Here is a 112,828-nt window from a genome sequence, read left to right as displayed (position 1 = left end):
TGAGGCTTGAAATAATTTCTTAATTTTACATAAACCGTAAAATATCTTGTAAAATATTCATTTTTCGATTACCTTACCTTAATAGTTTTATGTACAAAATAATGAGAGGAATCAATTGGTGTAAAGAAAACACATAGTTGTTTCGAAGAAAAAATATGTAATTTGCAATTAACAATTCCATATTTTTTCTTAATAACAACTATGTGTTTTCTTTACACCAATTGATTCCTCTCATTATTTTGTACATAAAAGTATTAAGGTAAGATAATCGAAAAATGAATATTTTACAAGATATTTTACGGTTTATGTAAAATTAAGAAATTATTTCAAGCATCATAACTCAAAAAGTACTTAACGGAAAGGTACTTAATTATAGTGTTTTGGAAAGCTCTTGAAATAAGCTACAAGAATGTACAAAAATATATAGGGTATTCCATTTAAAAAAATTGAAGTGACCTTCACGTGACCTTCAAATGACTCTTCAAGGTCAAACCAATGATACCATCTTATGGCCCCCTCGAAACCATACAACTTTTGTCTAAAACATTTTTCTCTATCTTGCTTATTTTTCGAGTTATTTGGCTGCCTAAGTTAAAATGGGTCACCCTGTATATATATACAGGGTAATTCTAAATAACTTTATGCTTTTGCAAAAACATAATCTTGACCGAATTCTAAGACGATTTTTCCTTTGGCAAAATTTCGTTTGAAGCTTAGTTTTTGAATTATTAAAGGAAGTAGTTAACGTATGACGGGTCGAATACAAGAGGCAAGCAAGGATGGCGCGATTCACCGTCAGACGCTGGTGCTTACGCGGGGCGCCTGCTGCGATCAGCTGGTCGCTATACACATACAGACACATGCGAACACATACATTCTCTCTCTGTCTGTCTGTCTGTCTGTCTGTCTCTCTCTCTCTCTCTCTCTCTCTCTCTCTCTCTCTCTCTCTCTCATTCGCTCACTCACCTGTATTTTTTTTTTTTTTTTTTTTTTTTACGAGAGAGGGGAAAATGCATTTTATGCATACCCACCGGTCGGTCCAGTGAGTTATGTGGGACTCGAGTACCAAGTCGAATTACCAACTCGGTACTCCCTACCCACTAAAAACCCCTCTCTTTTCACGAATTTCCTTTGACACACTGTCCCTCTGACTTCCCGAGATCTGTTTTCACATAACATCAAAAAATAGTTATTATTACCTTGTTCGATGACTTTTGATGTATTGCTGTAATTGCTTGAAGGAGAAATGAATTTTCCGATAGATCGTACGTTCTCAAATTTAACGTAGATATCACGTTGCAAAAGACAAGAAATCCACACTAAATTATTAACTGAAAGTTTTTCTTCTTTCATGAACTGTATTCTTTTATAAACTTTAACGTAATCATATTTATTTACTCACTCGATGAGACGAGAAATTTACTAATGACTCTATCACTAATCACTATTAATCACTGTCGAATAATAACTGTTGGCGATTAAAAATCACTCGATGAAAGAAACACGCGCGGACACGTTACTACACGACGCGACGACGCGACAATGCGACGATAATTACTCGGCAACTGCAAGCAGTTTTTTGTCATGGTAGGTTGCGGTAGGTTAAGGTACTACTGGCGCTATCGAACGCGATCATGTGTTCGATTGAAGAATGCGGTAAACATAATAAACATTTAACATATTAATATTATTATTATCATGAATGTGTGTGATATCCATACATCGTATGACATCTATTTAAAAATTAATTAGATTAAATAAGTGTTTTTAAAATATTTATTACTTTTACTATTATCATATAAAATATTAATATTAAATCTTTATTTAAGATAATAGTAAAAGTAATAAATATTTTAAAAACACTTATTTAATCTAATTAATTTTTAAATAGATATCATACGATGTATGGATATCACACACATTCATGATAATAATAATATTAATATGTTAAATATTTATTATGTTTACCGCATTCTTCAATCGAACACATGATCGCGTTCGATAGCGCCAGTAGTACCTTAACCTACCGCAACCTACCATGACAAAAAACTGCTTGCAGTCGCCGAGTAATTATCGTCGCATTGTCGCGTCGTGTAGTAACGTGTCCGCGTGTTTCTTTCATCGAGTGATTTTTAATCGCCAACAGTTATTATTCGACAGTGATTAATAATGATTAGTGATAGAGTCATTAGTAAATTTCTCGTCTCATCGAGTGAGTAAATAAATGTGATTACGTTAAAGTTTATAAAAGAATACAGTTCATGAAAGAAGAAAAACTTTCAGTTAATAATTTAGTGTGGATTTCTTGTCTTTTGCAACGTGATATCTACGTTAAATTTGAGAACGTACGATCTATCGGAAAATTCATTTCTCCTTCAAGCAATTACAGCAATACATCAAAAGTCATCGAACAAGGTAATAATAACTATTTTTTGACGTTATGTGAAAACAGATCTCGGGAAGTCAGAGGGACAGTGTGTCAAAGGAAATTCGTGAAAAGAGAGGGGTTTTTAGTGGGTAGGGAGTACCGAGTTGGTAATTCGACTTGGTACTCGAGTCCCACATAACTCACTGGATCGACCGGTGGGTATGCATAAAATGCATTTTCCCCTCTCTCGTAAAAAAAAAAAAAAATACAGGCGAGTGAGCGAATGAGAGAGAGAGAGAGAGAGAGAGAGAGAGAGAGAGAGAGAGAGAGAGAGAGAGAGACAGACAGACAGACAGACAGACAGAGAGAGAATGTATGTGTTCGCATGTGTCTGTATGTGTATAGCGACCAGCTGATCGCAGCAGGCGCCCCGCGTAAGCACCAGCGTCTGACGGTGAATCGCGCCACTCTTGCCTGCCTCTTGTATTCGACCCGTCATACGTTAACTACTTCCTTTAATAATTCAAAAACTAAGCTTCAAACGAAATTTTGCCAAAGGAAAAATCGTCTCAGAATTCGGTCAAGATTTTGTTTTTGCAAAAGCATAAAGTTATTTAGAATCACCCTGTATATATATAAATGGAAGACGAAGATCATGCGTTGTCAGCTGACAGTGATTGCATTAGTGACTGCAGTGAGAATTCCACGGAATTCAGAGAGAAAATAGTGTCTGTTGCGGAAATTAATGCTCTAAACGCACGTAATACAAAATTTTGTATCATATACAGTTATTATTCCACGGTGGTGCTCTAGCTGTATGTGCTACGTGTATAATTGCATTACAAGGCGTGGATAGCCAAATGATGTATGCTATTAGAAAACATATAATTGAGACACTGGATGCAATGGATGGACGATTTTGCTCAAATTGTAGAGATCCATTGTATCTAACATTTCCATGCAATATGTGCCCAATTTGCACTCTGTGAAAAATGGAAAACGTCGAGCAAACTGAACGCGACCTGGTGGAACGGTCCCGCCAAATTGCCACCTTGGGCGAATATTTTGCATGGCTGCAGTGTTACGAAGACTTTATTAAACAGCTTGAAGAACGCAATTGAGTCAAGCGTCCGCGACTTTCGATCGGAAATAGACAATCTTTAGTGGCGAAAATCGCGCGACTCGAAGGTGTAAAGACTCGATTGCAGAGACAATTTATACCCAGTGGTGGTGAATACAGTGGCGACAATAACGCGGAAAGACTTGTGTGGCGCGAGATTGATACGGCGTTCGAGAGTCGTATATTGACTGGTACGGTGATAAACTATAATTACATCGAACCTTGCCAATTTCTCGATGACGCCAAAGACATTGTGCTAGAACATGTGGAAAATGTTATAAAAAAACAGTACAATGTGAAAGTGAACACTATATTCAACGGTGAGTTTGTGACCGGAGATAAACGCGCGAATAAAAGTGTTAGTACGAGAAATTATAAACTCTTCCGCACATCCGATTTACGTGAGTGGTACGAACGGTGCGTTATCGAGCCCACTCTAGCATCGCTGGAAGAATTTCAAGAACGTGAGAGCGGATGGGCATTGTCGCGAATATTAAACTTGACTGTAAATATAAATAAGTATAATCCTATGCGCGTGGGATGTCATATCAAATTGCCGCAGGAGATTATGATGAAAAGAGCGGTGATAAACATAAAATCAAAAGACAATGCGTGTTTCGCGTGGGCAGTGGTCGCCGCCTTATACCCCGCCGAAAAGAACGCGGAACGGGAATCCTCGTATCCGCATTACGCGACAGTGCTGAATCTCCGGGACATTGAGTTTCCAGTGACTGTGAATCAAATTAAAAAATTTGAACTTGTTAACGACGTTTCGATCAATGTGTACGGCATCGAAAACGAGGGCATTGTTCCGATACGTCTTACGGAGCAGAAGCGGGATAAGCAACTTGTTGTACGTGGAAGACGACAACAACATCGGACACTTCACATGGATCAAGAATCCAGGCTCGTGAGCTCGCAACTGAGCAAAAAAGATCATAGGAAATATATCTGTGACCGGTGTGTATAATTTATATAATTTATATATAATTTATATAATTTATATATAATATGCATTGTATAAATCTTTAATTAAAAAATTTTCTTTTACAGATGCCTGCATTACTTTAGTTCGGACGACAAGTTACAGTCACATACGATCGACTGCCGAGAGATGAACGACTGCGCTATCCGATTGCCGAGCGACAACGACAAATGGCTTGAGTTCAACAGCTTTAATCGAAAAGAGCGACTTCCATTTATCGTATACGCCAACTTGGAATGCATTTTGGTCAAGATGGAGGAAGAGAAGAACGCGTATCAACATCATCATCAAGTATTTAGCATAGCATATTACGTACATTGTTTATAACGAATCGTTATCCGCGTACTATTCGCGTCGTAGTACCGATTGCGTTGCATGGTTCGTCGAAGATCTTAAAACTTTAGCACTGCGTGTAAAAAATATTTTATCTACCAATGTCCCCATGGTAGATTTGACGTCCGAAGAGTGGGAAAAATTTCATAGTGCCACTCAATGTCATATATGCGAAAAACCGTTCGCACAAGGCGATACACGCGTATCGCCGATCATTGTCATCTGACCGGACGGTACAGAGGTCCCGCGCATTCAAATTGCAATCTAAATTATAAAGACTCTTTCTGCATTCCCATAGTTTTTCACAATTTATCCGGTTACGATTCGCCTTTCATAATTAAGGAAATAGCCACAACGTTTGAAGGGAGAATCGAGTTACTTCTAATAACAAAAGAGAAATATATATCGTTTACTAAAAATGTTGATCTTAAGGAAGAAAAAATGTTGATCTTAAGGAAGAAAATTCGAAAAATCAAGTAAAATTACGCTTTATCGATTCCTTCAAATTTCTTGCATCGAGTCTCGACAAATTAGCATCATTATTAAATAAAGATAAACTTAATATTTTAAAATCGGAATTTCCAAATTTATCTACCGAAAATTTCAATTTATTAACACGGAAAGGTGTCTTTCCGTACGAATACATCGACTCTGTCGACAGATTACAAGATACATGTTTACCACCGCGCGAATCGTTTTATAGTTCTTTGACCGGCGACACTAGGGGGAGTTCCCCTAGCGCCGGACGGCACCTAGTACCGGACATATGTCATATCTAGGCGAATAAAAATGCGATTGGGTGGTTATTTCGGTGATAGGGCGGAGAGAGTATAGTGATCCACGTGCAGGATGCGACACACTCCAGATTTGCATACGCAAGCTAAAAGGATTGTTAATCGATGCGTTTGAAGATAAAACGTTGTATTGTATAATTTAGAAACAGGTTATACTTACGAAAATTTGTTGTCTACAATACGTTTCTTGTATTATGAAGTATTTTGATAAATAGTTTTCAAATATCTATGTGCTTTTTGCATAAAGTAAACTAGTTTTTGCGAATTCGTTATTTTTTAAAACATTTTTTGTCCCCTCGCTCGGATAGATTTTGTTCTAACCTTGCCAGGCACTAAAAATGTCAGTATTGCATGTCTGTGAAGAAATAAGTTTAAAAAGACGAATCGATCAAAGAAGATAAAGAAAACTAGAACACTAACATCTAAACATACAAACGATGATACTACCTGTGTAATTTGCCTAGAGAGCAATGAAAAAGATTGAATTCAATGCTCCAACTGTTAGGAATGGGCTCACGAGGCATATGCTGATATCCCTGAGTGTTCTGATAATTATATTTGTGATCATTATAAATTATTTTGAAGTTATACGGTGTTTAGGGGATCTATTTTAACCATATCCGGTACTAGGCGCCACTTCAAGATCGTACAAAATTTTATACCAAAGTCTGATACTGATTTAAATATTATATTATAGAAAAGTTGATTATTCCATTCATTTATTCTCATTTCTAATATTGTTAACTAATAATTAATGCAAAATATAAAAGAAATAAAATACATTTTTTAAATTTATCTACGAAAAACCTTAAGTGTCCGCTACTAGGGGAACTCCCCCTATATCCGAGAGCGATTACGCGCACGCCAAGAATATCTGGACGCGATTCTCCATTCGGATGCTGGGCGAATATAGCGATTTGTATCTCAAAATCGATGTCTTGTTATTAGCCGATATTTTTGAAAACTTTCGCGATAAATGTATCGAAAGTTATGGACTCGACCCCGCGTATTACTATACTCTCCCCGGAATACACGTGGGACGCCATGTTGAAACATACGAAAATTACGTTCAAGTTGCTTACCGACATCGATATGGTTATGTTTATCGAACGTGGTATACGCGGCGGTCTAAGTCAATGTTCCAATAGATACGCTCGTGCTAATAACAAGTACATGGAATCGTACGATCCATCAAAACCATCGTCGTATTTGATGTATTTCGATGTAAATAACTTGTACGAATGGGCAATGTGTCAGCCGTTGCCATACGCCGATTTTCGATGACATATTTAATTTTGACGCGTCATCTATCGCGCTAGATTCGCCTACAGGCTATATCCTCGAGGTAGATTTAGAATATCCGCAACATCTTCACGACACGCACAATGACCTTCCGTTTTGTCCGACACGCGACAAGCCGCCCGGCAAGCGGCAAGACAAGCTTCTTGCAACGTTTTACGATAAGAAGCGTTACGTGATACACTACCGTAATCTACAGCAATGTACGCGACACGGCATTCGTGTTACAAAAATACATCGCGTATTACAATTCACGCAATCTCCATGGCTTCGCAATTATATTGAACTCAATACACAGTTTAGAGCATTAGCAAAAAATGATTTCGAGAAAAATTTATATAAATTGATGAACAATGCGGTATTTGGCAAAACGATGGAAAACGTGCGTAATCATGTTAAACTCATAACACACTGGGACGGGCAGTACGGTGCAGAAACAATGATCGCAAAACCAAATTTCCACAGTAGAAGCGTCTTTTCAGAAAATTTAATAGCTGTGGAATTGCGTAAACTTGAGGTGAAATTCTATAAACCAATTTACGTGGGTATGTGCATACTTGACATATCCAAGACGTGTTTGTACGAGTTTCATCACGAGTATATGGCGCCAATGTATCGCGACAAATGTAAGGTCATGTACACCGACACCGACAGTCTCATATATCACATTGAGTGCAAAGACGTATATGAGAATATGAAGCGCGACGTCAACAGATTCGACACGAGCGATTATGCGGTGGACAATGCGTACGGTATACCGCTTGTAAATAAAAAGGTACCGGGTCTAATGAAGGACAAAAACAACGGTGCCATAATGACCGAATTTATCGGGCTCAGAGCAAAGATGTACGCGTTACGAGTCGATGGTAAGAAAGACACGAAGAAGGTTAAAGGTGTCAAAAGCAACGTTGTCGTGAGAACGATAACGTTTGACGATTACACGCGATGTTTGTATAATGAAATTGAAATAACGCGTCAACAGTCGTGTATACGATCTAAACTACACCAAGTATACACGATCCGCGAGACAAAATTGCTTTGAGTCTGTACGATGACAAGCGGTATATCGTACCCGAAACCACTGATACATTGCCATGGGGACATTATAGAATACCTTTATAATATGTAAAATATAAAATGTAAAATGTGTGTGTGTGTGTGTGTGTGTGTGTGTGTGTGTGTATGATACAATATACTATTAAAAGAAATATTAATAAAGATTTTTTATATTTCATATATTTTTATGTAATGCATATCTCATACATGTACTATCGAAAGAAATATTGATAAGGATTATTATGTATATTTTCATTTTTCAAATATTAAATGTAAAATGTAAAATGTAAAATGTGTGTGTGTGTGTGTGTGTGTGTGTGTGTGTGTGTGTGTGTGTGTGTGTGTGTGTGTGTGTGTGATACAATATACTATTAAAAGAAATATTAATAAAGATTTTTTTGTATTTTTTATATTTCATATATTTTTATGTAATGCATATCTCATACATCTTATATTAAAAATACATGTACTATCGCAAGGAATATTGATAAGGATTTTTATGTATATTTTCATTTTTCAAATATGTGTACACATATATTTTATACACATATATTTTTCCAGAAAATTAAAAATAAACACTGTATGAATTAAATCACATTGTCTTTATGTATCCAAGAATTGTGCGAATTGTCAAATCCCAATTTCATTTCACGTAAACCTCGTCACCCCTTCTACGCAGTACTTTCTCCACAAGATACACGTCCGGATAATTCGCGCGATGCAACTCGTGCTCGTAGAACGCTCCAGCGATAGATTTTTTGCGATAATCCTCCAGTAGATAGCTTACGGGATTAGTATGCTGTACTTTTACAATTTTAAACACTTCGGTTGTCCAATTTGGTGTGTAACCCTTCTCAAAAAATGTTTTGAACTTGCTAACGCGTACCGAGTCACCTACTTTGAATTTTGCCGGACCCGCGATATTTACACGGTTGTACACAGTAGCCAAGAGTCTTTCAGCGATCGCGGGGGTAACATCGACGTGTCGCATACCGATCGTTCGATGCTTGCGCGCGTTGTAATCTGATACGAGTCGCGGCAACGCGCTGATCCACTTGTAAGATCTGTTCAGTGTAAACATCTTCCACATGTCGTTTTTCAGCGTGCGATTGAATCGCTCAACGATCGATGCCTTCCATACCGAATATGTAGAATAGTGATTGATGTCATGTTTCCGCATGAGCCGTTGCACGTCAGTGTTATAAAATTCCTTCCCCATATCAGTCTGTAAGTTTTTCGGACACCTTTTGCTATTTCGAATGATCTCAGCGATAGCGTCAGCTGTCTCGCTTCCGCCTTTACTCTTGAGTGGTACGGCCCACGCGTGCTTGCTCAACACATCGATGACAGTGAGTATGTAGTGGTAACCTCTGTTGAAACGAGAGAACGGACGCATCTCGACGATGTCAGCTTGCCACAGGTCATCGTATCCCCGCACTATGACATGTCTTCGGGGAAAATTCTTTCTCGCCGGCGCGTGCAATTCACCAACTGCCGTTTCTCTAAACTATGTTGTTTCTTCGCTTCCTCGGTTATTCTCGATCGCCGATCCATCGTTGTTTCGATTCGTCGATCAAACGATGTGTGCCCCGAGTATCACCGTGCGTTTTATCTTTCGTTGTCGCTCTTTAGCCGTTTCTGAGCCGTTCACTGCCGTTTTACAATAGCCGTTTTCTTTATCGTCCGCTACCGTTCGTTGCCGTTCGATAGCCGTTCGTAGCCGTTTCTGAGCCGTTCACTGTCGTTTGTCGTTTTTCAATAGCCGTTTTTTATCGTCCGCTACCGTTCGTTGCCGTTCGATAGCCGTTCGTAGCCGTTCCTGGCCCGTTCGATAGCCGTTAGATAACCGTTCGACAGCCGTTCCTGAGCCGTTCGTTGCCATTCGTTACCACTCTCTAGTCGTTCGTAGCCGTTCCTGGCCCGTTCGATAGCCGTTAGATAACTGTTCGACAACCGTTCCTGAACCGTTCGTTGCCGTTCATTATCACTCTCTAGTCGTTCGTAGCCGTTTTTCGTTTTCTCGGTTATTCCCGATCGTCGATCCATCGTTGTTTCGTCGATCAAACGATATGTACCCTGATTATCACCGTTCGTAACCGTTCCTGACCCGTTCGATAGCCGTTCGTGGCCGCTCCTCAGCCGTTCGTAGCTGTTTCTGAATTAGTGTTAATCGCACGCTGAAGCTCGTTTATCGCAGTCTGCAAAGCTCGCACGTTCTTCTCGAACGCAGTCAGCTTCTCGTCTGATTCTTTCTGCTGATTCTTCAACGTTTTAACGCATTGTTCCACGTACAGTTTGTTGACTGCATCGGTATCAGCCTCAGGTTGCGCTACACGGCGAATCTTGCGTGACCTCGCGTCATAGTCCGTAGCTACGCGACACAGAGCGTTTTGACGCAAGTAACTTGTTACCGATTTACCTCAATGATCGCTTGTTCTAATTGCTTCATTTCTCCGTCTTCGAATAATCCAAATTTGATGGGCATTTTTTTCTCGATGCGAGTGAAATCGATCGACTGATCAGTTTTGTCGAGACACCGTTTAATTTATAATAAGACCAACTTCGCGAAGTTCATCGATGATCGACAGGATCTCGTTATCGTGAGCGTTGTGGCCAGCTCGGCGCGAAGCGTCGAGCAATCGTAGACGATCTACTAGCTCGTTGGGATCGTCTCAGTAAATCGTCACGTAATCGATCTTATTGTCGGTTAGCGTCATCGCGCGAGGCATGAATACTGTACCGCATTTTTTCTTTTTCGATTTGATCGACATCAACGGTGCAATTATTTGTTTATACTTGTATCCCCTATTGCTCTTTAATTGATCTTGCGCATCATATTGGCGTTTATGCGCACTCGTCGCCATTAATATGCTCTTATATTTTTGCATATCGTCCTCAGTGTATATGACGTCGTCGGGAATTCTCTTGAAGATCAACTCGTATAATCCTGGTGTACCAATGTACCTCACTTTGTCTATGATCATAAAGTCATTTCTATCAATGTCGAATCGTTTGTTACCGAGCTGCATTTCATTATTGTTGAAATAGACACCGTACACGTGATCGATCTCGTTTTTTTCATCGCCACTAAGGAGAGCGCTCATGTACTTCTGGCCCCAAGTGCTCTCGTAACATTTCTTGACCTTCCGACGTTTGTAACCTGTTTCGAGCGGGTTATGCGTGGTTTCGAAAACATTTTCGATTGCGAGTGATTCGGGTATCGTGGGTTGTACGGTTCTCGTTGTCGCGGACGGTGTAGAGGTTATCAGTGGTTCATCCAATAAAGCATCCGATGTACGTGGCGTCAATAAACGATTCGCCTTCAATCGTTGTCTCTTTTTCGGTGTCGCATCCTCCTCCTCCTCTTCCTCTTCCACCTCGTACCGCTTGATCGGTAATGTTTTAATCATCACGTCGGTGTTACTCTCCGGCTCGTTTTTCACCGCGATTGAGCTAGAGTAGTCGACGATCTTTTGTAGTGGCTCGATAATAGGTCTAAAATGGGTCTTGACCGCGATATCGTCGTCGATCTTACCGGTCTTCAAAGCGCGATGTTTCTTGCGGATCGATTCACTCGTTTTCTCAATCTCCCTCGCAATCTTTTCACGCTCGCAAATATTATCGCTTTCAGCCATGGCGACAGAGTGTCCAGCGTTTCACTCCTCTCGGCAGAATGTTGGCAGCGACTAATCGTTTTGCAGTATCGCGAACACGTTAAATCCTTTTCTGTATCGCCCGTTCGTAAGCGAGCTGTCCTTATCTATCACTAGGAATCCATACTTTTGTTGCTAACAAGTACGACATAATTCACTGAAATCTTCGTACGACATGTCGGTATTCACGTGATCGTTGTACACGTGTTTCAAGTTGGTACCGTCCTGTTTAAACAAGATCAGCAGGTTCGCGTTGTCGCGTATAAGATGTTTTGGTATTCTCATGTACGTCTGACAGAGATAGAAGCAGTCGACGTTCGAGTGACGACCCATTGAGAAGTACTCTCTTATCGTATTTTACCTGTCGCACGCCACGTCATCGAAGACGAAAATCGAGTTTGGACGTGCTTCGCTCGGTGGAATGACATCACTGTTATTGGAGAACGTAAAGTAGCCGATTTCGTCGATCGATGTCAACAGATTCTCCAGATATCGATATTTCGGCTGTTGCAGCGACTTCAAGTACACGTACACGTTCTCGAAACGTACACCGTGCGGACTTTCCAGTAAACTTATCAGAACGTTGGTTTTACCACAATTTGAGGGGCCGCAAACGATCGCGCATATAGTAGTCGGTAGCATCGTACCGTGCCTGCGCATCTCCGCGTTGTCTCCCATTAATCGTAATCTGTCATCGCAATTTGTCACGCATATCGTCAAAGGTTGTCGTACGAATCTCATTTTTCGACACTGCCGATTGGATCGAACGCTTGCCTATTTATAGGTGCGCGAAATCACGAGTCGCTCAGTAGAGAAAAAATGTTCGTTCTGCTATCAAGTCCTTCCGACATTCGCGCGATTTGAGCGTCGAGCAGCTACAATTTGTGTCGAAAGCAGTTCTGTTGCGAATGTGCGGTGATCACGTCCACTATGTGTGGTGGGACAAGCTTCCGGAACACATAAAGGCGGATCCGGAGGTTCAGACGTATCATCGCTGTTACAAACACTACAATCAGCCGTGGCAGGAAACGCACATCGACGGTTCGGCGCCGTTGATAAAGAATTGCAGCGAATGTCAACGAAAATAGGTAGGGGCCTATTAAATCACGCGATAAACACACTTCCGATCGAATTCCATATTCCCGGCTATCAGTTTTGTGGGCCAGGCACGCGGTTGCAAAAGCGATTAGTCAGAGGCGATCGAGGTATCAACTTATTGGACGCGGCGTGTCGTGAACACGATATAGCATACTCTCGGAGCAACGATCTCACCGAGAGACACGTGGCGGATAGGATACTCGCCGAGAAAGCGCGGAATCGCATCGTTGCGAGAGATTCGATTCTCGGTGAGAGAGCCGCCGCCACAGCTGTCTGGGCAGCGATGAAAGCGAAGACGAAGCTCGGTATGGGTCTGAAAACGACGAAGACGAAGACGAAGAAAAAAACGGCGAAGAAACGGATAGCGAAATGCGGCGGTGTATTGCCGATTCTACCAATGTTGGGTGCGCTCGGATCCCTGATCGGTGGAGTGGCTGGTATAGCGAAGGCGGTGAACGACGGAAAAGCCGCGCAACGTCAGTTGCAAGAGATGCTACGTCACAATCGCGCCATGGAAGGTCGCGGATTATATCTCGCTCCTTACAAATACGGACGAGGAGCCTCAACGAGAAAAAAAACGTCAAAGAAACGCTAAAAATGCCGCAGGGCGCAACTACCAACGTACAATTGCTGCAACTGGCAAAACGTATGCGCATTCCATATTTTAGAGGTGTTTTCATGCGCAACTCGTTACCGATCGGTGGTATATATCAAAACGAGAGCGGCATTGTAAATTTGGATAGCGTCGAAGGACCAGGTACTCATTGGGTAGCGTATGCAAAGAGGGGGAATCGCGCTATATATTTCGACAGTTTCGGCAATCTTCGACCACCGAATGAATTGGTGCGATATCTCGGACGAAACGTAACGAAGATACAGAACAATTACACATCTGTTCAAACTTACGATCAGAGCATCTGCGGACAATTGTGCTTGCAGTTTCTTCGAACGGTCGATGCATGCGAATGTAAAGACAGATATTGCGCTATTTAACTCAGTATTCGTTAAACAGTTTTGTCGACATGTCTATGACATTCACGTTGACTGGGAAGAGTAGCGTTCTCGCGGCAAACTTCTTTCCCATCGTAGATTTGAGCGACGATGAATACGAGCTCGGTCTAACGGATTTTGAGACTTATCACACGATATGTGAATTCCTCGAATAATAAATTTTACTTTGGCAAAGACGACGCGGAAATTACGATTCCCGAGGGATCGTATGAGTTGCAAAATATACATGAATTTTTGAAACATGCAATTTTACGGAGACGTCGTGATAAGAAACACATTATGAAGATGGAGAATATCCGATAGTGCTCCGCGCTAATTACAATACGATGAGGAGCGAGATCAAATGCGCCTACAGAATAAACTTTAGCAAGCCCAACAACATTGGATCGCTGCTAGGATTCTCGAATCGTATTTTCGAGCCGCGAAAATGGTACGAATTGAACATGCCGATTAACATTATCAACGTGAATATTATCCGTATAGAGTGTAACGTGACCGCGGGTGCGTACAACAACGGTAAACTCGTTCATACGATACATGAATTTTCACCGAGGGTACCACCGGGATATAAGATATCGGAAACACTTGCGCAGATCATTTACCTACCGATCATGCTCCGCGCGGAGCATTACGGATTTAACGTTACGCGTTATCGATTAGAACGGATTGCTTGATTTTCGAGGAGAAGAGATCACCATAAGATTGCACGTACGACGGCTACGACGATAACGTACGTATGCGACGTATGAGATGCTCGTGTTAAACGGATCGAAGGACGTGAGAGATAACACAATCTTTACGAGGCCAGCGACGACAACAACAACAACATCGACGTTCGCTAATATCCAATCATCCAAGAAAAAGAAACTCAGCGCATCAAACGTTGCGTTTTTACAATCTTTGGGATTCGCGGTGCGAAACAGCTGAACGATGACCGACATTCTCAACATCGGTGACGAACCGATCTTTGACGATCGTATCGTCAAGATCGAGATTCGCGCGTACAACCCGTTCGCCAATACAACGTTCGGACACAGTGACGAGATAAGAATACCCATACAACAACAGGATCTGTATACATTGCCGTATGAGAGTTTCCTATACATCGAGGGACAACTAACGAAAACCAAACCAGCTGAAGGAAGTGATGTGATACTGGGAAATAATTGCGTCGCATTCATGTTCGATGAGATTCGATGGCGAGATTCGAACTCGATGGCGTTGAGATTGATCGCAATAGAAACGTAGGAATAACTACTACGCTCAAACACTATGTAACAGTATCATCCGATAGAAACGTGATTATGAGGAACGCCGGCTGGGATCCGCCGACCCATGCGAATGGACACTTCAATTTTTGCGTATCGCTCTACATGTTATTGGGATTTTGCGAGGATTACAGACGCGTGGTGATTAACGCTCGTCACGAATTGATCTTAATACGATCGCGCAACGACAACAATTGTCTGTTTGGAGATTCGACACTGGAGCCTATGATCAACGTATTCAAGATACAATGGTGAATGCCACACGTGCTGTTGAGCGAGATCGAAAAGCTGTCGATGCTGCGTGCTCTGGAAAGCGGACGATATCTCAGCATGGGTTTTCGCTCGTGGGATCTGTACGAGTTTCCGCTATTGCAGCGTACAACCAAGCATTCGTGGGCCATTAAGACCGCGACTCAGTTGGAGAAACCACGATACGTTGTCTTCGCTCTGCAGACAAGCCGGAAAAATATCATGTCTGAGGATACGAGTCGATTCGACGACTGCAAATTGATCAACGTGAAACTCTATCTGAACTCGGAATGTTATCCGTACGACGATATAAATCTGGATTTCGATAAAAACAGATGGTCCATTCTCTACGACACGTACACGCGCTTCTGCAAGAACTATTACGGATATGAGTATTTCGAACCAAGTCTCACCGTCTCGACGTTTCTACTTAACGGTCCGTTCGTGATTATCGATTGTTCTCGACAAAACGAGTCGGTCAAGACCGCAACTGTGGATGTGAGATTGGAATTCGAATGTAAGGAGAACGTGCCGATGAATACCACTGCCTACTGTCTCATCATACACGATCGCGTGATCCAGTACAATCCGTTGATCAACGTTGTACGCAAAATCACCTAAGCGATAACATCGACACAAGAGAGAGGGGAGGAGGAGCAGGATATAAATTAAAGTGTTGCGAGATGATTTTAGAGTTTGTCATTTCTCTCGACTGATGCATCGGAAAGAAAGAGAGAGATCTCGTCATGTCTATACCAACGTTTGTGGATCTGCAAGGATTTATCATCGACAAACTATTCTTTGTGAAGGAAGCGGCAGTCCTGAGAAAGGGATATGTTCTCTCGCATTACTTTTTCGCAAGTCCTGTACCGTGGAGTGTGCTTACAAAATCTGACCAACGTCAAGTTTCATGGGTGATTAGAAATCATCATGGATTACAATGGGAAGACGGAAACGTCCCATATGACTTGGCTCAGCATGTAATTACAACAACTGTCGTTGGTACGATACACGAAGAAGAAGAAGAAGAAGAAGAAGAAGAAGTGTCATCTGTCATGTACGCTAAAGGACTTGAAAAGCGAAAATGGCTGACCGATATACTAGACGATGCGGGAAACGGCTATATTATTGAAACCTTGGATGCAGATTATGAAGATATGATGCTCTAAATAAATTAGATATTACCAATAGTATGCGATGTGGAAAACATGTTAAGAATTACGCATTACAAAATGTATTCAAAATATTTAACTAGTGGTCGCAACGCCAGAAAGAATTGCAAGAAAAATAAAAATATGTATACATATTTACATTTATCAATGAAATTTGCGAAAAAAATTTATTACACTCCGTGGAATGTGTCAAAGTATGCAATTTTTTGGAGACGTAACACGTCCTTACTTTTGAGATGACGAGAGGGGGGGAGGATAAATTCTAAATCTGACAAATGATTTTCAAAATAGAGGCTTTAAGCTTGAAAATGAAAAAAAAATTTTCAAATACGACCATTTTTGACGGAGTTATACTTATTTGAAGTTATGGGAAAATTTGACATGAAATTACCTATGCGATAATTTTGTTGACGAGTGTATATACAGGGTGTCCTAGACCACCCGTACACCCCTTTTCTTTCAAAAACTAAGCATTTTAGAGAAAAACGTTTTCGACAAAAATTGTATGGTTTTGAGGGGAACATAAGATGGTGTCATTGGTTTGACCTTGGATGACATCGTTAAGGTGAGGTCAAGGACACCTTTAATTTCTTAAACGGAACTACCTATTTTTTATTGCATATTCTTATAGCTTATGTCGAGAGCTTTCCAAAACACTATAATGAAGTATTTTTTCATCAAGTACTTTTCGAGTTATAAGGCTTGAAATAATTTCTTAATTTTACATAAACCATAAAATATCTAGTAAAATATTCATTTTTCGATTATCTTACCTTAATACTTTTATGTACAAAATAATGAGAGGAATCAATTTGTTTCGAAAAAAAAAATTTAATTTGCAATTAACAATTACATTTTTTTTTTCGAAACAATTATGTGTTTTCTTTACACCAATCGATTCCTCTCATTATTTTGTACATAAAAGTATTAAGGTAAGATAATCGAAAAATGAATATTTTACTAGATATTTTATGGTTTATGTAAAATTAAGAAATTATTTCAAGCCTTATAACTCGAAAAGTACTTGATGAAAAAATACTTTATTATAGTGTTTTGGAAAGCTCTCGACATAAGCTATAAGAATATGCAATAAAAAATAGGTGGTTCCATTTAAGAAATTAAAGGTGTCCTTGACCTCACCTTAACGATGCCATCCAAGGTCAAACCAATGACACCATCTTATGTTCCCCTCAAAACCATACAATTTTTGTCGAAAACGTTTTTTTTTAAAATGCTTAGTTTTTGAAAGAAAAGGGGTGTACGCGTGGTCTGGGACACCCTGTATACAGGGCGATCCCCAAAAACCTTCCGTTTGTAAAATGACGTATTCCTGACCATTCTAAGACAATTTTTCCTTTGGCAAAATTTCGTCCGAAGCTTAGTTTTTGAATTATTAAAGGAAGTAGTTAACGTATGACGGGTCGAATACAAGAGGCAGGCAAGGGTGGCGCGATTCACCGTCAGACGCGGGTGCTTACGCGGGGCGCCTGCTGCGATCAGCTGGTCGCTATACACATACAGACACACATGCGAACACATACATTCTCTCTCTCTCTGTCTGTCTGTCTGTCTGTCTGTCTGTCTGTCTCTCTCTCTCTCTCTCTCATTCGCTCACTCACCTGTAATTTTTTTTTTTTTACGAGAGAAGAGAAAATGCATTTTATGCATACCCACCGGTCGATCCAGTGAGTTATGTGGGACTCGAGTACCAAGTCGAATTACCAACTCGGTACTCCCTACCCACTAAAAACCCCTCTCTTTTCACGAATTTCCTTTGACACACTGTTCCTCTGACTTCCCGAGATCTGTTTTCACATAACGACAAAAAATAGTTATTATTACTTTGTTCGATGACTTTTGATGTATTGCTGTAATTGCTTGAAGGAGAAATGAATTTTCCGATAGATCGTACGTTCTCAAATTTAACGTAGATATCACGTTGCAAAAGACAAAAAATTCACACTAAATTATTAACTGAAAGTTTTTCTTCTTTCATGAACTGTATTCTTTTATAAACTTTAACGTAATCACATTTATTTACTCACTCGATGAGACGAGAAATTTACTAATGACTCTATCACTAATCACCATTTCCAATAATCGAGCGATTATTAGAAGAAGAGTTAAGAGAACATGGCAAGCTATACGATTGAAGAATATTACGACATGATAATGTCACTCGGTGCATCCGACGGGCAGCATTACGTTGCTGCAAGACGATACGCCGAATTATACCCAAATCGGGTGAGACATCCAATGCCTAATGTTATACTCGGAGCAGCTCAAAGATTATTCGAAACGGGCAATGTTCTCCCGAATAAACACGACGTTGGAAGAAACCGAACCGCAAGAAATTTGCGGAATACCGAAGAAGTGGTTCGTGCTGTCGAGCAAGAGCCTGAGACAAGTATTCGGACTATTGTTCGAGAGCACAATTTCTCATATTCAACGGTACAGAGGATATTACGAGAAGAAAAGTTGCACGCTTATCATTATACCCGCGTGCAACATTTAAGACCAGAAGATTATCCTCTGAGAAGAACATTCTGCGAAAATTTTCTCAGGAGCGTGGATAGAGATCCTAGATTTCCTTCTCGTATAATATTTAGCGATGAATCGCTATTTACACGAGAAGGAATATTTAATCCACATAACATGCATTTGTGGAGCGAAGAAAATCCCAGAGCTACACGAGTCAGAAATTTTCAGACTCGTTGGAAGCTCAATATCTGGACTGGAATTATGGGAACAGAAATATTGGGCCCAGTTATTCTCCCGGATATTTTAACCAGCGGAGCATATCTAGAATTATTGGAGAATAATTTACCAGATTTCCTAGAAGAAGTGCCGCTATTGGAAAGAGAAGAAATTATATTTCAACAAGACGGTGCTGGTCCACACAATGCCATGATTGTGACAACTTTTCTAAACGACAAGTTTCCTGGACGTTGGATGGGCCGATATGGTCCGATACGTTGGTCTGCAAGATCCCCGGATTTAAATCCATTGGATTTCTTTCTTTGGGGATACTGCAAAGAAACAATCTACAAAACGCTCCCTGAAGATGTAGAAGATTTAGAAACAAGATTGCGATATTCCATATGGTCCATAGAAGAAAACGTAATGGAAAATATTCAACAAAATTTATTGAAACACATGAGAGCTTGCGTTAGAATTGATGGGGGCCACTTCGAACATTTATTATAAATGTTCAAAATTAATCCGCCCTTTTTAGGGCGATCAAAAACAATCCGCTCTTTTCAGAGCGACCAATTTTTTAACGTATGGAGTATCTTATTTTGCAATTAAAAACACAAGAAAAAGAGAGAGAGAATAAAACGCGATTAATTAATATTTTTTCATTTATCTATTTCATCTATTTATTTTTAACTATTTATTATCAATGACCGATTTTCGATCATTGATAATAAATAGTTAAAAATAAATAGGTGAAATAGATAAATAAATAAATAAATAGGTAAAATAGTTAAATAAATATTTAATATTAATATTTTATATGATAATAGTAAAAGTAATAAATATTTTAAAGACACTTATTTAATCTAATTAATTTTTAAATAGATATCATACGATGTATGGATATCACACACATTCATGATAATAATAATATTAATATGTTAAATATGTTTATTGTGTTTACCGCATTCTTCAATCGAACACATGATCGCGTTCGATAGCGCCAGTAGTACCTTAACCTACCGCAACCTACCATGACAAAAACCTGCTTGCAGTCGCCGAATAATCGGCGACTGCAAGCAGGTCCACTGACGTAAGTGTGTCTCTGTCGTCCACCGTGTAGGCAATGGTGTTGATGGGCTGCGAGACGCGACCGTGCTTCTTCTCCTGCGTCGTGGAACCATCTTTGCTCTCGTTATCGGAATCTTTCGCGAGCTTATCCACAGATTCGAAGCGTCCCTCAACCTTGTTCCGCAAAGAATCCAAATCGAAGGGTGCCGTAAATCCATGATCCACGCTACGGCTCTTGCTCCTGTAATACGACATTGAGAGGTTCTCCGTTGATTTCGAAGTGGTGACATCCTGAGACATTCGCCTGGACCTGACAACCGAGTCCGGTACAAAGATGTTCCACCAGGACGGTCTCTTCTGACGCGAATAATTCTGCGAATAAAGCCCCTCTGTGCTGCCGGTCTGCGAGGGAATACCGGATACGCCCTTCCTCCTCTTCCTATCCAACTTGGGCGGCTTAACAAGCGGATGCCAGGACTTGCGGCGTCCCTTCTTGGCTTCCTGGACCGTGCGGTCGCAATTCTCGTTCTCCGGAATCTCCTGATTCTCCTCCAGTAGATCCTCGGACACGTAGAACACGGAATTCCTTCTGCCACTGTCGCTGCTCCTCCTCTTGTCCTTCGGCTTGTCTTTCGCATTATTGTCCTTGGCGTTATCCTTGGCGGTATCCTTGGTATTATCCTTGGTATCATCCTTGGCATTGTTCTTGGCGATGTCCTTAGCGTTGTTGTCCTTCTCGTCGAACACGCTGGCTCGACGAGCCCTCTGAAAGAGGCTGTCCCGTCGAGCTTTCAGATCCTCGAGGACGCTGTGCCGACGACTCTTAGAGGACTCCCGCAGAATCGCCGCGTTTTCGCGTTGCCTGCCGACAGCCCCGAGGATTCCCGCCAACGATGACTCCTGTTCCATCATCGCCGGGATGGAATTCGTCGAGGCGTACTTGGTGGTCGTGTGACCGTTCTGCGGCTCGTTGCTGATGTACATCTTGGCTGTTTCCATTCTAACGGCCAACGTCGTCCTTACGACGAACGAGTTCACAATCTGCGCATCGCAGAGAGCGTCGAGCTCTCGTATCTTGTATCGGGGTCACGTCGAAGGTCGACTCGCGTCTAGATTAAGTATTTACTTGACTACACATCGACCGGCGTTGAGCGATGTTAATTTCCCCGTTGATGCTCGCTAATGCCAGGCTAATGTCTTACGGTCGCGAGGTCATCGAAGGTCAGAGGGTAAAATGAATCCGCATCGAAAGGATCGCTCTCTTTCGCGAAGTCGTATATATCTTGTACACCAGCAGAGGATCGAAGAACTGTGTACAGGAGTACGTATGTATATCCACTGATTTTACAAGATAGTTCTGAAGATTTCGTCGCGAAGGCGTTGACCGAGTTAGTCGCCCGGAGATAATGCTTCTCACAGATTAGATATCCACAGATCGGGCAACCGTAAGCAAATCTCAGTGAGATTTTAAGTGTACGCGAACGAACGAATACACGCCACGAGTGTCTTGCGGTTGATTCAATATTATACAATTCAATATTATTATACACTGACGAGGTTGCTGAAGGTTACGCTGCGGTGTCCGCAAACTTTGAAAACACCAAAGGAAATCTCTCGCGGCACTCTGTCGATTTTCAATATCGTGCAGCGGATACTCGGACTATAAGATGCAATATCGTCGCATTGTCGCGTCGTCGCGTCGTGTAGTAACATGTCCCTTGCCTGGCTCATGTATCCGACCTGTCATACGTTAACTAGTTTCTTTAATAATTCAAAAACTAAGCTTCGGACGAAATTTTGCTAAAGGAAAAATCGTCTTAGAATTGATTCAAGAATGTGTCATTTCACGGACAATGGGGTTATTTTGAATCATCCTGTATATACACACACAGATACCCACTCACGCATAGCTACAACTGCTAAGATGTATTTTTCTTTCTTTATTTTTTTTGTTGGATATATATATTACATTTGTATTTTATTATATTATTATTATTTATTGGCAAAAAAGAAAAGGAGTTTAGCCATCAGGTACATGCCTATTAGGCTAATATGTTCACAAAACAAGTAATACACTTTTCTCTTAAGTTTACTTTACAACGCAGGAGTATGTACGGTACTCCCTAATGTCTTATCCACATTTCGTATATTATTATAAGTAAAATAGTACGTATGCTGCCATCTATAGTGATGCATGAAAAAGAGAGAGCACACGGCACAACGCAACAAAGAAAAATCAGTTAGTCGTAATCTACAAGCGTAATCCGAATGTATGTTATAATAAATAATATCCAGTTAATACAAATTGTGTGGTTCATTTATTTAATGTAGAAACTTATTCAACATGGTAGCAGAGCGTGGTTGAATAGAAGAAAAATAAAGAAGAAAACTTTTTTTATGAACTGACGTATCAAAAAAAAAATGTCGTACGTAAAAGTGGATGATATGGTTATGGCAATATTCGATGGAAGTGATTATTCTAATTGGAAAAAGAGAATTTTGAAGTTTTTAGAATTTAAAAAATGCAAAGAAGTTGCAACAAGAGAAAAGGTTAGTGGTGATGGAGAACCTGACTGGAATACTGCAAATATCAAAGCAGTGAATTATATATATAGCTTGATTTCAAACAAACAACTTGAATATGTTGGTGATATAGATTCGGCGTATGGAATTATGAAAAAATTTGATCAGATGTATTTGAAAGAATCGACGGCTTTACAAATTGTGTGTAGAAATAACCTGGAAAACATAAAGTTGAAAAATTTTTCTGAAGTGACGACATTTTTCGACGAATTTGAAAAAGCAGTTAATGAACTTAAAGCGGCAGGAGCTAAGATTACAGAGCAAGAAAAGTTAAGATACATGTTAAAGGCGTTACCACACTCGTACAGTTACATCGGAGATTTGATGGACGTATTAAAGGAAGAAGAGAGAAATGTGGACTATTTGAAAAGCAAAATAAAATTAAAATCGCTGGAGGAGAAAAATCCAAATGAAAAGACAAACGAGGAAAATAATATTAAGTCAAATGCATTCACGACGGATACAAGGAAATGCCATAGGTGCAGCAAGCCCGGCCATCTACAAAAAGATTGTTATCAGCAGAATTGCTATAGGTGCGGCAAGCCCGGACATCTACAAAAGAATTGTTATCAGCAGAATTTTACGGATCAGCGAGGACGCGGCGGGTATAATCGAGGTCGGTCCCGTGGTCGAAGTTTTTATCAACGAGGCAACTATCGAGGAAACTACAGAGGCGCTGCGAATACATCATCGAGTCATCATGGACATCAAAGTGAGCAGACCAACAGCGGAAATACGTTTATTACGGAGATAAATGCGTCTGAAGTAGACAACATTTTTAGGCTAAGTAAAAATCAAGTAAGCTGGATATTAGATAGCGGTTGTACGGACCATATAATAAATGATGATAGGTTATTTAGTGAATATGTTGTTTTAAAAGAACCGACAGATGTTAGGTTAGGAGATGGTAGAATATTAAAAGCGACTAAGATTGGTAAAATAATTACAGATTTTGAACTTTTTAAAAAGAGATCAAAAATAACTTTGTTTAATGTTTTCTATGTTAAAAATATGAAGCAAAATTTAATTAGCTACTCTAGAGTCACGAAGAAAAATAAAATAGTCTCATATGATAATGTTTCAAAAATTTATAATCAAAATAAGGAATTAATAGCGATTGCTCAAAAGAGAGATAATTTATATTATATGAAAAGTTACATAAAAAATTATAATCAAAACAGCGAAGTAAATTCTAGTGTTGTTAAAAATGATGATAATGAAAAAATGTCTTTGAAAGAAAAGTGGCATCGTACACTAGATCATGTTAATTTTAATTATTTGAATATTTTATGCAAAAATGAATTATTACAGGGTTTGCCAAAAGAAGTAGAAACAGAATATATGAAATGCGCAATATGTATAGAAAGTAAGATGCATAATTTACCTTTTGAAAATAATAGGAAACATGCTAAGGAAATTCTAGAAATAGTTCATACAGATTTGAACGGTCCGCATCCGACAGAAGGTTATAGAGGGGAAAAATATTTCTTAACATTTATAGATGATTTTAGTAAACTGGCCAAAATATATACAATAAAGTCAAAGTCTGATGTTTATGATTGTTTTGTAGAATATGTTAATTTGGTAGAAAATGTAACAAAAAGGAAAATTAAAAATTTAAGATGTGATAATGGCAAAGAGTGTTTAAATTCAAGTATTTATAAATTTATTAGAGAGAAAAGTATACGTATGATTCCATGTCCACCTTATGTGCATGAGTTAAATGGAGTAGCTGAGAGATACAATAGAACTGTTATGGATATGTCTAGGTGTTTATTAAAAGAGGCAAAGGTTAGCAGGATGTATTGGCCAGAGATAGTACAAACAGCAGCTTATTTGAAAAATAGAACCTTAGCTTGCACTGTTGAAACAAAGACATCGTATGAAATATTTTTTAATGAAAGGTCCAGTGTAAAATATTTGAAATTGTATGGAAGTAGAGTTTATGTTAGAGTACCAGAACAATTGAGAAAATCAAAGTGGGATAATAAAGCAAGTTTAGGAGTATTGTTGGGATATACAGAAGTAGGATATAGAGTGTTGGTAAATAATAGAGTAATTAATGCTAGGCACGTTGATGTGATTGAAGAAAATATTAAGCTTATAGGTTTTAATGATAGTGAAAACAATAAAAGTACAAAAGATAAATCTAGTGAAGGGAGTGAGGACGAATCCTATCATAATAGTGAATCAATAAAAGAAAATGTATCTGAGCAAGTTATAACTAATAAAGTAAGAGACAAAGATTGTAATCAAATAAATCCAAGACGTTCAAGTAGAGAAAAGAAATCAAACAGTCGTTATGTAAATGATGATTTTGTTTCTCAATATGTCTGTGTAAATTATTGTAATGCGATGGTACCTAGTTCATTTGAGGAAGCGATAAAAAGCAGTGAAAGCAAAAATTGGCAAAAGGCTATGGATAATGAGATGGAAAGTTTGAACAAAAATAAAACCTGGAAACTTGTAGAAAAACCTAAAGATAAGAAAATTATTGATGTAAAATGGATATATAAAAAGAAAAATGAGAATGTTTATAAAGCTAGACTAGTAGTTAGAGGGTTTCAACAAGAGGAATATGTAGACAATGTTTATTCGCCAGTAGTTAAAATGCAAACACTTAAAACATTATTAGCTTTCTGTTGTCAAAATGATTTTATAATAGAACAAATGGATGTAGAAACGGCTTTTTTAAATGGAAAAATAATGTCTGAAGTTTATGTTAATCAGCCTAAAGGTTATGGGGATGGTACAGGTAAAGTTTTTAAATTATTTAAAGCGTTGTATGGTTTAAGAGAAAGTCCTAGAATATGGTATGAATGTTTTAACAAATTTATGGAAGATTTAAATTTTAAAAGAAGTAACTATGATTATTGTTTATATGTAAAATCTAAAAATAACGAATACATTTATATTTTACTGTTTGTTGATGATATGCTAATTTGTAGTAAAAGTCAGGAAAGAATTCATGAAATTAAAGAAAGGCTATCAAAAAGATTTAAAATGAAAGATATGGGTAAAGTAAGAAATTATATAGGAATTGATATTGACTATGATGTAAAGAAAAATGTAATGAAGCTAAGCCAAACTAAATATATTGAATCGTTAGCAGAAAAATATAATTTAGAAAATGCAAAGTTATATAATACACCAATGGAAATAAATTTAAAGTTAGAACCTGCAGAAGTAGTGAATATGAATATTCAATATAAAAAAGTGATAGGTGATATATATATATATATATATATATATATATATATATATATATATATATATAATTAATATAATATAAGAAATAAAACAAAAATAAAAAGTGAATGTGTAATAAAAATATGAATAACGCTTACTCATTAAAGGAAGTATAGAATTCGTCGCTTGCGCATATGTGTTATAGTTTGAATTAAAATTTTGTAAATTCGCTGAAACACAGGTCTAAATTAAAATACAATAATAAAATTAAGATAAGAGATTCGCCAAGTCTAAGTTCGAAAATTGTTCATCTATTTCAACGGTTTCTCCCAAAAGTAATGATAATACAAAGGAAAATAATATAAAGAGAAAAAAAAGATAATAATAATAATAATAATAATAATAATAATAATATAAAGATGGGAAATTAAAAGAAAACGAAAGGGAGTAAAGAAAAAATAGAAAGAAGAGTTATATATAAAGAAGGGCTGAAACGAGATATAAAGATAGAAAACAATATAAATTCTCGCTAAATAAATCAGAAAGAGCTAATAAAGAGAAATAAGGAATTGTTCGCGAACCACCTTGCGGAGATTCTAGAGGAACGGGGAATTGTTCGCGAACCACCTTGCGGAGATTCCAGGCGAACGGGGAATCGTTCGCGAACCACCTTGCAGAGATTCCAGGGGAACGGGGAATCGTTCGCGAACCACCTTACGGAGATTCCAGGCGAACGAGGAATTGTTCGCGAACAACCTTGCGGGGATTCTAGACGAACGGGGAATCGCACGCGAACCGCCTTACGGAGATTCTAGACGAACGGGGAGTAGTTCGCGAACCGCCTTACGGAGATTCTAAACGAACGGGGAGTAGTTCGCGAACCGCCTTACGGAGATTCTAGACGAACGGGGAATAGTTCGCGAACCGCCTTGCGGAGATTCTAGGTAAATTAGGAAGAACAAGGAATGAGACTGGAGGAGGGGGTGAGACAAGGATTGATTGATTGATAGTAATTAGTAAAAATTTAATGGTTATTAAACCATTTAGAATTATTTGTCAGACATAGATATGGGAAAGGGAGAAAATAAAAAATTACTCAATTTTACTCACTACTTGTTGGCATCACAAAAATGAGTGCGTTGATAAAATTGCAATAGCTGAGGTCGGAGCTTTATAACATGAAGAGCTGGGTAATGGAGATGTTCACCAGAAAATTCACACGATGCACAATTAAATGTTAACAAAATCATTTTCACTGTGATATAAAACAGATTAATAACTCAATTGCATAACGCAAAAAAAGGATTCCCGAGGCTATATAATTTGAATCAAATTAAGATTGAATTCTCAAAAATGTGAATCTCGACTGTTACTAATAGAATGAGTGAACTGTAATGTCAACTGCACTGTGGATTGTCGGAAGAATTAGCGTACTGAACTGTCAACTGGAGTGTTAATTAGGGTGCTCGTCGCTCCTTGCGCTTGCATTTTTTAAAGTTATTGCTCCTCCTCCTTACTGGATGGTGGGAATCTTTTGTAATAATTTCAATATTCCCTTCTTAAGGACAAGGAGGCTGATTTTTGGGAGGAGAGGCGTTTCTTAAGATTTTAATTGGTTAAGCCCTTTGGCTCGAACTTAGCTCCATCCAGAGAGTGGGAGTAAGTTGATTAACTTATCGTTCTTGATAATTTAACGATACGGAGAACGCTTGAGGGTGGCCTGTCAAACGAGCGCACGTGCACTATCAATTTCAAAAGTTTTTGTCTTATGTTTAGATTTGTCAATCTTCCCGAGATCCAGCGGATCTTTGTTTTAGAAATGCTTGAGATAGAGCGGTTTCGAAAGTAAAGCTACCAATAAATACGGGGCTGTTGGAATCTCTTATAATAATTTCGCGTTTCATAATTCGAGAATTTATTTAGTGTTCCGAATTTATTTAGTGTTCCTATCTCGACTGGCCATTCCCCGTATTAGATTTGTTAAGTTTTAATGGTGATATACGCGGGTTAGGTTGCGTTCTTCTACGCGCTATCGTTATTCTTAAGAAGAATCGCTTTGCATTCCAAATGCAAGCCGATCCTTGGTTTCTTTCTTGCACGATATCATTTCGAAGAAAGAAAAGAATCGTGGAGTCCTCCGGACGTAACATAAAGAATTATATAAAATTAAAAGTAACATAAAATTGAAAGGAGTAAACGATTTAACGATAACGGTTTTAGGTAAAATACACGATCAAATAGCATTTGAAGAGAATAATAAAACTTGGTATTTTATTATGGGTAGTAGATGATAAGACCATGAAATATAATCTTTTATTAAATAGGGAATTTTTTTGACGAATCTGGAGTAAAGTTAACGTATGACGAAAGTATATAAATATTGTTTTGAAAATAAAAAATTAGTTAAAACACATAATATTTTTTCTATTGACATGGTAGAAGAGCGAAATAAATATGATGTTATTGAAGATATGGAAAATATATTTTGGTCAAATCGTAAAGATCTTTTGCAAATATTTCGGGGAGTGGAAGAGTTAAAAATAGAGCTTGCAAAAGGTGATTGTTCATTTAAAAGATAACTCCATTTTTCGTTATGCCCCTAGAAGAATGTTAGTATAAAAAAAAAAGGAATTAGAAGAAATAATAGACGATTTGTTAAAAAGAAAAATAATAAAACATAGCATTTCCTTGTACTGTGCGCGAGTGATTCTTGTATCGAAACGTAATGGAAAGAAAAGAATGTGTGTAGATTTGCGTTCATTAAATCAGCATATACATGTGCAAAAGTATTCATTTCCGATCATCGAGGATCAGCTAAATAAATTATATGGTAAAAAAGTATTTACGAAATTAAATCTAAAAGATGGATTTCATCAAATATTAATATGCTAATGATACTAAATATTTTTCTTTTGTTATTCTATCGGATCAATATGAGTTTAGTTTTGAAATTACCTTTTGATTTTTCTGAAGCGCCAGCTGAATTCCAGAAACGTATTGTTATTATTTTTAAAGATTTAGTTCGTAGTAATAAAATATTAATTTATATAGATGATTTATTGATAGTAACTGAAAATGTGCAAGAAAATCTTCAGATTTTGAAAGAAGTATTAATTATTCTTAAAACATATAATTTTCAGCTTAATTTGTCAAAATACTTGTTCTTGAAATCCGAAATTGAGTATTTAGGTTATTTAATGACGGAGAGGGGTATCACTTTGTGTAAGCGTCATGTACAGGCAATACTCGATTATCCATTGTCGAGAAATGCTACAGAATTGCACAGCATTTTTTGGGCATAAGTAATTATTATAAAAAGGTATCAAAGCTCCCTTCAAATTAAAAATTAAAAATTAAAGTGGTTAAGAAGGCATAGAGAGCTAAAAGTACAAGGTTAAGATGGTAACAGTAATATATATTAATAGATCATAAATGGTTTACAAAACTTCAATAAGATACATATAAGTGAAAATACAGATTGGGACGCAAAATATCGATAAAACATATACGTGAAATAAATTGGAGCGGACGTTTCAGCTTATTTTTAAGCCATCTTCAGCGCAAAAACGTATGGGTGAAATAAGGAATTCGATTAAAAAAGTTCGCAGGGAGAGTAACGGAGAGAATAAATAATTTATCATTTATATGATCGGCGGAAAGCGACTGTGAACAATACGGATTAGTTTAGGTCGGCTCACGGTTATTTTCCAATTGAAGGGATTGTCTCTAGTTTGGGTTAATAGGCCCAAAGTTGAGCGTGAACCAAAAGGAAGACTATAAAATATTAATAAGACAGTAAAAAATATATATATGATTGAGAGTTCACTTAAATAATGGTTAAAAATAAAAATAAAGATATATGGAAAAACCGAGTACAACAGGATGAGAGATTACTTACAATGCCATGATTATATTAAAGAATCAGTGAGTCGTTAAAAAGTTGAACAAAAAAGCCGCAGATAAAGAATTATTAAAAATTAAGTGCAAGTTCTCTTTAACGAAGATAAATACAAATGGTACAAGTAACGAGTGATTTCGAAATTTATAAGTTTCTGTGTGTGACCCTCAGACATTAGGAAGTTTGTTTATTAATTCGTTGTATATGTCTGGAAAACAACCGGTGTCAGTTTGTAAATTTAATCCGTTATGTTGTCGTTTAATGTAAATAATTTCAGAGATAAGCCTTTGGTTGGCATTGTTTACAGACAAGTGTTTGGCACTCCCATGGGCTCCCCCCTTTCACCAATCATAGCGGATATAGTGATGCAGGACATTGAAGAGAAAGCCTTAAATACGATTAGTTTTACACCTCCATTTTATTATAGATTTGTTGACGATATAATCACGGCTTGTCCATCTAATCTAACAGATTATTTATTAACTGTTTTTAATTCTTTTAACCAGAGATTACAGTTCACACTTGAGGTTGAGGATAACAAGTCGCTCAATTTCTTGGAGATCACTATCATGTCTGAAAACAATAAATTACATTTTGATTGGTACCATTCTCCAGTAGATATTTGAACTTTCTGTCACAACATCCCAACTGTCAAAAAAGAGGTACAATTATTGGTCTACTTGACAGAGCCTTCTTGTTGTCGCATCCCAAATTTCATCGTAAGAACATCATATGTGTACACATCATAAAGATTTTACTTAATAATGGATATCCTTTGAAATTTATATTTAACACTATTAATCATAGATTACTTTATCATTTACGGGAATCTAATAACTCATTAACTGAAAAAGAAACATCTACTTATTTTACAGTTCCTTTTTTACCTACATTGACTGACAATTTCAAACACATCCTAAAAGATACCAATACTACTTTATCTTACTATAGTCTCAACAAACTTAACTCAATTATTAAGGCTCATAAAGATGTTATCCCGAAAACATTGAATACTAATATCGTTTATAAAATTGAATGCAATTATTGTGATGCTTCCTATGTTGGGCAGACAGGTAGGAAATTAATCACAAGGATCAATGAACATAAGAAACAGATTAATAAATTGACTACTAATAAATCTGTCATTACTTAGCATAGGTTGAATTTCAATCATGATTTTAAATGGGATGAAGTTAAAATATTAGATAAAGAAACAGGTTATAATAAAAGGCTTATCTCTGAAATTATTTACATTAAACGACAACATAACGGATTAAATTTACAAACTGACACCGATTGTTTTCCAGACATATACAACGAATTAATAAACAAACTTCCTAATGTCTGAGGGTCACACACAGAAACTTATAAATTTCGAAATCACTCGTTACTTGTACCATTTGTATTTATCTTCGTTAAAGAGAACTTGCACTTAATTTTTAATAATTCTTTATCTGCGGCTTTTTTGTTCAACTTTTTAACGACTCACTGATTCTTTAATATAATCATGGCATTGTAAGTAATCTCTCATCCTGTTGTACCCGGTTTTTCCATATATCTTTATTTTTATTTTTAACCATTATTTAAGTGAACTCTCAATCATATATATATTTTTTACTGTCTTATTAATATTTTATAGTCTTCCTTTTGGTTCACGCTCAACTTTGGGCCTATTAACCCAAACTAGAGACAACCCCTTCAATTGGAGAATAACCGTGAACCGACCTAAACTAATCCGTATTGTTCACAGTCGCTTTCCCTCGATCATATAAATGATAAATTATTTATTCTCTCCGTTACTCTCCCTGCGAACTTTTTTAATCGAATTCCTTATTTCACCCATATGTTTTTGCGCTGAAGATGGCTTAAAAATAAGCTGAAACGTCCGCTCCAATTTATTTCACGTATATGTTTTATTGATATTTTGCCCAATCTGTATTTTCACTTATATGTATCTTATTGAAGTTTTGTAAACCATTTATGATCTATTAATATATGTTACTGTTACCATCTTAACCTTGTACTTTTAGCTCTCTATGCCTTCTTAACCACTTTAATTTTTAAGTAATTATGTTCTTAAATATTATATAATATTATGCTCATAAATTTATACAAAATTATGCATTAAAAACTAAATCGTTGTAGGCATTATTAAAGAAAGATATTATTTTTGATTTTAATGAGGAGTGTAAGAAATCTTTGGCGAATTTGAAAAAGGAATTGTCTTCTCCTCCCCCCCCTCAGTATCGTATATTTATAATCCGACAATGTTAACGGAATTGTATATTGATGCGAGTAGTCAGAGATTCGAGGCAATATTGCTACAAAAACAAGCTGAAAATTATTACGGATCTATAGCACATTTTAGTAAGGCTACCATCGATGCGGAAAAAAATTATCATAGTTTTGAATTAGAAACATTAGCGATTGTTAAAGAGGTAGAACGATTTCCCGTATATTTGCAAGGAATCCAATTTAAAATAATAACAGATCGCAACTCTTTGATTTTCACTATGATAAAAATTAATATTAATCCGCGTATCACTCGTTGGAGTTTGATTATTCAAAATTATCAATTTGAATTAACATATCGTACCTCTAAAAGAATGCTTCTGTCTTAGCAGAAATATAATGATAGTTAATGCAATTTCAGTAGAAAATGAATTAATGTACAAGCAATTAATAGATCCATAACTTAAGGCTCCCGAGTACTCACGGCGGCCATATTGAAATTGTGACAGTAAACGAGAAATTACAGCCCAATTTACGTTGCGCCGCATTTGTAAATGAAATGATATTTTAATAAAATTACACTACAGATCGATTCAGCATACTTGAAAAAATGTCCGATTACTAATTCCTTCCCTTGACAATTAAGAAATAGCCGTAAACTAAGTCCGAAACGAAGTCCAGAAACGCGAGAAAACATGCGTTTTGACTACTGTCAAAAAGAGTTTTAAATGTTCCTTCACCTTACACCGGTTATTATCGGACAATTTTACAGGTTTCAGAAATACATTGGACGTCATAGCACTAGCATAAAGCAAATAATCACGAAATACGGCGCAATGTAAATTAAGTTGTCATTTCTCGCTTACGAAGCCATTTTTCACGCCTTATAGTTCATTGATTGACAGTAGTGAGGCGCTGCATAACAATTGTAATATGTAGGTAACATGCTGATAACTTTATGATAATGTTAGGGTTAGGTAGGTAAATAGGTAGGTAATGTAGGCACATTTATTATCATGTGTGCAATATATATTGTTTTTATTTAAAATATAAATTATATATAAAAGAATGCTTTATTTTAAAGTTTTTTTAATAATATTGAAAAATAAAAAGAGGTCCTGTCCCAGAACGCCCCGTCCATCCGCCACCGCGTCCTCGTCCTCCTCCTCCTCTTCTCCATTCTCCTCCTCCTCTCCATTTTCCTGCCCATCCTCCTCTCCAGCCTCCTCTCCAGCCTCCTCTCCAACCTCCTTTATTTCTGGCCGAGTAATAGCTATATACACAGAAAATGTAACAAATAAAACAATTAAAATTATTAAATGGAAAAATTAAATTAATGAAATACTAATTAAAATTTTTGTTGCATATAAAAATAAACGTACTTTTGGTTTCTTCTTTTTAAATTTCTTCCTCCCCTTTTTCTTTTTAAATTTTCCTTTTCCATCTCTTCATTTCCCTCTTCTATCTCTTCGATTTCAATGCTCATACTTCTTTTTTCTCTTTCTTTCACGTTCTCTTTCCTTGTTTCTTTTCCAACCTCTATTCTTCTCCGTTCCTCCATCAGTTTCCTAATTCAATCAATTAATAATTAATTTATTAAACATTTTATTTAAAGTTAACCAATGTTTTATTTTTTGTAACAGTGTCCAGTAGTGTGAGTGAGACACACTGATATATTCTCTCTCATATTAGTGTGGACACTGTGTTATACATGCAATGTCTTGCTGGAAAGCATCACCAATTGTCAACTTTAGCGACTCAAGTCGACACAAGCATCATTCTCTCTTTGTTGTTAATGCACATTGAAAAAAGGCAGATTGATGCTTGTGTCGACTTGTCACTTGTGTCACTTAATAGAAAGCACTTTATATGTGTTTATATCTGAATTAATAAAGCAATAGTAAAGTCGGTATTCACAATCCGTTCTTATTTCAAGATCATCTTAAGTAATGTCTTAATATGCTAATACGACTGTAATTTATTTAGAATATATTAAAACTTTATTTAAGACAGTCTAAAATATAATGTCAGATTATAAATACCGATTTAAAAGAGAACAAAAATCGATAATGCCATGTTGAGATCAGATCCAATTTTGCATATTTTATAAACAGCATATCTAGCTTATACATACTAATTTCTAATAATCTAGAAAGAAATAATAAAATATATATATTAACCTTTTTTTCCTCTCTTCATGTTCCTTCTCTTCCATTTTCTTTCTCTCTCTTCCTCTTTCTTTCTTTCTATCTCAGTAATTCTATCTTCTTGGTCTTTTTTATTCTTTCTTCTATCTTCTTCATCCTTTTTATTCTTCATGTCCCTCTTAGTTGCCCTATTTGCATAAATAATACATGTACATTAATATTACATTATCAATCACTGCTACATATTATTTTTTGTATTATAATATAATAAAACATTTTCTATTAATAAGGAAAAAATTAAAGTTGTATTCTTTATAAAAATATACCCATCTATCTATTTACATAATATAACCAAATATAGAATTAACATACTCACATGTTTCTCGCTTGACAATGAAGCTTCAACTATAAGCTGTAATGAGTAACGAGAGCGCTATACAATACGCGACACGCGACGCGATGTATACATATACAGGGTGACCCATTTTAACTTAGGCAGCCAAATAACTCGAAAAATAAGCAAGATAGAGAAAAATGTTTTAGACAAAAGTTGTATGGTTTCGAGGGGGCCATAAGATGGTATCATTGGTTTGACCTTGAAGAGTCATTTGAAGGTCACGTGAAGGTCACTTCAATTTTTTTAAATGGAATACCCTATATATTTTTGTACATTCTTGTAGCTTATTTCGAGAGCTTTCCAAAACACTATAATTAAGTACCTTTCCGTTAAGTACTTTTTGAGTTATGATGCTTGAAATAATTTCTTAATTTTACATAAACCGTAAAATATCTTGTATAATATTCATTTTTCGATTATCTTACCTTAATACTTTTATGTACAAAATAATGAGAGGAATCAATTGGTATAAAGAAAACACATAGTTGTTTTTAAGAAAAAATATGGAATTGTTAATTGCAAATTACATATTTTTTCTTCGAAACAACTATGTGTTTTCTTTACACCAATTGATTCCTCCCATTATTTTGTACATAAAACTATTAAGGTAAGGTAATCGAAAAATGAATATTTTACAAGATATTTTACGGTTTATGTAAAATTAAGAAATTATTTCAAGCCTCATAACTCAAAAAGTACTTAACGAAAATGTACTTAATTATAGTGTTTTGGAAAGCTCTCGAGATGAGCTACAAGAATGTATAAAAATATATAGGATGTTCCATTTAAAAAAATTGAAGTGACCTTCACGTGACCTTCAAATGACTCTTCAAGGTCAAACCAATGATACCATCTTATGGCCCCCTCGAAACCATACAACTTTTGTCTAAAACATTTTTCTCTATCTTGCTTATTTTTCGAGTTATTTGGCTGCCTAAGTTAAAATGGGTCACCCTGTATATACACCCTTACGCGATAACTTTTTCTCGCGCCCGTTGTTTTTTTTTTGTCAAGTTCTTACACGCTGCGTGAAAACAATCGAGCGATCGAATTATTACGGCGTGTATTACAGCGTGTATTACAGCGTGTTTTTTCATAAATTTTTGTATAAACATATAAAATATTATAGAGAAATCGTGTGAAAGTGATAAGGAAGTGGAAATACAGTGCGATGATTATGGACCAATTTATGGAAGAAGGCGCAATTCAACGAGGTACCGATTATCGTGTAAGCGGTTGAGTAAACGAAAATTTTGGATGAATAAAAGGTAATAACATCATTTTGTTAATAGAAAAAAAGTACCATGTATACATAATTAATTGCAAAAAATTAAGTTTACGTACTGGATGAACCCACTGATATATATTATATTGTTGATATATACCTTCCATAAGTTTAGAAACACTCTATATTTTACAAATAAACAATTGGTACGGAAGATAATATATATGTATGTAAATACCTTCATTTTTATTTTATTTAGTTAAATAAACATTTACAAATTAAAATAGATTGATTTTATTATGTATTACATTTTATTATGTAATACATAATAAAATCAATCTATTTTAATTTGTAAATGTTTATTTAACTAAATAAAATAAAAATGAAGGTACATATTACATACATACATATGTATTATCTGCCGTATCGATTGTTTATCTGTAAAATGTAGTTTCCAAACTTATGGAGGGTACTGTATATAAAAAAATTTTTTTTAATAAAAAAAAATTGGAGAGACGGTAATCGAACCCTTGTTCGCAGCTACATTATACATACGGATTCAAGTGTCTGCACTACGCCGTCTTCACGTTGAATGGTGTAAAGTTACCGGTAGATAAGAAATGCTGTATTTTTTAAATAAATTTTCTAAAAAACGGCTGAGCATTGCGTCCTATTGCTTTACTGAAGTATTTTTGTACTAGAGTATTATACTAGAAAAAGGCTCATCCGTGACTCTAAGTTCGCGCCCTCCTATTATAAAAAGAATAAAAATCTTGTCATTTATAAGATAATTGGTATGTATTTTTGGAAAAAATATTGAAAATATTTTAAAAAAATAGTTTGACAGTATTTCAGTATAAATTTTAACTAAAATTATTTTTCCTCAATGAAACTGCTTTGATTTTTTTTTAAATAATTTATTTTAAGTATAAAACATAAAAAAATAATGCAAAATTTCAATCACGTATGCAAACATTTTATTCGAGAACTTTGTGCATTATTTTCACATTTTTATATTTATTTATGGGAAAAAAAATAAATTGAAAAATACAGAGATATTAAATAAAAAACTAATGCAGGTAGATAAAGACGAGCGAGTTTTTCAGGATGGTATAATTATGCATGATGAATTAGATGCAATGAATATTGAAATAAATACAGACGATGAAAGATTGACACAGCAGGACAATTACACATTAGATAATGATGAGCAAAATGATATAATTCAAAATGATATAATTATGCATAACGAATTAGCTGCAATGGGTCTTGAAATAAATATTACAAACAAAGAAAGAACCACATGCACATTAAGTAAAAATGAATTGGAAAAAATATTAGAAGATGATAGTAAGACTGAAGAAAATGACACATTAATAACAGATAATAATATAGACGCATATCGTGTAGAAAGTAGCAGTATGCCAGGAAAATGTATCGTTGATTTTGTCTTTCTTTTTGAACAATTACATGAAAAATTTGATTACCATAGTCACGGAATAGAATGTAGTTTTCGTGACTTAGTATTTATTGGTGCCCGAGCGTATAGATTAAAAAATAAATTTTTTTTCAAATGCCGAATATGCAATTTCGAAAGTTCAGTTTGGAGTGAGCTACCTCCTGAGGAAAGTCTAGATGTAAATACAGGAGCAGTGGCTGGCGCAATACTTACTGGTACTGGATATACACAGTTACAAGAAAGATGCGCTGCTATGAATATCAAGTGCATGACCAAAAAAACCTATGAAAAGGCCCATGAAACTGCTGCTGAAGCATTTGCAAAAATTGCAGAAGAAAGCATGAATACTGCTGCGAATGAAGAACGTGAGTTGGCATTACAACGCAATGAAATAATAAATAGAATACCACATATAGCAGTAAAAGCTGACAGAAGCTGGATGAAAAGATCATACAGAATAGGACGGTATGACTCCTTATCAGGTGTAGGCACAATAATTGGTGCGCGAACAGGCAAAGTGCTGCACATGTCTGTAAAAAATAAATATTGTGCAGTTTGTGTTAAAGCAGAAAAGTTTGAAAAAGAGCCTGCAAATCATAAATGCTACAAAAATTGGGGTAGAGATTGCAGTTCAACAAGCATGGAAGCAGATGCGATTGTAAAAGGATTTAAGACAAGCGTAGAAAAGCGCGGACTAATTTATTCCACATTCATAGCAGACGGAGATAGCAGTGTATATAAAAAAATAATACAAGCAAATCCATATCCTAATGTTTTTATAGAAAAAATTGAATGTCGAAATCATTTATTGCGCAACTTGGCATCAAAAATAAAAGAAATAGCGAAGACAAAAGGTCGTTTTGGCAAAATAAGAAATGTTATAGGTAATCGGATACTTCGAATTAGAACAGCTGTAACGAAAGCTGTACAGTATCATTTGGAAAAGGAGAGCACAATGCAAGAAAAGATTAAGGCTCTCAAAATAGACCTGGATAATATAATAAATCACGTTTTTGGCGAACACAATGAATGTGCAAGAATAGGATACTTCTGCGATGGATCGCAGAAAGAAAATGAAGAAAATTATATTCCAGAATTAAAAAGATGTGGATTATATGAAAAGCTACAAAATGCATTAAAATATATAAGTTGGAATGCCAAAAGTTTATTGCAAAATGAAGACAGTAACAGAGTAGAAACTTTTAACTCTGTAATAGCAAAATGTATTGGTGGAAAAAGAGTTAATTATGGTCTAAGAGGATCGTATGAAACGCGTTGTAATGCTGCAGTAGTCGCATTTAACACTGGCAAGCCTATAAGTCATTTAAGTAATGTTCTTGGAACAAAACCAGGGGAAATAGCAGTGCATTTGGAAAATGAGAAAAAAAGAAGTGCACGTGACACTAGAAAACGAACAATACCGCAACGTTACGTAAAACGTGCAGTAGCTGACAAAGATTATGGGCCGCAGGCTGATAAACCTGATGCAACATCAGCCGAAATAGAATTAAGAAAAGCGCAACACATGCATATGCTACGAGATTGGCAATTAAAACGAGTAGCAATAGAAGAAGAAACTAAAGAGCAAGCAACAAGCGGCATTTGGCAATATTATCGCACAAAAATAATAACCGCTTCTCACTTTGGATACATATGTAAAATGAGAAAGAGTACTTCTTGTGTGTTAAGAGTAAAATCAATCATATATCCACAACAATTGAATGTGGAAGCAGTGCAACACGGAACAAAATACGAGGATGTTGCACGCAAAAGTATCGAAAGTGCACTAAATATTAACATTCAACGTTGCAGATTATTTATAGATTCAGAAATATCATTTTTAGGCGCTTCGCCAGATGGACTAATAGGAGATGATGGAATTGTAGAAATAAAATGTCCTTTTGCAGCACGATTTTTAACACCAGAAGATGCGATTACAGCAAATATGTCGAATCTGCAATCGTTATATAAGAATGGAAAAGATAAAGAAATGAAACGCAGTCACATTTACTATTATCAAATACAAGGGCAATTACATATTACACAGCGAGAGTACTGCATCTTCGCATTATGGACACCATTTGGATTAAAAATGGAAAAAATTATACGTGATGATATTTTCTGGTCTGAAAATATGGTTGCTAAACTGAAGCAATTTTATCAAGACTGTGTTTTACCAGAATTACTTGATCCAAGACTGGAAAGAAATATGACAATCCGCGACCCAGATTATATAACTGAAGCAAAAAGACAAAAAATGATGGAAAAAGAAAAGATAAAAAAATAGATTATTATGTGGAAATAAACAGATTATGTTTAAAAAGACAGCTACACACATAAGCATTGGAGTAGAAAATAATATCAAAATATATTCTGCGCTAGACGCAATGATTAATATTAAAATGCATTCTGCGCTGGGCGCAGTGATTTCTGTCAAAATGCATTCTGCGCTGGGCGCAGTGATTAATATCAAAATGCATTCTGCGCTGGGCGCAGTGATTTCTGTCAAAATGCATTCTGCGCTGAGCGCAGTGATTACCCTCAAAATGCATTTTCTGCGCTGGGCGCAGTAATTAATATTAAAATGCATTCTGCGCTGGGCGCAGTCTATCATAGACAAATGAAATGTGTGTACAATTCTGCTCATCTACTTGCATTCTGCGTTGAGCGTAGTGAAAATCATAAACGACAAAATATATATATATATATAGTCATAAAAATATACATAAAAATACGAATCGTGCAAATTACCCATATATACATATGGGTGCATTTATATCTTGCCGTTAGAGTTCAAATTATCAATTCTCTAATGGGTAGATATGATTGCAATCCGTATGTACTTCAGCAGGATGTCTACCATCCAGTAAGTGAAAAAAATAAATTATATATATATATATATATATAAAATTAATTTATATGTATATAATTTCAGATATATATATATATATATATATATATATATATATATATATATATATATATATACAGGGTGACCCATTTTAACTTAGGCAGCCAAATAACTCGAAAAATAAGCAAGATAGAGAAAAATGTTTTAGACAAAAGTTGTATGGTTTCGAGGGGGCCATAAGATGGTATCATTGGTTTGACCTTGAAGAGTCATTTGAAGGTCACGTGAAGGTCACTTCAATTTTTTTAAATGGAATACCCTATATATTTTTGTACATTCTTGTAGCTTATTTCGAGAGCTTTCCAAAACACTATAATTAAGTACCTTTCCGTTAAGTACTTTTTGAGTTATGATGCTTGAAATAATTTCTTAATTTTACATAAACCGTAAAATATCTTGTAAAATATTCATTTTTCGATTATCTTACCTTAATACTTTTATGTACAAAATAATGAGAGGAATCAATTGGTGTAAAGAAAACACATAGTTGTTTTTAAGAAAAAATATGGAATTGTTAATTGCAAATTACATATTTTTTCTTCGAAACAACTATGTGTTTTCTTTACACCAATTGATTCCTCTCATTATTTTGTACATAAAACTATTAAGGTAAGGTAATCGAAAAATGAATATTTTACAAGATATTTTACGGTTTATGTAAAATTAAGAAATTATTTCAAGCCTCATAACTCAAAAAGTACTTAACGAAAATGTACTTAATTATAGTGTTTTGGAAAGCTCTCGAGATGAGCTACAAGAATGTACAAAAATATATAGGATGTTCCATTTAAAAAAATTGAAGTGACCTTCACGTGACCTTCAAATGACTCTTCAAGGTCAAACCAATGATACCATCTTATGGCCCCCTCGAAACCATACAACTTTTGTCTAAAACATTTTTCTCTATCTTGCTTATTTTTCGAGTTATTTGACTGCCTATGTTAAAATGGGTCACCCTGTATATATGTAATTATATAAATTAATTAATTAATTAATTATTATACTAATTATATACCCATTATATATATATATATATATATATATATATATATATATATATATATATATGTATATATGTATATATGTATATGTCCAAATTATAGTTAAAATTATATGTACGGTAAAATATATTGTACGATGATGGATAATAACAGTCGGATGATAGCTAATAAAGTGAGCACATATACATTATGTATTATTGCTTTTCCACGTATAATCGAAAAAAGACCAAAATAATATTCTTGTCGATCTATAAAATTGTGATTGCTGGAAGATATCAGACAAAAATGAACAATCATGTTATTCTTATCTTTTCATCGTGCAGATGATGCATATAAGTATCGATAGCGAAAAAGCAATAAAATGTCAAGTCTAATAGGCGCCCATATTCTATATGTTGTATATTTGCTTACTTTATTAGCTATCATCCTATTGTTATTTTCATCATTGTATAATATTTTACCGTACATATAATTTTAACTATAATTTGGACATATATATATATATATATATATATATATATATACATATAAATATAAATTTCACAAAAAGTGGGCACCTGTTGGTCTTGTTACATTACTGCTTTTGCCACGAAAGACCAAAAATCGTTTTCAGGCCGTAGCTCAGCCGCAACGCGATATCTTAAAAGAACAAGGATAGTGCGATTGCGCTATCTTACATGCGTCCGCGCGAACAATACACTGATGTACATACTTATGTATATGTATAAACACCTATACATGAAACTCAGATTTCATTTTTCAGTTAGTAACAGTGACGACAATCATTATAAGAATTGTATGCAACGACTTACCATATGAGTGAACTATTACCATGCAATTGTATGATCAATGATAAGTCGTTGCATATAGTTCTTATTCCTACCGCAGTGCTTTTATTCTTATGTCGCCACTGTCAATTCAGAGTTTCACGGCGAGTACTCGGGAGCCTTAAAGAAATTGCAATTGACTTAGAAACTAAAGAAAATAAGTATTTTAGTTTAATTAATGGTTTATATACTTTTCTGAAATCATGAAGATAAACAATTATTTATTGTACCGGAAAACATGATTAACAATGTTATTCGTCTTTATTATAACAATATGGGCCACGTTTGTACTGATAAGGCTGTGCACGGTATAACAGAACATTATTCCTTGTCTAAAAGATCGTGCCCGATAATATATATAGAAAATTGTGTTCAATGTTTGAATTACTCTATCACTGCGAGTAAGGCTGAGGGCGAGATGGAAATTTTTATAGGAATACTCCGATGTATACTTTACATATTGACTTTTTTGGACCGTTAGAAGAAACTATGGATAAATTTAAATATATGTATACTAGTTGTCGTGGATGTCTATACAAAGTATGTTTAATTATATCTTTGTAAATCGACGGCTTCGGATGAAGCTATAAAATGTTTGACGTTTTTTTTTCAGCTTGTTTGGTTTTCCCGAAAAATTAGCGATCGAGGAACAACGTTTACATCTAAGAATTAGGAATCTGGAATTAGACATATTTTGACTGCGGTAGCGTCACCTTGGGCGAATGGACAGGTAGAACGTGTAAATAAATTTCTTAAATCCTTAGTAAAAATATGCGAAGAATCGGTTAACTGGAACTAGAAAACAAAATAAAGAAAAGTGCAATTTGTTTTAAATAATACGTTGCATAAATCTAGAAATACTACTTCTAGTAAATTGTTACTCGGTTACGATCAAAAAAATAAAAATAATAAGGAGTAAACTAATTGAGGATCTGACTGCGATTTGATAAACCGTGACATTGAACAGGAGCGTAGATAAGTAAGAGACGCGGCACAGTTAGCAAATAAAGCTGTATGAGAATATAATAAACTCAAATGCGTACAATAATATAATAACCTCAAATACAGCATCATAAGTCACTGACAAAATATGCGGAAGGAGATCTAGTTTTAATTAAGATCCTACAGCAAACGCCAGACGTTAATTTAAAATTAATACCTAAGTTTAAAGGAAATCTTATCAAATCAAAAAAATATTAAAGAAAAATCGATTTGTAGTTACCGACATTCCCGGATATAATTTAATTCAAAAGTATAATACTTATAATAGTTATAATACTATAATACACTCGTCAACAAAATTATCGCATAGGTAATTTCATGTCAAATTTTCGCATAACTTCAAATAAATATAACTCCATAAAAAATGGTTGTATTTGAAAAACTTTTTTCTCATTCTCAAGCTTAAAGCTTCTATTTTAAAAATCATTTGTCAGACTTAGAATTTATCCTACCCCCTCTCCTTAAAAGTAAGGACGTGTTTCGTCTTCAAAAAATTGCATAATTTGACGCATTTCACGGAGTGGAATAATTTTTTTTCGCACATTTCATGATAGTCAACATAAAATATGGACTTAAAATATGGACTTTTATGTGAATTGGAAAAAAAATGAAGTTTGTACGATTTTTTTTTCGCGTGTGTGTGTTGGAGGACGGGAATATACAAATGATCATAGCGCTAAATCAAATATGGAATGAAATTCTTCAGGTAATAATTAGAGCCTGCAACAATATGAGCATGAGTGTCTGCAAGAGATTATCCGAAGACAAGGCGGCAATACATATTTTTAAATGTGAACATTTCCACATTTCGTCCTCCAACACACACACACACACACACACACACACACACACACACACGCGATGCTTCAAATCCGACTAGCAACCTCCTCGTGATGCGCATCAGGTAATGCTAATGTTGGCGGTAAATGAACAAAAATGTATAGGTAATCTTAATGTGTCGTAACTCCACGAAAAAAAATTGTACAAACTTCATTTTTTTTCAATTCACACATAAAAGTCCATATTTTACGATAATTATCATGTGTTATGTCCGGTGAACTCCACGATTCTTTTCTTTCTTCGAAACGATATCGTGGAAGAAAAAATCAAGAATCGGCTTGCATTTGAAACACAAAGCTATCCTTCTTAAGAATAATGATAGTGTATAAATACGCAGCCCTAACCCGCACATATAACCGACATTTGAACCAAACAAATCTAATCCTGAGAATGGCCAGTCGAGATAGAGTTAACGAAACTCTAAATAAATTCGTGAATTATGAGAAGAAAAGAGTTATAAGAGATTTCAACCGCCTCGTATCTATTGGTACAGCTTTATGTTCGAAGTCGCTCTACCTCAAGAATTTTTAAAACAAAGATCTGCTGTTCCTCGGGAAGATTGTCAAAATCTAAACATACGGCAATACTCTTGAAATTGATAGTGCACGTGCGCTCGTTCGACAGGCCACCCTCGAGCGTTCTCCGAATCGTTAAATCATCAAACGATAAGATAATCAACTTACTCCCACTCTCTACTGGATGGAGCTAAGTCTCGAGCCAAAGAGCTTAACCAATTAAAATCTTAAGAAACGCCTCTCCTCCCAAAAATCAGCCTTCTTGTCCTTAAAAAAGGAATTATTGAAATTATTTCATTTGTTTAAAAAGATTCCCACTATCCAGTAAGGAGGAGGAGCAATAACTAAAAAATGCAAGCGCAAGGCGCGACGAGCACTTCAGTTGACAGTTCAGTACGCTAATTTTTCCGACGATTCACAGTGCAGTGCAATTGACAGTACGGTTCACTCATTCTATTAGTCACAGTCGAGATTTACATTTTTGGGAATTCAATCTTAATTTGATTCAAATTATACAGGGTGTCATGAAAGTGATATAATTTTAAAAAACTAAGGTAGATTGGCTCAAAGTTAGAAGAAAAGTCTTGTACAGTTATGCAATATTCGCAATAATTAACGAGAAATAAATTTAAGAAAATCGGCCAATGCGCGTGGCTAGAAGTGCGTGGCGGTGAAGGCGGTCTCACTGTAACATAATGGCGGCGCGCGGCGAAACGGTGATTGGGGAGGGGAGGAGCGATGAGTGTGTAGGCGTGCGGCGAAGGCTCTTACAGGTCTAGGACATTCACAGAGTTAAAGGGACCATACCGGTCACTGACCTGTGTCAAGCCCCTGACAGTGCGCTCGACCCGATCCATACACACACCCGAAAAAAGTGTGTCACCGGGTAAGTAGGTTGCGTCCTTTTAGATGGCTCGACCTTTCAAGGGTCTGGACGTAACACATGAAATTTGCGAAAAGAATTTATTTCATCCCGTGAAATGCGTCAAATTATGCAATTTTTTGGAGACGAAACACGTCCTTACTTTTAAGGAGATGACGAGAGGGGGGAGGATAAATTCTAAATCTGACAAATTTTTAAAATAGAGGCTTTAAGCTTGAGAATGAAAAAAAATTTTTCAAACATGACCATTTTTAACGGAGTTATACTTATTTGAAGTTATGCGAAAATTTGACATGAAATTACCTATGCGATAATTTTGTTGACGAATGTACTATTTTATCCGCTGACAAAATTAAACCATGGATTTGAATATAAAATATATGGCACTAGATAAAATCGATTAATCTAAATTTGAGAATTAGATAGTATATAAATTGTTAAAATTATATAGATAGTGTTATAGAATAAGATGTAAGACTGACGAAATGTGAATTCATTTTCATTTTGTATTGCGTAGGATAAAATTTTTCTTTCATTGTGTGACTTTATGAGATTAAAAATTACTTCGGGACGAACTAATTGGTCAAGATGGCCGAAGCTGTAAGTGAAAATTTAAGAAATATCGAGACGAGACTCAAAATTGAATCAAATATAGACTCCGTTAGTCGTACTTTTATCGAAGAGGTAGATGTATATGTATAAAGATGGGCACAAAGAAAGAGACACGCAGACATAGGCAGATGTATCCGTAGACGGACGAGAAGTATGAAGCGAGCGAGATAGACGAAAATTTTGGATTGTTATAAGCGAGAGAGACCGGAGCAAGAGAGTTATAAATTTAAGAGATTATTTTGAATAAATGTGTGCTGAAGATTTAATTCGATAAAATTATTGTTACGTCCAGACCCTTAAATGGATGGGCCATCTTGAAGGACGCAACCTACTTACCCCATGACATACTTGTTAAGGGCGTGTGTATATACATCGGATCGAGTTCGTCGAATCGTTAGAGACCTGGCATAGGTCAGTGACCGAAATGGTCTCTTTAACTCTGTGAATGTTCTAGGCCTATCCATTCGGCGGTCCCTTTTTGGTAAGGGAACTTAATCCCTTTTACTCGGGATGGGACTTTGCGCGATTTTGGGATTCAGGGAAGAGAGCGGGTTAGAGAACGTAATAATTTAATCATAAAATTGAAATTTTATTCATAAGTTACTTAATGAGACATTAATATATTCGTAGAAATTTACAAGACTCGAGATATAATCTTATAATGTCCTTAAAGTGTGCATGTGATTGAGTATGTGTGTGTGTGTGTGTGTGTGTGTGTGTGGTGTGTGTGTGTGTGTGTGTGTGTATGTGTGTATCATATTTCCGTGGGTGTTACATTGGTCCGGAGGTCATCAGTCAGAATATACAGGGAAGATTTTACGTTAAGAATTAGGTTCTGATTGGTTATTACAATATATATGTAGGATGTTGTTTACAAGTATATTTTATTTAAAACGGTATACAATATAGAATGTAATTAGAGTACAGTATTAGAGTACAGTAAGAGTACGTCTCGACTCTTTGAGCGATCGTTAGGAACTGACTTGCCTGAACTGCATTGTCGCAATTCACATTCGTCCTTCCGTCATGTATCGTCAGTTATTAAAAAGGACATAAATAATCTGAACGAAGCGCAGGATGTTCTAAGAACCATGCGGGGCGTCCGAAAAGGTACACACGCGAAAGACATAACGCAGTGTGAGGGTTTTAGTGCTGTGCGACCGTGCGTAATACGTGATCGGGCTGGTCAGCATATGCACTCATAAAATATCCTACATATATAATCATGGGCGCCGGGAGGGGGGTGCACTTGCACCCCCCTGGCCTTGGCCTATGAAATAAGTGGGGAAGGGACAGAGAAAAAATTCGGTAAAAAAATCATGTAATATAGAATAATATCGATTATAATTTTTTCAATTGAACAAAAATGCAATGGTTAAATATTAATTAACATTTGTAATAAGCCTTTGGGAAATCACTCAGCATCGGCTGTACGATGCAATCTTTTGATATGACTCGAAATAACATGAATAAAACAAAAGAACAGCGCAGATGCGTTTAGCATTTTGACAACCGTAAGTAGTAATCCCCACCGTTTAATACTTATGGCGCGTATAAATGTTAAGTTAAATTTTCCTTTAACTTAATGTCTTTCATAGGAAAGTTAAATTTGATGTGCTTATATCAAATATCTGTGATCTTAAATTTGATGTTTTTATTAAATATAAGATAGATCTTAAAAATCATTCATTTGAATTATAAATAGTGCATGCGTTAACAAATTATTTATTACAAGAAGCCAACATTTATTTAATAAATACTTGTTAACTATTAATAATTATATAATATATAAATACTTGTAAACTATTAAGAGTTGTAACTTTGTAACTATTTGCAATTGTAAAATTGAGATTCTTTAACTATATTAACAGATGCAATATAAAAATTAGAATTTTTCAATTATTAATGAATCTTTATTAAAATTCAATAAATAACATAAACGATGTTAACAAAAATATAATTATGAATTGGGAAAAAAACGTTTTTCCAGTGCATCCTCTTTTGAGTGCACCCCCCTAAAAGTAATTCTGTCGGCGCCCATGTATATAATTAATAAAATATAAGAAAATAAAATAAAAATCAAATATGCAAGTGTAATAAAAGTATGAGTAAAGCTTATTCACTAAAGGAAGAATAAAAATTCATCGGTTGCGCATATGTGTTATAATTAGAATTAAAAATTTTCTAAATTCGTTGAACACAGGTCTAAGTTAAAATACAATGATAAAATTAAGATAGTGATTCGTCAGAGCTCAAGTCTGAACTCAAAATTTATTCATCTACCTTAACGATTTCTCCAAAAAGTAGTGATAATATAAAGAAAAAAAAATAATAATAATATAAAGGAGATGGGATATTGAAGGGAAATGAAAGGGAAAAAATAGAAATGGAGAGTTAAATAAAATATATAAGGAAAGGCCGAAACGAGATATAAGGATGGAAAACTATACAAATTGTCGCTGAATAAATCAGAAAGAGAAATTAAATGGAAATAAGAATCAAGGAGTTAATTGAGAACCATCATTCGGAGATTCAAGGCGATTAAGAGAAAAGAAAGGAGTTAATAAATGAAAAGATGAAATGTAAATAGTGAGATAATACAAAGCTGTCAGATCTTCGCCGCAAGCAACATGCAACGCGCAGTGGAGGGGGTAACGGAGATGTGAGCGTAAGCGTACGTGTGAGCTCGGCGCTTCGGCTAGCTTCGGATAGAAGAAGAGAACAGAATACAGTTTTCTGTCTCCTTCTTACCAAGCAGGCAACGAAAGCGACGGGCGACGCGCGACGCTGCTCGCTCCTCAATATCTCGATACATGCTCGATATGTTTCTCTGTTACAGCTTTTCTTTATGTTTTATATTTTTGTTACAACTGTGTGGTAAATATGTATAAATATGTATATATAAACGTATAATATATTTAATATATATATATCGATATATGCTCGATATGTTTCTCTCTTACAGCTTTTCTTTGTTATATATGTATACACACACACACACACGTTTTGCGATATATTTAATATTATTAATTTTTTTATATATCTAAAATAATAAAAAAATAAAAATATAAGTGGCGACTTTCCACACCACCCATGAGGTATCACCAATGGCGCGTTAGGTTTTTCATGTGGACCTTCGCCTGAAGCCCTATTATATCACATTGCATTATTTTGTTATATTTTAAGTATGGTGTCTGTTATACAGACAAGATATTTTTTATAATCTAATTTTTTTCAAGTATGGTGTCTGTTAGACAGACAGACAGACAGACAGACAGACAGACACACACACACACACACACACACACACACACACAAGATGTTTTTCATATTCTTGCTTTCTGCAAGTATGGTGTCTGTTATACAGACAAGATATTTTTTATATTCTTGCTTCTTACAAGTATGGTGTCTGTTAGACAGACAGACAGACAGACAGACAGACACACACACACACACACACACACACACACACACACACACACACACACACACACACACACAAAAGATGTTTTTCATATTCTTGCTTTCTGCAAGTATGGTGTCTGTTATACAGACAAGATATTTTTTATATTCTTGCTTCTTACAAGTATGGTGTCTGTTAGACAGACAGACAGACACACACACACACACACACACACAAGATGTTTTTTTATATTCTTGCTTTCTGCAAATATGGTGTCTGTTAGACAGACAAGATGTTTTATACAAGCGTAATGTCTTTAATAAATTTATTATTAATGAGATGAGGGGCCAGCTATGTCAGTATCTGCAGCATGTAATCTTAAAATACTTTTATTTTTCTTAGTAGCGGTAGCATATAATTTATCCGCTGACATAAGAGATAAATGCTTTTTATCAATTTTCATATTTATAGCTGTTTCGCCCCTCGTTTTTAATGCCGATTTAAATACACAAATAGCATTTACAGTATTTGACGAAAAACTGTTACGTTTTTTCGTTTTTAAATTATTCAAAAGAGAAAACATTCTTTCCGGATCGGCATTTGAATTTGGAAGAGATCTTATAGTACTTATAACCTTTTTTAAATTGGGATATTTAGCAAAATTATTATGTTGATTTTGTAAAATTTTTTTCCACATGCTGTCGAAATTTAATTTGGAAAAGCTTTGTTTTTCTTCTATTGTAAAATCTAATGGTAAAGCAATCCATTCTTTTTTTAAACCATTTTCATCCAAACCGCCGATAGTTTTAACTATAAAAGAAACATCATTGAGTGATGTTTCTCTATTATTATCAAATAAACTTATGTATGGCCGAAAAACTTGTAACTTTGATAAAAATATGTTATTTATAGGTAATCTTTTACGAATTTCTTCCGCAGCAGTCACATAAAATGTTAAACAGTTCTCTCGAACAATATTAACTATAAAATTACACAAAGTTAAACGCTCCCCAAAATTAACAAATTAAAATGAATAATAAGAGGCAATAAGGAGCCAACGCGGTTGTAGGGCGTGAAAAAAAATTTTTCCTCCAGACAGTCAATTGAAACGATCTTTCTTCTTTATTTCATACGTTTCGGCCTCATTTCGAGCCATCTTCAGTGATTCTAATACAATCAAAAAATGCCAATTAAGACAGTAAAAAGGATGCGGTGTCAATACAAAAGAGAAAAAAAAGCATAATCACATACATACAATAGTCTATAGGAGTGAACGCTATCCCATCCAAGTCGATCCACCCGAAAAAGACCGATGCAAGCAGCACTCTCAACGGTAAAAAGCGCGAGGAGCGATGCACTGACAAAGTAAACATAACAGAGTCATATATTTGCAATAAAAATTGATTGACAACAGTCAAGGGCTACTCACTCGGACAACGAGAAGACCGACAGAGACGAAACGAACATCCAGCACGCAAACAATCAACTAAGTCGAAAATTCAAACAACAACGGAAAGCGCTATCAAACTGTGGTCGAACAAAAACAATCCATGTACATGGAGGGCAAACATCAGCTCATTAAATCTTAGATATGTTTTCAATAATCGACAGACACGATGTGTTCAACTTTAAAGTATCGCTTTGGAGGTTCAACGAATTCCTTTGGCGCTTGATATGAATCATTTCAGATATTAGTCTTTTACCTAAAAACATTTCCTCATCCAAAATGTCAACCTTATCAAAATCAAAAGTGTGATCAAGCGCTCTATGTTCCGCGATGACGGACGTAAGATTCCTTCTATGTTCTTTGATTCTCGTTTTCAACAAGCGTCCAGTTTGTCCCACGTAAGAAGCGTCGCAGTCCATGCAGTTAATTTTATACACTATATTACTGCGCGAATCTCTCTGCAAACCATCCTTACCGACCTTAATAAATCGGCGTAAGTTATTGATTCCCGTGTAAGAGAGCCTAACATTAAGATTCCCGACGCAATGTCGAAAACGTTCCGATATGTTCCTCACATATGGGACATTAAAATATGTAACCCTGCTTCCCCCACTAACATCATCTGTCCCGATCTCACAGTCCGTCAGAATGTTATTGCATTTGTCACTGAATCTGTGAAACAGAATATTAAGCCGGTCAGCAATAGTGTGAAAGATAAAAGAGAGCGGATATCCATTGTTCAAAAGAATGTTAATGACAAATTCAAAATTTTCTTTATGGAATCTTGGATGAGAAAGCCAGAAAACCTTATCCGTCAAGCCGATTATCGTACCCTTCTTCTGGCAAAGGGGGTGTCGCGACTCAAAGTGGAGGTATCTTCCGGAAAAAGTCGGTTTATGAAACCAATTAAATTCGATAAATCCATTTTCTAAAATGATTGTGATGTCAAGAAAATTCAAACGGTTGTCGACACTCTCCTCCATAGTAAACTGCAGCCTAGTGTGGAACGAATTGAACGTGTTCATAATAGTATTAAGTATCGAGGGGGGAGCCGCCAACACAATATCGTCAACGTATCTGAAATAAAATGGAAGATCCACATCAAGAGTCGCGATCGCCCTAGCTTCTAAATCTTGGAGCGTGATCTCCGCGATGATCGGGGAAAGAGGAGAGCCCATGGGCGTGCCAAATGTTTGTTGATAGCAAACATCATTAAACATAAAAAATGTAGAGTTCAAAATGAGGCGAACTGCCATTAAGAACTCATCGCGAGGTATCTGGCAATTCCCTACTATATAGTCCCATCTGACACAAAGACTGTCCAAGGCCATATCTAACGGTACGTTGGTGAATAGAGAGACGACATCCAGTGAAATCAATTTTACATCACCATCGACATATCTACCCTTGAGTCTGTCGACAACTTGTGCGCTATTGATAATTTGGCTATCAGGTCTCGGAATAGACTTGTAAATAATGTCATGTAAAAATTTGGCGAGGCCATAAAGAGGCGTGTTCTTAGATGAGACTATAATGCGTAACGGATTATTTTTCTTATGAATTTTCGGCAGCCCATAGGCCCTCGGTAAAACGCCATCCGTACAATTTAACGCTCTATATCTCGCAACAGAGATGTAATCACGAGCTCTCCATCTCACTAACAAATCATGCAAACTGCTAATCACCTTATTAATCGGGTTCTTATTTACTACTCTATACGTGTTTTTGTCTGCTAACAAAATAGACATATTAGAAAGATAATCGTCCTTATTCAACGCGACTGTTATATTGCCTTTATCGGCTCTCGTGAACAAAATGTCAGGATTCTCCTTTGTGAATTCTTTTACAGCATTCAAAGAACTCAAAATAATTTCATCAACAGGAGACTTTTTTGAAAAGGAATTATAAAAGGTACTTATAATAGGGAAAGATCTGTTTCTCAACGTCGTACGTATCTCTGTGGGCAGCCTGTTGATGTTATACTCCACATTCTTCAGTAATTCGACAGTCGTTCTTTCCTTGTCAACCACCGGTAAACAAAATTTCTCTCCAAGTTGTAGTAAACGTTTCACATCATGGGGTATGGGCGCCGAAGATAAATTAACAAACCATTCGTCTCTTAATTCCAAGATCGGAGAAACACGTGGCGAGAAAGATGAAGGATCAAGGTTGATACAAATAGAAGAGGGGGAGGGTAGGGGATTAAAGGAAAAATTCACATTATTATATATTGCTGAAGATTGACTAACTGGATGCGTCACAACTGCAGATTTATGATTCGGATGCATGTAAAAATAACGAATCGGACGAATATCTTTCAGTGTCTCTTTCAGTTGTTTATTTAACAACCATTTAAACTTCTTGTCTAGTTTCGAACTTACATAGAGATAGAAAGCGCGCTGAGACCTACTCTGTTTAACAAAAAAATTATTACAGATAGATATCGGTAAATTGTTAGATATAAGTCGAACAACAACAAACATCTCGCGGCGCAATGCTCGAATGTGTCTGTACGAATCCTTAATTTCGTTCTTCAATATATCCGTAACGAACCTAGACCTTAAATTAACATGTCGCCTGCGTGACACGGAATGGTGTAATTCATTATGATAATGGTTACAAAAACTCAGATGTTGTGGTGTTACATTGTGACTAATGCACTTCCTCAAAAATATAATACGCAAATTTAATCTAGACAACCGCTTGTTAATCCAAACCCATTTCTTTAAATAAGATACAGTCCTAAAACCGAAATAAAAGCTAACAAATTGAAAAAAGGTTGAAAAACGCATATTTTCAGCCAGCGCAATATTAACATAAAATTACACAAAGTTAAACGCTCCCCAAAATTAACAAATTAAAATGAATAATAAGAGGCAATAAGGAGCCAACGCGGTTGTAGGGCGTGAAAAAAAATTTTTCCTCCAGACAGTCAATTGAAACGATCTTTCTTCTTTATTTCATACGTTTCGGCCTCATTTCGAGCCATCTTCAGTGATTCTAATACAATCAAAAAATGCCAATTAAGACAGTAAAAAGGATGCGGTGTCAATACAAAAGAGAAAAAAAAGCATAATCACATACATACAATAGTCTATAGGAGTGAACGCTATCCCATCCAAGTCGATCCACCCGAAAAAGACCGATGCAAGCAGCACTCTCAACGGTAAAAAGCGCGAGGAGCGATGCACTGACAAAGTAAACATAACAGAGTCATATATTTGCAATAAAAATTGATTGACAACAGTCAAGGGCTACTCACTCGGACAACGAGAAGACCGACAGAGACGAAACGAACATCCAGCACGCAAACAATCAACTAAGTCGAAAATTCAAACAACAACGGAAAGCGCTATCAAACTGTGGTCGAACAAAAACAATCCATGTACATGGAGGGCAAACATCAGCTCATTAAATCTTAGATATGTTTTCAATAATCGACAGACACGATGTGTTCAACTTTAAAGTATCGCTTTGGAGGTTCAACGAATTCCTTTGGCGCTTGATATGAATCATTTCAGATATTAGTCTTTTACCTAAAAACATTTCCTCATCCAAAATGTCAACCTTATCAAAATCAAAAGTGTGATCAAGCGCTCTATGTTCCGCGATGACGGACGTAAGATTCCTTCTATGTTCTTTGATTCTCGTTTTCAACAAGCGTCCAGTTTGTCCCACGTAAGAAGCGTCGCAGTCCATGCAGTTAATTTTATACACTATATTACTGCGCGAATCTCTCTGCAAACCATCCTTACCGACCTTAATAAATCGGCGTAAGTTATTGATTCCCGTGTAAGAGAGCCTAACATTAAGATTCCCGACGCAATGTCGAAAACGTTCCGATATGTTCCTCACATATGGGACATTAAAATATGTAACCCTGCTTCCCCCACTAACATCATCTGTCCCGATCTCACAGTCCGTCAGAATGTTATTGCATTTGTCACTGAATCTGTGAAACAGAATATTAAGCCGGTCAGCAATAGTGTGAAAGATAAAAGAGAGCGGATATCCATTGTTCAAAAGAATGTTAATGACAAATTCAAAATTTTCTTTATGGAATCTTGGATGAGAAAGCCAGAAAACCTTATCCGTCAAGCCGATTATCGTACCCTTCTTCTGGCAAAGGGGGTGTCGCGTTAATATTAACTATGTTTATGTGACCTTTCAGCGTTAATTCGTTTAGATATTCTTCACATTCTGTTCCCAAAATAATTTCATTCATAGTTTTTTGATTTTCTTTTAATGAGAATATAATGTTTGTAGAAAATGGTTTTAAATATTCTTCTTTTAAAAAATTTCGACAGATTTGGAAAAGAAAGTTTATAGATTTAGGATGTAATAAATGAATCCTTGTTTCTAATGCTTGAAAAAATGCATTAAATGCATTAAAGAAATTCAAAACGTATTTTAAAAACAGAAAATAAGCTTTCATCTCTACGTTGTTCATCATAGACAATAGATATTCTCCAGAATTTGTTTTTTCACTCACAACCATTTCAGTAAGAAAGTATTTAATTGTATCCCAAGATTCAAGAAGCCTTTCGATACATAAATAGTGCGAAAGCCAGCGTGTATCACATAATTTCAATATTTTGCGATTTGTTTCTTGGAAACATTCGCAAAATTCAAGAAAAATAGCCGAACGTTTTGGACTACTATTGAGATAAGTAGCAATTTTTTTTAGAAATTCCTCGCAATATGCAGGCATTTTAGAACAAGCAGCATGCGCTGCTAATGCGGAGGAATGACATGGGCATGAAAATGTTAATAAATGTGGGCATATTTCTTCCAATTTTTTTTTAAACGATAAATGTTTTCCTGTCATAACAGATGCATTATCGCACGATAAAGCTACGATATTTAAAAACGGTATCTGTAATTTCCACATTTCACATTTAAATGCCTGAAACAACTTTTCTGCACTTGAATCTTTGGCATCAATATCGATTAATTTAACTAATTGTGAGCGAATATCTAATGTCTCTGGATCAACGTATCGAACAAGAAAAGTCATCCATTTATTATTTGTTATATCAGATGTTTCGTCAATAAAAATTGTAAATTTTGTATTCTGAATTTTATTGACGACACGATCTGTTTCGACCGGGCACAAAACATTTGTAATAATGTTTTTACATTTTGTTCGGCTCATGCTCATGCTTTTTAACACATTAGGATCTTCTCCTATATGTTGAAAAAAAATGAGGATTTCTTTTGCAGTTTGATGCGAAATATTTTTATCAGCAATTAATGCAGCATACCGAATTTCTGCTATTTTCTTTCGCTCTTCAAACGACAAAAGTGAATCATCTACTACGTTTACATTTTCGTTCGTATTCTTTGTTTCTGTTTTGATTTTACATATTTCTACATGTGCTTTGGATTATGCGTGACGATAAATTTTCGACAAATCAGCAACCATGGATTTATCACAAAATGAACAAAAAAATAAATTTATGTCATGTGACACTTTGCGTAGCCATGGCTTAAATAATTCAATATCTAGCCATTGTTCTTTAAATTTACATTTTTCTGATGTTTTTTTTTTCTGAATTTTCAGTATTTAAAGATGAAGTATTTTCTTTAATATTATTTTTATGACTCGCAGAATCCGCATGTCTCAAAACATGTGTATTGCACGAAATATTTTTATTACATATTATACAATGATACAGGCTCTCATCAAAAGATACTTTGCGTATCCAACATTTAATTCGGTTATCATTGAGCCAAGCCTCTGAAAAGCTTCGCTTAGATTTTTTTTTTTAACTCATCGCACATTTTTATGAAATAAAAAATAGACAGAAACAAAGAATTAAAGAAGAGTGAATAAAAGAAGATAAAGACTACAAAGGATAAAGATATGTAGGAATTTTAAATAATCAGAACACACTCACAATCGGGATTGTGATAGTTTCTTGAACATCAAGATTCACAAGGCACGTATAAAAAAATACGTTTACTCGAACGTACAAGGCGACAAGATTATCTGATAAAAACGCCGCGAAACAAATGAACGGCATAAAACAAATGAAACGGCATGAAACAAATGAACAAAGTGTGCCTCATTCTCAGTACACGATAAGACGGCAAGACGAACTTGCGCTGAGCGTCAACATATCTCGTAAGTAAATCATTATTTGTAACAAAATACTAAGAAATTTTAATCTTTTTAATTTTTCTAAATTTTAGAGGAAATTAATGCAGAAATGGGCGCGCTCGCTTTACAAGAGCCCAACATGCATCAGCAGCTGATGTTATATTTACAACAGCAGCAACAACAGCAGCAGCAGCCGCCGCCGCAGCCGCCGCAACCGCCGCAGCAGCACCAGGAACAACAGGCGCAGCAGCAAATTAGTATATTATTTTTTTATATATTTAAATTATATTTTATCAAATTATATATATATATATATATATATATATATATATATATATATGCATCATTATAATTTCTTTATTTTATTTTTCAGAAAACAACTCAAAAAAAAGAGGAGGCGCCCAATCCTGTGCCCGGTGGTATGCCCGGCGGCACCAGGGCACCAGGGCACCATGGCACCAGGAGCAGCAGGGCACCCAGGGCCAGGGGCACCAGGGCCACCAGGGGCACCAGGGGCGTCGCCCGAAATAATAGTCGTGGCAGCCAAGGCCGAGGAGGCAGACGAGGCCAAGGAGGCGGCCGAGGCCGAGGCCGAGGAGGCGGCCGAGGTCGAGGCCGAGGAGGCGGCCCGACTATTATTAAAAATTATTATTATTATTAATTAAATATCAAAATTATTAAATAAATATCAAAAAATAATTCAGGGAGTATTTATTTTTACTTTCCCATACTTTCTTCCTTTATCCTTTTTTCCTTCTAAAATATAATATAAAACAATGTGGTATAATAGGGCTTCAGGCGAAGGTCCACATAAAAAACCTAACGTGCCATTGGTGATACCTCATGGGTGGTGTGGAAAGTCGCCACTTATATTTTTATTTTTTTATTATTTTAGATATATAAAAAAAATTAATAATATTAAATATATCGCAAAACGTGTGTGTGTGTGTGTGTGTGTGTGTGTGTGTGTGTGTGTGTGTGTGTGTGTGTGTGTATACATATATAAGATAAAGAAAAGCTGTAAGAAAGAAACATATCGAGCATATATCGAGATATACTGGGTATTAAAAAAGTCTGGACACGATCGAATATCTCGATAAGGAAGAGTTTTACTAGAAAGTGTTTCAGACAAAAGTTGTATGGCTTGAAGGGGGCCATCAGATGGTGGCAATGATTTGACCTTGAAGAGTCATTTGAAGGTCACGTGAAGATCACTATCAATTTCTTAAATGGAACACCCTACTTTTTATTGCATATTCTTGTAGCTTATCTCGAGGGCTTTCCAAAACACTATAATAACACTATAATAAAATATTTTTCCCTCAAGTACTTTTTGAGTTATAAGGCTTAAAATCATTTCTTAATTTTACATAAACCGTAAAATATCTAGTAAAATATTCATTTTTCGATTATCTTATCTTAATACTTTTATGTACAAAATAATGAGAGGAATCAATTGGTGTAAAGAAAACACATAGTTATTTTTAAGAAAAGAAATGTAATTGTTAATTGCAAATTACATATTTTTTCTTCGAAACAACTATGTGTTTTCTTTACATGAATTGATTCCCCTCATTATTTTGTACATAAAAGTATTAAGGTAAGATAATCGAAAAATGAATATTTTACAAGATATTTTACGGTTTATGTAAAATTAAGAAATGATTTTAAGCCTTATAACTCGAAAAGTATTTGAGGGAAAAATATTTTATTATAGTGTTTTGAAAAGCCTTCCAGATAAGCTACAAGAATATGCAATAAAAAGTAGGGGGTTCCATTTAAGAAATTGACGGTGACTTTCACGTGACCTTCAAATGACTCTTCAAGGTTCAAATCATTGCCACCATCTGATGGCCCCCTTTAAGCCATACAACTTTTGTCTAAAACACTTTCTAGTAAAACTCTTCCTTATCGAGATATTCGACCGTGTCCAGACTTTTTTAACATCCAGTATATATGTATATATATGTTTCTCTGTTACAGCTTTTCTTTATGTTTTATATTTTTGTTACAATTGTGTGGTAAATATGTATAAATATGTATATATAAACGTATAATATATTTAATATATATATATATATATATATATATATATATATATTATAAATATATTATTTATACAGGGTGAGCCATTTTAATTAACGCACGCAATTATTTCGGAAACAAAACAATTTAGAGAAAAATGTTTCAGACAAAAGTTTTATGGTTTCGAGGGGGCCATAAGATGGTATCATTGGTTTGACCTTGAAGAGTCATTTGAAGATCACGTGAAGGTCACCTTCAATTTCTTAAATGGAACCTACTATTTGTCATTGCATATTCTTGTAGCTTATCTCGAGAGCTTTCCAAAACACTATAATTAAGTACCTTTTCGTTAAGTACTTTTTGAGTTATGAGGCTTGAAATAATTTCTTAATTTTACATAAACCGTAAAATATCTTGTAAAATATTCATTTTTCGATTATCTTACCTTAATACTTTTACGTACAAAATAATGAGAGGAATCAACTGGTGTAAAGAAAACACATAGTTGTTTTGAAGAAAAAATATATAATTTGCAATTCACAATTCCATAATTTTTCTTAAAAACAACTATGTGTTTTCTTTACACCAATTGATTCCTCTCATTATTTTGTACGTAAAAGTATTAAGATAAGATAATCGAAAAATGAATATTTTACAAGATATTTTACGGTTTATGTAAAATTAAGAAATTATTTCAAGCCTCATAACTCAAAAAGTACTTAACGAAAAGGTACTTAATTATAGTGTTTTGAAAAGCTTTCGAGATAAGCTACAAGAATATGCAATGACAAATAGTAGGTTCCATTTAAGAAATTGAAGGTGACCTTCATGTGACCTTCAAATAACTCTTCAAGGTCAAACCAATGATACCCTCTTATGGTCCCCTCGAAACCATAAAACTTTTGTCTGAAACATTTTTCTCTAAAATGCTTTGTTTCCGAAATAATTGCGTGCGTTAATTAAAATGGCTCACCCTGTATATACATATTTATACATATTTACCTCACAGTTGTAACAAAAATATAAAACATAAAGAAAAGCTGTAACAGAGAAACATATCGAACATATATCGAAATATTGTGGAGTGAGCAGCGTCGCGCGTCGCCCGTCGCTTTCGTTGCCTGCTTGGTAAGAAGGAGACAGAAAACTGTATTCTGTCCTCTTCTTCTATCCGAAGCTAGCCGAAGCGCCGAGCTCATACGCTTACGCTCACATCTCCGTTACCCCCTCCACTGCGCGTTGCATGTTGCTTGCGGAGAAGATCTGGCAGCTTTGAGATAATAAGATATGTGAAAGAGAGAAAATAAAATTTACTCAATTTTACTCACTACTCATTGGCATCACAAGAATGAGTGCGTTGATAAAATGCAATGGTTGAGGTTGGAGCTTCGCCATTATAGCATGAAGAGCTGGAGCTAATGGAGATGTCCACCAGAAGATTTTCAATAAATATCCACTTACACACAATGCACAATTAAATTTTAATAAGACATTTTCGCTAAGACATAAAACGGATTAATAATTCTGTAACTGCGTATCAATAGATCGTGCACGATCACGACGTATGTAAGGTCGTAAATAAAATCGACGTAAGTGATTATCTTAAATCGTTGATGATTTCGTCCGCGGCCTCCGCGATCTTCAATTGCTTACACTTCCGATCGGTGGAGGGACGGCCCGACAGTCCTACGGCCAATGGAATGATCGCGGGCGTTTGGAGAATCGTCGGGGGTCAGCTGCGAAGTCAGTCACAGCGTGACAACCAAGCGATTATAAGAAAAAGAAGCGGATATACACGATGTTAGAATTTAAGTTTTCGCGCGTCTAGCAACCTTACGAAATGTTCGAATCACGAGTCTGACGCATGCGCGTGGCACGTGCAGTAAGGGAAAGGCATCCCCACTCATGTACGTTACTCGAGCGGTACTGTACTATTAAACGTTTTCTAGACGAAGCTACACGTGTTCTCTCTACGTTTTATTCAACCCTTTTCATCGCTTACTCCTTCTAATAGTTATCTCTAACAGATTAACTCGAAAAACGAGCACATGAACATAATTTCGCGAACCGGGTACGTTCCCAGGTGTCGTCGCGATCCGAGTGCTGACTCGAAACGTCATCGCAACTCAGAACGTGACTCGAGGCGTTAACACGAAGAATTCTCTGCGTAACATTTCATAAAAATCATAAAGGAAGTTCTTATCTATTGCATGTATAAATTACAATAAAAGAAATGCATACGAAACTACAGAATGAGTGCGAAGGCACTGACCCTGATTTAACCCCCCTGAATAATTTGGAGAGATTTCATTTTAGAGAAAAATATTAAGTACAAAAAGTTGTAGGGCTCTATAATATCTCTATTAATCTTATCAGCTTGACCACAAATGGCGTTGCCAAGGTTATATGAAGGTCACCTTGAATTTTTTAAATGGAAACCCTTATTTCTTATTACATATTCTTGTAGTTTATCTCGAAAACTTCCAAAACACTATAATTAAGTTATTTTTCATTAAATACTTTTTGAATTATAAGACTCGAAGTAATTTCTTAATTTTACATAAATTATAAAATATCTCGTAAAATATTCATTTTTCGATGATCTTACCTCAATACTTTTATGCTCGAAATAATGAGAGGAATTGATATAAGAAAAATGCACAGTTGTTTTTAAGAAAAAATATGTAACTGTCAATTGCAAATTATATATTTTATATGCAATTATATATATATTTTTTTCTCTAAAATGAAATTTCTCCAAGTTATTAAGGGGGTTCCACTTTTTGTACATTCTGTATAATTTAAATCAAATTAAACATCAGATTGAATTCTCAAAATTCTGTATTTAACTGTAACTGAATCTCGACTAAAAAAAAGAGTGTTAATGAATGAATGAATGAATGCGTGTTGCAACTTGTGCTCGCGTATTTTAAAATCATTGCTTCTCTTCCTCACTGGATAGTAAGGATCTTTTTAAACGAATGAAATAATTTCAATTACTCCCTTCTTAGGAGCAAGGAGGTTGACTTTTGGAAGGAGAGGCGTTTCTTAAGATTTTTAATTGGTTGAGCCCTTTGGCTCAAGAGACTATTAGCTCTATTCAGTAGAGAGTGGGAATAGGATGATTAATTTACTGTTCATGAGAATTTGCTCATGAGTCAGGTGATCTGTCAAACGTATGTGTCGTTTCAAAGATTGTTTAATTTTCTTTTCGATAATTTTTCCAAGATGCAGTATGCTTTTGTTTGAATTGTCAAGTAGAAGGGTTTCATATGGAGCATTATAAACATGCGAAGCACTTGGATTTTTACGTGACAGATGTAATTACAATTTTTGTTTTAGAAATCTTAGGTCATAGCTACTGACCACCCTATGACTTTTTATTTATTACTTCTTACTCCAAGAGACAGAGTTACATATGCCTATTGTTGACGTGATACTTGATAAGGATTGCTTGTGTGAGCGCAAATGGTTTTACATTTCACCGGACGTCCCAACTATAAACATATGCGACTTCTTTTTATTTGATTTTATAGTAAAAAATTTAAATTGTCAGCGACTAGCCATCCGCGTAATATCAGATCCCATTTATTATTCTCTGTCTCAGATATCTACGAGTAAGAATTGGTCTTACCAATGTTTATCGTATAATTTCGAGGAAAGAAAAGAATCGTGGAGTTCGCCGGACGTACCATTATTAAGTGATTATTATTATTTAAAATCGGAGCCCTTACAATTTGTATAAAAAATCATACACATACAATATATTTCAATTCACAATACTTATACAACACCTCAATTTATTTTTCTTCATAAGTATTATATAATCGCAGATAAATTGTGTACTCTTCCAAGAGAAAGCACTGAGAAAGAGCACTGCCGAATAAATATTGCGTTGTATATTGTATCAAACGGAAAAAGAAATGTAATTGTTAATTGCAAATTACATATTTTTTCTTCGAAACAATTATGTGTTTTCTTTACACCAATTAATTCCTCTCATTATTTTGTACATAAAAGTATTAAGGTAAGATAATCGAAAAATGAATATTTTATTAGATATTTTATGATTTATATAAAAATTAAGAAATTATTTCAAGCCTCATAACTCAAAAAGTACTCGATGAAAAAATACTTTATTATAGTGTTTTGAAAAGCTCTCGAGGTAAGCTACAAGAGCTTTTTTTGGCAACAGATAGCCCTAACACTTTGTATATAGATAAAATTATTTTTAATTATATGATTAGATCGCATTATGCAATCTTTATGATATATAAATATATAAAATATTTAGCCCAACATAATCAAATAATAATATAACATCTATCTATTTCACATAAAATGAAAAATTGTATTTATATATGTATATATTGAATTTTATAGTTTAAGTAGAAGATGAATTGATCATTTTCATTTATTCACCGGACATTTATTTGTCCGACTTATAAAATCAATTTAATATCTGAAATCTGAAGTTCCTCCACTGAGGAACTTGTATCAGAAATTAAATTTGAAGCAAAATATTTTTATTCATATTTGTCACCCTTTGCAAGCTTTATATAATTCTCGTAATTAAACTTAAATACGAGAAAGAAGCGTCACGTAGCGGTAAACGAACAAACTAGTGATCATATAAAATCATATATATGTATATATGATTAGATACAATTATATATTTTTAAATACAATTAAATTCCCGGGAAAAAAAGTCCATATAAAATTGGCCATATATGGATTTTGTCAATATCTAATTATGTTTTGCCAAATATAGTCATATATGATATCATATATGAATAAATATTATCAGATCTGAAAATTACAGCACTTTTCTCATAAAGAACCACCCGACAAAAACAGTACGTGAAATCCACGTTATTACCACGTAGATTAATATCGTTGAATCTACGTGGATATTCGAGTGGATAATCCGCTCAAAAACGGTACTAGAATCTACGTGGAATCTATGTGAAAATTTCATGAACTTTCGAGACATATTACTTTTTTCATTTTTGATAAGTGAATATCTTGGACATTTATGAAAGTATATAAATACACTCGGCCATAAGAATAATTTTATTTTTATTTATATTTTATTTTTAATATACGCAATAAATAGGCTATCTCCCATTTATCCGTTTAATTTCAAATAATCTGTTCCATATTCTGAATCCCAACAAGCGGTCCAGATTATTAAACAAATTATTTTAAATTAAATCAGTTTATTAAATTAAACTGATTAAAGGACCGTCTACAATGAAAATAATATCGGTGGAGTGGACGGTAGAGTAAGACGTAAGACTAGGAGTAATGCGAAATGGAAAAGAACCATTCGCTTACGCCTTACTCCACCGTCCATTCCATCAATATTACTTCCATCGTAGATGGTCCTTAAAAGAAAAAATAAACTTCGGACCGTGTTAGTATCAGTTCTTTATATACACTTTATGACGAAAAGTTGAATACGAGTTAGCTAATTTGATGCAGCGCCGCATAGCGAGGAAGCATATTCTATATACATATGTACTATTACATATTTAGAAACATACAGATATAATCTTTTTTTTAGCAAACTTTTTTATCTTTCTGAAAGATTTCAGAAATATTGCAAATACAATATTATATAAAATATAAATATTATAATATTATAATATAAATATTATAAATATTATAAAAAACATGATGCAGGTATATTTCTGAAATATTTCAGATACAAAATTACAATTGAAAAATTTTAATAAAATATCTTTCAACATTACAATATTACCGAGTCGTTGAATGATTAATCATAATTTCAATAGAAATATCCACATGAAATCTACATTGATATTTCGAGAATAAAGTACCTCGATGTAATAATGAAAAAAGAAAGTTGTATCCACGTAGATAATTCGTGGATAAATCTGCATCCACGTAAGCCACGTAAAATACGTGGATTCGACGAGGATGTGATGTAACTGTTTTTGTCGGGCACTAGCTACCACTAGTACCACTTAGTTGCTTCTATAATAATATAAATATAACTGTTGTTTTTAAATACTGCATAATAATTAATTAAATATATAATGCAAGATATTATTTTTAGGAAAAATTATATTTGTCTATATAAAGAAAGGTAAAATCATATAATCTTAAATGATTATATATAATATCATGTATGATTTATATCAAAGCATACATGAAACTAACCTTTGCTTTTTATACATGCTTAGATATGATATCAGTATCTGACTATGTCTGATTGTACAAAATGACGTGAGGTATCTAATATCATTTTTTATGATCAGAAATGGTCAGAGATGGACATCATATCTAAGCATATACAAAAACGTATGCTCTGATAAAATCATATGTGATATTATATATAATCATATAAGACTGTATATAATTTTACTTTTTTTTATATAAATAGACATGGACTTTTTTTTCCCGGGTTAGAAATCTTTATCGGCTCAATTGTATACAATTGTATAAATATATGTAATTATATCAAATCGGTGCAATTATATATAGATTTATATAATTATATTAAATTATATATAATAATAAATAATAAGAGAGAGAGATATATTTACATTATTATTTATATGTAATTTTATTAAAATATTTGCAACTTTATATCGAATTATATAAATTATATCGAGTATAATACTCGAGCAAGAATTCTAATATAATTTTGTATAATTCGATATGGAGTTATAAATATCTTGATAACAATATAAAATAATATATAAATGATAGTATAAATAGATCTTAATATATATAATTATATATAATTATATTTAAATTTATCTAATTGTATATAATTATCTATAAACTTTTCTTCCCGGGTTATTATATTTATAATAGATATTTTTATAATTTCATCGATATACAAAATTATATTAGATTTTCTTTTCCGAGTATTATACTCGATATTTTTGTATAATTCGATATAGAGTTATAAATATTTTGTATAATTATATGTAAATAATAATAATAAAGAACCTTATTATACATAATTATATATAATTAGATATAATTATATTTACACAAATATAATCTATATAATTAGATATAAACAAATATATTCTATATAATTAGATGTAAACTTTTTTCCTGAGTTGCTGAATCGAACTCGAGTCTTTCGCTTTCCGGACAACTATTTACTACAAATTATCTAGACCTCATATTTTATGACACTTCTTGAACTTTTCATTACGATACTTTTCTCCGTTGGAACGCCCCCGCTGAACGAGACGCTGCGTCAAAAACACACACATTACACGCAGACAACATCAGCATTCGGATTTACATCTTACGTCTAAAAAAATTGATTTGACAACGCTTTTTAAAAAAGAAACTTTTCTTTAGGATTTATAATTTCTCAAGATTTATAATTTTTTAATCTTATTTTTAATTAGAAACATTGAAATAAGTACTTCTACTAATAACATTAAATAAATATTCATGAACATGGCATCGCTATGTTCTCTAAAAAAGTAATACGAAAAAAGAAGTACGAAACAAATGATATCTTGTGGAAAAAAAGTGTGAAACAAATGATATTGTGGAAAAAAATCGTTTATATATCGAAATTGCAAGTCCAGAGTAAATGTACAAAGTTTCATGATAAGCGACTATGGTTGCCCGTCGTAGCGAAAGGGTTAACACAGCCTATACAGCACTAAAAGATTGCAAACATGTTGCAAAGACATAACATTGAAACATTGTAATGTTGCATAGAAATTGCTAAATGTTTCTGCAATATTTCTGCACGTTTGCAGCAATGTTGAAATGGCTACCCTTAAAAATATTACACGATAAGATAGTGATGTTACGGTGCAACCCTGGTGAAAATTAAACGCTTCTCGAAGTGTCAAAGAAGTGTAAACGAACAGAATAAACGCTTCTTAGAAGCTTCATTGACTTCCCATTGACTCTTCGCGATTTTAAATCTTCATGCATATTTCTCGAACGCTCCATAAAGTGTGTACGGAGCATTCCGTTACGCTTCCCTTACGCTTTAATATTTCATGTTTTCCTTTACGTTTCCCAAACGCTCCATAAAATGTGAACGAAGCACTCCGATACGCTTCCCACACACTTCAATGATTGACATTTAGAAACTCTTCATTTACACTTCCTAAACGCTCCATAAAATGTGAACGAAGCACTCCAATACGCTTCCTATACACTTAAATGATTGATTGATTGTCTTAGAAACTCTTCATCCACATTTCTTCAATGCTTAAACACTGCACAAAACGTGTATGAAATACTTTCCATACACTTTAACAATTTAAAGAAATATTTTTAAGGACGTCAAAGTTTCGCGCGAGCACGCAAGGATCTGTTAGTTCGTTCGTTTACCGCTACGCGACGTGCGATGCGCTATCTTTATCGTATTTAAGTTTAGTTATGAGAATTATATAAAGTTTACAAAGTAACAAATAAGATTAAAGATATACTTCAATTTAATTTCTGATCTCGATGCAGAAGCTTCAGATATTAAATTGATTTTATGAGTCGGACAAGTAAATGTCTGGCGAATAAACGAAAATAATCCGTTTATTATCTATTTAAAATGTAAAGTGCAATATTAACGGTACAGTATAAATATAGTAGAGTATAAACATTGCATCCGTATTCGCCAATAAGTTTGATGACATTTCATTTACGTTTTTTAAAAATTATATTAGATATTTTCCTGGCGAAAATAAATATCGTAAGTCGAATGTAAGGAAAGAGTAACAGAAGTGTAAACGAAGCTTATAGGAGGCGTAAATTGAAACAACGAAACGTAAACGAAGTGTTAACGCTTCATTTACGTTTCGTTGTTTCAATTTACGCCTCCTAGAAGCTTCGTTTACACTTCTGTTACTCTTTCCTTATATTCGACTTACGCTCCGTTATTTATTTTCGCCAGAGTTCATTCATGTTTGTCGGAGAGTTCGATAACGTTTCGTTTACGTTCCTTAAGGAGTTTGATGACGCTCCGTTTACATTTGAAGGATATTTCGTTCACGCTTGTCGGAGAGTTTGATGACGCTTCGTTAACGTTTTTCTAACACTTAATAGCCGCTTTCTTTACGTTTCGATGTTTCAATTTACGCCTTTTAATAGCTTCGTTTACGCTTCCGTCACTTTTCCGTTACATTAGATTTACTCTCCAATTCATGCTTTGTTAACGCTCGGTTTATTTTCGCCAGGGAACGTATTTGTAATATTAAAACGCGTTTGCTACAAATGCAAAACGCTTTAAATTTAATAAATTAACTTCGAAAATATAAAAAGATTTAAGAAAAATAAGAAAAAATGCTTTCAAAAAACGTCTATTAATGCTTTTTGTTAAATCTTTCTTATTAAATATTTATCCCTTATATTAATTAAGTTAGTTTTCATTAAGTACTTTCCGAGTTATGAGGCTTGAAATCATTTCTTAATTTTACATAAACCGTAAAATATCTTGTAAAATATTCATTTTTCGATTATCTTACCTTAATACTTTTATTTACAAAATAATGAGAGGAATCAATTGGTGTAAAGAAAAAACAGTTGTTTTCAAGAAAAACTATGTAATTGTTAATTGCAAATTACATATTTTTTCTTCGAAACAACTATGTGTTTTCTTTACACCAATTGATTTCTCTCATTATTTTGTACATAAAAGTATTAAGGTAAGATAATCGAAAAATGAATATTTTACAAGATATTTTACGGTTTATGTAAAATTAAGAAATGATTTCAAGCCTCATAACTCGGAAAGTACTTAATGAAAACTAACTTAATTATAGTGTTTTGGAAAGCTCTCGAGATGAGCTGCAAGAACATGCAATAAAGAGTAGGCGGTTCCATTTAAAAAATTGAAGGTGACCTTCAAGTAACTATTTAAGGTCAAATTAATAACACCATCTTATGTTCCCCTTGAAACTTTTGTCCCATACAACTTTTGTCTGAAACATTTTTGCTGAAAATGCGTCGTTGGAGAATTATCGAGGTGCGTTTTTTAAAATGGGATACCCTGTATATTAGCAGATTTATCGGATGCACAACTCGGATATGCACGTTGGATATGTAACAAAAACTATTTTTAAAGTAGTATTAAAAGTGCAATAAAATCACAGTAATGCTTCTCAATTATCATAATGTATGTTATAAGATTTTTTTATTTTATATCTTAGTAATAAATAAAATAGAGTATTCCCAAACAATTGAATATATTTCATAAATTTAATTATTCAAAAATCTGACTTAAAATATTCTGTATATATATTTTTATGATTGAATATAATATCTTCATATATACATATATATATATGTATATATATATATATATATATATATATATATATATATAATGTATATATTGTTCACAATATTCAAAGTAATTACACGGATAGAATACATGGATAAAATTTTCTTCCACTTTTGCAATACATCAATTTCTTACGTCTGTCCTGCCTGTATTTGTTTCAAATGTTTCAAATTGTTCGCATTCAATTGGAACAAATCTTATACGAACCGGATGAGAAGGACGAAGTACTATAGCAGTTTTCATTTCGAGATCCTTTAAATAATCAACAGGTTCTAAATAAAAATTACACACCAAAGGAGCTATCATGGTCTTCATTTCCAACAAACCGAATCGTTGTCCTATAATTCGAAATTGTATCGAAAACTATTGATAGAAAAAAAAGGAGAAATGACAATCACAAATAATTTACCTATACAATTCCGTAGTCCTGCGCTAAATGGTAAATAAGAATAAGGATGACGCTTTTGGACCTTCTCGGGCAAAAATCTATCCGGATCAAATACTTCTGGATTTGGCCAAAAATTAGGATCTCTGTGAACTCCATAGATATTAAGATGTACAGTCGTTCCAGCAGGAACCATATACGATTCTAAAAAAGATATAAGATTATATCTTATAAGATTAGATATGATTTACAAAAATAATAATTCTATTGAAAAATAAAAAAAATGTATTTAATATGTAAATAATATGTACTTTAAAATATTAAAGTAATTAAATATTTATATCTTTATATTCATTAATATATAGTGTGATATGTTCAAAGATATATATGCAAAAAAAGTAATTAATTACGTAATTTTACATCCTCCGCAGCCTTTCGTGATATAAGAAACACACTAGGATATAAACGTAGTGTTTCTTTTAAACATCTATCTAAATATAATAAATTTTGCAATGAACTCATAGTAAGTTTTCCTCCATTCTCTTGCATCACGGTATTTATTTCAATTCTAACGCGTTCCTGCATAATAATAGTTAAAATATATTAATAATATTCTGATTTTTATACACTTAAATACAAACAAATTATTAATAAATTTTAATAAATTCTTTATATTTATTTTAAAAAGAGAGGTATTTTAATTTTTCAGTTTTTTTGAAATATATACATATACTGATACACACACACACACACACACACACCACTCACACACACACACACACACACACCACTCACACACACACACACACACACTCACTCACGCACGCACGCACGCACGCACGCACGCACGCACGCACACGCACACGCACACGCACACGCACACGCACACGCACACACACATATGTATATAGAAACATACATTACAACAAAAATTATATATCTGTAGTATTTTGAATAAAAATCACAATATAAATATATATATCAACAAAAAAGTACCTGGATATCTTTGTGTTGAGCTAATAATAATAAAGCAAATGTTATACCCATCGCTGTAGTATCATGACCCTATAATTACGTCATATTATATGTGTCTAGATATGTAATGTGTAAATAAAAAATTTAAAAAATCTTACAAATACATACTTCAAACATAAAAGTATCAACTTCCTCTTTGATATCTAAATCAGTGAGAAATCCTTCTTGAGATGCCGCTATTAAGAGATCCAACATAGCTAGTCGTTTTTTTTTAACTAAAAGTGAAAAAGCATAAACATATTAGCATTCTCATTTTTGCACGTGGTGGCTTAATTAACTAACATTGTTCTCGTTAAAAAATCAAATTTTATTACTAATAATGAACAAATTTTACAAACATATTGCATCATTGTCTGTAATTATATATATAATGATATACATATATGATGAATAGTATAATTTATACAGGGTGATCCATTTAAGTAAGGCCACCTAAAAAATATCTTTTCGAATTGTGATGATGCAAAAAATATTTTTTATATAATGTGAATGGTCAAAAAACCAATATTCGACAAGAGTTTTTTTTGTCAGGTCATTTTTTTCGGAGTTTTCAAGGTCATTGATGATTTTTTGCATACAACTATATATTTTTTTACCGCATTGTGTAGATGATTAAAAAATATATTCAGACATGTATAATAATATGACCTTGAAAAATGACCTCGATTTCCGAAAATTAAAATTTTATATAAGATTTTTGTCGAGATATCATAGGCTTTGAGAGACCTAAACCTATAAATGTGAAAAAAATATTTTATTGCACTAATATCTATCTAGAAGACTTAATCATGAAATGTATACAGGTATGGTATTCACTTTTTTTTAAGTTATTATTTTCGTAGATGTTCAAAGTGATATCCCTCTACGATGATATATTGTCTGAAACGAGCAATAACCAATTATAATAATCTTTTGATTATTTCAGAATTAATATTAGCACAAGCTCTAATTTTGTACATTCGAATTGTTTCCCTTAAACACTAATCACTTTTATCACAAATGAATATCATATTAATCTTTTCTTGCGTTGAGTTATGCATCATGAACAGTTCGTACACGCGTAGATATTCTGACAAATTAAAAATGAAAAAAATATTTAAATCGTCATGGATCACCAGTATTGTAATAGTAAATATGTTTATTTTACATTTATAGGCTCTCGATTGTCACGTCTTGGCCGAAGCCTGCGATCTTGATAGACATAAGTTTTGCGTAAAACTTTAATTTTTGGAAATCGAGGTCATTTTTCAAGGTCATGTTATTATACATGTCTGAACATATTTATTGATCACGATGTAATAAAAAAATATATATTTATAAAAAAACATCAATGACCTTGAAAACTTCAAAAAATATGACCTTGGAAAATATTCTTGCCGGATATCAGTCCTTCGATACCATTCACATTATATAAAAAATATTGTTTGCATCATCACAATTCGAAAAGATATTTAAGGTAGCCTTACTTAAATGGACCATCCTGTATAATATTATATTGTGCTATTTAAATTTAAATTAGAAATCTCTTTCTCTCTCTTTCTCTTGCGTACAGTAGAGAAGTTTGTAGTAACATTGCTTGTTACAACATTGCACATTGCAGTATTGTAGAAATATTGCAAAGACGTTATTTTATAATAGACATTATTTACAATAGACATTATTTATAATAGACATTGTTTTATTTTAGCACTGTTGCAACAACATTATAAAATAGCGAAAATATGTAATAATATGTGGTATGTATTTCTTCGCTATGCGGCAAAACCAAATTTAACTAACACTTAGTCAATTTTTCATTATGAAATGGATATAAAGCTTACAAAGGCTACTAACATAAGATCCAAAGTGTATTTCTTTTCTGTTATCAGTTTAATTTCTGATTTAAAATAATTAAGTTAATTTAAAATATTTTGGATTGGGATTCAGAATATTAAACAGATTATTTGAAATTAGGGGGAGAGGGAGGGAGAGAGAGAGAGAAAGATGGATAAATAGTCTATTTATATATTGCGTGTATTAAAGTATTCCTATTTCCGAGTGTATGTAAGATAGTCGTGTATAGATTATTGAAATAAACATTTAATATATAAAAATACTAAATATAAACATATAAACATTTTTTAAATGTTTTATAAATGGTTAATAAGCCCTTAAATAAACACATCTTACAATGTAATTTGAAGAACATAGAAACATCAATCAATTATATTTTATAAGTTTTTATAAGCTTCTGAGATATCTATTATAAACAAAAATATTTCATATGCAAATATTACTGATGGTTGTAATAACATTGCATTGTCTTCAACACATTACATTGCAATGTAACTATGATGTTTCGTTGCACATTACATTGTAATGTTACTATGATGTTTCGTTGCAATATTAAAAAAGCGAATATCTTAATGTTGCCGCAATTTTACAGTAATAATACAGCAAAGTTTGCAATATTGCAATGTTTCAAAAGTGAAAATATTCTGCAATGAAAATTTCTGCAATGTCTTGCAACTTTTCTGTGCTGCATGAGCTTTGATCATCTTACGTACTTCCGAACACTTCTGTATCATCTATCTCCGGCTTTTTTCCACTTTCAATGTTTTTTAAGTATCGACCATTGGTGCATTCATGATAAAATTTCCTTTCTGCAATAATCTACATAAATACATAATTAAATTTTTTTATGATTTTTATTAAATAACACATTAAATAATAATAAAATGTTGATATCTATATAATATAATCCCATAAACTGACTGCATGAAAATTATGAAATTTATTGTAATTTCATATAAAGGAGAGAGTACTTGATATAACTTACTTTTTCCGTAAATCTATGTAATATTTTAAGGACCTTTTTTTGTCTCCTTCCTTGTGGTGACAACGCGAATAACAGATTATTATGAAGCCAATATCTTGGTAATCTAAATCGTAATTAGATAAGATTATATAATTTCAATAATAATATAATTTTGTAAAAATATTTAAAACTATTATTTAAAACTAAATTCTAAAACTATTATTAAGGCCACGCAAAATTATAAAGAAAATTTTAAGTAAATATATGAAGAAAATATATAGTAAAATTAGAATTTTATATATATATATATATATATATATATATATATATGCGCAGGATATCTCATAAAGATTGTATCAATGCTCGTAACATTTTTTCGAAAAATTTTTTTATCGAACTGCAGAGTGTCAAAAATACGTAATTTTAAGGAACAAAACAATGTTCTTTTTTAAAACGTAGAACAAGAAAGATAAACAAATTTTAAAAATTAACGATAGCGCGTTAAAGTTGAAATTTCAAGCTTCAAAATACTTTTCTTATTTCTTCTCTTACGATGATTTCTCGCCGAATATCGACATCATATCTAAAAAGTACTGGTTTATCTTCAAAATCGTATTACTCAGTCAAAAAAAAATCGAAGGAAAATTTAAAAAAAAGCGTTTTGTAGGCAAAATGTTGTAGGTTATGGAATTTTAGTTGAATTTCTCAAGAAAAAAGTTGAATTTCAAAGAAAAATTTTGTTATCAAGTTGCGACGTGTTAAAAATACATAATTTTAAGGAACTAAACAGTGTGTTTCTTTTTTCAAAGCGCAGAATAAGGAAGATAAAAAAATTTTAAAAAACTACCAACTGCGCTTAAAGATGAAATTTTAAGCTTCAAAATGCTTTTTTAATTTTTTGTCTACGATGATTTTTCGATGAGTTTCAGCGATTTAAACATAGCAAAATTTTTAGGATACAAAAAGTGTTCCCTATTTCTTTTTTGAGTAGTGTATGTTAGTATCAAGTGTCGCATGGTAATGAAAAGTCAGCGTCGTTTGGCCGTGCGAATCCCGAACTCTCGTCTTTTCGTAGCCGTACTTTTTGTTAATACGCCTAGGGTATAATATATCCTCTAATCTAACTGCGTGAAACGCGTCATTAGCAAATCCATTTTGATTAATATTTCAATGGTAGAGGACTTTTTTGTTCAGTTTACTGCGCTCGCTGATACAATCGTTATAAAACAATATATATATATATATATATATATATATATATATATAGATATAATAAAGTACTTTTTCATTGAGTACTTTCCGAGTTATGAGGCTTGAAATAATTTCTCAATTTTACATAAACCATAAAATATCTAGTAAAATATTCATTTTTTGATTATCTTACCTTAATACTTTTATGTACAAAATAATGAGAGGAATCAATTGGTGTAAAGAAAAAACACAGTTGTTTTTAAGAAAAAATATGTAATTGTTAATTGCAAATTACATATTTTTTCTTCGAAACAATTATGTTTTCTTTACACCAATTGATTCCTCTCATTATTTTGTACATAAAAGTATTAAGGTAAGATAATCGAGAAATGAATATTTTACAAGATATTTTACGGTTTATGTAAAATTAAGAAATTATTTCAAGCCTCATAACTCGGAAAGTACTTATGAAAACTAACTTAATTATAGTGTTTTGGAAAGCCCTCGAGATAAGCTACAAGAATATGCAATAAAAAATAGGGACTTCCATTTAAGAAATTGACGGTGACCTTGACAACACTCTTCAAGGTCATACTGATATCGCCATGTAATGCATTACTTGAAACCTTACAACTTTTGTCTGAAATATTTTTGTCTGCCGCGCTCAGTTTTTACGATATTCGGCTGATACTTGTGGTCTGCGACACCCTGTATATATATATATATATATATATATATATATATATATATATATATATATATACAGGGTGTTCGGAAATTCAATCGCCAAATTTTCAGAGATTGTCGGGGGTACCATAAGAATCATTTTTTGCAAATGAACCTGGGGTCGGAAACGTGTCATTACATCGCTACGGCATATGGAGTGTTCGAAAGAGTCGGGACCTCGAAATATCACAAAAAATAGAAGTTTTACAAAAAATTGTTTCAAACAAAAGTTGTAGGGTGTAAAAAGGTCTATTTACTGGCGCCATGTGTTTGACCTTGGATGGCGTCGCCAAGGTCACGACAAGGCCACCTTGAATTTTTGAAATGGAACCCTCCACTTTTTATTGCATATTCTTGTAGCCCTTCTCGAGACCTTTTCAAAGCACTAATTTTACCAACTTTAAGTAAGCCGTTTCGAAGTTATCGAGCTTTTCATGGTAAGATGTCTCGCCCACGAAGGCAAGAGATCCAAACACAAATTCGATTCCCAGATTGGAAGATGATCTAACCAACCATGGCAAGGTCGGTGGCTGATCCAGCCGATGAAGACAAGATCGGTGCTTGTTCCAGCCGAATCGGATTTGTGTTTGGATCTCTTGCCTTCGTGGGCGAGACATCTTACCATGAAAAGTTCGATAACTTCGAAACGACTTACTTAAAGTTGGTAAAATTAGTGCTTTGAAAAGGTCTCGAGAAGGGCTACAAGAATATGCAATAAAAAGTGGAGGGTTCCATTTCAAAAATTCAAGGTGGCCTTGTCGTGACCTTGGCCATCCAAGGTCAAACACATGGCGCCAGTAAATAGACCTTTTACACCCTACAACTTTTGTTTGAAACAATTTTTTGTAAAACTTCTATTTATTTGTGATATTTCGAGGTCTCGATTCTTTCGAACACTCCATATGCCGTAGCGATGTAATGACCCGTTTCCGACCCCAGGTTCATTTGCAAAAAATGATTCTTATGGTGCCCCCGACAATCTCTGAAAATTTGGCGATTGAATTTCCGAACACCCTGTATATACAGGGTGGCCCACGTAAAGTGTTAAATTTATATCTCGGAAACGAAGCAATTTAGAGAAAAATGTTTCAAACAAAAGTTATATGGTTTCAAGGAGCACATAAGATGGTGCCATTAGTTTGACCTCGAAGAGTCATCTGAAGGTCACGTGAAGGTCACCTCCAACTTTTTAAATAGGATACCCTACATGCTTTTGCATACTCATGTAGCTCATCTCGAGTGCTTTCCAAAACACTATAATTAAGTTAGTTTTCATTAAGTACTTTCTGAGTTATGAGGCTTGAAATCATTTCTTAATTTTACGTAAACCGTAAAATATCTTGTAAAATATTCATTTTTCGATTATCTTACCTTAATACTTTTACGTACAAAATAATGAGAGGAATCAATTGGTGTAAAGAAAAAACATAGTTGTTTTCAAGAAAAAATATGTAATTGTTAATTGCAAATTACATATTTTTCCTTTGAAACAAGTATGTGTTTTCCTTACACCAATTGATTTCTCTCATTATTTTGTACATAAAAGTATTAAGATAAAACAATCAAAAAGTGAATATTTTACTAGATATTTTATAGTTTATGTAAAATTAAGAAATTATTTCGTTTCATAACTCGAAAAGTATTCAATGAAAAAATACTTTATTATAGTGTTGTAGTTTTGAAAAGCTCTCAAGATAAGCTACAAGAATATGTAATAAAAAATAGGGGGTTCCGCTTAAAAAATTAAAGGTGACCTTCATGTGACCTTCATGTGACCTTCATGTGACCTTCAAACAATTATCCAAGGTCAAACCAATGGCGTCATCTTATGTCCCCCTTTTAGTCAAACAATTTTTGTCTGAAACGTTTTTTTCTACAATCAAAAATAAAAAAGTTATTCGGTGTGATCGATTAAAATGGGACACTCTGTATATATACAGGGTTTACCAAAAGTGTGGAAACCCCTTAATATTTCGAAAAATACGCATTTAAAAAAAAAATGTTTCATACAAAAGTTATAGGGTTTTATGTGGCGCATTACACAGCAACATTATTATGACCTCGAATAGCGTTGTCAAGGTTATGTGAAGGTTCAATTTTTTAAATGGAACCCTATATTTTTTATTACATTATCTTGCAGCTTATCTTGAGAGCTTTTCAAAACACTATAATAAAGTATTTCTTCATTGAGGACTTTTCGAGTTATGAGGCTTGAAATAATTTCTTAATTTTACACAAACCATAAAATATCTAGTAAAATATTCATTTTTCGATTATCTTACCTTAATACTTTTATGTACAAAATAATAAAAGGAATCAATTGGTGTAAAGAAAACACATAATTGTTTCGAAGAAAAAATATGTAATTTGCAATTACATTTTTTTTTTCGAAACAATTATGTGTTTTCTTTACACCAATTGATTCGTTTCCGTTCTTTACACCAATTGTTTCGTTTCCACACTTTTGGTAAACCTGTATATATATATATATATATAGTGTCCCTGTATATATATATATATATATAGTGTCCCATTTTAATCGATCACCTCGAATAACTTTTTTATTTTTAATTGTAGAAAAGAACGTTTCAGACAAAAGTTGTTTGACTAAAAGTTGTAAAAGAATATAATGTTCAAAAAATTTTCTGCATATTTTCTTAACATATGTACACACACACACACACACACACACACGCGCGCGCGCGCGCGCACGCACGCACGCACGCACGCACACACGCACGCACGCACGCACACACACACACACACACGTGTGTGTGTGTGTGTGTGTGTGTATGTATGTATATATATATATATGTGTGTGTATATACATATGTTAAGAAGATATGCAGAAAATTTTTTTAACATTATATTCTTTTACAACTATACATTCTTTGGTCAAAAGTAATTAGACTTCATTGTGCAATTCAACTGCAAACTTTTTTATTTCGAAATCAAATATGTATATATATAGATAAGTGCAATACGTTTTGATGGCTAATTTAAACATCGATGTCTTACTTGTTTATATGATTCATCTTCATTATCAATAAATATCTTTCTCTTGAAAGATATAGATATTACAACCATAATTTAAAGAATTGTACATCTACGTATAACAATTATTTATTATATCCATACAATATCTGTATGTCTGTAAATTACCTATAAATAAACAGTTCGATTATTTGGTGAACCGCCTCTCGATATTGTTGTTGGGACTTTCCGAAATCGTGCAGAGAGATACCCATGGCAGTTTCTATAAATGCATTTGTTATGTAAGGCCGAAAACATAACCATAAAATATTAAAGTTAAATATTTTATTGATAATTTTAACATTAGGTATGAAAAACGAATATCAATCGTAGTTAATTTATTGTATCAGAATGTTTTATACAAGAACAAATTTTGTTCTTCTCTTAAACTATGATTATTTAGAATAAAAGACCTCGAACATAACTATAAACAAAGTACAATAGGAATCTTAAAAACCTTACCGCATATCGCATTCAGCGTATGTTCACTAATAAATGGTACTAAATCCTTTATAATTGTGCCTTTTACATTCTTCAAAGACTTTGTCATGCGATCACTCTCTTTCACCAAGATATCAATAAATTGATTCAATATATTGAAATGAAATGCAGGTGTTAGTATCTTTCGTCGCGTTTGCCATTTGGTGCCTAAAATAAAATAAAATAATATAAATTTTGCATGATAAAATATAATACTATATACGATTATGTAAGATTATTTTTCTTATAATTGATTAATTCCACAGGCCTGCGAAATTTTAGGTTTGGTTAGTTACAAAGAGCAGAGCAGAATCTGATAGATTTTTTGCTGAAAACGAATCTGGCCGCAGAATTTTTCCAGCACGTCAGGTTTTTGAGTAATTTGTGATTAAATAGTCCAAAAATGTCTATTTTGGCAAATTTCATGAATTTATTATGAGGGAACTCTAATTTTTTGGAACCTAATTTTTTGAAATATTTTTGCCAATGGCATCGTATAGTACTAGTCTTTCAAAAAATTAGGTTTTCCATTATAAATTCATGAAATTTGTTGAAACTGCCATTTTAAATTACTCGAAAACCTAATGTGCTGAGGAAATTCTGCGGCCAGATTCGTTCTTAATATCAAAAAATCTATCAGATTCACCTACTCTGCCTTTTGTAACTGACCTTCGCAGGCCTGTGTTCTTAAATAATTTTAATTATTTATATATTTGAAATTTTTATTTCTGCTTTATTATTACTTTTTTATAATTTTTTATATCTTCTTCTTATGATATTTATATAGTAATTGCAAGCTTCAAGTAAATTTTATATTATTATGTAATTAAAATTTTATTCAATTAGCAGGTACAAATAAATTAAAATTTATTAAAGAAAAAAATCTGTGATATGACGATATTTGATTTAATTCAATTTTTTTATTAAAAATGTATTATTTCTATGTAATTGAGACTATATATATATACAGGGTGGCTGATAACTTTTCGCAGTCCCGAAGTGTGAAGGTAGATTGGCTCAAATTAAGAAGGGAGGTCCTCTATTGTTTTGCGATATTTGCAATAATTAACGAAAAATTAATTAAAGAAGATAGGCCAGTGTGCGTGGCTAGAAGCGCGCGGCGGTGAAGGCGGTTTCACTGTAACATAATAGCGGCGCGTGGCGAAGTGGTGATTGGGAAGGAGCCTTCGCCGCGCGCCTACACACTTATCGCTCCTCCTCTCCCCAATCACCACTTCGCCGTGTGCTGCCATTATGTTACAATTAAATCGCCTTCACCGCCGCGCGCCTCTAGCCACGCGCATTGGCTGATCTTCTTTAATTAATTCTTCGTTAATTATTGCAAATATCGCAAAACAGTAGAGGACCTTCCTTCTTAATTTGAGCCAATCTACCTTTACACTTCGGGACCGCGAAAAGTTATCAGCTACCCTGTATATACACTACTCAAAACAATTAGGGGAGCACTTTAAAACCTGCAAATTTTGTCGATATTTAAGAGGCTGTATCTCAGATTCTAGGGATCGCAGGACAATTTCTCTTAATGCGTTTTAAAGGGTGAAGCTTCTACTTTAAAATGGCTTTAGTGAAATTTTCCGTCCCATTAAACTGTCTTTTTTGCGAAGATCAAAAGCAGGTAGTGTTAGAGTCCTAAAAATTTCATGACTTTGAAGCCTTCTACGGGCAAAGCAAGGACGAGGCGAAAAATGTCACTATATCAGTTTTAAAGTTGGGAACTTTCCCTTTAAAATGCCGTAAAGAAAATTGCTCTAGCATGCCTAGGAGCTGAGTTATCGGATTCCAAAGTAAACCTTGCATTTTGCAAGATTTTAGTTAAGTACCATTGGCATTCGCGTTATCCGATGTGCATCACGAGGAGGTTGCTCGGTCGAAGTTTGCACATCATGTGTATGTGTGTGTGTGTGTGTGTCAGCAGAGATAAAGACCCCACGGTTCGTCATTCCCGTGGTATTTAATGACTCCAAACTCTCTCTGCTGTGTGTGTGTGTGTGTGTGTGTGCGTGCGTGTGTATGTGCGCGCTATTAATTTAAAATGAGGTGTTGCCGCCCTTTCGATTAATCACCTCATTTAGTCTATCTCTCATATTAATGCATCTGCTGATTTCAGCTTGAGGGATTTCCTGCCAGATCTCCTGGAGGAATCTTTCCAGTTCAACTAATGTTGTTGGATGTCTTGGACGATCTCTCAACTGACGACCTATTAAATCCCAAAAGTGTTCTATGGGATTCTAGTCCGGGCTCATCGCTGGGTGATCGAGGAGAGTGATGTCGTGGTCCCGCAAAAATTCTCTTGTCAGCGCAGCGGTATGAGGACGAGCGTTATCACCTGATAACTCAGCTCCTAGGCATGCTAGAGCAATTTTCTTTACGGCATTTTAAAGGGAAAGTTCCCAACTTTAAAACTGATATAATGACATTTTTCGCCTCGTCCTTGCTTTGCCCGTAGAAGGCTTCAAAGTCATGAAATTTTTAGGACTCTAACACTACTTGCTTTTGATCTTCGCAAAAAAGACAGTTTAATGGGACGGAAAATTTCACTTAAGCCATTTTAAAGTAGAAGCTTCACCCTTTAAAACGCGTTAAGAGAAGTTGTCCTGCGATCCCTAGAATCTGAGATACAGCCTCTTAAATATCGACAAAATTTGCAGGTTTTAAAGTGCTCCCCTAATTGTTTTGAGTATATATATATATATATATATATGTAACGATAAAATTATTCCTCAATATATTGCGTTTGCATTTAAGCGTAAATCTCCTCTTTTCTAAACTAATTAGCTTACAAGTTATATAAATTTATGGTAAAATTGCTGTTTAGGGGACCCAGCCCGAATGACCTTGACCTTGACATATGTTGTCAAGGTCACTGTCCTGAGTAATGTTTTAGCCGTCGCTCGTTGTTTATTAAAAAGTTATTAACAAAAGAAGTTTTATAAATGGAACTTAATTTTCGGACACCATGTACAATAACAGACCTCTTGTCGCGTTGAAAGTTATAAACGTGAATAAACGTAAAGAAAAACGAAAAAAAGGCAAATTAAAGGTAAATAAAAAAAAGGTAAACAATTTAAATTTATATAGAATTTAATACAATTTAATACAATTTAAAAAAATCACAAATGTATGTGTACACACACACACACACACGCGCGCGCGCGGGGGGTGCAAGGAGGGTCTTCGGCCCCCCTCCCGCAACCACCCCACCGGTAGGCAAGGTGGACCTCGCTTTACAACTTACAGCATATATCCATTGTGATTGAATTCTTCGCAATGCGTCCCCTACCGGCGGGGCGGTTGCGGGAGGGGGGCCGAAGGCCCCCCTTGCACCTCCCGCGTGTGTGTGTGTGTGTGTGTGTATGTGTGTGTGTGTTGATTTCCACTCAAGAAGTACAGATTTAACGTACATGGTGTTCGAAAATTAAGTTCCATTTATAAAACTTCTTTTGTTAATAACTTTTTAATAAACAACGAGCGACGGCTAAAACCTCCTGCACGTTATTCAGGACAGTGACCGTGACAACATATGTCAAGATCAAGGTCATTCGAGCTGGGTCCCCTAAACAGCAGTTTTACTATTATAATATTAAAGTATATCCGAAAAGTTATTAACATTACCTGTGCTGGTGAGAAGACCTGTGCTGAGCCAAGGATGTAATAAGTCATATGTTTTACTTTTTTCGATGTGTTTAGTGCTGCTTAGTATGATCTGAAATTACAGAAGATTGAGAATAATAACAGATGTTAAGCATGAAATATTAGTTTATTGTATAACATTCATTCCGAGATATTCAAATAATTTAGTTAAAATCTCTCATATTTTAAATTATTATCTTTAATGATTTTCTCTTTTTATTTTTTGAAAAAACATTTTTTTACAGACAAAAATTTTTTTCAAATGCAAGATTTTCAAATTTAGCTATATCATAATTCATTTTCTAAAATTGAATTTCTTTTATATTTCATTACTTCCAAGTCATCTGGATGACGAATAGATACAATAGGCCTAAAGAAAGCCCAAAGTTTTGTAATGGGATAATATTTGTCAAATGTGGTATGCATCCATTTCCATTGTTCTTCTGAAAATATAAAAAAATATTATAAATATTGACACAAAATTTTGGATTAATTTTATTATTATTGTAAATAATCACTATATCAGCAGTGAAATACATTGAAAACAATTTAATAATAATTAAGATTATAAATATTATTGTGAAAAGAATTAAACTGATAAGTTTGAATTATTTTAAAAATAAGAGCTTGTGAAATTTTAGGTTTGGTTAGTTACAAAAAGCAGAGCAGAATCTGATAGATTTTTTGCTGAAAACGAATCTGGCCGCAGCCAAGTTTTTTTAATTAATTTTTTATTACTTTTTTGTTTTATATTAATTTTCAGTTTTCAACTTTTAAATTAATTTTTAATTTTTTAATATTATTATTTTTGAAAATTAAAACAACCATTTTGTATAACAGAGTTTTCAATTAAAATATTTCTATTTAACTTGTACAAATTTTCTTTCTTGTACTTCTATTTATTTTGTACAAATTTTTATTCTTAGTTAACGCAATTTTTTTATATCACTATTTTTGTAGACAATACAACAGTTGTAACTATACAAAAAGGGTGTAACAAAAAAGTCGAAACACCGGATTATTTCGAAAAATATGGGTTGTACAGAAAAATATTTTAAATAAAAGTTGTAGGGATTGAAATGGTCTATTTACTGATTAGCTTGACCTTGGACAGTTGTGTGAAGGTCACACGAAACCTTACCTTTAATTTCTCAAATGCAACCTCTTACTTTTCATTACACATTCTTATAGCTTATCTTGAGAGCTTTCCAAAACACTATAGTACAGTATTTTTTCATTGAGTACTTTTCGAGTTATAAGAAATAATTTCTTGATTTTACATAAACCATGAAATATTTAGTCAAATATTTGGTAATTATTTATTTTAGGGGAATAACCTCTAATGACCTTGATCTTGACATATGTTATAGAGGTCACCCTTCTGAGTAACCTTCATAAGATTTTAGCCGTCACTCGTTGTTTATTAAAAAATTATTAACGAAAAAATTTCCACAAATTATATGCAACATGCGATATATAAATTCCTAAGCAATGTTGATTTGACTTCTAAAAAGGTCAAGGTTATTTTAACTTTCTATGCAAAGCGAAGTCCACCTCACATCACCCCTGAGACAGCGCGAAACGAGGTCTATTATTGTATGGTTCCACATGGGTTTGCAACTTTCCATGCAAAGCGAGATCCACCCCACCGCTAAGTCAGTGCGAAACGAAGTATATTATTGTATGGTTCCACATGGGTTTGCAACTTTCCATGCGAAACGAGGTTTACCTCACACCACCCCTGAGTCAGCGCGAAACGAAGTATATTATTGTGTGGTTCCACATGGGTTTGCAACTTTCCATGTGAAGCGAAGAACCATAGACCTCGTTTCGCACTGACTCAGAGATGGTGTGGATCTCGCGTGTATTTTGCAAGGTGAAGCAAAGTTTACTCCAGAAAAGATAGGGATGTATGTGGGAGGAGGTCAGACGTGTCTATATGCCCATTTGATCAACGAGCGACAGAATCCATCCGTGACAATATGTGTACACACACACATACACACACGCGCACGCGCGCGCGCGGGGGGTGCAAGGGGGGCCTTCGGCCCCCCTCCCGCAACCACCCCGCCGATAGGGGACGCATTGCGAAGAGTTCAATCACAATGGATATATGCTGTAAGTTGTAAAGCGAGATCCACCTTGCCTACCGGCGGGGTGGTTGCGCGAGGGGGGCCGATGGCCCCCCTTGCACCCCCCCCGCGCGCGCGCGCGTGTGTGTGTGTGTACACATACATTTGTGATTTTTTTTAATTGTATTAAATTGTATTAAATTCTATATAAATTTAAATTGTTTACCTTTTTTTTATTTACCTTTAATTTGCTTTTTTTTGCGTTTTTCTTTACGTTTATTCACGTTTATAACTTTCAACGCGACAAGAGGTCTGTTATTGTACATGGTGTCCAAAAATTATGTGAAATTCGTAAAACTTCTTTTGTTTATAACTTTTTAATAAACAACGAGCGACGGCTAAAATCTTTTGCATGTTACTTAGGATAGTGATCTTGATAACATATGTCAAGGTGAAGCTCATCGGAGGTGAGTCCCCTAATATCAACCTTTACCATCTTGGTACCATGCATGTTTTTACTATGTTTTTACTACAGAATTAAATTGTTAATAACTTCTTAATAAACAATGACCGCCAACTAAAACTTTTTGGAGGTTACTCAGGATCATGACCTTGACCACATATGTCAAGGTCAAAGTCATCGGTGAGGTTGCCGTTCTTCTAGATAATTACCTGCACTTTATTATTTGTTACTACTCAAAATGCGGTTAATGATACACGTCATTAATATCGCAAAGCATCGCTAGCGTAATCTTCTGTCGAGAGTAGGAACTGTATGTTTTCTCTTTCTATGTGTTGTGTACATATGTGTTGATGACGGTGATAAAGACGTTTCTTAAATGAAAATTTCAATATTGCGTCATATGATATCTGCATTTATAGATCATATAGCACAAAAATAAAGATACTTTCTTTATATAATTTGAACTCGCTCTATCGATTAATCCTAGTAAGAATTCGATCTGTTCAGCCGTTATTGAAATCCGGTAATCTGAGTTATTTTCAATTGTCCGACTCGCGTATAGATCACGGTCTTGTATACAGGTCTGGGCACTCCTATACTAGCTCTACTATAACCTGTGTGAGCGAAGTGACGCCAATATGGCGACTATAATAGTCCGACGCGCAAGCGCAGTTGACATGTTTTGTCAGACAACATAGTGCCGTATATTTGTGGCAAAATTGGATGAGATCATTGAAGAAAATGAGTGGGAATTTGATGATGTCGTCGAACATGATTATTCTCATGCAGCGGTCGTCGACTGTATAATTTACTACGTGACAGGTTATTTGTGAAAAATCATGTTTACTGATAATTTAATTATTAAATTATCAATAAAGATGATAATTAATGATGACCTGTGAAATTTATTTTGATATAAAAGTAATAATTATAATAATAATTATTATTATTATTATTATATAAAAATAATTATTATTTAAAAATTTTTGAACCTCACATAACAAATTCCTGTGTCAGTACTTTAAATCACATTATTTTATTTGCAGGTTTTTTATTAATTTTTTTTTAGGTTTTATAAAACTAGGACAATGATTTTCCATGCTTTTTGTTCCGATTAAAAATATAATATTAGTTTCTTTTTTCAGGATACGTCTGCAAACAAATAGAAAAGCATTTTGCTTGTGATATATGTAAAATAGCTATACGGATACCTAAAGCCTTCTCCCAGTTACCCTCTGCTGAAATTGTCAATTTAAAATCAAGAGGTTTTTTAATCCACCCTAATACAAATTTTTTTTTAATGCTTCGAGAAGTCGAAGCTTATTTCTCAAAGCATGTATCTTCCCCAAATGTTTATGAGGAGAGTTAATGAAATGTTAAATAACTATAAATTTTTATTTCCTTGCACAGAGCATGGTTCTGAGCTCCTATCCTATGCAATTACATACTATTTACGCTTAAGGATGAGGCAATATTCTCAACAGATAAATAAAAATGCAAAAAAAATAAGTGCCACAAAAAAGAGGCAAGCAAAATACTATTATAAAAGTTAATAATTAACATTTATTTTTTGTTATAACATGTTACGTTTTATGAAAATATAATGTTTAATTTTATTATAATAATTTTATTAAAATATATTAATGTCAATAAAAAATATAAATTGTAAAACAATTGTTATCTTTTGGGTGCCGAAAACGTGTCTACGCTCCTGATAATCGGCCCACTGTAGACGCCATATTGGCGTCACTTCTGCTCACATATTTTCGCCGATGTGCCCAGACCTGTATACAAGACCGTGGTATAGATACACGGAATGTTTCGCATGAACTTGGCGTGAGACATTACCGTATCTCTTGATATGATGCCATTGGCAAAAATATTTCAAAAAATTAGGTTCTTCTATAATAAATTCATGAAATTTGCCGAAATTGCCGTTTTTGAACTATTTAATTATAAATTACTCGAAAACTTGATGTGCTGGGGAAATTCTGCGGCCAGATTCTTTTTCAGCATCAAAAAACCTATCAGATTTTTACTCTGCTTTTTGTAACTGACCTTCGCAGGCCTGTGTATTTAATACTCAATAATATTGATAAGTATATGTATGTGTTTCAGAATACATTTAACTTTCGCTTCTTTATAAATGATGGATACGCTGATTAATGTGAATACTTGAAATTTTTACTTAACTGAAATATTAGAAATTTTTACTTGCCTGCTGAAACAAGGAATTCCATTGAATTACCAGAAATCGGATAGCCTAGTGGTCCAGGGATAAGATTAATAAGTTGCCCATTTCTTCCATGATGCACATAATAATTATATACTAATAAACTAAGAATGGATAATAAAAATATAATAATAATCATCTTTGATTCGATGTGTCGTCTAATAAAGTTCAATCTTCTTGAATTCCTCTGATCTTTGAATCACATATCATGACATAGATAATATATTCGCTTTATCAGAATAATAATTACTTTGATATCTTAAATATATACATCAAGATAAGATTAAGATAATCATAAATAAAATGAAATGTACTAATTATATATTTTTTATAGTTAATATATTATTTACATTTAATATAATTAATACATTTACATTTAATATAATTAATACATTTACATTTAATATAGTTAATACACTTACATTCAAAAAAATTACTAGAAAAGTGACAATATAATCAAAATTCACACTTCAATTCAAAAGATTCAATCTCTCTCTCGATATAAGTCATTGCGATTTCATCATCATTTCGCAGCGGTAAATTATTTTTACGATAAGGTCTATTTACACATATCTGTGACGTGTCAGTGCCGTATCCATTCAGTTTCGTGATTTTCCGTCAGTATCAGTGATGATAAATATCGTCCCTTTGTTTTTAGATGAACGTGTTCACACATGTCCGACGCAGTATTGTATTCGGATCGTTCAGTTTCAGTTCAGTATCCGCATAGTGATATTATGTTTGTTGTAAACGATATTTTTGCTTTTCCACGGATACATTACGACTGTCAATAAATTTATTTATAGAGTATTTGGTGCCAAGCAGATCACTTGGATCAAATCGTGGATTTAGATGAAAATAAAATATTGTATTGTGTAATTTTACGATAAAATTTTACAGCAAAATTATGCTTAATATAATATTTTATTTGCATCCAAATCTACATCTTGACTTAAAAAAAGTGATTTGCTTCACATGGAAAAATCTTTATAAGCTTATACCTATATTCATATAGACATTTTTAGGCTTGTAAAAATGAATGACGAACAACTCATTGAATTAGTGCGTCAATATCCGGTGCTATACGATTTATCACATCCTAAATATGGACACTTCTTTCAAACTCGGTATTTGAAGAAAGATTAGAACAGATATGAAAGAAGATGGTAAATATCCTATATTACATTAATATTTTTTATTTCAGACATATTACTTATCAGAATAAATACAACATATTACAGTATTATAAATATTTCGAAACATATTTTACTCTTAAACTGTATATTGCCTAATCATTGCCAATTCATCGTCTGTAAACTGACATCTTGAAAATTACTAAGTAAGTTTAAACTGATCAAACTATACGGATATATGTGAATAATCATCACTGATATTACGGATGTTACTGACACGATATTGATACGGCACTAACACGTCATGAATATGTGTAAATAGACTTAAAAGTCTGCAAATGGTATTTCTTTTCTATCTTAATTAAATAAATACAATTATTATTTTCAGTCAGTTTACTTCGAAAGAGATGAGATACTCAGAACAAACATAAAGGTGATTTCCTTCAAAATTTTGAACACGTTATAATCTAAAAAATCTAAATCAAAATAAAAAATACTATAGAGTATTTTTTATTTTATTACATCTAGATTAAAAAATATATATAATTAAATTTAAAATTTTTATTTAATAAGGAAATCCTACATAATATTAGACAGATGATATAACAACTTTTTTAACTTCTTAATAAACTTTTAATCACTTTTTTCATCGAGTTTGTTGGAAATACATAAGATAGTGACCGTCAAAGAATAAAAAATTTTTAATTGATTAATTTTTACTCACATAAATTTTTTCAAAATTTTCTTCTAACTTTAAACTCTCGTCTATTTTTTTCAATAGATGAGAAATTGTATGTATGATTGTCCACAATAAATTCTTTTTATATGATTAATTGGATATGATATAATATTGTTCTATATATTTCTATATTTAACTTTCAGAGATATCTGGACACAAAAATGCGGATAAAAATGATGATAATAGTACACAACGCGTCTTAACAGTGAGATTCGCACATAACTACTAACTGCTCGATGAATAATAACAGTGGAACAACATGTTATTTCTCCTATCTCGGCATAGTAGGGGAGTTAGACTAGCGGGAATACTATCAATTGGAATTATTTCATAAATTCTACATGTTGCATCAGACTTTTTTGTCCATTGATTATCAATATTAGAATATCAGTTGGTTGAAGCGTGCTATACAGATCCTCTGTTTTGCTGATAAAAGAATTACATATATGTGTGTGTGTGTGTGTGTGTGTGTGTGTGTGTGTGTGTATATATATACAGGGTGATTCATATAAAGTGACCGATGTGAATATTAGCTAAAGTTGAAGAGCTATGAAAATATTTTTATATCAAAAGATGTTTGACACAGAGGGGGACATCGTATGGTACAACAGATATTTTTATAGATAAAGGCATTAAGGAGATTTCAAGATCAACTTAATTCTTTTAGATGGAACTCCCTATTTTTTATTACATATTCTTGTAGCTCATCTCGAGAGCTTTCTAAAACACTATAATTAAGTTAGTTTTCATTAAGTACTTTCCGAGTTATGAGGCTTGAAATAATTTCTTAATTTTACATAAACCGTAAAATATCTTGTAAAATATTCATTTTTTGATTATCTTACCTTAATACTTTTACGTACAAAATAATGAGAGGAATCAATTGGTGTAAAGAAAACATATAGTTGTTTCGAAGAAAAAATATGTAATTTGCAATTAACAATTACATATTTTTTCTTAAAAACAACTGTGTTTTTTCTTTACACCAATTGATTCCTCTCATTATTTTGTACATAAAAGTATTAAGGTAAGATAATCGAAAAATGAATATTTTACAAGATATTTTACGGTTTATGTAAAATTAAGAAATTATTTCAAGCCTCATAACTCGGAAAGTACTTAATGAAAACTAACTTAATTATAGTGTTTTAGAAAGCTCTCGAGATGAGCTACAAGAATATGTAATAAAAAATAGGGGGTTCCATTTAAAAAAATTAAGTTGATCTTGAAATCTCCTTAATGCCTTCATCTATAAAAATATCGTTTATACCATACGATGTCCCCCTCTGTGTCAAACATCTTTTGATATAAAAATTTTGTCATAGCTCTTCAACTTTAGCTAATATTCACATCGGTCACTTTATATGAATCACCCTGTATATATTTACGAATTGTACGTGAAAAAATAAGAAACTTTTGTATCAAACATTTTTTCTGAAAGTGCATCTGTCAATCTTAAAATTGAAGTTCATTATTTCATCACAATTACCTTCAAGGTCAATTTTAAGGTCAATTTTAAGATTGACAGAGGCACTTTTAGAAAAAACGTTTGATACAAAAGTTTCTTATTTTTTCACGTACAATTCGAATATGTAATAAAAAGTATGTTCCCCTAAAAAAATTCAACTTCCGATGCGGATGGAGTATTTCTGGTCGGAATCAAAAGTTGAAAATATCATCATTTGATAGAGCGTACCCAATTTACTTAAAAATTGTTCGTGAATTTTGATAAAAGCCATTTATTTTCATTTTAAAAGGGGTGTACGGGTGGTCTGGGACATCCTGTATACACACGCACACGCACACGCACATTGTATGTATGTATATATGTGTGTATAAAAATACATACACACACAAGCGCGCGCGCACGTGTGTGTGTGTGTATTTTTTATCATTAAAGCAAAGGATCTATATAACACGCTTCAATGCAAATTATTTTTAATTATTATTTAAAGATATATATATATATATATATATATATATATATATGTATATATACATATTTTTAATTTTCATTTGGAGTCATATAAATGATAATTAAAAATAATTTGCAAAAATTTGTGCATTTATTGTCTTCGCATAAATTTTGTTTAAATAAAGAAAAGAATAATTTATGCAACATATAAAATTATATATTTTAAAAATTTACAAAATATTACAATTTATTCTTTGATAAACTCTATAGAAAGAAAAAAAGAAATAGAAAGAAAAAAATAATTATTTTATTTTATTAAATATAAGAAAATCTAAATTTAATATTACATATATTTGAATATTTATGCATATATGCATAAGTAATAACACGGGGAGAAAAAATGGCGAGGGTTGAGGTGACAGGTGTGGAGAGGTGGGCCAAGAGAAAAAGGAAAAGAGGATGGTTGGAAGAGGAGATGGGAGCTGAAAGTTGAGGAGGAGGTGAAGTTATACGAGGGAATTGGAGGGCTGTGGAGGCAGAGATGGAGAAGAAAAGGTCAGGGAGTTATTCGAAAGTGAAAAGTCGACAAAAAGTGCTGAGTTGGATAGGAAGGATGGTGGGAAAGGCGGGAAGAGAGAGGTAAGGGAGAGTGAAGGTGGCGCTGGAGGCAGGAAGAAGGAGCGAGAAGAGCGGTAGAAACGGTGAATGGAGATGGCGCTAGAGGATGGAGGAAGAATGCGGGCGGCAGATAGATGGCTCTAGGGGTGAGAAGAATGAAGCAGGGGGAGTAAGATCAATGCGTAGATCGATGAGGAAATCGATGAGGGGGGTTATAGTGGACGGAGTAGTCTGTGAGAAGTGACAGGGTCACAGCGAGTAATGGAAGGGAAGACAGAAGGTGGAGAGCTGGTGGAGGAGGTGAGAGAGTTAAGGAAAGTAATGGTGGAAATGGTGCTAGTATTAAGGAGGATGGTGAGGGGGATGGAGAGAAGAGAGGAAGCCGGTCGTGAGCAAGTGGGAGAGGAGATTAGAAAGAAGAGAGAAGGTGTGAGAGAGAAGAGAGGAGAGGAAGGAGAAAGGAGAGAGAAGGAAGAGAAAAGGGGAAGAGATGAAGTTAGGAAGGCAGAGGAGTCAAGGACAGGGAAAGGGAAGAGGACAGAGGGGAGAAGGGAGACAGGAGAGAAGAGAGGGGAAGGAAGTGGAGTGGAAGAAGAAAGAAGAGAGAAGGATGTGAAGGTAGAGGAGCAGAGGATGGAGAAAGGGAAGAAATCAGAGGGGAGAAAGGAGGCAGGGGAGAAGAAAGGAGACGGAGGGAGGGTGGAAGACAAGGAGAAGAGGAACAAGTGGAATGAGGGGGGAAGGAAGGAAGAGGAACAGAAGAGAAGGAAGAAAAGGAGAAGGCATAGGAGAGAAGGAGGAAAGGAAAGAAACGGGAAGAGGGGAAGAGGATGAAAGAGGCAGGAGAGAGGGAGGGGGAGAGGGGGGCAGAGAAGGAAAGGGAAAGTGGGGAGAGGAGAGTTCAGAGGATAGAAGGAGAGAAGAAGATTGGTGGAAAATGGTGGAAGAGGAACAGGAGGAGAGAAGGAAGAGGATGAAGGCGGAGGAGGGAAGAGGAGGGGAGAAAGAAGAGGCTCTAGGGGGGGAGGGCAAGAGGACGGCCGGAGAGGTTGCATGGAGGAAATTTGAAGAAAAGAGGGAGAGAGTGAGGAGGGAAAGAGAGAGGAAGGAGTTAGAGAGAAAGGAAAGGGAGAGAGAGGTGGAGGCGGAAAAGAGGAGGGAAAGAAGGAGGAACATAGTGTGGAGAGGTGTAGAGGGGGACAGCGCGGAGGAAAGGAAGAGGGTGATAGAGGGGATAGTGAAGGAGGAACTGGGGAGAAAGGTAGAGATTAGGGAGGTCAGGGAAAGGAGAGGGAGCGCGGGGATAATGTTGATAACATGCATGGGGAGGGTGAGGGATAAGAAGAATCTGTTAGAAAGAGGATGGGAAATAAGGAGGGATTGGGGGATAGGGGTAGATGAGGATTTGTCAATGGAGGAAAGGAGGGTAAGGTGGAAACTGGTGGAAAGGGTGAGGACGGAGAGGGCAAGGGGGAGGACAGTGGTTACGACTAATAGAAGGATCTGGATAGACGGAAAGGCTTGGGGGTGGGATCTGTTGGGAGAGGAGTGGTATGAGGAGAAAGAGGAGACAGAGGAGGAGAGTGATGGTTAGAGGGAAGGGGAGAGAGGGAAAAAGGTAGGAAGTGGAGAGGAGGAAAGGAAGAGGAGGAAGGGAATAGGAGTAGGGTTAAAAGGAGAGAATAAGGAGAGAGGGAAAAGAAAAAGGTAGGGAAAGGAGGTGAGAGAGCGGAAGGGAGTGGAAGGAAGGGGGAGGATAGAGGAGGGAGTCGATAACTGCTAGGTTTTTAAGAACGATTATAAGAATCTTTGTCCTTTGATTATCTGATTTTGCAGTCAGTCCCGAGGCAGGAGAGATAAAGGAAAGGAAAAGATGAAGAAGGAGAGGAACGGACGTGAGGAAAGAAGAGGGGCAGGGCGAAGGAAGCATAAGTAGGGGAAGGAGAGAAGAGAGACTGATGGATGGACAGAGAAAAGGCAAGGAAGGAAGCATGGTGCGGAAGTAGAAGGTGCTGGCATGAGAGGAGGCATAGATTGGGAGGAGAAGGGTCAGAAGAGTGGAAAGGGGGGTGAGGGATGGAAAGAAAGGAAGAGGAGGGTACGCAGGGAGGGTGTGGGAAATTATAATGTAGTGGTCGCACAAGGGCCAGGTCGGGGGGATGTAAATTTTTTGGATTGTGAAAGGTTCGGGAACGCTCCTTGTAAAAGCGCCTTGTAATCCCTGAGGGGCAGCAATAAACAATCAATCAATCATAAGTAATAACAAAATTATTTAAGATATCACTATTTAGAATAAATAGTTAACTACAAACAATAGCTATTGAAACCAAGTTCTCGTATTATTAAACTGTCATACTACGTAACTCTTATACACTTTTGAATCGAACTCTTGCATTTTTAATTTATAGGAATACGATGGATACTTTTATACTGATGCATATGTCGCAATATACGCAGCTATAAATAAAATGCTGCATCATTCTAACATTTCCAACATTTACGACAACATTTTTTCATATCTCTATATGTATATGTGTTCATACTTCAACGATGCGGCGATCTATGTTCGTTAAATACATCTGACTGGTTTTCTTTTTATTACTTTAATAAATACGTTACTATACAGGGTGTGTCATTTTAAGTGATGCAGTGAATATCTCTTAAAGTAAAAGAGATTGGGAAAAATGTTTCAGAATCAATTGGTGTAAAGAAAAAACATAGTTATTTTTAAGAAAAAAAATGTAATTGTTAATTGCAAATTACATTTTTTTTCAAAACAATTATGTGTTTTCTTTACACTAATTGATTCCTCTCATTATTTTGTACATAAAAGTATTAAGGTAAGATAATCGAAAAATGAATATTTTACAAAATATTTTACGGTTTATGTAAAATTAAGAAATGATTTCAAGCCTCATAACTCGGAAAGTACTTAACAATACCTAACTTAATTATAGTGTTTTGGAAAGCTCTCGAGATGAGCTACAAGAATGTGCAAAAGCATATAGGATATCCCGTTTAGAAAGTTGGAGGTGATCTTCACGTGACCTTCACGTGACTCTTCAAGGTCAAACTAATGGCACCATCTTATGTCCCCCTCGAAACCATACAACTTTTGTCTGAAATATTTTTGTCTGCCGCGCTCAGTTTTTGAGATATTCGGCTGATACGGGTGGTCTACGACACCCTGTATATATATATATTGTTCGAAAAATCTAAAAATTATCCCGATTTAAAATTCGCATAGATTTCTAAATAATATTCTCTAATTCGAGAATTCGAATTTAACGTGCATCAAGAATTTTCTCGAGCCTTCGATCCGACAGAAAAACTCGACCGTGCGCGTTATCTCTCATTTTTTCACCACCTAAGAAACGCTTGTCATGAACGTTTATAATAACATCGTCAATCGTCGGCAAAATCAGCGCAGCGCACGGGCATGCGCGTCCATACATCACGATCAGCTGATTGCTAATCAGCTGATCGAAAAATACTGCACGCTCGACAACCAAAGAATTTTCTACGTCAGACTTCATCGGCGGCCAATTATACGCGGCGCCCTGAGGTCACCGTTAAAAGATCAAACTTATTGGCCTACGTCGCAAAGGGCCCCAAAATCTGCTCGCTATAAAACGGGCACCGTGCACTTCGCAGTTCGCAGAATTTTCCGCTCTTAGTAAAACCGCTCGCTCTTGGTAAAACCGCTCGCTTTAACCGCTCAGTTACGCCGCTTTTTCAGTCTTCGGACTTATCACGTCTTCGAAATTTCAGTTCCTGAAATTTTTGTACATAATATATATATATCTTCTTTATTTAATTGTGTGGTGTTAAAAATAAAACTCAAAAACCCAAAAAATTACGTGTCGTGTGAAGTCTATTTAGCAATTAGAAAACTGTCGTGTCCTTGTCCTTCGCGCTCATTCAAATCCTGCGCTGTCGCGACAAAAACGCTTTTACCCGCGAACACATATATATATATATATATATATATATATATATATATATAAAACAAAAAAACTATGTATTAACTTGGATGTATCCAGAAGCACTGAGCGTTTCTTGAGCGCTCAATGAACATTTTACATCTATCTAACTTGAAAGCAAGCATTCCTTAATCTGCTATGAGATATCGTCATTTTTATGAGTGATCGTGCTTCAGGATGCATTACACAAAACATTACTCAAAGAGATTCGGATCGAGAACTGAGCGTTTCTTGAGCGCTCAATGAACACTTTACATCTATCTAGCTTGAACGCAAGCATTCCTTAAAATGCTATAAGCTATCGTAATTTTTGTGAGCGATCGTGCTTCAGGATGCATTACACAAAAAATTACTCAAAGAGATTCGAATCAATTAAGTCATCTAAAGTTAAATTATCTTCTGCACAGATTCTGCTCTCTTATCCATACTACAAAAAGTTTTATTAGATTAATAAAATTAGAAAAATTTTACTTATATTTACAAAAATAATATTTATATTATGACATACTTTTCTTTCTGCATATTATGTTTATTCGTATGTCGTTCTGTAGATTGGGTTATCTTCTTGCACCAAAGATTTCTTTGTTTTATTCAAGTTAAAATAATATTAAAATTCTACTAATTTTTTTAAAAACTTATAACTAAACATATTATTCATGTGTATATATATTATTATATTTATTAAATTTATTTTATTTATAAGATTTTATAAAGACAAAAAAGTAACATACTTTTTTTTCTTAATGCTACGTTCGCTTGCATCTCTTAACCAAGATTTGATAGGTTCTGCAATATTCTGTTCAGTAGCTTCGGGGAAACAGATTCGTACTGCACCTAAAATATAAAATATACATTAATATACAGGGTGTTCTATTTTCCGAGTTATGAGGCTTGAAATAATTTCTTAATTTTACATAAACCGTAAAATATCTTGTAAAATATTCATTTTTCGATAATCTTACCTTAATACTTTTATGTACAAAATAATGAGAGGAATCAATTGGTGTAAAGAAAACACAATTGTTTCGAAAAAAAAATGTAATAGTTAATTGCAAATTACATTTTTTGTTTACATATGAAGATCAATCGAATGTTATTTATAAGATTGCCTGTAATGATTGCGATGCTTCATATGTAGGGCAGACGGGTAGGCGTTTAATTACCAGATTAAAAGAACATCGTGTGAATATTAACAAATCGTCAGATAACCTTACAGTAGTGTTAATGTATAGGTTGTTGGGACATAATTTTAACTGGGAAAATACGACAATACTAAACCAAGAACCTTCTTATAAAAAAAGGCTTCTGTCTGAAATGTTGCATATTTGCCAACAAAAAATGGTTTAAACATCCAAAGCGATACCTCTTTGATAAATGATTCCTATCTTCCTATCATTAATAAATGTTTGGTTCAAAACCTCCCGCTCCCCTGCCATCTTCTTTCTAATTTTACGTCATTTTTCCTTTTCTCCCTCTCTTTGTTCTTTTTCGGTTTCATTCCCTATTCCTTTCCCTTTCCTTTGCTTTCTTCTTCTCCTACATCCAGTTTTGTCTCGACCTCCTTTGTTATCACATCCTTCTATTATTTTCGTCTTGGCTGTCGACCTGAGTCTTGCTTATAGGCCTGTATGTATTTTTACTGCGAGTAGATATGGGCCACTATGGTGCGTCAAAACAAACCCCCACCACTCGGCCCCTGGCGCCGTGGGCGTGGCCGGGTGAAGTGAAGGGAGGCGTTCTGATTGGTGGAAACAATACCCCACCTCCCGAAGTCTCGATTTTGATTGGCTTGCACCATAGTGGCCCAGCGTTTGATTGGCTTGCACCATAGTGACCCAGCGTTTGATTGGCTTGCACCATAGTGGTCCAGAGCTGTGATTGGTCGGCGCCACCTATGTCGGGGATTTATCAAATTTTTATTTCCCTACCTCCACGGTACTAGACTCGAAGAAGCAATCCTCCTCCCACTCCATCTCAGGTCCACCTGTATAGGGACCCTCCAACAACTCAAATTCCCGTTACCTAGCCCTTAGTCTCGCTACGTCTTGGCAGAACGAACCCCCCACCTACCGACTTACGGGGTAACCGGTATATATGTCTCGAGGAAACAATCCTTACCTCCCCACTCTGTCTCGGGGCCCACTATGGAATATCAAAATAAGCCTCTCCGCTCGAACGGTACATGACGCGCTTTATCGAAAGACAAAGTCTCAGCACGGGACAATAATTATAATTAGACTACATTGCACTACAGAGGATTCTGATAATGGAAAATTAAAAAGATGAACATGCGGATGATTGAACACGAGGGGAGCTGTTATAAAGGAAGAAGGGGAAATGCTAAAAGTATTAAACACGTTAAGATAAAAAATTTTCACATTTATTGATATAGTCGCATACAATTCGTAATAATTCTACGATTAAACGATCGCTATATTCGCAAAAATTTTTCACATTTATTAATATACCTGCATACAATTCGCAAAATATTTTTATATCTTCTTACAATTAAACACGCTATTAATTAACATTATATTTTTCATGTTTCTTTTTGCGAAGAAAAATTTTATGAAATAATTCTACGATTAAATAATCGTTATATTCGCAATTGTCGGAAAAAAGACTAAGAAATCCATGAAGATCGTAACCGCTGCACATATAATATAAAAATACACAACTGTAGTGTCCGCAGGTTTGAGAGAAAAGTCCTTGTAGTTGTTCGGTATTCCATCGATAAATGTTGGAATTTCGTCGGAGACGAAGAAAAAATCCGGGATACAAGGGCGGTATTCCGTAGCTATCAAAGTATGACCCTGTACCATGTTCGTCGAGGAAGAAAGCGATCCAGTGTTCTCCAGGACGGTTATGATTGTCCGTACTAGCGACGATGGCCGTCGACCTCGTCCACACCGTCGGCAATCTGTCGGCAGGATAGACTCCCACATGTTTGGCATCTAGCTGACGCAATGCTTGCAGAATTTCGCGGTATTATTTGAATAATTTCTTTTGGCTTGTTTTCGGCTTGTACAGTTAACGGATTTTCAATGTCTGTTTGCGTGGAGCGATTAATAGTCGTACGTTCGATTTTTTGCAGATTTTTCTTCTCTATTTTATTATTTGATTGTGAATTAATATTTTCATCATCGTCGTCGTCGTCGCTTACTATCAAAATTTCGGGAGAACTGCAAGTCGTTTGAGTAATGTTGTCTCCGTCGCTGTCGAAATTATTTTGCGCAACTATCCAGCTTTTTAATTTGTTAGCGTTGCGTAATGCGCAATGAAAGATTCTGAATTTTCGAAATCCGTGATGTCCGCACTCTTCTTCTACCGTCAGATTTTTGAATGTCGGTGAGATGCCTTCCAAATTATATATATTTCTAGAAAGCAGATTTTGTAAATAACTCGCTTTTTCGTTTCCTCTAACATAAATGTGACGCACGCATTTTGTAATTTGTCGTAGTTGCGTTGCAAAATATTTCGGATTAGTTTCGCCATCGAACCATTCAATGCCGTGATGATTTCGTGTGAGCCAGTTGTTTTCTCGCCTTATTTTTTCAGGTAATTCGGCAAACGAATGAGGCTGCATCATAATCCAATGATTGATGATTGGAGCGTCAATCGCTACAACAGCAACTTCCTTAGGGATAAACTTTTTCTCCGCATCGCGGAAACCCTGAATATCGACGACTATATCCATCTTACGAAAAACTTATGCAATTCGTCGCGGAGCTTTATACGAGCTTTATACGAAACGACGTCAAGCATGTCTCCAACGAAACTGAATATTTTTTGAAACGCTGCGTAGCGATGTTAGGATTTTGAGCGAAGTGGAGGGGGAACAATTTTAAACGTCTATAAAAATCTACCCCGAAAAATCAACGACGACCTGACGAGACGAGTCGATTTCTATGACATTATCGAATTCGGCATAAATAATACAATTAACCGTCTCGGAAAGTGCCTTTACGAATCGTACTTCTAATCGTAAACTACCGTGTTTGACGAGATTCCAGTGTCCAGCGCAATTAGCGGATAGATCGGGAGTAAGATCAAAAGCGAATAAAGTATATCCTTTGAAATAATCGTCTCTGCTTATAGAATTTCCTTCATTCAAAAAATGAATACCTGTTCCCGAGAAAAGCGTTTGATAAGCTTCGATGTAAAGCGGCTCCTCCTCGGAGAAAGCCGGCTGCAAAGGTCTACTGGGAATTTGCGTGCCATCGACGTACAGCGAGAAGAAATTTATTCCGTAGTTTTTGAAATTAAACGGATTTAATGTTCTGTCGCCGTTAAACGCTTTATTACTAACGAAACCGACTATTGCCCGCTTCGGCAATTGACCGAGTATTACATTATCTAACGATTCACCCATAACACCGCTATGAATCGTGAATGTTTTAACCTCGACTCTCGTGAGCGGATACTTGGCTGTAACTTTACTCATCATTCTAGCATGCGCGAGTAACAAATCTGAACTTATTTTCGCCCTTCTAACGAGCAAGGTAGCATCGAGAATATGAATTTTCGATGTTCCGCTACGGTCCATGAGACAGAACGAATCTTTTGAACGAACGAATCTCATTCGTACTTCTACGCCGTTAATTAAAAATTTGTCTTGATTGAAAACGTCGCAATGGAGATGTCCTACGAGATCTAACACTTTCCCTCCGGAAATGTAACGAGCGCGTCTCGCGAGAGCGGGATTGCCTGGATTTGATTCCAGCAGATCGTCCATGTGTCCAGGTGTATCCATGTCCCATAGACAGGAAGTTTTTGCGGGTGAAGAATAATTTAACAACGCCTCTATGTACGCTCGGTACGCGTAAGCGTTGTTTGGAGGCGACACGAATTTTGATTGAAATACACGTCGATTTGATTGAAGATAGAATGAAGCAAATGATTTACGGGGCCTACGGCCAAGGCTACCAGATTGCACACGCTGCGTCCAGCGGCGGCACGATTTGTATCCCCACCAGTTTCGCGCACTAAGGCATAAGCTCTCATCCGTGTACGCTCGACGTTCGGTCATCTTCGGTTTACAGAGGAAGACGGATAGATTAGCTTTTGTCCCCTTCTCTCCTGAGAGGTCTATTGTATCTTATCTATCTCTCTGAATACAATAGCTATGTGATCCTCGAAATCTCGAGCTGGCGAGTTGGCGATGCAAGTTGCATCGTTGCAAGTATCGCAGCGATACTTATCACACATAATATTTTCCTATTGATTTTTTTTTATAAAAGTTTATATGTTGTTTAAAAAAGAGAATATAACATATACAAAAACAAATTTTACATATTTTTATCTAAATTTTTATCTAACATATTTTTATCTCAATTTTTATCTAAATTTCTCCACTCTTGGCCAATATGTACGCTTTTTTATTAAAAAAAAATTTCTTTAAAAAAATAATTGTAATAAAATAATATTTAAATTTATTTTAATAGAATTGTATTTTGTTATTATTATTTTGTATTAATGTATGACGTACATCTTGTTGCTCAACGGAAACCGCGAGAAGGTGGTGATCTCTTCCGTTAAAAAGGAAATGTAAAAAATTTAACAAATGAACAATAATAAAAATAAAATTAAAATAAAATAATAAAATAATGATAAATAATAAATAAAAATAAAAAATAAAATTATAATAAAATAATAAAATATAATCAATTTTCTAATTGATAAAAGGTCAAAAGATTATTTCACATTTCCTTACATACATACATACATACATACATACATACATATATATATATATATGTGTGTGTGTGTGTGTGTGTGTGTGTGTATATCTTTACACACTTATTTCTTAAGTGTATATAAAAATTTTTACACACTTAAAAATCTTTACACACTTATTTTTTAAGTGTATATAAAAATTTATTTTAAAATTATTTATCGCAGGAAGGGCCTGCTACGTCAGCATCCGCATGGACATTGTTTTTATTAGCGGCTTATAATTTATCCGCCGACATAAGAGATAAATGCTCTTCATTAATGAGCATATTTAAAGCTGTTTCTCCTCTAGTTTTTAATGCAGACTTAAATACACAAATAGCATTAACGGAAACCGTTGAAAAGCTATTACGTGTTTTCGTTTTTAAATTGTTCAAAAGAGAAAACATTCTCTCAGGATCGGCATTAGAATTCGGAAGCGTTCGAATAGTATTTATAATATTCGTTAAATTGGAATATTTAGGAACATTATTCGTGTACCGACGTTGTAAAATTGCTTTCCACATATTGTCAAAATTTAATTTAGAAAAATTTTGTTTTTCTTCCACTGTCTGATGCTAATGCAATCCATTCTTTTTTTAAAGCATCTTCATCAAAACCGCCGAGAGTTTTAGCTACGAGAGAAACATCATCAAATGATGTTTGTCTATTATTATCGAATAAACTTACAGATGGTTGAAAAACTTGTAACTTTAATAAAAATTCATTATTTATAGGTAACCTTTTACAAATTTCTTCTGCAGCACTCACATAAAATGTTAAACAGTTCTCTCGAACAATTTTAACTATGTTTATGTGATCTTTCAACGTTAATTCGTTCAGATATTCCTCACATTCTGATCCCAAAATAATTTCATTAATAGGTTTTTGATTTTCTTTTAATGAGAATATAATATTTGAAGAAAATGGTTTTAAATATTCTTCTTTTATAAAATTTCGACAGATTTGGAAAAGAAAGTTTTTAGATTTTGGCTGCAATAAATGGATTCTCGTTTCTGACGCTTGAAAGAATGCATTAAATGCGTTAAAAAAATTTAAAACATATTTTAAAAAAAGAAAATAAGCTTTTATCTCTATGTTGTTCATCATAGATAATAAATATTTTCCAGAATTTGTTTTTTCACTCGCAATCATTTCAGTAAGAAAATATTTAATTGTATCCCAAGATTCAAGAAGTCGTTCGATGCATAAATAATGAGAAAGCCAGCGTGTGTCACATAATTTTAATATTTTGTGATTTGTTTCTTGGAAACATTCACAAAATTCGCGAAAAATAGCTGTTCGTTTTGGACTGCTATTTAAATATTTTGCAATTTTTTTTAAAAATTCATCGCAATATGCAGGCATTTTGGAACAAGCAGCATGCGCTGCTAATGTGGAGGAATGGCACGCGCATGAAAATGTTAAAACATGTGGGCATATTTCTTCCAATTTTTTTTTAAACGATAAATGTTTCCCTGTCATGACGGAAGCATTGTCGCATGATAGGGCAACAATATTTAAAAATGGTATCTGTAATTTCCACATTTCACTTTTAAATGCATTGAACAACTTTTCTGCGCTTGAATCTTTGGCATCAATATTTATTAATTTAACTAATTGCGAGCGAACATCTAATGTCTCCGGATCAACGTATCGGACAAAAAAAGTCATCCATTTATTATTAGTGAGATCAGATGTTTCATCGATAAATATCGAAAATTTTGTGTTTTGAATAATATTGACAACACGATTAGTCTCAACCGGGCATACAACGTTTGTAATAATATTTGTACATTTTGTTCGGCCCATACTCATACTATTCAACACATTAGGATCTTTTCCTATATGTTGGAAAAAATTAAGAATTTCTTTGCCGTTTGATAAGGAATATTTTTCTCGGCAATTAATGCGACATATCTGATTTCCGCTGATTTCTTACGCTCATCAAAAGATAAAAGTGATTCATTAATTTGTATATTTGAATCCTCATTCGAAACTCTTGTTTCAATATAATTTTTTTCTTTATTTATATGAACATTAGATTCTGCGTGACGATAGATTTGCCATAAACCGCCAGCGATAGATTTATCACAAATCGAACAAAAAAATAAGCTTGCATCATGTGGCACTTCACGTAACCAACATTTAAATTGCTGAATTTCTAACCATTTTTGTTGAAATTTTGATTTACGCAATTTTTTTATTGGCGAATCAACATTATTATTATTATCAGTTAGCGTATTTACCTTAATATTATTTTTGTGATACGCAGAATCCGCATGTCTTGATAGTGTTGAATTGCACGAATAATTATTATTGCATATACTACAATAATAAAGACTATCGTCGGATGGTACTTTGCGTATCCAAGATTTATATCAATCATCACTAAGCCAAGCTTCTAAAAAATTTCGCTTACGTTTTTTGGTTAATTGATCACACATTTTGATTATCTATTCTTAACTTAATTTATTTTCTCGTCGGCACAATATCACCAATCTTTTGTCGATTGCTTTGAACTATCTTTTGACTGGGTCACAAACGTATTCGCAAGACAAGCACAGTCAACAGTCAACAATCAACAATTAGTCGATAACAGTCGACATGAGTCGAGAAAAAAACAATGTCAAACACATATAATATTTTAAATATATATTTGGATATACAGAGTGTCCCAGATCACCCGTACATCCCTTTTAAAATGAAAATAAATGGCTTTTATCAAAAATTGCGAACAATTTTTAAGTAAATCGGGTACGCTCTATCAAATGGTGATATTTTAAACTTCTGATTCCGACCGGAAATACGCCATCCGCATCGGAAGTCGAATTTTTTTTAGAGGTACATGGTACTTTTTATTACAGATTCGAATTGTACATGAAAAAATAAGAAACTTTTGTATCAAACGTTTTTTCTGAAACGTATTTTTTTTTTTTAAACGTTTTAAATTTTTTTAACGCATTTAATGCATTCTTTCAAGCGTCAGAAACGAGAATCCATTTATTGCAGCCAAAATCTAAAAACTTTCTTTTCCAAATCTGTGGAAATTTTATAAAAGAAGAATATTTAAAACCATTTTCTTCAAATATTATATTCTCATTAAAAGAAAATCAAAAACCTATTAATGAAATTATTTTGGGATCAGAATGTGAGGAATATCTGAACGAATTAACGTTGAAAGATCACATAAACATAGTTAAAATTGTTCGAGAGAACTGTTTAACATTTTATGTGACTGCTGCAGAAGAAATTTGTAAAAGGTTACCTATAAATAATGAATTTTTATTAAAGTTACAAGTTTTTCAACCATCTGTAAGTTTATTCGATAATAATAGACAAACATCATTTGATGATGTTTCTTTCGTAGCTAAAACTCTCGGCGGTTTTGATGAAGATGCTTTAAAAAAAGAATGGATTGCATTAGCATCAGCACAGTGGAAGAAAAACAAAATTTTTCTAAATTAAATTTTGACAATATGTGGAAAGCAATTTTACAACGTCGGCACACGAATAATGTTTCTAAATATTTCAATTTAACGAATATTATAAATACTATTCGGACGCTTCCGAATTCTAATGCCGATCCTGAGAGAATGTTTTCTCTTTTGAACAATTTAAAAACGAAAACACGTAATAGCTTTACAACGGTTTCCGTTAATGCTATTTGTGTGTTTAAGTCCGCATTAAAAACTAGAGGAGAAACAGCTTTAAATATGCTCATTAATGAAGAGCATTTATCTCTTATGTCGGCGGATAAATTATATGCCGCTAATAAAAACAATTTAAAAGTCCATGCGGATGCTGACGTAGCAGGCTCTTCCTGCGATAAATAATTTTAAAATAAATTTTTATATATATCACTTAAAAAATAAGTGTGTAAAGATATATATATATATATATATATACATATATATATATACAGGGTGAGCCATTTTAATTAACGCACGCAATTATTTCGGAAACAAAGCATTTTAGAGAAAAATGTTTCAGACAAAAGTTTTATGGTTTCGAGGGGGCCATAAGATGGTATCATTGGTTTGACCTTGAAGAGTTATTTGAAGGTCACATGAAGGTCACCTTCAATTTCTTAAATGGAACCTACTATTTGTCATTGCATATTCTTGTAGCTTATCTCGAGAGCTTTCCAAAACACTATAATTAAGTTAGTTTTCGTTAAGTACTTTTTGAGTTATGAGGCTTGAAATAATTTCTTAATTTTACATAAACCGTAAAATATTTTGTAAAATATTCATTTTTCGATTATCTTACCTTAATACTTTTACGTACAAAATAATGAGAGGAATCAACTGGTGTAAAGAAAACACATAGTTGTTTTGAAGAAAAAATATATAATTTGCAATTAACAATTCCATATTTTTTCTTAAAAACAACTATGTGTTTTCTTTACACCAATTGATTCCTCTCATTATTTTGTACGTAAAAGTATTAAGATAAGATAATCGAAAAATGAATATTTTACAAGATATTGGAATATGTCCGTCGGACACCGCAGTCGTTAAATTAGAATGCTTCGAATATAACCGCTTAAGAAAATATATCGGTTACTGTACGTTTTTTACCGATTTTACGCCGTTTCGCAGATGTCTTAAGTCTTTTTTTCACAACCGTATGACTTTTCTTCTTCTTCTTTTTATTTTTCTGTGCTTTCGTACTCGTTCTTTTTTTCCCAACCGTTTTGATTTTCTTACTCGTCCGTCGTCGCTTACGAGTCGATGTTATTGCAGATCGTGCGATGTGATTATCAAGCCCGACAAAAGGGAACTGAGCTACATGCATTTTCGCATCAGACTTATATCCCGAGCCCTTCATCAGACTACTTATTTTTTCTTTGGTTTTTCTCTTGAGATTGTTTCGCGATTCTTCAAAACGGTGTTTGACCGCTACCTTTAATGGCGTATTGTTTTCAACGTCTTCGATTACATTAACTCCGGCTCGTAAAGCTTCTTTCCCCACAGCTCGTGCTGCTTTACCTAAATATAGTAGTACGCGTCTGAATAATCCCCCGAGAAAACTACCGATTCCATGGCCACGTTGATAGGGCGATCCGACGAAAACTCGTGGAATACCGCCGCCTCGGCCGCCTCCGCTCTGTAATTCGTCGTGATATATCGAGTAATAGTCCATTAATAATAATAATAATAATAATAATAATAATGAACGGTCAAATGCGTTTTTCTCTTTCGCGGATTCCGTGTATTTTATAATATCTAATCGATACACCTAAAATGCAAAGTTACCGTCAACGTTCCGAATTCGAATGGTATGCTCTTCCCCAGCTGATCTCTTATATCTATTTCGATCGTACGGAAACTCGTTCGCCGCAGCGCGATGTATTGCGCGGGCGAAAAATGCTTTCTGGGTGGATGCAAACGGATAATCGTTTCGTGCATCGTGCGCGACTATTCGAAGAAAAGGCGATTGTACATCGCCCGTAATATAAGGTTCGCAAATGTCGCAGTAGACGAAAAGTTTGTCTGGAATACCTCGCAACAAACTAGCTGGTATGTCGGCTATTATATAGTCGTCACCCGTGAGTAAAAAAGGAAATTTTGGAAAAGCAATGCTCGAAGAAGGAGGAATGTCAGGATTGTAGTAGATCGGTAGTAGATCGTTCGAACTTCCACAGCGTGAATCAAAACCGAGCATACGACAAAGCTTGTCGGAAAAATGCACATGATGTTCCATATCGCATTTCCTCTCTTTGCAGGAAAGTCTCATAACAACTTTACCACCAGCTTTTAATTCCCAAACGACATGGGCTTTTACGGGTTTGCACGCGTCATTCATTGTCTCTATAATATCGCGTACGCTCGAATAAACGCCTGGTGATACTTCGACATCCGCATGAGAAAACGCATCGATACTCTTATTAATATCGATAAATTTTATTGTTCCTTCTCCAGGGCGTATATGTAAAAAGCTACACGGAAACTGGATCTCCGTGAGCGCTACTTCCCAACGACCGCTTAAGTCTATACGCTGAGGTAATTCGGTGGTGAAACACGTTATTTTATTTTCCGGAAAGTAGCGCATGCTACTATTACTCGGGAGGATTATGTGAAATTCTTCCCCTCTCATTTTGATATTAAACTCGAGGCTGATATCCAAGAATCGAATTTAGAAGGATATCCCCGCCAACTAACTAGTAATTGTTTATTGTCGCCCCGTCCCTTGGTTTTTATCACGTGGTCTACGATAAATTCTCCCTCTCGTAAGTCTTTAATAACTTGCGTTAATTCCTGCTCGTAAAAAATCCCGTCTATAACCTCGCCCTGTAAATCGCTTAGTTCGTATACAGGAGGTCTTCTCCATTCGAGAACGCGATGAATTCGAAATATTTCTTCACTCCATCCCGCCTCGTATCCTTTCTCAAACGCTGCTTTTGCTCTACTAATGCGTACGAGCTCGCCCGCTTTGTATTTACACTTTTGTTTGCGCCCGCGATTTTTTCTTCCTTCAGCATCTTCGGCATTGATATTCCAACGTCGATTCATATTTTCTCGCGCGATACGCGCATTTTCCAACGTAACGATCGCTGGTTGCATTTTAATGCTAGAATGACGAGTATGATTGTAAGCGTGAACAATATCCTGCAAAATATCGATATAACGGCGAGTATTTTTATGTGTAAAATAGCGCCACATCCTCTCCTTAAGTGTTCTATTGAAACGTTCGACTATAGCTGCTTTGATATCGGGATTTCGCGCTACACGAAATCGGATGTTTTTTTCTTTTAAGAATTTTTGTACAGCGCTCGCGATAAATTCTTTACCCTTGTCGGTTTGTAGGTATACGGGTAAACGTTTTTTGTTTCTCGAGAATATGTTCCGAAAGGCCTTTATCACACACGACGAGGTTTTATCGTGTAAAGGTTCTACCCAGGCAAATTTGCTAAGTACATCGATAACCACCAGTAGATAGGAATACCCGTCGTTATAACTCCTAAGATTACGAAGATCGATCAAATCCGCTTCCCATAAATCATCGATATTTGTCACGTTATAATGTAAACGCGGAAATTTTCGACGTACTGGACGATGTAACGTGTACGCGTCTTGCGATTTAAGCCAGTTGACAACTTCGTTACGCGAGAAATTCGGCTTAGCCGCTCGCGATAAATTGACCGTCGCTGAATAACCAGCGTAGTGCGAAGGATCGTAATATAATTTTTCGAGTTCCATCTTATTAGAATTTGCTCCAACCGAATAATCCTCTTGCTTTCTTCGTCGGGGAATTCTCGTCCTTACTTGCTAATGTTTTATCGGCCTCATCCTCATCCTCATCGGCGGATATAAATACCGTATCTCCTTCGGATACAACCGTCTCGTTTAACCTGCTGTGAACGACGAGTTTTCGGAGTGGAAGTAACAGGTGCTAATTCGCTGCTTTTAATACGACGAGCTATTTTGCCCGCGTGTAAAAAACTACGATTTCCTATGAGACTGGAGGGCGTGTTTATGTCGTGCAGTAATCGCGCAAACTGAACTTTTCCGATTGCTTTTACTGTTTTTCTCTCGCGTATCGCGTCATTTATGAGATCGCTAATATTCGAACCCGTTACAACCGCACCGTTTATAGTTACGAGTCCTTGTCTATCCCATCCGATCTTCGACGACGAGGCATCGAGTAAATATTTCAATAGCGTGTGAGCTTTGTAGCGATAAGTTTTCGGCACACTTTCGATTATATTTTTAATCATTTCCGCCGATTGATCGCGTTTTTTCCCGAAACTATTAGCGTCACCCCCATCTCCAACGCTACTAATTAAAGTACGCGTAAATTCAGCGGTATCGTCATCTTCCAAGTACATGTCCTCGTCCTGCTCGGTTTTATCATCGGCGTCGCCGTTTAAAGCCCCACGCGAATCTTTGTGAAAACGCTTTTTTGCATCTCGAACAAAGTAAAGATAACGTTGAAGTACTTCTTTATACATTTTCCATCTTTCACCCTCGTCGGTGGGAGTCGAGAGATTGAGAATACGACACATCTCCGCATCGAGTCGCGATAAAGGGGTTCCCGGTGTCCGTACAGATTTATTATTATCATTTTCCGTATTATTAACATTTTCCGGCTGTTGATTTTGTTGCTGCTGCTGCATTCGTTGCATTTTTTCGAGATTTTCCGTAGAAATTAAAACCATTTTTTTAGCCTTTTCCATTTTTAATACTTTTCCAAATATTATTATTATTTTTTCCTCGCAATGGATATAAAGAATTGTATTTTTTTTCACTCACCGATAATCCGTGATAATAAAGCACCGAGTATAGGACCGATAATATAGGGTAAAAATCCTCCGCGTTGTACCAACAGTTTTCTTTTAGTCTTCAAATTACCTCGCTTCGCCGCGATGCGTCGTAAAGTCGTTTTATGCTTGGACAAGCGCTTTTTTTCGTTAGATTCGAGCGGTACGTTACCTTCGAGCGTATTGAAAATACACTCCTGAATACACTTTACAAATTTATTGTCGGCATCGCGTAAGAATGCCGCTCTTTGATTTTTTTTCAAATAGCATAAAGTTTTCAAGAGACACAGGTTCCTCTCTCCGATGCAACGTTTCGCAGTCTTTACCGCGCTATTCGATAAATTTATCCTCGATGTCGCCGTCGATGATATTTTGTTAGGGCCTGCTTTTTTCACCATTGCGTCGTAATCGCACAACTACAACTCGCGGCTGCGAATACCTTTCTTTTATACGCTTCCGGCTCTAATGACAGATTTACGTGGTATGTAGACGTAATGTAGAGTATCCTCCGGAAAGATACACGTGCGAAATCGGTATTCGTCTGGAGTCGATTGTTTCAAATCGAGCAATAAATATCCATGCGGCTTCGAGGTAGCGTCGTAGTACGCTTCTTCCATAAATTTTGGATCGTCGGGATATACCTGACGCGCTAGATGACGAATTTGCGCACGATCGCGCGGATTTTTGAAAACTACTATATAATTCGCGTTGAGAGATATGTCGCGCTGTCCACGTCCCTGATGGAAAAGATTTTGCGAAATGAGTATAACGCTGAGATTCTTATGATGACTTCCTTTCGTAAATAGATCCACGATAGCGTCGCACGAAGACGATTCCCTCATAAGATCGTCGATTATCACCAATTTCGGAGAAAGCGCATCGTTAGAATAATCCTCCGGACGCGGTAACCCTTCGCGAAATTCGATTATATTTTTCCTCGATTTTATTAAAGCATTATCGCTATATTTGCTCTCGCTTTTCTCTTCTTCTCTCTCTCCCGTGTCGCAATGTAAGCACTGATACGTATCTTGCCACTCGACGTAATAAAATAAAATTCTCTCGAATCGGACATCGGACATGCGGGATAAATGTCAAAGAAATGTTTTCACGAAAATTGTTTTCCCGCATCCCGTAGGACCGCAGACGATCGACGTCCAAGGATATTTCCAGCGCACGTCCATTACACAAAATAATCGATTTCGCGTTTAGGAACAATCTCATAAATAAAAAAGTAAACGACGATATTTAACAACAATAATCTAAGAAAGAAAAAAATGCGCATGCTCCTCGAATATTATACAGAAATGTAAGAAGAAAATAAGCTTATTCGCGTGGGGCCCCATCCGCGCCGGCCACGTGCTCGCGCTAGCGTTCTCTGTTACGCGTGCGAGCGGAAAGCACCGCTGATTAGACGATACACGACGCGCGACCGCGAGTAAGTGTATTCGCGCGAGGGTAGGCTCGCATCGGCGACTTTCGCGAGCACCAACGCTAATGAGCTTATAATTGATTCTCCATATACGCTTATAGTAAAAATAAAATGCTTAAATTCTGGAAAATATATTTTAAATCGATGTATCGCCTAAATTACAAAATACCTGTACATACTCGTATTTTATGAATCAACCGATAGCTGACTCAGACAAACACTATCCCCCCGTGATATAATAATAATATCTAGAGATTCTTAAAACCCTAAACACACGTTAAAAAACTAGAGACATCCAATAAAATAATCTCATCTTAAGATAACCGTCAATGGTTTTCATTTTAAAATAACCTCGCTATATTTACAATAGTGATTAAGAAAACAATTCTCTTTCCAAATAATTTAGGAAGATATGGAAAATATTCTCACCTTGAATCTACCCTAGCGAAACCCTCATCCTAAATCCTCAACCTATTTTTTTCTCATGCTGAAACAGCATATATACCGTATCGACTAAGAAATCTGATAAGATTTCACATTTTTTTTAAATTAAACATTCAGATATACCCCCGCCCGTAATATCTATAAATTTATCATTCGAATCTTCCTTAATAAAACATCCCCTAAATATTTTTTCCCGTGAATCACTCGAGATATAGCTTAGAGAAAATTTTTAGAAGTTTCTAGAAACGTTTATAGAAGTTTCTCGGTATTTTTCTTTGATTATTGTAAAATATTTTGTTTGAATACGCATTTATGCTCACTTCTGCCCATATTATTTCCCCCCACTCTTTTTGCTTAGATTTTTTTTTTAGGTGGGAGAAGCAGTAATATAAGCGCGAGGACAAACCGTGTATTGATTCGAATTTCGTCGTTAACAGAAGTTAAGTCTCGAGCGAAGAAGAAAAATTCTACGCAAATACGCTAACGTTGTTGTTGTGACTATTTTTTGCACAGTACATTTTTCGAGTTTGTTTCGAGTGGTTAATAGTAATGGCTGGAACGACGGAAATAGCCAGTTTTGTGAAATCCTCGCATGTTTGCGATATTAAGGAGCCGGGAAATGGAGACAATAAAATCGGCAACGGTGGAAGAAACCGACATTTGTTGCTATCAACAACATACGGACTTAATTCATCCTTCATTAAGAAGATACAAGTGGGATTGCAATCGACGAAGGAAGACTGTTTTGTTCCAATTGTTAAATTAACGAGCAATAATGCCGATGGGATTTGTCTCGACTCCGACACGTGGCAGCAATTTCAATCCTGCATGGAACATATGAGACAGTATTTGAACGACGATCAAAAAAGAACGGGAGGAATAAATCCGATTATTATTAACAATATCACCATCAACTTTACCAGCGCTTATGGCTCGAGGGCTATTCTAGTGGCATACAAGGAAACCAACGAATATTCCGCGAGTAATGTCGAGAAGGAAGAACAACCTCCGTCGAAGAAACGAAAAACTTATAACACCGCTATCGTGATGCAGAAAGTTACTTTCCTCGGCTTGGAAAATATTATAAAATGCATAGATACGCATTTGTCGCAATTAATTAATATCGTTGATACTGTCAATACATGTGCTAACTATATAATAAACGAAATAGAATTAAAACTTCCCTCATCGTACATAGATTGTGAAATTATAAAACTCACAATTAAAGGAAATTATGAACAAATCGAACAAAGTGTTCGAACTCAAATTAATAATTTAACATTTTTAGATGTATATTTCAGCATTATATTTGTAGAGATACTTTCGCTTAAATTTAATGAAATTTCTCGTGCGATT

The 112,828-nt window shown here is 34.7% G+C and overlaps 5 protein-coding genes and 3 long non-coding RNA genes across 12 annotated transcripts; 3 read left to right on the top strand and 5 right to left on the bottom strand.

The window, feature by feature from the left end:
• Positions 1 to 20,132: 20,132 nt before the first annotated feature.
• LOC145963974 (uncharacterized) lies at positions 20,133 to 21,840 on the bottom strand. The gene is made up of 2 exons (XM_083086335.1): positions 20,485 to 21,840; positions 20,133 to 20,415 (listed from the first exon to the last, which is right to left on the bottom strand). The coding sequence occupies exons 1-2, from the start codon at positions 21,171 to 21,173 to the stop codon at positions 20,133 to 20,135; spliced, it is 972 nt and encodes a 323-aa protein (XP_082942461.1). The 5' UTR covers positions 21,174 to 21,840.
• Positions 21,841 to 33,036: 11,196 nt separating this feature from the next.
• On the bottom strand, positions 33,037 to 34,812 carry LOC145964294 (uncharacterized). The gene is made up of 3 exons (XR_014436404.1): positions 34,257 to 34,812; positions 33,459 to 33,644; positions 33,037 to 33,349 (listed from the first exon to the last, which is right to left on the bottom strand). It is a non-coding gene; the product is annotated as an uncharacterized LOC145964294 (long non-coding RNA).
• A 2,931-nt stretch (positions 34,813 to 37,743) lies between these two features.
• LOC145963973 (uncharacterized) lies at positions 37,744 to 39,591 on the top strand. The gene is made up of 2 exons (XM_083086334.1): positions 37,744 to 39,076; positions 39,128 to 39,591. Exons 1-2 carry the CDS (start codon positions 37,744 to 37,746, stop codon positions 39,589 to 39,591), a joined length of 1,797 nt encoding a protein of 598 aa, XP_082942460.1.
• Positions 39,592 to 50,826: 11,235 nt separating this feature from the next.
• LOC145964061 (uncharacterized) lies at positions 50,827 to 52,077 on the bottom strand. Its single transcript, XM_083086443.1, has one exon. The coding sequence runs from the start codon at positions 52,074 to 52,076 to the stop codon at positions 50,877 to 50,879; it is 1,200 nt and encodes a 399-aa protein (XP_082942569.1). The 5' UTR covers position 52,077; the 3' UTR covers positions 50,827 to 50,876.
• A 17,020-nt stretch (positions 52,078 to 69,097) lies between these two features.
• Positions 69,098 to 89,346, bottom strand: LOC145964311 (cytochrome P450 4C1-like). 5 transcript variants are annotated; one of them, XM_083086929.1, is made up of 13 exons: positions 89,091 to 89,346; positions 87,219 to 87,425; positions 82,799 to 82,908; positions 82,448 to 82,538; positions 78,797 to 78,982; positions 78,464 to 78,557; positions 73,406 to 73,508; positions 73,134 to 73,239; positions 70,696 to 70,802; positions 70,549 to 70,617; positions 69,963 to 70,131; positions 69,577 to 69,756; positions 69,098 to 69,505 (listed from the first exon to the last, which is right to left on the bottom strand). In XM_083086929.1, the coding sequence occupies exons 2-13, from the start codon at positions 87,370 to 87,372 to the stop codon at positions 69,291 to 69,293; spliced, it is 1,584 nt and encodes a 527-aa protein (XP_082943055.1). In that variant the 5' UTR covers positions 87,373 to 87,425; positions 89,091 to 89,346; the 3' UTR covers positions 69,098 to 69,290. The 5 variants fall into 5 exon arrangements, with proteins under 5 accessions (XP_082943055.1, XP_082943058.1, XP_082943056.1 ...); XM_083086932.1 differs by having other exon boundaries at positions 87,219 to 87,420; XM_083086930.1 differs by lacking the exon at positions 89,091 to 89,346 and adding an exon at positions 87,656 to 88,805.
• LOC145964321 (uncharacterized) lies at positions 87,969 to 89,727 on the top strand. Its single transcript, XR_014436410.1, has 3 exons — positions 87,969 to 88,399; positions 88,755 to 88,799; positions 89,249 to 89,727. It is a non-coding gene; the product is annotated as an uncharacterized LOC145964321 (long non-coding RNA).
• Positions 89,728 to 91,161: 1,434 nt separating this feature from the next.
• Positions 91,162 to 93,906, top strand: LOC145964324 (uncharacterized). Its single transcript, XR_014436414.1, has 2 exons — positions 91,162 to 91,938; positions 91,989 to 93,906. It is a non-coding gene; the product is annotated as an uncharacterized LOC145964324 (long non-coding RNA).
• A 5,577-nt stretch (positions 93,907 to 99,483) lies between these two features.
• LOC145963972 (uncharacterized protein F54H12.2-like) lies at positions 99,484 to 100,650 on the bottom strand. Its single transcript, XM_083086333.1, has one exon. It carries the CDS (start codon positions 100,648 to 100,650, stop codon positions 99,484 to 99,486), a length of 1,167 nt encoding a protein of 388 aa, XP_082942459.1.
• Between the last annotated feature and the right edge of the window lie 12,178 nt (positions 100,651 to 112,828).

The sequence above is a fragment of the Camponotus vicinus genome, unplaced genomic scaffold, assembly GCF_025532165.1.
Source record: "Camponotus vicinus isolate PSW18456_S1 unplaced genomic scaffold, iyCamVici1.0 SCAF_13, whole genome shotgun sequence".
Lineage (NCBI taxonomy): Eukaryota > Metazoa > Arthropoda > Insecta > Hymenoptera > Formicidae > Camponotus > Camponotus vicinus.
This window is presented reverse-complemented; position numbering and strand designations above follow the sequence as displayed.

Coding starts and splice junctions, on each gene's coding strand:
- LOC145964311 (XM_083086929.1), bottom strand. CDS start 87,372: ATGATTATTATTATATTTTTATTATCCATTCTTAGTTTATTAGTATAT. Junction 78,983..82,447: donor AGGTCTTCTCACCAGCACAG/GTAATGTTAATA, acceptor ATTTTATTTTAG/GCACCAAATGGCAAACGCGA. Junction 70,618..70,695: donor TTGATACTTTTATGTTTGAA/GTATGTATTTGT, acceptor ACGTAATTATAG/GGTCATGATACTACAGCGAT.
- LOC145963974 (XM_083086335.1), bottom strand. CDS start 21,173: ATGGAAACAGCCAAGATGTACATCAGCAACGAGCCGCAGAACGGTCAC. Junction 20,416..20,484: donor GTACCGGACTCGGTTGTCAG/GTCCAGGCGAAT, acceptor GTCGTATTACAG/GAGCAAGAGCCGTAGCGTGG.
- LOC145964061 (XM_083086443.1), bottom strand. CDS start 52,076: ATGGCCTTGGACAGTCTTTGTGTCAGATGGGACTATATAGTAGGGAAT.
- LOC145963973 (XM_083086334.1), top strand. CDS start 37,744: ATGAAAAGATCATACAGAATAGGACGGTATGACTCCTTATCAGGTGTA. Junction 39,077..39,127: donor CGAGGATGTTGCACGCAAAA/GTATCGAAAGTG, acceptor GATTATTTATAG/ATTCAGAAATATCATTTTTA.
- LOC145963972 (XM_083086333.1), bottom strand. CDS start 100,650: ATGACCGAACGTCGAGCGTACACGGATGAGAGCTTATGCCTTAGTGCG.